At 43.5% G+C, this 141,101-nt stretch overlaps 7 protein-coding genes, 1 long non-coding RNA gene and 3 other non-coding genes across 16 annotated transcripts in view; 3 read left to right on the top strand and 8 right to left on the bottom strand.

Annotated features, from left to right (window-relative positions):
- LOC114590588 (5-hydroxytryptamine receptor 3A-like) overlaps positions 1-3,317 on the bottom strand; it is a 9,659-nt gene extending 6,342 nt beyond the window's left edge. The window contains exons 1-5 of the mRNA XM_077924182.1: positions 2,784-3,317; positions 2,390-2,547; positions 2,014-2,058; positions 1,794-1,903; positions 195-361 (exon numbers count right to left, since the gene is read on the bottom strand). Of these exons, the coding sequence (XP_077780308.1) occupies positions 195-361; positions 1,794-1,903; positions 2,014-2,058; positions 2,390-2,547; positions 2,784-2,829 (526 nt within the window). The 5' untranslated portion in view covers positions 2,830-3,317. The remainder of the gene's footprint in view (positions 1-194; positions 362-1,793; positions 1,904-2,013; positions 2,059-2,389; positions 2,548-2,783) is intronic.
- Positions 3,318-5,720: 2,403 nt separating this feature from the next.
- Positions 5,721-5,793, bottom strand: TRNAR-CCU (transfer RNA arginine (anticodon CCU)). Its single transcript has one exon. It is a non-coding gene; the product is annotated as a tRNA-Arg (tRNA).
- Positions 5,794-6,275: 482 nt separating this feature from the next.
- On the bottom strand, positions 6,276-6,348 carry TRNAR-UCG (transfer RNA arginine (anticodon UCG)). The gene has a single exon. It is a non-coding gene; the product is annotated as a tRNA-Arg (tRNA).
- Positions 6,349-7,092: 744 nt separating this feature from the next.
- Positions 7,093-7,165, top strand: TRNAR-CCU (transfer RNA arginine (anticodon CCU)). Its single transcript has one exon. It is a non-coding gene; the product is annotated as a tRNA-Arg (tRNA).
- A 3,260-nt stretch (positions 7,166-10,425) lies between these two features.
- Positions 10,426-17,612, bottom strand: MRPL58 (mitochondrial ribosomal protein L58). The gene is made up of 6 exons (XM_028716835.2): positions 17,388-17,612; positions 15,483-15,519; positions 14,028-14,087; positions 12,703-12,785; positions 11,270-11,439; positions 10,426-10,600 (listed from the first exon to the last, which is right to left on the bottom strand). Exons 1-6 carry the CDS (start codon positions 17,574-17,576, stop codon positions 10,516-10,518), a joined length of 624 nt encoding a protein of 207 aa, XP_028572668.2. The 5' UTR covers positions 17,577-17,612; the 3' UTR covers positions 10,426-10,515.
- A 3,471-nt stretch (positions 17,613-21,083) lies between these two features.
- Positions 21,084-52,200, bottom strand: CDR2L (cerebellar degeneration related protein 2 like). Of its 4 annotated transcripts, none has more exons than XM_028716832.2 (6): positions 51,921-52,200; positions 51,312-51,462; positions 29,970-30,082; positions 28,698-28,846; positions 27,331-27,495; positions 21,084-24,401 (listed from the first exon to the last, which is right to left on the bottom strand). In XM_028716832.2, the coding sequence occupies exons 2-6, from the start codon at positions 51,388-51,390 to the stop codon at positions 23,516-23,518; spliced, it is 1,392 nt and encodes a 463-aa protein (XP_028572665.1). In that variant the 5' UTR covers positions 51,391-51,462; positions 51,921-52,200; the 3' UTR covers positions 21,084-23,515. The 4 variants fall into 4 exon arrangements, with proteins under 4 accessions (XP_028572665.1, XP_028572666.1, XP_028572664.1 ...); XM_028716833.2 differs by having other exon boundaries at positions 51,312-51,398; XM_028716831.2 differs by having other exon boundaries at positions 51,312-52,200.
- A 2,947-nt stretch (positions 52,201-55,147) lies between these two features.
- On the top strand, positions 55,148-95,454 carry HID1 (HID1 domain containing). Its single transcript, XM_028716828.2, has 19 exons — positions 55,148-55,468; positions 63,234-63,383; positions 66,869-67,039; positions 72,014-72,127; positions 76,322-76,428; positions 77,371-77,484; positions 79,068-79,290; positions 81,258-81,314; positions 81,427-81,567; positions 82,383-82,473; positions 83,916-84,067; positions 84,475-84,553; positions 85,905-86,069; positions 86,676-86,903; positions 87,537-87,670; positions 90,094-90,174; positions 91,270-91,361; positions 93,339-93,497; positions 94,933-95,454. Exons 1-19 carry the CDS (start codon positions 55,403-55,405, stop codon positions 94,994-94,996), a joined length of 2,388 nt encoding a protein of 795 aa, XP_028572661.1. The 5' UTR covers positions 55,148-55,402; the 3' UTR covers positions 94,997-95,454.
- A 543-nt stretch (positions 95,455-95,997) lies between these two features.
- Positions 95,998-98,001, bottom strand: LOC114590586 (uncharacterized). Of its 2 annotated transcripts, none has more exons than XR_003705130.2 (2): positions 97,823-98,001; positions 95,998-97,056 (listed from the first exon to the last, which is right to left on the bottom strand). It is a non-coding gene; the product is annotated as an uncharacterized LOC114590586 (long non-coding RNA). The 2 variants fall into 2 exon arrangements; XR_003705129.2 differs by having other exon boundaries at positions 97,865-98,001.
- Positions 98,002-100,396: 2,395 nt separating this feature from the next.
- OTOP3 (otopetrin 3) lies at positions 100,397-107,747 on the bottom strand. Its single transcript, XM_028716826.2, has 7 exons — positions 107,493-107,747; positions 106,407-106,824; positions 105,575-105,711; positions 104,480-104,538; positions 103,039-103,157; positions 101,154-102,088; positions 100,397-100,620 (listed from the first exon to the last, which is right to left on the bottom strand). The coding sequence occupies exons 2-7, from the start codon at positions 106,801-106,803 to the stop codon at positions 100,450-100,452; spliced, it is 1,818 nt and encodes a 605-aa protein (XP_028572659.2). The 5' UTR covers positions 106,804-106,824; positions 107,493-107,747; the 3' UTR covers positions 100,397-100,449.
- A 4,825-nt stretch (positions 107,748-112,572) lies between these two features.
- OTOP2 (otopetrin 2) lies at positions 112,573-123,341 on the bottom strand. Its single transcript, XM_028716824.2, has 7 exons — positions 122,529-123,341; positions 121,157-121,606; positions 120,014-120,150; positions 119,020-119,078; positions 117,961-118,079; positions 115,769-116,664; positions 112,573-114,438 (listed from the first exon to the last, which is right to left on the bottom strand). The coding sequence occupies exons 2-7, from the start codon at positions 121,569-121,571 to the stop codon at positions 114,268-114,270; spliced, it is 1,797 nt and encodes a 598-aa protein (XP_028572657.2). The 5' UTR covers positions 121,572-121,606; positions 122,529-123,341; the 3' UTR covers positions 112,573-114,267.
- Positions 123,342-123,875: 534 nt separating this feature from the next.
- On the top strand, positions 123,876-140,424 carry USH1G (USH1 protein network component sans). 2 transcript variants are annotated; one of them, XM_028716823.2, is made up of 3 exons: positions 123,878-125,174; positions 136,040-137,272; positions 138,566-140,424. In XM_028716823.2, exons 1-3 carry the CDS (start codon positions 125,011-125,013, stop codon positions 138,567-138,569), a joined length of 1,401 nt encoding a protein of 466 aa, XP_028572656.1. In that variant the 5' UTR covers positions 123,878-125,010; the 3' UTR covers positions 138,570-140,424. The 2 variants fall into 2 exon arrangements, with proteins under 2 accessions (XP_077780307.1, XP_028572656.1); XM_077924181.1 differs by lacking the exon at positions 138,566-140,424 and having other exon boundaries at positions 123,876-125,174; positions 136,040-137,785.
- The last annotated feature ends 677 nt before the right edge of the window (positions 140,425-141,101 follow it).

The raw sequence follows: 141,101 nt of genomic DNA, 5'->3' as shown, positions 1-141,101 counted from the left end.
AAGGTTTAACAAGGGGTCGTAGGTCTGGCAGGCTTGCAAGCAAACATAGGTGGGAAAGGGGTGATTTGTGAAGATTGAAGCGTGAGCATATGGGGTACCAATTGGGAGTGTGCATTCAAAAGTACATGGATGGAGAGATAGAATCAAACGATCATGACAGTTCAAAGAAATACAGCTGTGCTTGGCTGTGTTACCTGAACATATTGTGGTCATGGTTAAGTTGCATTTTTGTTTATCGAAAGGAAATGCATGGACATCCAGACCGCAGGATGAAGTGAGTCGGTAGGTTTGAAGCAAATGAATGTGGCCATCGGATGTGACAAATGCCATAGGGCTGAGTGTGAACTTGTCTTCATCGGCCCTAAAGATACGGTTATCGTAAGGAAAGCTTAGCATTTTGTACATATTAGACAACCTGCATTAATAAAAATGGACTTAAGCAGGGCATGTGGCAAGAGATGATCCAGGCCAATGGGGTATTGGGTGGAGACCCTACCATTTTAAAAGACCAAGGGGAAAGCCACCTATGCAAAGGGTGGATGATCTGAAACTAACAGCAGGGTTTGTATGGATGCAGCGAGCAAACAAAAGAGAATGCTGGGGACAACCTGAAGAGGTGTACTTCAAAGGATGGATGTGAGATGCAGAAGGAAGAGACAATTTATAGGTTTGGCTCCTACATTGAAACCCTCTTTGTCAGTACAACAACCAAACAAACATACAGAGATTGACTGCATGTATTATATAATAATAGAGTATAAAATATAACCAAAGGGTGTTATGAAAACATTTATAATATACAAATAAGACATTAATACGTTTCCCATATAAACAATGTCACCTTATAGGAAAGCCCAGGTGGATTCTGTAATTTTTTAATTTTCCAACAAAAATATTTCCAATATTTTGCAATATTCAGCAGCTGTCACAAAAATGTCTGGGGATCGGAATAGTAATGATAATGTTAGATCACATCACTTCTCTCAGTGGTGAGATGTTCCAGGTGTGTGGCCCCTACCCGTTTTATTTTCCCCCAGAAGGAGGCTTGTGGCATTTTGTAATATCTGTTTATTTACAAATGGCACGGTTGAAACCTTGCAAAGTCCACTGCTCCCACACCAGGTCTCGAGAGAGAGGTGGTCAGCACTTCCAAAATGCTGTTGGCTTGCAGAACCCAAGCTCCACTCACTGTGTCCCCCTTAGCACCCCCCCCACTCAGAAACCATCTATGGTTCTTTTCACAGACACCTAAATTATATCATCCTTAGCTAGAGGTGGGGGAAGAAAGGCAGAACAAAAATAAAAACTTTAAATCCTGATGCTTGGATTCAATTTCAAGCAATTGAGAAAAATGAACTTGCGGTATGTTATTTAATAATCCAAATTAATAATAATAATAATACCTAACCTAAACCATTTAAGACTTTAAGCCAGTAAAACCAAGTATTTCAAGCAAACTACCACAGCATTTGTAGGATGGTGGCTATTTTGCATGATAGATGGGTGGTTGGGGAAGATTATATTTCATTTAGCTCTGTGCCAAGGAAACACAAGGTAACCTAAACACAGCCAAACAATGCAAAATTCACAAGCTCTTGGCTTAGTTCTGGCAATGCTGCCCGCATTTGTGCTCATCCTCTATTCCAGTGCTGCTAAACATCTGGCTATCATGGCAGGCAGCCTTCTCGATGCCTAGGCATGGAAATTATAATGTGGTTTCAGGGCAACCCTGCAAATTTGCCCTCAAAATGCAGTTTGAAAACACATTCCACATTGATTAAAAGCAGCATTACCGTTCATCTATGTAAATGTCTGGGGTCCAAAATAGTTTCACAGGAAGAGGGATCCTTGTAATGTTACAGAAATCCAAGGGATCCCATGAGATGAAATCATTTTTCCAGCTCTAGTGGAAGGAAAAATTATATTAGTTTGTTGTTGTTTTTTAAATCTCCTTTGGGTTCTCATGGGAGGATGAATCTGTTTGTTACTTGCAGAGAAGAAAGAGGACCTTACCACATGAAGCCAGAAATAGAATGTGACCACCTGCAATTTTTCTTGCTGCAAAGAAGCAAAAGGGTAAAGATTAATGTATTCTCTTCTTCCTGCCCTAGAAAATTAAGACAGATAGTAGCACTACCGGAGGGTGGGAGGGAGATGGATGACCCTCTTTTAAAATTCCTGCTCTCCTGCTGGCTGATCTGCTGGTGGCCCTGCCAGTCAACGCACAGCTGGAATTGCAGCTACTAAACTAGCACACGAGTGTTTTGTTATTCTACCCCAACAATTATTCCCCTGCTCCAACTTCCCTGCCCTTTCTTTCCCCCCTCCTCAGTATTTTTGCTTAGTCATATCACTGGAGACCAGACACGTAATGATTATTCTCTCTTACCACTGAAAGGATAGACACCAGGGTGAAGTCTAGTTGAACTTCTAAGGATTCTTCCCAATTTCTCTTGGGTATGGTGTATGAGAAGAGTTCCTTCTTAGAAGAGATGTTCAGGTACTTGGCCACATCATAGTAACCACAAATCTGTTTCTGGGTGGCTTCTGGAATAGGAACAAAATGAGAAGATGAATGTGTCAGTATGGTAAGATTCAAAAGTCTGTGTTCCAGGCAGAGTCCCACAGTATCCTTCCTCTCCTCTTGCTTTGCCATCATTTTGAAAGCCAGTGAACTGGAGAAATTACTGCCCTTCATTCCAACATCCATCCTACCTTCCACCATGTATTTTAGTTGATTTGTCAGCTAGTAGAGCTGGAGGGAAGAGAAGAAATGCTCTTACCTGGCACCCAGGAGAGAAGAAAACTCATCACAACAGCTTTCCACATTCTCTGAGAGTAGGTCCAAATGCTTTTTAACAGTAGAATCAAAAATGTTCTAGGCTGCTAGGTTTACCAAAATGAGGAGCAGCAGCATTTCTTGTATGAAATGGAAACCTCCCATGGCTGTGGGGTAATGTATTTCACATCTCTGGTTTTGAATCTCATTTCCATGCATTTGCTCCTTACTTTATCAGCTCTGCACATCTGCCCATGCCTCCCTGTTGGCCTGAAGTGTACACAAATCCCCTAAAACATTTTCTTTCTCGTCATCTTGATCTCTGTGCTTAATTAAAGATCTGGTTACCCATTAGTGTCCATTACTTCTTCCCCTTTGTGATCCGGATGTTGCTTTCCAGATAATTATGTTATTTTGATGCACTCTTTGCAAACACTGTTATGATGACAAATATTGTAATTAGACATCAGGCACCATGCACCTGCCTCTTTGAAAATGCAAAGCACTTCTCTTGATGAAATGCAGAATAGAACCTGTGGGTATGTCCACCCTGGCCACATATATCCATTTCATCTCAGCATGGCCAAAGCTCTATGACAGATCCTTTGCGTACTTCATAAAACTACAGTTTATAGTGCAAATGGGGAGCCTGTGACCCTCCAAATGTTGCTGGACTGCAACTCCCACTATCCTTAAGCATTGGCCATGCTGCCTGGGGCTAATGGGAATTGAAGTCCAACAATATCTGCAGAGCTACTGGTACTCACGCCACTCTTGGTTTAAGGTCATACGTCTCATCCTTTTTAAACACACGCCCCCTTCTAGATTACTGTTCATAAAAATCCCACACGGCACTTCCATCCAACTCCCCTCATTATTTTCTTTGAATTTTCAAGAGTATTGAAATATCATTACTTTTTATTATAAGTCTGTACTACTACTACTACTACTACTACTACTACTACTACTACTACTAATTTTATTATTTATACCACGCCTGTCTGGCTGGGTTTCCCCAGCCACTCTGGGCGGCTTACAACACATAAAAAATTGTAAAACATTAGACAATAAAAATTTCCCAATACAGGATTGCCTTCAGATGTCTTCTAGAAGTCAGATAGTTGTTTATTTCCTTGACATCTGATAGGAGGGTGTTCCACAGGGAGGGCGCCACTACCAGGGAGGTCCTCTGCCTGGTTCCTTGTAACTTCACTTCTTGCAGTGAGGGAACCAGCAGAAGACCCTCGGAGCTGGACCTCAGTGTCTGGGCTGAACGATGGGGGGTGGAGAGGCTCATTCAGGTACACTGGGTCAAGGCTGTTTAGGGCTTTAAGGGTCAGCACCAACACTTTGAATTGTGCTCGGAAATATACTGGAAGCCAATGTAGGCCTTTCAGGATCGGTGTTATATGGTCTCTTGTAGTGTTAGGTATGTTGTTGTTATGTGGTTTTCCTGACTCAGTACTACACTCCAGCCTTGGAAGATGATCAGAGTCCAAGACCTGAGGTTAGCCTCCATTTTGACGCTTCCTGGAATCTGGGTTTAAATGACCTCATCATTTCTTGTGTCAGGTGACTGGTGAAGACCTCGCCTGCCATATTGGCGATGAGTCAGATTTCTTATACTACCTGAACAAGCCCAAGCATGCTAAGTCATACATGGACCCTGGAGTGGTTTCTTGAGGGGTGGCAATAGTGGATATCAGCAGCTGAGAGATGCTTCAGCAGAACTGTGGTAAGAAGACAAATGATCTTAGCTGGTGAGTATAAGGAAGGAAAAAAGAGGGTTTTTGGCGGGGGAGGACCTTTGGTTTAAAGAGTCAATCCACTGTCACTGCAATGTTTCATTCTGCCAAATGTCTGTCAAGACTTTTCCCCTACTACTGTTTCCTGGTACAGATATTTTTCTGAATTGGAATGCAATATTTAACCATATTCCCCCTTCCTTCGTTTCTTCCACTGTTGGTGGATGGCAGTACATTGACTTGTGTACAATTGTATATTCCAGTCTAGTCAACTGCAAGACACTGGCATGTAATATAAAGTACATCTTTAAAAAGGAAAGGAAAGCAGTTGCTGCCATTCTATGGAAGGTAAACGAAAAGTGAGGGGTGGTTACTGGCCCTGAGGAGGAGCTCGGCATGGTTGCTTTGAAAAGAATTCTCTTCAATAGTTGTACAAGATTATGATTCTAGCTGGAATGGCAGTTACTGCTCTGGGATGGAAAGAAAAGGCCAAATGGAATATGGAAAAATGGAATGAATATGTTTTTGAATATTTGCACAGATAGTGGCAGAGGATAGATGGGAAAATAAATGCCAAAGAATCACATATAAATGGGCATTTTACAGGAACTGGATAGAAAGGGGAGAAGCCAACCCTAACATACAAGCTCGAATGAACAGACTGTGTACATGGATAAAGATATGAAGAAGGAAGGCCTGACCAGGGGGGAGAAGGAAAAAAAAAGGAAACCGGATGGTATTTTGAATTGATTTTGTTATGTAAGCCTTTTTTCAGAAACCATATATATTAATGTTATGTAGTTATGCATTGGAGTATGAATGAATTTTGTTTTGTATTCTTGGTTTTATAGAATATATATAATAATGTTATGTTACTAAGCAAATTTAATAAAACGGGGGGACGGGACGAAAAGAATTCTCTTGGTATAGATATAATAAATATAGATATAATATAAAAGAATGGAACTTATTTATTGGTTGAAAAATAAAACATTTGCAAACACATGGTTTGCTCCTTTTGTATACTGTGACATAATATGATTTAATGTGAAAGCTTTTATATGAAGCTGAGACTTTCAGGTAAAGTGAAGTGCGAGCTTGCCCCACCTCTTTAGAAAGGGGAGATGAGTCCTGAACGATGTCAAGATCTTTACTGCCCCAAGAAAACCTAAAAAGCAAAATTTCTAATTTTTCCCCACCCCAGATGGGACTCGAACCCACAATCCCTGGCTTAGGAGGCCAGTGCCTTATCCATTAGGCCACTGGGGCTGTATGCCACGAGATGCTTCATTATTTCCTTCATCTCGCAGAGCAACTGTCTAATAAATTCTACCTTTGTTTGCTTGTGTGATGAGCAGGATTAGTTTTCAGAGTTGTAGTCCTTCGCAGGCGCTCTGCATTCATTTCAGCCTACGAGAGAGGAAGGCTATTTGCGCAAACAGACCTACGGGAAAAGCGGTTTTAAAAATATGGACTGCTGACAGTCACTGATCCACTGTACCTGAAAGTCTTTTTAATGCTCTGTGATGATGGAACTCGCCCCCTCCGCGACTGTGTATCATTTTCTGTTTTTTTCTGCATAAAACTGATTGGGCGATAGGACTAAGAACACGCGTGAACGGCAGCTTGCTTTCGGGGTGGGACTGGGGAGCACGTCTCGTACATCGAACTAATTAAATTCCAGTTAGATGTTTCGTCTGATATTTATTGGTCCTATATCTCGGGATTATTATTGAACCGCTAAAACGTATCGACCACGAAGGGACTCGAACCCTCAATCTTCTGATCCGAAGTCAGACGCCTTATCCATTAGGCCACGCGGTCACTTGCAGACACAGAGGGGTATTGGTAAACAGAAGGTATAAAGCAGGAGGTAGCAGACGATGGCTTTGTAAAAGAAGTTAAACTTCACATGTTTCTCAGACGGCGACGGGTTGCTTTTAATTTCCGTGCCATCTCCCGCTGTTTATTGCTGCCCTCCATTTTCCCTTCCCCATTGCCTGGCGGTGAAACTCTCCTAGCTTGCGAGAGTTTCTTGCTGCAGCTTTTAATGGTTTAACCAGGAAACCTTTAATTTTTTTAGGTCTTCTCCTTCTTCTGCAGGCAGTTAGCTGCTTAACATCTGAGCCAGGGTATAAAAACGTGAATAAAGAAAGGGAGTACTTCTTGTGTACACCAATGGAAAGTGGCCCCCATCACGTTTAGGCAAAAAAAAAAGAACCCCGGAAGAAGAGAAGGAGAGGAAGATCTGAAAAGTTTCTCATTAGAAATCAACCGCCCCGTTAGTGAAATTATCCATTTATAGGAATTTTCAGTCTGTGAATATGCGTAGGGTCCCCAAGCTGAATGCTGCGGCGTTGATTCTCACCCCCCCCCCTTAACTTAATTTTTAAAGGGAGAGGCGATCGATTATCGGACAGCATTTGTTGTTCCTTTCCTCGTTTATAAGCCGTGCGGGCGAGTGGGAGAAACCTGCGCCCGGGCTCTATGCAGGGGTACACAGGCGCTGTGAAATTAATTCGGCTATTACAGAGTTAAGTAAGAACGTAGACGCTTTTTTTCCAGCGAGCCCCAGTGGCCTAATGGATAAGGCACTGGCCTCCTAAGCCAGGGATTGTGGGTTCGAGTCCCATCTGGGGTGAATTTCTTTTTTCCTCTCCTTTCTCCCCCATTCACTTTGGTGGTTCTAATTAAGCTGTCTTGTTCCTCTCTTACATTTAATTCATCTCATTTTAAAATTATTGTTTTCATCATTACCTGGCTCCGGCCTGGTGGAACGCTCTGTCTCATGAGACCAGGGCCCTGCAGGATCTGATTTCTTTCCGCAGGGCCTGTAAGACAGAGTTGCTCTGCCTGGCCTTTGGCTTGGAGTCAATTTGATCCCCCCCCCTTATTTTTTCCTTTCTCCTCCTGTGATGAGGCTGCATTTTAATGTTTCAATGTTGTATTTTAACCTTGTTTTTAAGTTGTATTCATTCAACTTGTTTTTATTACTGCTTGTTAGCCGCCCTGAGCCCGGCCTTGGCTGGGGAGGGCGGGGTATAAATAATAATAATAATAATAATAATAATAATAATAATAATAATAATAAATGCCCACAGGAATAAACAGGTCAGCCATTACTGTGGTTTAACCAGGGTTGGCCCACCCTGCAAGGCAAGGTGGGGTGACTGGCTCAGGCAGCAGGATCCACTGGGCCAGCAGATCCCAGTGTTGATCTTTCTTCCCCCTTGTTCCTGATTAGATCTTCCCTCACCCCTTCTTCCATGGCGGGGAAAGGGACACCATTTTGGGGTCCGCCTCAGGTGTAAAAATGTCTTGGGCCAGCCCTGGGTTTAACCCTGTTTAGTCTATCACTGCTCCATGTCTGTGTTAGAAACATAACCAAAGACAACCGGAAGAAGGCCTTGGGCCTGCCTAAAATTATATGCAGAGGGCAGATCAGGGAGTGCCTGGAAGCAGCGCCGTTCCCAACATTATGTGGACATCTGAAACAGGTAAAATTCAGTCAGGTGCTTAGATGTTTTGGAAGCTTTGCTCCCATAGATGCTGGCTAATAAGTTCAAGGTGCTGCAAAATTTCTAAAGCTGTTAATCCTTGTGAACCATAATTTCTATGTGAGGCAATATACGTACTACAGAGTAGACCCAAGCAACTCAATGGACTTAGGCTGCTCACAACTAATTTGTTTGATTTCAGTGAGTCTTCTGTGCGACTCAGTTGGATGCCAACCTATAGGTCTCTAACAGAGCAATCCTATGCAGTTTACTCAGAAGTAAATCCTGCTGAATTCAATAGGGATTAGCCCCAGGTAAACTGGGGTCAGGATTACAGATAGGTAGCCGTGTTGGTCTGCCATAGTCAAAACAAAAAAAATTCCTTCCAGTAGCACCTTAAAGACCAACTAAGTTAGTTCTTGGTATGAGCTTTCATGTGCATGCACACTTCTTCAGATACACTGGGGTCAGGATTGTAGCCCTAGGTTACACTATGATGCCACCTTAAACACGCATGGCTTCCCCCAAGGAATCCTGGGAATTGTAGTTTGTTAAAGGTGCTGAGTTGTGAGGACCCCGTTCCCCTCTTGGAACTACAGTTCTCGGAATGCTTTAGCAATCAGTCCTTCTTCCCAGGGGAACTCTGGGAAATGTAGCTGTGTTAAGGGGAACTGGGGTGTCTTTACAACTCTTAGCATCCTTTACAAACTAGTTCCCAGAATTATTGGGGGAAAGGCATGACTGTTTGCTGTGGTATATTGCTCTAAATGTATACTGCTGCTGGAGTCTTAGGTATTATATATAGTACATCTCCCAATTAATATATTGTGTATTCCAGAAGAAGAATTTCTATTATATCAGAATTTTAAAAGCCTATTTTTAACCAGCCAGTGATGTGAACTTTGCCCAGTGTTCAAAATAATGTTCCTCTACCTCTCATGATCTAAATAAGTAGCCTGTTTCTTCCTCCTGAGAACTGTTAATTAAAAAATAGAATTACTGTAAAAATGCTGCATTGTGATTTTATAGCAACAAAGTGACAAGCAACCTTTCCCTTAAATTCAGAGTGCCCTCTTGTGGCAATCAGAGAGAACTCAAAATTGGCTTTAGAGAAGAGGAACACGTGGCCTTTTCAAAGTACAGTACTGTCGAGATTCTTCCAGAAAATGCACGGAGGAACTGTATTCTCTATTATTTATAACAATGGTTTTCAAGAAGTATGGAACAGATGTCTTTCACGGAAATAAATTTTGCCTCAGAAAAAAGCAGTTGCAGAAAGTAATTCAAGAGAAAACATCAAGGAAATGCCTAACTTGATTATAGAATAAACCACCTGTAAAAATGCTATCATTTAAGTTGGCAAGCTGCAGCGTGATGGCTAAGAAACAACTCTGGTCCCCAAGATACCAGATCAGAGGTACGAGCAAGAACAGACAAGGTTCTTTCCACTACTGATTTTATGTCATTCCATGTTTTCTCTACCCTTTATTTCCACTTCTTCCAGAACTCCTATCATCCCTGACTATTGGCACTGTTGGTTGGAACTGATGGGAGTTCAGTAACATCAGGAGGGCTGAAGATTCCCCATCCCTGTTCTAGAAGCGGTAGAAAAGGACTCAGTTGTTGCTCGGTAACTTCCCTGCATTCTCCTCTCTCCCATACGTAGCAGGAAACATACAAAGCTATGGCATGAACAGGGAAACAACAGGGTCTTCAGAGAGGGGCAGCTAGTTCATAACTTGTATGAAGCCCCATTGCTGCCTCAAGTCTTCCAACAACGTACATCCAATTTAACGTCAAAATGGCTGCATTGTAATTCATACAGCTGCCTGGGAAATAAGGTAGCTCCCAATGTTTGGGTTATCTAGCCCCAGCGGTAGCAACATCTAAGGCAAGAGAACTGGATATACTCCATAATCATTGGCCACAAAGGGTTCATAAAAGCACTACTGCCCCCCGCCCCTTTTTAAAGTACCACTAATTTTCAGCTGCTTTGTATGCCTGTTGTCAGGTAGAAAAATGGGATATAAATATTTCAAATATTTATGTGCACATAAATATGAACAGGTTTAGGATGGGTGAGAACAGATTGCATGAGAAAGCAGGGATAGCAAACAAACATGGTACAGTACAGCTGCCCTGTAAATGAGTCTAAAAATGTACAAGACTCATGCTTAGAAGAGATGTTCATTTAAAAGCTAACCGCTACAGCAGAGCTTTCCAAACTTGACATGTTGGTGACACACAACACACAGTTTGGAAAGCTCTGCGCTACAGTCAAGAAGAGTTGGATTAATTACTTTAGTAAATGTATGTTATGGCAGTTGACATAGGACTTCAGCTTCAAGCTCCATTAGTTTTAGCGAAAACGTCCACCCCCATTTCATAAACTGCAAGGAACAGATTTTATGGTGTAAGTTTTTCTTTATTCTTTTCCAAATATTAGAAAGAGTCCGATGGATGTGTTCCAGAATGCTCTTTTTCTCTGGTGCGTTCAGTCAAAGTCCACATGCCGGCTTTGTTTTACAGAAGAGCGAATCTTTTTTTGTCGGAGGCGTTCACGGTTCATTTTCTCCACCCTAAAATCAAATAGAGAGGTTGAGGATGATATACTTAAGTGTGTCTGTGAAATGATTCCGGTTTGTTATCATAATTGATTTGTATCAGGTTCTTGTCACGCAGAATCAACATTTCAAAGAAAAGCAAAATCCTAAGTAGTCAAGGGATATTTCTTCTAAAAAGCCTGAAGTAGTTGATATTTTCCCAGAGAAGAGGTACCCACTATGTTTTATCCAAGTGCAACATTCTGAAAGTGATGCCCTTTCAATATAAGTGAAATACAACAATGCTACCTCGGATGTATATATTACGATTCCAGAGGTCCACTTACACTCTAATACACACAAGAGATGACCCATGGTGCTCTGCCCTAAGTCAAGAAACAAAAACTCTCTCAGCTTGTCCAGCTAGAACTAAGAGAAAATGAAGGCTATCTTCTTTATTATGATGTGTTAAAACTAGGGGTCAGCTGAGGGCCTCCTGGACCCTTGCCTAAGCTACCTAATATGATTTTGTGACACACCCTTGACAGTTGGAAGCAAGTAGCTGCTCTGCTTGGCTAATGGTAGCTACAGATGATTTCACCTTGCTCTAAGTGAGCACTGGAGGGTGCCATTTTTAATGCAACAGCTGTCAGCTACAGATGCATGCTGATTGGATGAAGTGTTATCTAACTAGTGCACTCATACCTGCTTCTGATTATTTCCACCGTCTCTTTCGATTCAGTTCGAGGCATCTCAGTGGCTTCTATAATCATCTCTCTGATTTTTTGCAAGCAAGCTGCCAAATTCCTCATCTGGTAGCGACTTACTTCAGAGGTGACTATCAGTTCTCCAGATTTACTGATCCTATTCTTGTACTGGGAAAGAAAACATTTTTTTTACTATGAAGCATTCCATTTTCATTAGTTTACCAGCCTAAAAATAAGGTTTTGTTTTTTTAAAAAGAGGGAAAGCAGACATGATTGCCACAGAAGGCAACTTCTGACCGTCTCTTCTGAAAGTTACCCTTACAGCCCAATCCTATGCATGTTCACTTTGAAGTTAAATCTCACCGTGTTCACTGGGGCTTATTCCCAGGAATACATGGGTCTGCAGCCTCAATGAAAGTTTTAGATTTACTGTGTAATGGTGCTGGGGAAATATTACCAGATGTAATTATCTTTGTCTCAGTAAACTGCTTATAGGAAGCTGTGGATTAGAATCCTGCTTATTCCCGCCTTGGATTTGGGCTGCCCAGTAAAACGTGGATACCTCATTTACTGGGCAGGGGAACCTGAGAGCAGGCACTCCAGTAGTACTGCAACTGTGGGAGCTTTTGCAGAATATAAACAAGTTTCCAACAGAATATCAAGAACAGCAAACTTTCAAGCACTAGGATCTGGCAGATGCCACTAGGTGAGGTGTTCTGTCCCTGTGGACCTCAATATCTCCACTGCTCCAAGGCTCCTCTATTACATTACCCAGCACCAGAGTGCTGATGAAAAAAAGGATCTGAATTCCATAATAGGGTAACACAACTTCAACAAATAAGAGTTGCGACAATGAACCAAACCCTCCAGGCGCTGTTCTTGGGTACAGAGCAATCACACTGCAGAGTGAAAAACAAGGTAAGGATAATAGAGCACTTTCAGTGTTAAAATGCTTTAGAAAAATAATATTTCAGCCATTAACTTAGCTTATGCTTAGCAATTACTTTCCTCAATGCAGAAGTTAGATTTGCACAGGTCACCAGACACTAGCTAAAGGTGGCAAGCAGTCCTAGACTTGCGTTATGCCTGGACCAGAGATGCTGCAGCTTTGCTGGTGGAACGGCTGCTGTATCCAATGTGTGCTCAGCCCGGGGATGGAAAAGAAGGCCACACAAATAGAATGCACAAATCCAAAAGTCTCTCAGCCAACAAATTTTCAGCATAGCATTGTGCCTTGAATGTGATGCTAACCACAGTTAGCATGGGTTATATGTAATCAATATTGAGTTATATTGCCTAAATGGCTTCTCAGAGCACCCTAATTTCCTTGTGTGCTGCTTCAATAAACTAGTAAACCAAGATCAAACTATCCTGCTGAGCTGAATAGCTTGGGAAGTACCTAGAAAAAGAAAGATAAATGCTAAGAATTACCATCGTGGCCATTTTCTGTCGCACATCTTCCGAGATCCAATCTGCTGTTGCCAAATGGAACCGGACTTCTGCCTTTGTATTTACTGCAAGTGAAACAAAGAAATACATAACTATTCCTAGGGGCACATGGAGAACTACAGAACCTATCCAAAGGCTGCAGGTTCAGATTTCAATTCAATGATGTCACACATACCCCACCAGCTCATCTTGCTGCCATGCAAAATGTCACTCCCCACCATCTAACTTTGAAGTGTCCTGCATTTTCAGAAGAATTATTGGCATTCCAAGAGACACGGCAAAAAAAGGAGACTCAATCTCAAAAAAGGCGAAAAGTAATACTTTTTATTAATGCCCAATGCATTTTGGCCGGCAAAGTCCTCCCTCAGGAGCATTCCCCACCCCACCCCCCGGAAACAATGTTTCCTTGTAAACAACTCAAAAGAACCATTTTAAAGTCACAGGAGTTTTATCTATCAAACACATGTCCCCAAATCTCCTCCAAAGGGTTGGAGGATCCTATGGAGCAGATGGGGGGAACACAGGGACTTGTAGAGGACAGGAGAGGGCATTCCTATTACAGCACTGAATATTAACTCTGATCTTTTAAAAAAAATGAAGAAAAGAGAAACTAGTTAATGTTAATGTCAGGGAGCTGCCATCAGGACAGGGGAGGAGGCATGGGAATACAGGGAGCTGCCCACGCTCCTGAGAAGCAGCTCCGTGTCCAACGAGGGGGAAAGCTACACCTCCAGTGGAGCAGAGGCAGAATGGGAAAGCCGAGCGAGGGGAGGGCTCAAAGATGCTACTGAGAGCCCAAGCGCCTCACCTAGCCCGGCCAGCCAGGAAACAGGCACGCCATTTCCATCGCCCAGTTTACTCAGACGTGTGAAACACAAGGAGGGAAGGCGGAGATTTGGAGTGTCTTAAGTTCTTATGCTGGAGGGGAAACCGGAAGGGGCCACTCCCGAAATCTGCAAGTGATTGAGACGGACATGAACTTTCTGGTCCTGCACTGTAAATAGTTTGCACAAATAAAAACCTGCCAAAGACAGGTCAGAGTCCTGCCTGGTTACTCGTGAGCAACCACCACACCGCCTGACAGTTAAAAAGAAGCACTGATCTTTCAGTACTTGTCAAAGTCATAAGGCTAATGAGTCCTCAGATTTAGATGTACAAATGTTAACTTTACACATCTAATAGCACCACTGGTTAACAGAAAAATCCACAGCTTGATTCTACTCATGTTTCCTCAAAAGGGAGCTCACTCCCAAATATGCATGCCCAGGACAGGTATCTATTTAAATCTGCTCCGATATTTTTCGTACCTTTATTAACATTCTGGCCTCCTGGGCCACTACTTCGGCAATACGATATGGACAAACGATCTGGAAAAGATTGCAAAGAGAAATATTGAAAAGATACAGTCATGGTTTTGTGTATGTATATGGAAGAAGAAAGGGTGAAATGGCATAGGAAAGGATATACTGATCTGGAAGGTCACACTTGGAATAGAGGTGAAGTATGAAGGTAACTCCAATAAACACTCCAATAAACGGGGGTTCGAATCCCCGCGGCGGGGTAAGCTCCCGTCTTTCGGTCCCAGCTCCTGCCCACCTAGCAGTTCGAAAGCACCCCTAAGTGCAAGTAGATAAATAGGTACCGCTTTATAGCGGGAAGGTAAACGGCGTTTCCGTGTGCTGCGCTGGTGCTGGCTCCCAGCCTCTTAAGTGAGATGAGCGCACAACCCTAGAGTCGGACACGACTGGCCCGTACAGGCAGGGGTACCTTTACCTTTATGAAGGTAACTCCAATAAACACTCCTGTAATGCTCCTGTAGGAGCATTCTGATTGTCTTTCAGTAGTTATTCTCCATCTGGTGAAATAAGCAGGTAGTGAATTGCAGGGGCAGCCTCAGCGAAAGCATTTTCCACCAACGGGATTTACTTCCCAATAAGACTACATGGGACTATGGGCATTGTTTTTAGGATATATGTTTCTGAATGTTTTCGATATATAATAAAAACAATGCTTGAAGTATATATTTTTTAAGGTAGCATACAAGCCACATAGAATTAATTACTGCTTTATCCAATGTAAAATTAAGATAGCATCCTGAGTTACGTATGACACTAAGCCGAACTAGAGCTTAGAATGCACAAGCAAGTGTACTGGTGCATGTGAAAATATTGCAGCCGCATTACTCCTGAGGTTTGGCTTAGCATGGGGGTAGAGATCCTCAGCTCCAGGAGCCAAATGTGTCTCTTTATGTGGTCCTTGGGACTCTCCCCAAGCTACATCCCATCTGCAGACAATGTTTCACACACTCCTTGAGTGTCTTTGCCTTGCTATAAATATGTCCTGGAACTCTGATAATGTCTCTTGCCTGCCTGGATGGAAAACAGTGATTTGTGACTGTGTGTAGAAAGAAACTTACTGTACAAAGAAGGCACATGGCTTGCTCTGTTCACTTTTGCCTCTGGCCTCACCCACCACTGGCATGTGGCCTCCACTGGCAACACAAGCACTATAAGGCATTGTTTTGTTAATGATTTGCCCATCTGTTCTTTGCAGACTTGTGCCAGTACCCAATGCTCCACTAAATAAAAGTTTAACTGATTTACAGCACAAGCCTATAGGCCTGTTTAAATCAGAAATATAACCATAGTACTTACTTCCAAGCAAGCCTGCATAGGACCACACTGTTACAGGCAAATAAAATGAATGCCTGGGGAAATCATTTGAGAGAAAGAGACGTCACTTCTCTAATGTTCTGGACTCACCTACAGGTATGTCGGGAACAGTCTGGTTTGCCAAATCCTGTTAACACAGAGATACATATTGTTAAGAAACTGCAACTTAATACTACTGTAAAAATTTCTGTAGTACAATTAGTGTATAAACAGAAAATGGAAAAATATGCAACTACAGCAATAGATATTTTTTTTAAGGCCATGGGCAGGGTCTTATCAATTTTTAGCTTTACTTTGTACAATATAGATTTTTAGGCACTCAAATTATTTTGTTTCCTCAGCTTTAACGTCTTAGACCAGACACTTGTGACCATTTTTCAGTTCAGAAAAGCTCACAATCAGAGGACTTCTTGAACTAAGTGTGGATCATCAGATTCTGAAAACCCTTTATTCAACCAGGAGCAGTAAGTTGTATCCACTATTGTCAAGTCATTCACAATACTAGTTTATCACATCTGAACCTTCAAGAAAACAGGGGAGGGGCAACTCATGAGGACTTCAACATGCAGAATCATTGTACAACTGAGTCTGAAAAAGAAATCACCACCCTTGAATTCAGTCTCAACATCTCATTGCCATTCTCCAGATAAAACATACTGGATAGCCACCTATCGCTGGTTCCCTCACTGCAAGAAGTGAAGCTACAGGGAACGAGGCAGAGGGCCTTCTTGGTAGTGGCACCAGCCCTGTGGAATGCCCTCCCATCAGATGTCAAGGAAATAAACAACTATCTGACTTTTAGAAAACATCTGAAGGCAGCCCTGTTTAGGGAAGTTTTTAATGTTTGATGTTTTATCACTTTATTATGATTATTCTGTTGGGAGCCGCCCAGAGTGGCTGGGGAAACGCAGCCAGATGGGCGGGATATAAATAAATAAATTTTTATTGTTATTATTAGGCAAATGGTAGGAGTGAATTTCCTACATTGGTAGTAAGTTCAATTAGATAACCTTTAAGATTAAGTAAAGGTAGAGTTAGATACAAAAGGGTAGTACAATCTAATAGCTTGCAAAACCACCACCTTACTCAAACTAAGCAGAACTGGGTCTGGTAAGTGGCTGGATAGGAAGCTGCTTGGGAACAGCACATACACTGCTTTGGGTGTCATAAGGGAGGGAAACTGAGATATGGAGAATATATGAATATATAAACAAAAAACAAAAATTGTTTATCTTTGCTGCTCACATTTGTTCACATTGGGAGAGATGTGCTATCCCATCAGAGACATATGCTATTTCATTTATTAAAGGTAAAGGTAAAGGGACCCCTGACCATTAGGTCCAGTCGTGGCCGACTCTGGGGTTGCGGTGCTCATCTCGCTTTATTGGCCGAGGGAGCCGGCGTACAGCTTCCGGGTCATGTGGCCAGCATGACTAAGCTGCTTCTGGCGAACCACAGCAGCGCACGGAAACGCCGTTTACCTTCCCGCTGGAGCGGTACCTATTTATCTACTTGCACTTTGACGTGCTTTCGAACTGCTAGGTTGGCAGGAGCAGGAACCGAGCAACGGGAGCGCACCCTGTTGCGGGGATTCGAACCGCCGACCTTCTGATCGGGAGGTGCTAGGCCCTGTGGTTTAACCATATTTTATTTATTACACCTGTCTATATCATGACCCCCCCCCCCAATAAACAACAGGCAGCTCCATTTTATCCTCCCAACATCTCCGTGAGGTAGGCCAGGGTAAGAGACAACGACCAACCCAAGGCCACCCAGTGAAGTTAATAAGCGCAGTAGGGATTCGAACCTGCGTTTCCCCAGTTCCTATTCTTAGGCCTATCCATTTACATGGGGCAACGCAACTTCCGCCCGCAGACCGGCGGTGAGAGAGAGGCATAGAACTATGCGAACGGAAATCCAAGGAAGGCGCTACTCTACTTTTTATATAGATCTAGGTGCTCCGACCATCAATCGCCTCCAATCCGGATTCCTAACCTTTTTTGCGTCGGCTCCTTTTTGCTGCGAGGGGTAAAGTTTGTCCAAGCTGTATTCGCTCCGGAATTCACAACCGGAGTCTGGGCGAGCGGAGGCGATGGCTCGGCGCGGGAAGTCCCGAGCCGCTTCTGCGGAGAGCAGCTTCAGCGCCGGCCATCGCCAGAGACAGCGCAGCGCGCACGCCGCCATCTTGTGCTGGGCTGAGTGCTGCTCTAAAAAAGTCCGGCTGCAAAAGGCACCCGGTCACTTGCCGTTCCGGAGAAACATGGTTCTCTTCCTCACCTTTCCCCTCCGCCTCTTGCATAAACGTGCATATGCGATTCCGAAATCTGGGGAGGAGATATGCTGGGCCTGCGCTGCTGTTGATATAGGCTGTTCACTTCTAAACACTTTTATCTTCCACTGTCTGAGCTTCTTAGATTTAAATCGCATTTCAGTTTCTAAAATGAATCTGTTTTAGTTTTAATTGTTTTATACAGTGCTTTTTCCCTTTAAAAATGTTTAGAGGTACTCTTATTTTGACTCAAGAAAATCACCATTTTATATTTCAAATCGGGGGAAATAAATACAGTAAATGGACAAAAGTACAAAGATTCACAAAATGTTTAGGGGTATGCAGGGTATCCTTGTATCACCCCTGAAAAAAAGCACTGGTTTTATATGAATGTTACATTTTAATCTATTTTATATTTGCTTTGTGAGCAGCCTGGAGAAACTCCTATTATTAGGTCTAAATGGAGCAAATAGCATTTTTTATTTTAAAAAATAAATAAGTAAATCGCTGGGTTCTGCTCAGAATTGTAGCATTGTCCTCATAATTAAAAGTACTGGGCCAAAATGTGCTTCTGTTTTCGTTTTGAGTGTATCAGCAAGTCCCACTGTGTTCAATGGAGTTTGATCCCAATTAAGAATAGCAGATCTCCCTATTTAGGAGCAAGCTTAATTGAACTCGGAAGGATTGACTTCTGAGTAGACATAAGACTGGGCTGTAAAATACATTAACCGATGGAAACATAGCTGCCAACTTACAGATTTGAAAATAAGGGACCAGCAGCCTCAAAAATAAGGGATCAGCAGTCAAAATAAGGGATTTTCCGGGCACAGGTATGTTCAGCTTCTGAGCCCCTCTGAGCCAAAGGCAGAAAGCCCAGCCAGCAGCCAAACGAAGCCTCATCAATAAGGGACAGCAGCGGGACATGGCGCAGGGATAAGGGACTGTCCCACCAAATAAGGGACGCTTGACAGCTATGGAAGGAAACCACATGCATGGTTTCAGTTGCCTGAGGGGTTAAGTTTTCAGTCTTGGATAACCCAAGGAACAAGTCTCATTATACACCGGAAGTAAAGCTGCTGGTTCATAAACAGAGCAAATGTTCATGTTCAGCTATAGGTCAGAGGAAATGCTTCATCAAAGGAAAATTTGGAGGGGGACAAAATAATCAAATTTGATTTTTTGAAATTTGGTGCTTTTGCCTTGTGGTAAATGGTTAGGCTCCAGGTCAGTGGACAGGATCTCATATAATGGAGCCAAGTTACTAGATGTAAATTCATTAGTTCTCTTCATAGAATCATAGAATTGTAGAGTTGGAAGGGACCACAAGGGTCGTCTAGTCCAACCCCCTGCTCTTATTCACAGTATTTGCCAGAACCAACAGACATAGTGAAATATCTTGTATTTGACAATATTTCATCTCTGTTGCAGTTTGGAGAAAAGACCGCAAGTTTTTCAAAATTCCCTCATGGCTTTGAAATGTTGATCTAGCAAATGAGACAGAGGATAGTGGTGAGTTGCTTAGGTACACAAGACGGAGAGCATGGTAATTGGGGTGGAAGGAGCTTGGCAGCAAAGATGCAAAAATATGGCCCATTGAGGTTTGCTTGTGTTTTTTAGAAGCTAACCATGCCCTATTACTTGCCCCTTTCCCCAATCTGAAGGCCTTTAGGCTGAAAAACTGTGATCATGGCTCTTGATTATCTGCTGAAGGCTGAACCTTTTGCATTCATACTAATGTATGATGGTGCTGGTTTAATCCCACTTAGGGTTCCTGACAATTTCCCCCCAAACAACCTGGAATTTGGTGGCAGTATGGCATTGCCAGATTATGAAACTGAAATTTCAAAATCTCTAAATTGGCTAATATTTTGGGCCTGAAGAGGACTGCATTTCACTCTGGCCACCAGAGCGCTGTGTATTTTATTTTTGCACAACTACTCTCAAAATTAGTTACGGTAAGTCTTTGGGGGACACAGCAGGCCCCTGAACTGGGGGCTAGGCCCCCTGAACTGCTGTAGACCCTAGATATGGTCGGCATGCACCAGGGCCAAAAAAAGGCTTCTAGACTTCTTGTAGCCTGTTTGGCATAGATTTGGGAATCCATACCACTTGGAGGAAGAAAAAAGACAGGAAGGAACTCCTGGTGATTTATTTGAGGCAATATACGTTTTGGAATAATCTTTCTGAGGGCAAGCTTTGAATAGAGCTGTTCACAGCAAGTGCATAAACAAGCTCTGAAGTGCATTTGGCCAGAAATAAACCTTTCCCCATGTACCCAGAGTGCCTCTCTTTTCCTGTTGGTGTTGCTTCCCCAGTTTGGTAGCCATCTCTTCCGCTTGTGCAAGAGCCACATCTGTGGTGCCTGGCAAGGGGGTCTCCAGAGCTTGCAGGTTATATAACTGATGACACATAGCAGAGGCCATCTGGAAGAAACCAAGCTCTTTAATAACAAGCTAAATATGAAACAAACAAGCAGTTTATTAACTCGGCGAGTCCAAATTAAATCTAACCTAGAGCAGGATTGCCCATCACTTTAGTTCAACCGGTGTCAAGTTTTCATCTCATGTTGAGCAGCTGTAAGGGACCTCAGGCCTGGGGGACGAAATGCAGCTATCTAGCTCTCAGACTCTCTTGAATCCACATCCTCTCTCCCAAGCGATGCCTCTCACCTGGTTGCTCCATGCAAGTGCTTCTGGCTGGCTGGAAACTGTCCTGTGATAACACCTCAGCTGCCTAAGTGGTGTGTGTAGAATCCTCCGATTTGTGTGTCTGGAATGTAGCTTATTGTACAAAGTTAAGAGTCCCATCCATTGTGCCTCTGGTCCCGTCTGCTATTTACACCCCAGCCTGTATAAAAGGTTTCCACAACATCGAGGATCCAGCTGATGAACAGCATGCCAGGGAGCTTTATAAGCTATAGAAGTAGGAAGCAAATTCTGTTTTTTAGTGGAAAGACAAATTCACTAGATTTTTTTTGTACACGATACAGCCAGTATTATTTTTGGTCAAAGAAATTATGCTCTCAGCATTTTGCTGAACTGACTGACAATGCGATGCAGCTGTCCCTTTGTTGAGGCAAGTGTTAATATCTCATTGCTTGCATGAGTAATTACTCTGAAGTGTGTTCAAGAAATCAAAGCTGACATTTGCAAGCATGGAAGAAAATGTTTCAAGCTACTGGAGCGTTCAGAATGTTGATGTGTGTAAAGGGGTGCTTTTTAATAACAGAGTGAGTCCTTGTCCCACAAAACCAGGAACTATCTGTTATGTAATGAAGAAAGAGAAGCAGCACATTCATTCTGGTGGTTACCCTCCACTTTTTATCATGCCTAAAGCATTTTCTTGACCTAAATGATGCTGAGAATTCAAAGCAGCAAGCCTATTTCTGGAATGCAAAGAAATAAACACAAGAAATTTCCGTGTTCAGAATACTGGTGTTTCTTTTTTTTATTTAAGAAGAGAATAAAGCATTTTTAAATATATTAATTTTAAGTATACTACACTTAAACTGGGATGCTGGTTTGCACATTAACGGTGTTCAAAACCAAGAATGATTGCAATGGCCCCCTCCCACCCCAAATACTGATGCAACAAACAGATGACTTGAGAACAAACATCCGTTCAAAAGTCCCTTAGTAGAAAGATAGTAAAGGAAAGTTAATCAAAACATCAGCAGCCATGATGGCAGCCACACAGAGCAAGGTAAATGCTCTTGAGAAAACAAACTTCCTTTGTTATTTTACCCCCCAGACAACTTGATTTTTCAACTGTAAGGCATGAAGGTTTGTCATCATGGTTACCAGAGTGGTAGCCACAATCATGTCTATGGCTCCTAATACTTCAAAAGCTGGGCCACATCAAGGGTACAAAAGAAGTTTTGGCATTAAGTAGTAGAGGAAGAATCTTTCCAGAAAGAAGAGCCCCTGGGCAGGCTTGCTCAAAAATACTTTCACACATTACAAAAGTGACTTCAATTGGCTGAACACAAGGACCCCCATGGCAAGAATCTAGCAAACACATAACGAGATGACAGTCTGATGGCAGAGGAGTAGAAATCTCACTCTGTTAACCATTGACTTTCCACACATTTGCCTTCTTACCCTGTATTTACTTAGTTCACAAAATCGGCTTCAGGTCAAAACCAGGTCTACCAACATGAAATGTAAAAGCATGGCAAGAAGCAGAAATGTTGGCAGCCAACTGTAAGGAGCCATGGTCCTCAAGTCACTTGGCTCGGGCCTGTTAATACTGACCACTGCAAAGCGTGCGATTTGAGAATCGCAGTCAAAGAAGAAACAGTGCTGAAAAGTGAGAGGACATGAAGGAATAAGCTGGAAATAATGAAAAGGCAGACTCATTTACACTAGCATGATTTCAAAGAAACATCACAGACTTTGGGTCTTATTCAGGTACAACGAAACAAGAAACTGGTCCAAAATTTCTTCAAGTATAATACTGCTTGGTAAGTTAATAATCATTGCTACTATTGTCCCCTCACAAGTGAGAACTCTGGCATGTGTACCCTAAACTTAGTGAAATATAATACTGCTTATTTTCATATATGCATGTGACCCTAACCATCACTTATTAGCATGTGACTAAAGAATCTGAATTCTGTATTTCTGTGAAATGGATACTGACTATTCCTGAGACTGAAGAGGCCTTTTGTGTGTAAATGTGTGGTATATGTAAGCGAGGTTGAATGTATAAATGGAGTAGAGAGAGCCTTTGGAAAAGGCAGCTTGGCAACGGAAGCGTTAACTAACAAGTGACGGTGTGGAATAGTGTGATAAACAACATTATTAGTGATGACAACTGAACTTGGGTGTTTTGCTGAATTTACTCCTACTTAACATGAGTCATCACTATTCAGTTTTTGCAAGCCCATGCAAATCATGTCTTAGGAGCCAGCCACAAAAGACAATTAGGAAAAAACCACTTGAACGGCAAGGCATGGGAAACGCAACACCCAAATGAAGACCAGGGTGTCTCTCCAAGCCAGTAATAGCACTTCTTGTTTGGCTTCTTGGAAAGCCCAGGTTAAATGAGCGAAGTGATGACAACTAACTTCCTAAAATAAAAATACTGGAGGAAGTGTAAACCTAAGCTCACTCTGTCCTATCTTATATGAGTGGAACAATTAGGTATGCTTGATGAAGACATAACAGCAATCTTTTTTCAAGTTTTTCCAGTTGCAATGAGCTTGCATTGTAAAAATTGAAAAACCTGACCAATAAGAGGATGGCTTAAACAGGAAGAACATGCTCCCTTTCCGGAAAGAGAGAAGTCCAGTAAAAAGTCTTGCCGATACATCTGTGGGTTCTTCATGGGAAGAAGAAGGGGTAAAGGAAACTGAAGAAAAAGAGTGCATGTATGGAAGCTGCCTCTGGAAACTGGTGTTTTAAATTATTACGTTCTGGGTATTCCAGGGCATTGTAAGAAATCCAAGCTTGTTGCTGTGTTGCTTGAAGGAAAGCAAATCCAACTGGTCGCGGGAGAAGGTGAGACTGTGGCTAGTTCGTTTAATTTCCTGTTTGTGGTTTCTGGCTGCTGCAGTGATGCGAAGGGTTTCCTTGGAAAATTTTGGGTACCAACTACAACTATGACATAGAGCTTTTTGCAGCACATCCAGGGACCCAGGCAGCTTGGAGCACTGACTTCGAAGAATGTGAGGTGGGCTCTTCCCACTCCTGAAACACTCCAAGAGGTTCCCTTTTTGTGCAAGAAGACATCAACGTGAGAAGCTCCTAGGACTTGGGAGGCAGGAGGCCGTACAATGCTCCCTGGTGCCGAAGTGAAGAGCTCGATGCTGAATTTGCTTGTGGCAAACGCAGTGACGCCAAAGCAACGGGATTCACTTTGTGGTCTTCTTTTTCACCTTGGTGGCGTTGATGTCTGCTTTTGTCTTCTGGATTCGGGAGAAGATCTCTTTGAACAGGGCTTTGTACTCTGGCTGGCTCTGCTCTAGCCGCTTGTCTACAGCCTCCACGTGTTTGCTAAGGCTCTTCTCCATTGTCTTGAGCTCGTCCAGCTCATAACCCTCTCCCCGGAAGTCTCTAAAGGAGCTGTCGCGAGAGATAGGGCGGGAGGTTTGGACACCGGCATGGCGCACACTGTCTTTGTGCTGCCGGCACTTGCTGAGGAGCTCCTCATACTTTTCCAGCAGGGCATGGTACTGCTCATCCACCTCCCTCAGGATTGACATCCCCCTCTTGCGCACATTATTGGCATGCAGTGTGTAGTTGCCTTCATGGCGGCTCACGGCATCCTTGGTCACAATGGCATTCAGGGCCGTGTCGCTACAGCTTTTCCGTACAGGGTGGTTTGGGGAGGCTGTCATGGACGATTCATGGTTTCTACCTCCATCTTCCTCAGTTAGGTCGATGTAGTCTGCTTCTGGGGCATTGTTCAGTGGCTCCAGAAGTGCTTCTGACAGGTTGTCCTCTCTACTGAGGAGATACTTCTTAACTTGCTTCATCTGCTGGAGTTCCAGTAACTCTCCTTCCAGCTCTTTAATGCGCAGCTTGCAGTTCTCCATCTCACACACCCTCTGCTCAAGATCTGAGTACTCCTGGATGACGGACGTGTACTCTCTCTCCACCCTCTCCTTCCGCTGTTTCTCCTGGTTGACTTGGGACCTGAGGGAATTCACCATTGCTTGCAGCCGCTCATTCTCTCGTTCCAAGGGCATCTGACTGAACTCCATTGAAGAGCTATGAATCTGGAATGCATCTTCATATCTGATATTCAAAAAAAAACAGCCATTAGCAAACTAATCATTATAGATTCCTAGGGTGGGTACCATAAGTCTAGCAAAGGTTAACAGAGAAGTTACCTCAGTGCAACAACAGGATCCTATGTCTCACACCCCAAATGGCAACATATATGTGAACCCTTATTGAGATGTGCTATTTTAATATGTGCCAGGAGTAATTCTTCCGTGGGGGAACGGGCAAACATATGCTTCCCCCACTTGCTGTCTGGACTCTGCTTATCTTTCCTGAGTTTCATACTGAACCCTAGTCACCAACCAAGTACGGTTCTGCTTAACTGACCTAAAGAAAACCTTTGCACTGTTCTTTTCAAAGGACTTCATAAGCATACTATACACTCATGATTGTTCTTATAGTGATATCTCTATGAATGGTGTTCTTAAGAGTAATATAAGCAAAAAAGGGCCCCAGCTGTAGATCTGCAGGCAAGACAATGCAGGGAGGGAGGAAAAGGGAAGAAGGGATGAGTGCGAGGAAATGAAAGCTACTTGTACTTAAGATTAGTTTCCTAAGGAAGAAGACAGACAATCTATAGGCTTCAAGGGAATAATGGATTTTAAGGCGAATTTTGATGATGAATAAAAAACAAACGTGTTGTGCTCTGTGTATTATAAGCACTGCAACGTTTACAGGAAAGGGTTAGCTGATTCCTGCACTGAAGGGGGTTGGATGCGGTGTCTGCCGTCTTATGGTTCTATTCTATGCCAGACACAGTTTTGGGATCCTGTTTTGATTTTCCAGGTTACTGCCCGAAACACTAAACAAACTTATTTGACCAGAGGCTGTAGAAAGAAAGAAAAATATCCATGGGTTACCATGGGTTAAGGCAGCTCATCTCTGAAAGTTTGTCTCCAGGTCTCTAAAGAGCTAGTTCTGAAGCCAGCTGTCCAGAGTGAGAGGGAGGATGGTTATAAATATGATCCCAGTGGGATAACATCTCCCTGAGTCATTTTATAATATGGAAAACAAACACTGGCTTATCTCTGTCAGCATATATAATTGTCTCCCCCCCCATTAAGATGCCTGATTCATTAGCTGAAACAGATGGAAGTGGGGTGGGGTGGGAGGAGCCATACCATCTCCTCCCCCCACCCCATGACCCATTCCATTCTAGGTTGGAACTGGTGGCTGGGAGAGGTACTGAAAATTCTTCTTAGTGGCCCAGAGGGAATGTGACCTACATAAACCCAAATGCAGGTTTTATTAAGGCAACACACAGAGCCCTACAGCACTCTGGGTAAAGTACCACAGGGGTATTGTGGGGAAACATAGGCACTGAACAGATTTTGCCTAGGGTTAGCTTATGGCCTAATAGCATATTCCTTTCATCACAGCAGCAGAAATTCCGCTTGCTGGTTTTCAGCAGATTGTGTTTGCAATGCAGCATGCTGCTGGTTTAGACGGCTCCCGCTGGAACAAGCAAACACACCAAAGCAGGGGTCGGCAAGGTTTACCTTGCCTGGGCCGGTTCACTCCAGCGGAGATCCCTTCATGGGCCGGATCAGGCCTGCCCACAATTTCTGGTGCCATGAAAGCGAGCCCCTGCACCGCACCGGTTTAGCGCAGCGCACGGGGACTTGCCAAGCAGGCAGCTCGGTTTGGGGGCAGCTCAAGGGCCAGTTAAATGACCCCCGTGGGCTGCTTGTAGCCCATGGGCCTTAGGTTGCCGATCCCTGCACCAAAGGAATGTCTTCAGAAGGTCAGGGAAGAATTGCAGTTGGAGTGAGTGATAAATGAGCTCTCTGACTATCAGGCTCCTCTTGGGGAGGAGCATGCATTGGGAACTTTTGTTCTTCTAGTACAGGGGTGGAATTGCAGGTGGAAGAGCTGTCAGGTATGGGAGAAGCTGAGATGGTGCCCCTGCAACCCACATGGAGACTATGCCAATGGACTTGCTGGCAGGCCAAAGGGATGAGTAGACTGCAGAACTGGTTTTCTCTGAGCTTAGCGCTGGCAAGGAACATCTGAATATGAGGTCAGTCTGCTTCTAAAGTGCAGAGCCCCTTGTTTTCAGGCAAATATTTATGAATCTTCATTGACAGGCGTACCATTTAGGGGGGATATGAGTGCACAGTCTCTTGCACACTGTTTTTTAAGTGACATGCGTACCTAGAATGACTTATGTCTCTGGCAAGCTCACAGGTTCTACACAGTGAGGTGTACAATTGGTACACCTACACTATTGGTGTACAATTAAGTTACCTATATACTAGATATGCATAGCAAGGGCACACAGTCCTTCGCTTCAAAAAAGGGGTGGGAAAGAACTGTTTTGTTGTGATAACACTATTAGAGTTATCATTCTGAGCACAAAATAATCACAGAAGATGTTCTGATAATAAGCTGGTTCTTTTTCTTCCTTCCTTCCTTCCTTCCTTATCCAAGAATGGGGATTCTGACATTACTGAATATTCTCCTCTTTTATTAAAACCTGTTCTCTCTCCAATCTGGAATTCATAATGCTATTCTACATATGAATTTGCTCAAACTGTGTACCAGGCAGCAATAGAGGGAGATGGAAATGAGACTGGTATGCGTGCCAAAAACTGATACCTGCATTTTACCCCCCCCCCTTTGGTTTTAGGATATATTTTTTTAGAGGATCTGAAACCGCTTAACTGGCAAAAAAGCAAGTTTTATTATTATTATTTTAATGCACTTTGTAAATGCTTGTTCTCCCTCCACGCACCAGCCCAGTCTATTCTATAAAATTAAACTTTCCTCCATCTGTTTTCTGCCATTAGCAATGCCCATGGGTCCCTGAATGAAAAATATTGCTGCAGCCTTGGTACGTTCCATACTGCCCGAGACAGCTTTCCCCTGCAAAGGAATGGCTGTCCTAACTCTGTTCTCCCTTGTCTGCCCGCAAAACACCTCCCCTCCAGCTGCAGATTACCTGGGACTAGAGCATAGCTCCTTGAGGCAAGGGAATGTATGGATGGTTCGGCGCCTCTCTCTCTTCTCCCGGCGGATGCGCAGCTGATCTAGACTCTGCAGCTCTTCCACCTGCTTTTGTAGGTCATCGACTTGGTTCTGCAGCCCCTCAATGGTTTCTGTTAGGCTGTTACATGAAGCCAGAGTTGATGGGAAAGAAAAAGAGAAGAGAATGCTAGCTTGTTTTTAGACTGAGATACAGACACAGGGCAGTATCCAATTACAGAGTTATACTAGTGCAATGACTTTTAGCTGCGCAGTGTTAACTTCTGTGCCCTCACCACTCCCTACATGTCTCCTAAAGGGAGAGGAGAGGGAAGGAAAGTTAAACTGCACAACTAAAAGCTATTGCACAAGCATAACTGGATAGTCGGATGGCATCCTAACTATAATGGTAGGTAGGCAGGAAATTAGCCAAGCTATGTGCTGACATGCCCCATCATCTCTGGCTGATGATTGGCAGAGCCACACATCTGCAATGAAAGATCATGGAGACACACTTGAAAGCTAGCTCTCTCTGTCCTGCAAATCCTTCCCTGGAAGTCTGTTATAGTGAGACTATAGCCACCATGTTTTCTGAGCTAAGCTATTCTGCATTATTCAAAGTAGGGGTAAAGAACCTCAGATTTCTTGATTTGGCCTTCAGCACCGTCACCAAGCCACCCCTCTTTGCTCTACAAATGGTTTTGCCTGGCTGGGATGTATCTCAAACTCTAATGCCTCTCGCTTTTCTGAATAGAGGATAAAGAGGGGTGTGTCAATACTGTACTAGGCTACTGTGCAAAGGTGAAATTGGCATCTGCTGCTCCATTTACTTTTGCCTATAATAACTCCCACCACCGGCATGTGGTCCTTGGGCTGAAAAAGGGTTCTCTACCTCCACTTGGAAGCATTAAACGAACAGAAAAACCGCAGCATTCTAAGATATGGAGAACTTAGAGGAGCCCAGTGCAAAGGGCAAATTCTCATATTTGCTTACATATAGGGTCAATCAACCTACCTGCTCACTGGCCATCACTGGGTAGCTGACAAACCCAATTCTTATTAAAAACTGTCCTCCCAATGAAGAGGAAGAAGAAAGCTTTCCCTACTTGGGAACAGATCTTGCATTCCATTCATGTCCTAGAGGACATTATGGAAACAGATTCACCATCTCAGTTGTTCCCTGGCATGAACAGGGCCATGAAACTGCAAAATGTCACAATGGCTGGGTTCTTATAATCCTCACTTTTGAATTAACAATGCCACCTCAGTTTTGAATGCCCCCCCCCCAATTACCAGGCAACCTCTACCTTTAGACATGAAAGGACCCACCAGATGAAGCATTACCATTGTATCTTCTGCTGGGACGTCTTACTCTCCAGCACAAGCTTCTGATTGGCCAGTTCCAAGTCACGCGCTGTCACATCCAGCTGCTCGTAAACCTTGGCATGCTGTTCATTCATATGCCGTAACATTTCCAGCTGTTTGGTCAAGTACTGGAAAGAAAAATGGTTTAAAAGCCCATAAAAAAGCATTTGGGACATAATAACCATGAAGAAACAATTCAGTAGATCTAAAGCATTTAGTCAAAAGACTGGATGAATCACTTAAAATGCCTTTTGATTGACTAAAAGGCTGCCCCTAATTGGGCAACATGGGCAGGCCCAAATTTACTATTTAAAAAAAAAACCAAGGTAAGCTACTGCTAAGCATATCTTAATACTTTGAAAAATGAAAACAGAAAAAGTCAATGGAAAACAGATGCATTTTGTCAAAAGGGGGCAAAGCCATTTAGCCTTCAATCCTAACCCCCCTTACCTGGGAGTAAAGGTAAAGGTAAAGGTACCCCTGCCCGTACGGGCCAGTCTTGACAGACTCTAGGGTTGTGCGCCCATCTCACTCAAGAGGCCGGGGGCCAGCGCTGTCCGCAGACACTTCCGGGTCACGTGGCCAGTGTGACATTGCTGAGCCGCACACGGAAACGCCGTTTTACCTTCCCGCTAGTAAGCGGTCCCTATTTATCTACTTGCACCCGGAGGTGCTTTCGAACTGCTAGGTTGGCAGGCGCTGGGACCGAGCAACGGGAGCGCACCCCGCCGCGGGGATTCGAACCGCCGACCTTTCGATCGGCAAGCCCTAGGCGCTGAGGCTTTTACCCACAGCACCACCCGCGTCCCCTCTACCTGGGAGTAAGCCACACTAAATTCAGTTCAATAGGACTTACTTCTGAGCAGGCATGGTTAGGTCTGCACCGTTAACCCCATTTCAGGGACTTTGTTGGAAACTAATCCAGGGACTCAACAAAGCTCAAAGTGACCCTGACTAAAGCTGCTGCCCAGAATGTAAACATATGGGTTAGGGGTGGGAGGGCTTCCCAGGAATGTACAGCAATGTCTTTTTGAGCTGTAGGCCTTAATCCACCTCTGTTCTACCCTCTTCCATATGTGTTTTTCATCCCTCCCCCTAAGAGCACATCTCTGAGGCTGCAGCTCATCTTGGCTTGCGCTGTGGCAGTGAAAATACCAAACAAGCAGCTGTCTACTTTTTCACAGCCATGCTCCGCCTGAAGCAGGAAAACGGGTTATTTGGCTTATGTGTGTGCCTGTGCTTCACCGGTACCTCTATCTCTTGCACTTGCTCCTCATTGGTTGTGTACATCTGTTGCAGAGAATCCTCCAGTTCTTTGTTGCGCTCCAGCAGTGTTTTCCCCAGTTCGGCTGCTAAGTGCAAGTCTGAAAAGGAAAACGAAACAGAACGCGCTGTGAGGGCCTCTCCACCAAGCTCTTTGGAACCAGGCACGTGTGAGCAAGTGATAGGGCTGATTCAATCTCTTAAAAATATTTTTAACCCATCTTCCCAAATCTCAAGGCAGCTAACGGGGAAAAAACATCACAACTACACATAAATCTACAAAAAAGGAGCTTTCAAACACCTCAGATTAATGCATTAATAAAACAACAGAAGCAAGTACAGCAGTTCAGGTGCCATGAATAATGCATTTTAACTGCACAGATTCCTTCTGTAGTTATGGATCATAAGAGCCATGTTTTGCTAATTCCTTATGGAGACAAAGGAGAAAATACGGAGTCAGAGTGTCAGTGTCCAGGAAGTTATAGTCTGACCCCCAAGATGAGTTTCTGACCCTCCTCTGGCAGAGAAGCCCCCAGCCAAATCAGAGGGGGAGGTCACATCAACCCCCAGCACTCAACTGTGCTGGTATCAGAAGGCCCAATCCGAAGCAGCTGGTCAACAGTGGAGTGCATGCCTGAGAACCCAATTTTACTGCATAACTGAAGAGCTCCCTGAGAGTAATGGTCCTTCTCAAGTGAGTGGGCTCTTAGTGCAAACAACTGCATCTTAGGCTGGGTATGGTCTGGGTTGTATCAACCTTCGTTGGAATCTATTGCTTGAATGATATATGTAATTCAGCTGCCTACGTCTGAGCCTGATGTCTTTGCCCTGCTATGTACGAGATTTCCTCAGTTGCTGATTCCCGGTTTTTGGACACCACCCTGGTTTATTTTTGACTTGGGTCCAACCTTGTTATTGTGTATGGCCCTAAGCCTGCAGCAGATGGTATTGAGAAACCTGCCCTGTCTAACTCACAGACCATTATCTAACCTGGTCCAAGCAGGACAGTGTACAAAACTATGTGTGGTGTGAAGTAAATGGTTAGAAAGACGTTTTTCTCCCCCTCTCAATATATAGTGGTACCTCGGGTTACAGGCGCTTCAGGTTACAGACTCCACTAACCCAGAAATAGTACCTCAGGTTAAGAACTTTGCTTCAGGATGAGAACAGAAATCGTGCTCTGGCGGCGTGGAGGCAGCAGGAGGCCCCATTCGCTAAAGTGGTACCTCAGGTTAAGAACAGTTTCAGGTTAAGAACGGACCTCCAGAATAAATTAAGTTCTTAACCCGAGGTGCCACTGTACTAGAAGCCAGGGTGCTCTAATGAAGCTGATCTTTGGGAGATTCAGTACAGACAAAAGCAAGCACTTCTTCATACACTGCATTGTTACAACCATGGAATCTGCTCCCCCAAGTGACAGTGATGGCCACCCAATGGAGCCTTGCTATGTTCTACCTCAGCTGTGCAAGACAGTATGCTTCTGAATCTCAACGGCTGGGGATCACTAGGAGAAGGGTTCTTGTGCTCAGGCTGTGATTTTGGGCTTCCCACAGGCATCTGGTGGGTTGAAATGAGAAGAAGACCCTGATCTAGATGGGCTTTCAATCTGATCCAGCAGGGCTGCTTATAAGTTCCATGAAGGTAGTGCAGATACTGCTGTTTTTCATGCAAAAGTCAAGCTGGAATCTCTCTCTTCCAAGAAGCGGAGTGGCGTCCACTTTTCACTGACCCAGATTAGACATACGGGGGACTCTAACGTTTTTGAGCATCACTGCAGAACTGGATACTGCCCCCCTCCTATGTGGACTCCCCCCCCCCTAAGGAGGAGATACTTTATTGCACTGCTGCTTTTATTTATTTATGATTCTTAATTATCGTTTTCAGCAGCTCAGCTGTTGGGCAAATTGTCCTGATTATCTCACCCTAGTGTGGCACAGGAGGGGGGCCTTGCTGCTGCTGAGGTGCTAATTATCTTTTTACTGTTTTATTTTATGATTTGTTGGTTTCTCCGAGAGCCTCTGCTTGAAGAGCAGCATATAAAACCCCGTAATAATGGTTATATTTATCATTGTTATCATTACCGCCATCATCAATGACAACGGCAGCAGAAGCAGCAGACATATGCTTGCCAAAGTTAGTCTGGTTGCAAAGACTCTACAGAAGGCTAAGAGGCTGATCAACGAGGGCGTTCCAGTGTTTTTGGGCAAGTGAAATATAGCCCCTGCTTCTTGCAGCGGATGCTGTTTCCCCTCTAAAATTAAGGCACTTTGGAGAAGGGCCTGATGCACAGAGCGACACTGCTGCATATGAAGAGGTGGCCTTTGAAGGCATGGCTGCTGAAGAAGAAGAAGAAGAAGAAGAAGAAGAGTTTGGATTTGATATTCCACTTTATCACTACCCGAAGGAGTCTCAAAGCGGCTAACATTCTCCTTTCCCTTCCTCCCCCACAACAAACACTCTGTGAGGTGAGTGGGGCTGAGAGACTTCAGAGAAGTGTGACTAGCCCAAGGTCTCCCAGCAGCTGCATATGGAGGAGCGGAGACGCGAACCCGGTTCACCAGATTACGAGTCTACCACTCTTAACCACTACACCACACTGGCTCTCCTTAGGTGCCATAGGCACCTTTGATTTAGCCTTGAAACACACTAGCAACTAAAGCAATTGCCTTTGTTCTCATCCGGGAGGACTCTTATGTTTCCGCAGACTGATAAGATTCTACTCTCTCAGCTTTACCAAGCCAATGTTGAATATTCAGGTCAACAGTGTCCAGTGTCTTGTAGGGTCAGCCTTGTCGCTTACAATGCACTACCAGCGGAGAATGGGTTTATACTGTAGTCCTTTTCAAGGACTGAGTAACCCTCTACATTTCATCCATCTCCAGCTCCTGACAAGAGTCCTGCTCAGCCTGGAGGCACAAAGCCATCTCTTCCCACCAGACTCTTCACAGCTGCCTCTGCCACTGTCGGTCTGATCTGATCCTCTATTTGTCGGTGAACGTGTGAGAAGACTTGGGAGTGTTGGTGGCTGCTGCCTGGGGGACAAGCTGCCATAGACTCCTTCGTGTGTCAGGAAGAGTCAGCTGCACCTGCCCGTTTAAGGAGAGGCTGTCTCTCTGGGGCAGCGCAGCTGTAGGATAAATTGTCCTAATTATCCCACACTGCTGGGAAGCCAAAGGGGGCAGTGCTGCCACAGAGGTGCTAATTGAATCACTGCCTTTCCTCCTGGTTCCCCTGGACTTTAATGAGTAATGCTTCTGGGGAGCTATTGTTCTGAACTGGTTGCTATAGCAGAAGCAGGAGGCCAGACACCCACCCACACAAACACACACCTTCCTCTGCTGTCCTCCCTATTCCCCACACATGTAGATGTCAGGCTTCAGATAGGAATTAACAGGTCTGGAATCCAAATGCCTTTCTGGTAAATCAGCAGTTTTTGGTATTGCACCCTGCACCTCAGCTCACTTTGGGCAAAGGTTGTACAGAGGGCGGGCCAGTTACACACCGCCAAAAAAAAGAAAGTAGAGGAAATGCATAAGTCTAAGGGAAAGTTGGAAGATGACACTTATTTGCTCAAAAGTTGTAAATGCTGATTAATGACAGAGAGATGCACATTTAGAAAGATGCACTATCATATCATAGTAGGAATAGGTTTGACCTGTATGGTTTCACAGTCTGCTGTGAAAAGAAAGAACAGTGGGAGTCTTGATCTTTCAACCAGTCTTGGACTGGTAAAAGGTAAAGGGACCCCTGACCATTAGGTCCAGTCGTGACTGACTCTGGCGTTGCGGCGCTCATCTCGCTTTATTGGCCGAGGGAGCCAGCGTTGGTCTGCAGACAGCTTCCGGGTCATGTGGCCAGCATGACTAAGCTGCTTCTGGCGAACCAGAGCAGCGCACGGAAACGCCGTTTACCTTCCCGCTGGAGCGGTACCTATTTATCTACTTGCACTTTGTGCTTTCGAACTGCTAGGTTGGCAGGAGCAGGGACCGAGCAACGGGAGCTCACCCTGTCGCAGGGATTCGAACTGCCGACCTTCTGATCGGCAAGTCTTAGGCTCTGTGGTTTAACCCACAGCGCCACCCGCATCCCTTACTGCGTCTTGGACTGGACAGCCCTTCAAATGGAGGGCTACCCTCTGTAAAGGCACACAAGGCCACATATTGTATAATTAAGCCCACTGGGCCTATTGATTGTGGGATTTGAATATGCTAGAATGGAGGGAAATAACTAAATCTGGGTGCATGTGTCCTGTGCTGCATTTGCAACAGTATGCAAATATAGAATTGTTAATTAGTAATCAGATTTGGCTTTTCCTAATTGTCCTTCCCTGCTTAAAACCTGACAAGAAGTACGAGAGAAGCACCAAATTACACCCAGAGGCTGGCCAAGGGCTTTAGATGTATTCCTAAGCTCCTTGTTATATATGTTGATTATTCCTCGGGAACCCGATTTCCGGCTCTGAACACTATACCCCAGGGTGAACTCTGAGAAGTGACAAGCTCTTAATTTTAATAATCATAACGATGCGGAATGACCTGGTCTGGCAGCTGCACTCCCTGAATGGGTCTGATTAAGAGCGGATTGCATTTACGGGTAGAGAGATTTTTATAGGAGCCACCTCCAGGTTTCAAAATGCCCCCAAGAGACTGGAAGCGTGACAAAGAGGGGTTAGTACTGGAAGAGGAAAATAATATGTTCCAGCTTGTGTCAAAAGGGAAATGTCATATTCATTAGCTCCTTGGGCTGTGACTGATGTACTCTTCTTCTTCTACGTCATCTTTTTTTAATTATTATCTAGAAGCTGATAGACCCAGAAACATTTGTGCTGCCTCACTCCAGGTAACAAAGAGCAGAGTTCTCCCTGCCTATCCAAGGATTACGTCAGCCTTGTCCCACCATATGGCTTCCAATTTAATTTGCTGGGGTTGAGTTAAGTGGATTAGGAAAGCCCAGGATCCAGCATCACGGTTTTAAAAACTAGTAATTTTTTTGCAGGAGCTGTAAAAGGTATAAGAGGGAAAAAAGCATAGGAAAATTATTATTCTTTTCTGTGACGGAGGATGTCTTCGTCGGGAGGCAATGAGGTTTTTCAGTTTAAAGAACTGCTGCTTTCAATAATCACATTTGCTTCTACACAACTAGGAACTCTGCACCCACGGACACCAGCAATAGCATGTGAGGAATTAAAAGTGCATGAGCTGTGTCCTGGACAGGGTGGAGACTGAGGGGTAGTGAGGTTATGGCAATGTGGGTACACCAGCAGCAGCTGCCCTGCCCCATTCAGCAGCAATGCCAGTAGTTAGGAGGGTGGCTCCACGCCACTGCCCTATTGTGCCAGGCACTCCTACTTGAAGGTATGAATCCTCTTACTCCCATCAGCCCCAGCCAGCATGGCCAGTGATCAGGGCTGATAGGAGTTGTAGTCCAGTAACATCAGGAGACGCAGGTGGTGCTGTGGTCTAAACCACAGAGCCTAGGGCTTGCCGATTGGAAGGTCAGCAGTTTGAATCCCCACGATGGGGTGAGCTCCCATTGTTCAGTCCCAGCTCCTGCCCACCTAGCAGTTCCAAAGCACGTCAAGTGCAAGTAGATAAATAAGAACCGCTCTGGCAGTTTCCGTGTGCTGCTCTGGTTCGCCAGAAGCGGAAGCTGTCTGCAGACAAACACCGGTTCCCTCGGCCTACAGAGCGAGATGAGCACGCAACCCCAGAGTCATCCGCAACTGGACCTAACGGTCAGGGGTACCTTTTCTTATAAGAATTTTAAGGTCTTTACCTTTTAACATCAGGAGGGAGACATATTCCCCCTCTCTGATTTCTACTTAAAAGGTATGAACACTCCTTCCCTGCACAACTTCCCATAAAAAATGTTTTTTTTTAAAAAAGCCCTCTTTCATTTATCATCCATGGCAAACTTTTGCTTCATTTTTGCCAACTTGCAAAAAGCACAATTACGTTTCATTTCTAACACAAGGTACGGTATACTCGTAATCGTGAATAACAGGAAAGATTTTATATATTTTTAATTCATTTGTACATACTCTAAACAGTGGTGTTTTATGTGTGAACTGCAGCCTAAGTTAAACGTAATGCATTTCTTATTTTTAAGGTGGTAAAAGAGCCAAGGCTTCATAGGTAAGTCAGCAATGCATATATTTCCCTTTCCTCTCAATGTTTTCCTCCCGTGTTTGAAAATGCATGTGCATACAGTTCCATCCCTTCTCAGTGCACTGTGCTGAGCCTTCAATTAAGCATAATTTACTATTCATCCAAGTGGGAAAACTACCAGCTTTGGGAAATGCCATATTCTTAAACCAGCGTCAAACTATGGCTTTAAGTCATGACATAGTAAACAGTTTTCTGGTTCAGATAAAATGGAAAATTATAGTTAACTGAAGACTTCCTGGCTCATCACTGTACACCAAGAAAAACAGAGGGAAGGAAGGGGACAGAGCTTGCAGCCCCAAGACTTATGCTTATTTCTGCTTAAGCCTAGATACAATTGTCCAAACTGGGCCTGTCACACAGCACCATCAGAACTGATATGGCATATTTTGTTTTCAACTATTTTACTTCAAGCATTTATACACAGGTTTAACGCTTTAATCTCTAACCAGTGTACCATAAGGTTAAAATGCTACAATAAAGATTAAACTAACTAAGTACAAAATCAGAAAAGTTACTTAAAAGGCCTGCTGAAACAAAAAAAGTTCAACAAGGAGGAGGGTGGTTTGTCCGATCTGAGCCAGGTTCATAATACTGAATGCATGTGGTAGATACAAACCACACATGCAAGTTATGGGGGACCATTAATTCAGCTACCAAGCAGGTAACATGCTTAATTAATAGTGCAATCCTATTCATATTCACCCAGAAGTATGTCCAACTAAATCCAGTGGGATATAGGAGGCTGCAATCCTAAATCCATCTACGAAGAGGGTCACCTTACTACAGGGTCACCTTGGGAAAATCACTGCAATTTTTCTGTAAAATCAAAAGTATTAGCACTTCTACACAAACATACAGGCAGATTTGGAATAAATATGTTAAATATTATTCAAGATGTCTTGAAGGAGGAGTTCTAGCAGCTGTCTTTTGTCAGAGCAGTTAAGACAAATTATGTCGAGAGCAACAAGAAGGGCAGATAGCCTTGCAGTTAAGAAAACACAAAGCCGGAAGCAAGCCAGAAAGTCACTGTAGAATGAAATAACACCAGCTCAGGAACCATGTTGCCATGGTGACAGAGATTGCTCTGGGTGACCCAACACATTTGTCACAATCAGATCAGCTCTAGGGCAACTTAAAAAATATATATTAATTGTTCCTTCACAAAAAATGCAACACAAGGAAAGAATTAACCAATCCTATCGTTGTCCCTTCTGTTCCTTATCCCACCAAGGAAAGGGCTGACTAGATCCTTGTTTAATTCATCCATTAATCAAACTCTATATTGAATTAAGGTTTAATTCAAATAAATCCTTCTATATCTCTCAGGACTAATCTCAGGAATAGATAGATAGATATAGATAGATGATAGATAGATAGATAGATAGATAGATAGATAGATAGATAGATAGATAGATAGAGATATATGAATATTGGCTCGAGCATTCTCCAATCATAGGCCAAAATTTTGCTATAAAATAATCTATTTTGACCCCAGATTTAGTTTGTCCATCTTTAGAATATCCCCTATAATTTATAAATCTAATCTGTCTCTTTTAATGGTTTAGATGATTTTCATCATTAAACTGTGAGCATCTAGCTTATTTTATACAGCCAGGTAGTTATCTTTTGATTTACATATCCCAACCAGTATAGCTAGTGACTGTAATTCCAACCACTGTACTTTCTGTGAAGGACACATATCCAGAATTATTATTATTTATTAATTTATGAATCACCTTTACATGTGTCACCAGGCGATTTCCATGCTTACCATAAAACAAGCTAAACATCGTTTTAAAAACAGTACAAAAAACAACTGAACAGTGGTTTAAAATCAATTCAAAATGATCGCCTTAGGCAGAGACCTTTTCATCCAGCTGGAAAAGCTCACTGAATTGCTAGCCAAGGCCACCAGAAATTCAAGTGAGTAACCAAGAACACCAGGACATTCCAAGCATCTCCATCTTTATAAAGTGTTTAAGGCTCTCAGGTAATGTACCAAAATGCCACAACTTTGAAACAGTTCTCCTTTGAACTACCACCAAGGATGTAAGCTTGTCCATATCTCTTGTTCCAGAAGAAATTCGGCTTTTCAAACATACCGTGTTATTAGCACTCGAATCTTACTGAGATGTTACAAATGATTCTAATGCCATCTTTCAAAAGTCGTTCCATTTCACTATGTTTTCGAGTAACCTTTTCAAATTCTCATTTTTTCCCCCACCTATAACTGTGGTTTGTTCAAAACACAATTGGTTATATTCAGAGGTTTTCAGTTGCCTTTAGGGATGAGGGAGGAATCCACATAACTTGGATTCAATTTGGTCTCAGCAAATCATGACTCAGATGGGGCTGTGGGTCTGTTTCAGAAAGCAAGCTCCTTTGGATTCCTGTATGATACAGTCTGGGGGCTGCCTCAGTTCTTCTTTTTGTCCTTTAAACTTGTAAAAATGGTTAATCTGGGGCTTATTGCCACCACACACTTCAGAGCTCCACACACTTCAGCAAAACAAAGCAAGTCCCCCTCATTGTTGCAATCCTTCAACTATTAGGACTGTGATGAGTTCATAATTTTGGACTTATGCATCATTTCCACAGAGAGACCTTGAAATACCAAAATACAATACCCTTCATGCTTTCAACTTCATGCTTTAACAGTCGCTGCTCTTTCTTAATAGTTTTCTTGTCGTGAAAATGCAGAAACATAACAATGTCAAAAGAGGCCCGTAGAGACTGCTCTGCTCCCAGTCGCGTGTTCCATTGCTAAAGCTTTTTTAATGCAGGTGGTAAGAAAGAAAATCATTATTTTCAGCTCCTTTTTTGAAGCCTCCAAAGTGAAGACAGTACAAATGTCTGCATCTTCCATGAAAATATTGCTCACCTTATCTACTAATGCTTGTTGCTTTGTTTAGCCTTTTGAGTCTGTCTTCTCTCCTTGATCTGAGACAACTTATGTGATCAGTAGATGTTTCCAAGACTCTTGCTGTTCAGATCTCAATTGCTTTCTTAAGTGTGCTTAAGGAGGCCACGACACATTATCTGATACCATCTCCTATGTCCTGAGAGGGCTTACTTCGGGCATTTTTGATGTCTCAGGTAATACTGGTCTCCAAAGCCACATTTTGTTTGCAGGTCTTTCAAGCCAAAGAAGGCAGATTTAAAGGTTTATCCCTGCCTTTAACTTCTTGTGTTTCAACCTCCAGAGATTTTAAAGCTTTTTAAAATTTATACAGCTTTAGGAAGCTTTTTACGGCATGCTTTTTAGGAACCTCATGACCTTCATTCATCATTCCTCTGCTCCACGGCAACTTGACGAGGACTCTAGGTTAGGCAACTAGCCTTTAAGGTGCCACAAGCCTCTCTGTAGCTTTTGCTGCAAGTTTTAACCTGTCTACCCCTCTGGAAATGTAACAATCATAACTCCAGACTAAGCTAACCACAGTTGAGATTGCTAGCCTTTCTTTACAACTGAACAAATTGTGGAATTCATAACCATCAGTGTAAAATGATGAAGGTCTACACAACACACTTTAATCACCAGCTGTCCATTTAATCCACCTCTGTGTAGCTATTATATTATATTACATATATACATATATACATACACAAACACTAGATATATTATGCATACTAAAATACAATTTTTCAAGCATTTGACAAGAGCTTTCAACAACTCAATGGCAAATAAAGAAACCATGTTAGTATTGTGGGTTTTTTTAATAAAAAAAAAACACAATAAAAAGGCCAGCTTAAGTAGAATTAAGAAGTAGAATTTGTCCTTGTTGGTCATTTCAACTGGCTAAGGAGGGGCTTTGCCAGTCCGAACGATATCCCATGACAAAAGTCTCCACACATTCAAAAAAAGCATTTTGCTTTGCATACCTGAGTCAAGTGTGGGACAACAAGGGAACGTTTTACTGCTTGATTTTGCTGAACATTTAAATTGTCCCTAAGATTCATTTCGGAAAACAGAGCATCAGTTCAGGAATCAAGAACGCAGTGGCAGCCGGTGCCTACCAAAGTGAAGTCATTACAAATACAACCGCTGAGTCTGGCATGTTAAAGATAAGAGCAGAGCTTGGCCAGTTGGCAGCCCACCCCCCACCCCCCATAAAAACACCACACTAATCTAAGATGTATACTACTGCATGTGATTGCAAGGGCAATGCTTATCCACACATGATACCAAGACCCCAGAAATGAAAGGCAATCCAGACGACAACTGTGCTATGAACAGTAAGCAGAAAAGAAGATACACGAAGAGCAGATAGATGCCTCAAGAAAATGAGCTATGCTACTGAGTTGAATAATTCACACCTGGTGATCGAGGAATTAAGGAGGCAGAAGTCTTTCTATAAAAAAAATTACCCATTTTACAGATGTGGAAGCTAAGAAGTTACAATGCACAGGCTATTTCTCTCTCTCTCTCTCTCTCTGAGCTGAAAACACTAAGCAATTCATTGAAGCACCCCATTTGCCTACTGCAACACAATACCCATTTCATAGAAGGCAAACCAATGAGGCAAAGAGACAAGCAATAGCCTGGTCCTCCAAACACCAGGCCACTTGTCTGAGGTCACTTTTTTTTTTTGGCTGCAACAACAATACCTATTTCTCAGAAAGCTAACCAGTTGATTTCTCAGATAATGTATAGATAAACCCTCCCTCAATGTATCTAAGCCCATAACTAGATCCCCCCCCAAATCAGTTTCTCTTTAGTTAAACCACAAAGCACTCCTCTCCTCTCATCAGCCTCCCCATAAAGAAAAGTATCATTTTTAAAATCTCCTCTCGCCAATGCAGCCACTTAAAAGTATGTGGATAGCAAAGTACGTAGTTGCATGAAGGAAAAGAACCTGCTGTTCAATTGGCAGCCACTCATTAGTGTCTGGAGAACCTGCTTGTCTCTATCATGGGCCACACCACCTCTCAGCCCTCTGTAGCAGCAGGTAAGCATAAAGCCTAGGAATCATTTTCACAGACTCTTCCTTTGTTCTTAGTGCAACAATATGTAAATCATGTCAATCTACTCTCAAATAGGTTCCTGACCAACTACATCAGAATCAAAATGGAGAGTGGCTCAGTCTGATTTGTAACTTCTGCTTCCCACAAGTCAACACCATGATACTTTAATCCAGTTTAAATCTCTTTAAGTTTATGGGCCTGTGTTCCCTGGGAAAGAACTCTTCTGCAAGACGTGCAAAGGGCACCATCCAGACCACGCTCCTTGAGCATTTTTACTGCCCCAGGATATTCTAAGATGCCCGGTCTTCTTCGGAGTAGCCTAACATAAAGCATTTACAGTGGTACCTCGGGTTAAGTACTTAATTCATTCCGGAGGTCTGTCCTTAACCTGAAACTGTTCTTAACCTGAAGCACCGCTTTAGCTAATGGGGCCTCCTGCTGCCGCTGCACCGCCGGAGCACAATTTCTGTTCTCTCATCCTGAAGCAAAGTTCTTAACTCGAGGTACTATTTCTGGGTTAGCAGAGTCTGTAACCTGAAGCGTATGTAACCCGAGGTACCACTGTAATCAGTATGAAAACAGTAACCATAAATGCTTACCGACGTTGAGGTGTTACATGGCATTTAAGATGTCTCAGTTGGCATTTCTTCATTACACTGTATTTCCCAGCATTTTGCCAACAATAAATAACCTTTTCCCTGTCCCCATACTTGTCTACAACCTGGGTGATCCTTGCATACTCTTACTAAATCAGGAAGAGTCTGTGCTTGCAGCTACCTTTCAGAGATACACAAAGGTAGAGCAATCAAGAGGCATAAACATCTACTGTGAACACTGTGAATGTGGGTTATTGTTAACACAGAGCCACTTCTTGTGGTTCAGTCTGCTCCTTCCTGCACCATGAAGAGAGCACCCGAAGACTTGGGCACATAAGAGGAGCCCCTGCTGCAGCCTGTTCCTGCGCCAGCTTCTGTCCTAGATTCCAGGAGGAATCCTGCTGGTGTGGGGAGGAGATGCAGCACACCCACCTCCCATGTGGCCTGGAGCTTCTTACATTACCGTAGTCATGTGGGAAGGAGCTGCACTGCAGAAACTCCCAAACTCCTTTCTGCATCCGTGTGTCATACGAAGCTGGGGGTCCTGACCGACCTCATGGTTGCTTTATTCTTCAGCCCTCAACATAACCAGCTCATTATCTGTGTTGTTCAGGTCTTTAGAAACAGGCTACCTAGTCCCCATAATCCTTTGCACTCACTGCTGCACTCTGTGTAGGTGACTGAGCAGAAATAATAATAATTCTCTGGGAAGGAGCCAATGGTGCAGAGCCATTACTATTCATTCACAAGAGCAACGTTCCAAACCGCACCTTCCTTCGGAGCCATGTACCCATTTACTTCAAACGCACATAAGAATCCCCTTCATGCTTCATGTAGTATGATAGTGGCACAGTAAAGACACAAGCATGGTGACCAATAGTAAGGAACAAGTGGGACCTGCAACCAAAATGTTGCAGTATATCTCCTAACAGGAACAGCCAGCTAGCCATCCCTTTCCTCCAACTTCTATACCTCAGTTGCCCTTCCCAGGTTTTCTTTTGCAACTGGACTCTCAGTGTTCTATGGCTACAAAGTCCTTGGACTGTTTTGGGGGAGAGAGAGGCTGCCACTTTAAAAAAAAGGGGGGGAGACTTAGTTTTGCAAATCTTGGGGTGTCCCTGAGGATGCAGATACCTCCCCCATCTTGTTTCCTAATGGCTCCCCTTTGGGCTCCAATTCTGTTGACCCTCAGCACCTGACTTCACTATTAAAGGGAGTAAAACAGAGAAATATTGAAATATTAATAGGTATAGAAGACCAGTCATATGATAAAAGGCTAAAACTATCAGCTATCAAAAAATGATAGCTTAAATGAAAAAGAAGCAACAGCAAAAGGCTCCATTACTGAAAGATGATATTGGCAATTTAGCAGAGGTTGTGATCTGGCAGAATGTAAGACCCTTTGATTTCCAGTCTCATTGATTCCAACAGGAGTACTGGATTGTGCCCATTTAAAAAATAATTTCAGGCAGGTATTCAGGAAGGTTTTTCTAAGTTGCAAAACAAATTGCTTTCCCCCCTCCTCCCAGGCTGCTGACGTGCCACAAATGACTAATACAAGTCTATGTCGCTAGGGTTGGAATGACATTTAGGATTCATGAGGCAAATTTTTCTATTTTTAGATTAGACAGGGAGAAACATCTGCAGCCAGGTGGCCATTCCAAGGTTCAGAGGATCCATTTTACTTCTCCCCTGCCCTCAAATCACCCACTGGCTTGACTTTCTAACTGCAATTTCCTTCTAATTCTACTCTCTCCTGCATCTGGAACCAAGTGCTAAAAAGATCTTCCATAGGAGGTTCTCACGGGAAGTTACAGATCAATCTGTGCATAAATAATTCCCTTTCTCCAGGAGATTTGGCGGGGCGTGTGTGGATTTTTCTTTCCTTTAAGAAAATCAATTTCGGAATCTCCTTGACATGTTCCAGTGACCAGAATCTAGTCCATGGAAGGGGCTGCCTTTCCACATTACATTTTTAATCCATGTGAATACTGCTACAAAATGAAGAGGACACAATGAGTTGTGAGGTGAGAGGTGAAAGCTGGGGCAGTTTGACCAGGTGCCTCGTGGGCAGAGGCCAATGCAGTTTTTTTCAACATCTCGGTACATCGTCAAAAAGCTGATATCGTCCAGCCCTATTTAAGGCTGATTGCATCAGTATTTCCTATAATACAATTTAACTGTGGAAATTATTCATGAAGCACTTCTGTGCCCACAATTTTTTATTTTTTTTTTAATGCTGGAAGAGGCTCTAAAACCAAGCGAGGTCCAAATGTAGCATTTTATGCCTCCATAGATGGCCCTCTGAACTCTCCTCAGGCTACACCCCTCACCAGTCCTCCTCCACATCTTCCTTGAGTGGTTTTTCCTGGCTGCAGTATGCCCTCGAACTCGAGTTGCTTCCTTGGATGAAAGATAGAGAGGGATGTGCGTGTGTGAAGAAAGTAGCCTACCGTACAAAGAAAAAAAAAATCACATTAATTGCTCCACCATCTACTTTGGCCTCTGGCCCTTGGGGTCAAAAGGGTTTCCCTGCTCTAAATTTAAGAACTAAATATAATCTTTGCCTCTGCATCTTACACAGGCGACTGGTTTAGCAGTATGGCAGCTCAGCAGTTAAGAGAAAAAGTTTCCACTAGCTGAACACACCTGCTTGTTTAGACTCATAAATAAATAAGAGCTTCAGATACTGCAGAGATAGCCAGCAGCATCCTTCTGACTGCGCAGATTTTGGGTCAAACAACATCCAGCCAATCACAGCGGTACAGCCCACAGTGCCAGGCAATCTGCATCACGCTTCTTCAGAGCAGCACAACCAGATTTATGAGACAAGTTGGGAAGCTTTCTGCCACTCCATGGAGTGACCTTTTTCATTCCCTTCTTTATCCACGATGTTTCAGTCTGGTGTATCTGATAAGTATTTCTGGCCATGTCAGAAATGAGAGTTATTGTACATTTGTTTACAAAACCTAGCCAATAAAATAACCCATGTATTTCTGAATTCCCAGCAATGTACGGACTTGAATTTCAGAGTGGTTAACTGGGTGCAGAGAGAGACACTGCAGAAAGTTTTAGGCCCCTATCAACTCCACCCCAAAAGCCTCCCCACTAATCAAACAAAACATACACCCCAGCTTTAGCAGTAAGGCTGGCCAAGTTCATTGCCTAACATGCACTATGAAAGAAAGAAAAAAGAAGGGTCTTGTGCAAATTTAATTAAACTACGTATTTCTAACTGACCAATCTGGCTGAGAAATTTCTGGGCAAGCCATGAGGTAGCAATGCTCTTGTGAATTGCCTAAAGTTGTGCAATGCGGGCTAGAATTGACTATCTGTATGTGAAAAGACTTCAGTCTCTCTCGGAGGAGAGATTCCCCGCTATGTCCTACACAGAACGGGAACAGACCAAATGTTGGAAGGGTGGCATCCAACGCTTCTTAACCCAATATCAATTACAAGATCTTCAGGTGATCATGAAGATGGATAAGAGGCACTTAAGAGATTGCCTCTTCAGGTCCGATGCAGAAAGGGATTTAACCACGATTGCCTCTACCAAAAGTTCACCATGGTTCCCGCTTATCAAAATGGAGCACATCTGAGCTAGTTATTTGACAAAGCTCCCACTTGCCATACTAAGAATCGCTTTTACAGAATTACGATTCCAATCGATGCCCTCGGCGGTGGTGGATGGTCAGTACGGCAAAGTACAGTACAAGGAGAGACTTTGTCTGCGTGGGCAACCTTGCGTAGAGCATCTGTAGCACTATTTATTGCAATATAGAACCAAGAGACTGATTTATAAAACCCCTGCTTATGAATGGAACACACTCAAACAGGGTGGAAAGGGTGAAATGGCTGCTGAGTGATACTGATGACTTCGTAACTTATAAAGTAGCACTATATGCATTGGCAGCTAAGAAGATCAGGAGAAAAGAACTAGATAAAATAGCGGTCAATTGCAAAGGTGATTCAGACATTTAAGCTGGCACATTTTACCCGAGAACCCCCTGCTATTCTATCGTATGCAACAAATAATTTTTAGGCGATGTGATCGTGGTTTATTTTATTTGCAGTGCCTGATGTTTTTATGGTTTTTATGCTTATTATTGCTTTTCTTTTTGCTCCCTTTGAGAATGATGCCATGGCCTTTGGCTAGTGCAATAAAGTAATTTTATTATTACCTAAAGTTGTGATTAGGAAGGTTTTACATAATCCAACAATCTTTTCTTGCCAACCTCCTCATCTAGCAATATATATATATATTTTAAATTGTTCAAGTTTTAAAATATATTCACATTTCATATGAGTGGCAAACCTGCTGCTTTACATGTTGAATACATTTGCCCAGAAACTCTATGAAAACGTCCAGATTCTTAAAAAACAACAATTGGAGTATTAGCAATGCTGAAGACACAGGATGTAACTGCGCATTCTTCGTCACTGCAACACACTCCAGGTTAGTTACCGTCAAGTAACATATTACATTGCAATTATCCCTTTGAAGCCCTTTAAATGAATACAGTACTTTGAAAAACTTTTGCAGTTAACAGCTACTCTTCTGTATCAAAAGATTTATAGACACCTAGTGGAAAGTGCAGCAGTTACATCTTGGTACAAGGATGAAGCATAATGAATGCCGGAGCCCACAGTGAAAGACAGTAACATCATTTTGTGTTGTTACATGTGAGCAAAACAAGTGACAAGTTGCCTAAACAGACTACGGATCCTGAGAGAGAAGAATGCTTAGATCTGTGCTCTGGAGTGGGCATTAACATTATATGGCTTAAGTGTACACATATGGTATGTTTGCATTAGCAGTTCATGCCTGGTTTACTGCTGGAGCTACTATTAGGTATTTCCCTACTGTTTATGTTTGGTTAGCAGTAATTTGTTGCTGCTTCTCTTTGCATAGCTGAAAGTCAGTAGTGCTGTACAGGTGGTCAGCAAACACCTTCTGGTCCTTTCCTGGACTTCCATGAACTCATGGGTCCCAAATGAATGGAATCTACGCAAATATACCTGAAAGTGCTTAACCTCCTATATATGCAATCTAGTATCCTGGAAAAATGAAGGTTTCCCAGTCATGCATACAAGAGCCTATCCATGTTCAAACAGGACACACAGGACCCTTAAACAGACGGAAGTTGGGATCATGCCTGCTGGCTCTGCTCCTATCTCCAACCTTTCCCTCCATACGTTGATTTGTCCCCAAATGCAACACATAAAAAGACTTGGGAGAAGCCTGTAACGAGTTCTGTCTTCCCAGGTAGGAGAAATACTTAGGTAGATTTGTTTTGCAATGCAGATTTGTTTTGCAATGCAGCCTCCTTCATCCTAACTTACACATCACATAATGCAAAGAAGAATCCTTTCTTACATGCTCTATGTACCAGCTACTACATGGTTTATTCTCAGCTTAGGAAGGGGGTGAGGACCAGGTGAGAAGAACAGCAGTGCAAGCAGAACGGATGTGAAGTACTTCACTACTGGAGCAAACTATTGTTATTTCTGAAAGTAAGTACAGATGCCCCCCCCCCCCCATTTAATGGCTGTTGACTATATTCCTCCTCCTTGTTTACCACCAAGGGTCACAATGGAAACAAACAATGGCAGATATGTGTGTGTGTGTGTGTGTGTATGCGCATGCCAGTAATTAAAATCCATGTTAAACCATGACTCTCAGTTGATAAGCCTGGGACAATCACCATCTCTTAGCCTAATCCAACTCAGAGTTATTATAAGGGAAAATGGGGGACCGATCACATCACCCTAAGCATCTTAGAGAGAGTAGAAATGTAAAACATCAAGGGGGGAAAATGAAATAATTGTGTATATCACTTGCATGAACATCATGCCTGCTGAGCCATAGCAGCTAGGCAGGCTGTTTGGCCTGTGACTGCAATTCTCTTCTGGTATATTTATTCTGAACTAAATAATAAGCCAAGAAGTAGAAATATTTCCCTGATTCTTTATAGTTTAGGTTTCCTAGTTCACTCCCTTGAGCTCTCATAGCAAACATTCCTTGGGAAGTTACTGCATTATGTCAGTACAGCCACATCATCATGTTCCAGCTGCCAGAAACAAGGCTCATTGTCTCCACTTCTCTCCACAGCTCTACCTTCATTCATGCATTCCAATTGCAGGACTTCCTTAAAGGAACAAGGCCACACAACGCATTTCTTCAGCAAATGGGAAAGGGTTTCTGATTAAACAAAATCCGTGTTTACACTCTTGCTCTGCCAAACCGGTTTTTTCTATAGACTGTTCTTTGCAGCCATTAAAGCAACATAAGCCACAATCTAGTGGCATTGTTTGAAGTGTAGTATTACAGTGTCATCACCAGCTGTTTGTCAACAATAAAAGCATGTCTAAAAATAAAAAAGGTACAAAATCTTACTTCTGGAAACAAAATAAACTCATTTGTCAATATTCTCCAAGTTCAATGGCTGAATTAAATCTGAAACGATATACAGAAGCTGATATTACCTGAAAAAGGCTCAGTCATACTACTAAATCTAAAATCACTTAATATACCTAATAGTTTTTTCTATGAAAAGCATTCTAAAAGCAAAGAGCTGAAATAAACCTGAAAGTCAACTAGTCTAATCCCCCTTTCTTAAGGAACAAGTATTTCTCAGACAATAACATAAACAGTAAACACACCACTTAAATTATTAGAGTCAAGGGTGTAGGCTTCTGTTATATTCAGGAACAGGAACTCTGCAAAGAGTGTGTAGATCTCAAATTTGCACATACTCTCCAAACTGATTCGTTTAGTTTTAAATGAAGCCTTGCATTGGAGAGAAATGTTCTTGACTGGTATATATTTAAGGACAAGAAGAGGAGGAGGAGGATGGTGGTCAGGTGAAGAGCAAGGTCATGTGCAGTGTACTTCAGAATTCAGAAGACATTCTTCATTTAATTTTCAACACCTCAAGGGAAAGAAAGCTGTTTCCCATTACAAACAGAAGCTGATATTACAAATAGAAGCTGCTATTTCATCATTCCACATAGGCTACCAATTGACTTTAGCCATGTAGAATACGAAATACCCTGTATTGCAAGCAGAGAGCAAGAGGGATCAATGTGCATCATTCAAAAATGGCTTTTAGATAAGAGACATAATTAATGAAAAGGGGGGAAACCCTAGAACTTATTATTTGTTAATACAGTGCTTCACAACTGCCTCATGTGAAGTCTCTAGGCAGTGAAAGACATAACTAAACTGATAGTTCATGCAAGCAGACTTACTGAGGCAGAGACGTGAATATCCAGACAGCTGGAAATTCAGAGAAAAGAAAAGAACCTAGTACTGTATGGAGATATTATGCTTAGAATGTGGGTATAATGAACCAGTAGCTAAGTGGTTAGTGATCATAATAACCCTTTGAATTCCTACTTAAAGTACTGACTGCTTGGGAGGCAGTTTTTATTATTCCTACATAAAGAACACCTTTGATAACCAAGCAAAATCACATTACAAACTGGAGTAATCAAGACCGATGTCATTCCCACATTACTTTGCCTTCAGCAGTTTCAGCATTTAACCTGCAGGAAAGGTCACTCACCCTGTCTGAATCTGCTGCCAAATATTACCTTGCCTCCGTGACCCCCAGAAGGCTCACATCCTGATCCTCTTAGCAATGCATAACACACACTGCACCTTTTAAAAGCTTCCGCATTTCCCAACTAAAAAAACGACAAGCCTGCAATAATGTGTTAAACTTAAGAGACAGTAATCAACCAGAGACTGCTATTCCGTCTCAATGCAGTTGCACAGAATACAATACTGTAAGTACTTGTCAGCTTTGTGTATTGTACATATTAACTGTGGTTGTAGTTATTAAGCAATAGCAGACCTCAACATCTTCTCCATGTTCGGATTCCTAGCTGATTTAAGCTTCTTTATTATAACCTCTATTTTCCTGGACCCTGTTCTTCAATAACTGTTGACAGTTTATCAGCATGGAACACCACCTGCAATGCCAGTGGAAAATTATGTTTACTGATGTTATGCTAATGTTACTGTTGGCTTGCTCCCATCCTAGGCACTTAGGTGTTGGCTCAAGTTTTTTAAATGGTATGCAAGGATATGGTAGCTCTCCAAATTGTTTTCATCCTCTGGAAGCATCAGTTCTTTTCATATTATTCAAACTCCCTTCCCATTCACATAAGCAAGCATAAGTTATTGAACACTGTCACACGTTGGGTTCAGTGTCACCAAGCAAGCCCTCATAGTAACCTCACTTTTTTGGGGGTGGAAATATATTTACTTTCTTGATGCTGCCTCAAGAAATTGAGGCCAAGTTGCATGCTGTTCAGGATCAAGTCAATTGTGTTTTAACCTAGATTCCCTACACAGAATCCTCACTTTTGCATTCCATCTTAGCATCCTGCCTTCCTTTTGACGGGATGGAGTAAGCTGAAACACCCCATCCCTCAAGTGTAAGGCCACAACCTGGCCAAAGTACATCTAAGAGTTAAGGACATCCTTAATTAATTGGGATATAAAATGCTTAGCTATGGCTCTCTCTCCACAATACAAGGGTATTGATCTGAACTCCAGTTTCATGAATGTTTTGCACCTCTAATAATCTAGGCTGCGTATTTTTTATTAGTTTAAGTGTGCGGTGTTGTAAATGGAATGTTTAGTCTTTTCTCATTTCCTCCTCCGCAACCGAAGTTATGAAAACTTACGTTCCAGCAAAATCTCCTAAGGCTATGAGCATCCATGTGAAGCTATTAGTTGAAGAGATTATCTCACCAACAGTTATGTCTGCATTTAATTCAGTATTACAGTTGTAGGTTTATCTTCAATTCCTTTATTTTACTGAGCATAGGAAGGTTCATTTTTGGGGCTCTCATATAAGAAAAGGAGAGATTTCCTAGTGGTCAGTAAGAGTTTGACACAAATAACATTTTAATTTTTTTAATGCAGCTCATTGCAGCTTGTACAGCAAATATTGCTTATGTTGAAAGCATACAGCATAAATTTGTGGCTGCTCGTTTAAAAAGAATCGTACAAAACAAATTTCTATCTTTCAAAAAAAATAATATGGTTCACTTACTTTTGGTTGTTTGCAACTGAAAACTTTCTCCATTCTCATACCTCTCTCCCATTTCTGTACAAGTCACTTCTTACTGATTTACAATTGTCTGTAACCAACATGACTTAATCTAATCTAAACTAGCACTAACAGCTAAATAGTTGGACTCAAATCAAGTGCCATGACCATTTTTGCAGAGGTCTAACACCACGAACACTAATGACATGGTGACGTATTTTTCCCATTAGGATAACTTGGGGCAAAATGTATGCATCTTTCCCTGGGTCTACAGAGGCCTTTTAACTTAAAGAGTTCCCCATTGATGTACGGTGAAATATTAAATTTACAATCCGATGGTTTAGCTCCCCTGAGAGATGGTGCAGTCTTTCAGGTATTGAAGGCGGAGAGAGAATGGCGTTTCAGAAGTTGGATTAGGAAGCTTTTCCCAGCCTATTTGCTTCTGTGTCCCTATCCCGTTCTGCTAGGTCATCCCCTGTGTGAAGATCGTCATGGCTTTGGTGCTATAGTGTTTTGTTTTTTTATACGTTTCCTTACCTTGCTCCAAGTCCTGTTGGTCGTACCAGGGTTCCTCTTCCTCGCTTTGAAACTCTTCCATCCTGTCGGCGCTCAGCATTAGCTCTCCTACTCCGGAAACATCCAAAACAGAGCAGTAAAGCGAAGAGAGGCTGAGCTCTCAAAGAGGATACTGCAGAAAGATATATACAATCAAGGGTGAGAAAAGACCGGCGCTGGGGGAGGGGGAGCAGGGAGGATCTTCTCCCAAAGACCCAAGCTGATGAAGGCAGGATCCAGTCGCCAGGCTTTAAGGCTGGGAATCGGCCAGTAGGTCTGATCCTGCGCAGACGTAAGGTTGGGACAATGGCTTTGCAGATGTGCTATTGTGATCAGTGCTGCTGCTGCTGCAGTAGTAGCAGGCATCGAGCTCTCTCTCTCCCCCTCTATCTCTGCATCACCTTCCTTCCTTCTCTCTCCATCAGCCCTTTGGCGAGGGAGCGAGAGCAGAGAAGACGTGGCGTGCGGATTTCCCCGGCCTTTTTCTTGTCCTCCACGCCAAAATCTTGCTTTCAGGCTGGGGGCGGAGGGATTATTAAGTCTTTGTTACGGACGGGAACCAGAACCTGAAGACTGCAAAGGCTCTCTTACTTGCGCCGACTTCGCTGGGTGATGATGCACAAAAGAAAGAGCAACCTTCCGATGCAGCCCGTTCCTATTTGTGCAGCTCGGTGGAGACCTCTAGCATGGAACTGCTGCAAAAAAAATTCCATGCAAAAGACATGGGCGCGGGAGGAGGGGAGGAGGGAGAGGGAGAGCAGACCTCCCTCCTTTCCCCCTTTTTTTTTTACCCGCCCGATCCTTCTCATCAGAGGAATTCCAGATGCATTTTAGCTGCTAGGCGGATTTGAGGCTTGCATTCCTCCAGGATGTAGAGAGCTAGGGGCGGAGCCGTGGAAGCTGCCAGTCAAAAAGCAAAACAAAACCCAAATCTGTGAATCTGCACATAAGTGGGAGGTCCTTTTTACTACGGCAGCCTGCACAGCTTTTACTTTGCGCGCTGGGGATGTGTGTGTTGGGTAAGAGAGCCAGCGATGAATGTTTTCACGACAGCTTATGCTGGCATTATTCCTTGCCATTGTTCCTTTGGAAAATCCTTGCTCTCGCTGCAATAAACGAACAATCCGACTTGGGGGGCGGGGGGGGGGGGCGGGCAGGATCTGATTCCATGTCTCTTATTAATTAAAATAGATGGGAGGCAAGATTGTTCCTTGCAATTGGAGGTGGCAAATAGTCTTCCTGGGGGAGGACAGGGTAGGAAAGCTTGGAACAGGGTTAGGCATCTGTATTTGGCGGAGGGGTGCTGGTGATTCCATATCAACTACTGGCAAAAGACTTAATTTGATGCGCCCCCCTTCCCCAGGGTTTAGTTCAGAATCTAGTTTTCTTTAATGAAAAAATAGTGTCCTTGAGCATGCGCTGAGTGCCTTTTCTCGATCAGCCCTCACACACCTGCGTTAGGAGAAAGCTCACTTGGTTCCTCTATAGAAACCAAGCAATAGCTATAGGCCCAATTCTGCAAATAGCTTTATGAAGATGTTGACCTAATGTGTGGCAACTGTAAAAAAACAAAAAAAACCCCACCTCATGTGAGGGATTATTAGGAAAAGGAATTAAAAATGAAATTGCTAATATGCTGTTATACAAATTCGGCTGCACTTTGAATACTGTAATTGCCACGCCACACTCCAGGAAGGATATTTTTTGATATACTGCAAAAGAAGTTCCAAAAAGGGCAACCAAAAAGATCGAGTGGTTGGAGTAATTCCCCAAAGGGGGGGAATCAATATGTTAAGCTTTTTAGTTACAGATAGGTAGCCGTGTTGGTCTGCCATAGTCAAAACAAAAAAAATTCATTCCAGTAGCACCTTAAAGACCAACTAAGTTAGTTCTTGGTATGAGCTTTCGTGTGCATGCACGATATCTGAAGGATATCTGAAGAAGGTATCTGAAGAAGTGTGCATGCACACGAAAGCTCATACCAAGAACTAACTTAGTTGGTCTTTAAGGTGCTACTGGAAGGAATTTTTTTTGTTTAAGCTTTTTAGTTTAGAAAAAAGGCACATAAGTAGATGAAATGACAGATATTTACAAAATTATCCTTCATGTGTAGAAAGTGGATAAAATTTTCTCCCTTGCTCATAAAACAAGAACCAGGGCCCATCCAATTAACCTGAATTTTGGAAGATTCAGAAAGACAAAATGAAAGGTGCCTGGTTAAACTATGGAATTATCTACAACAAGATGACTTACAAATGATTTTAGACTGATTCATGGGTGACAAGGTTATCAGTGGCTACCAGCCATGATAGCTACATACTGCCTTTAGTATCAGAGGCAGTGTGATTCTGAATAGACGTTGTTGGGCATTACAAGTGGTAAGAGTACTGTTGCACTCATTGGCATCTGGTTGACCACTGTGAGAACGAGATGCTGGGCTAGATGGCCTTCTGGTTTGATTTAGCAGGACTCTTCATTTATGAGCCTACAATATAGATAACATACAAGTGGTGGGTGATACAGAAGGGAGAAGGAAAGATGAATGCTGGCAGCTGAATAAAGTAGAAATTAAGAAGGATGTGTGAGAAAATATATATCTTGTCAATTTTTACTATGGCAAAAGAAGAGTAGCTACCACACTTGGTTTATACACAAAGTCATTAATGAGGACAATTCAAATTCCCTCACCAGCCACATATATACTTTAAGACAGGAAAAGAGCAGAAGGAACTATTTTAAAGGTCTGGCCGTATTCTGAAGCAAACTGTGGCAGTTGACTTGGGTAGCAAATTTGAGACAGTGTGCTAATCATCTCTTAAACCGTTCCTTATATTTGTACAGCTATGTTTAAAAAGTATTCTTATATGTATGACCATACCTTTATGTTCCACAAAATAACCCAAGGCCCTGAAATGTATCTGATGTGTGCAAAGGGTTTGGACAGCTCTCCAGTTTCAGACAAGTGCCTTCTCTAAATTCCCAGCCATATTTGGATATGCCAGAATTTGAACTTCAGACTTTTTGCATGCACAGTATTCTTTGTGTGCACACTGTTAAAAATATGGATGTGTACTTTTTGCCTATGTTGCCAGAACATAGGATGGGTGGGTACAATTTTATGCATACCAAAATCTCTCGGGCTAATCTTGCCATTTAAAGTTTGGAAGGGAGTGGAGGATGGACCAGATAAATTAATAGTGGAACATAAATATGTAGTAGATAAATAGGTTGAACAAGTGGGGAAAGGGTGAATGCATAATATATATAGGACTCTTCTGTATGAGGGACCAAAAAACCAGTTATGAGATACATTGGGATAATAATTTAGAAGAAGATGTACTTTAGGGCTCCAATCTTATACACATTTAAGGGGAGGAAGCCCTCCTCAACACAGTGTGAAAACAAATATAGAACTGAGCCGCAAGGCGGTATAAGGGGGAAAAATAACCCTGGGGTGTGCATGAGGCAGGAGCGCGGGAAATGGTGGAGGCAACAACGAGAAGCAGGCGGGGCGAGGGAGCGGTCTGCGCTTCAGGCAGAATTGGAGGAAAACCGAGAGGCTATGTTTTTAGTGTGGAGCCGTGCGAAGGCGGCGTCACCACAACTGAGCAGAAAGGCCTTTTTGCCCATGGAGAAGATGGAGGGATGCATGATGCGTGCGTGCCTAAGGACCAGAGAGGCGATGCTGATGGAAGAGAGGGAGGCGGGCTTAGCGTGGCTTTCCCCGATCAGGGAAAGGGGGCGGCTGCTGCCGGGGACGGAGGGAGGCGCGAGGAGGAGCCGCCTCTCTCTGACGAGGGGAGGCGGGATCAGGACCAGCAACAGCATCAGCTGCTGCGCGGCTCCCTTTGACAGGGAGGGAGGGAGGGAGTAGCAGCCTCCGCCGCCGCCAGGGAAGCAGGTGAGCGAAGCCGCCGGGATGGAGCCCGCAGCGCCGAGGAGAGGAAGAGGTGGAGAAGGAGAGGAGGGCTGTTAGCGGTGACGAGCGACGAGGGAGGAGGAGGCGGCGGCTCGCTCTGGCCCGCCGCAGGGAGTGAGCAGGTAGCGGACCCGGATCCGGGCGCGGGAGGAGGATGGGCAACGCCGACTCCAAGCTCAACTTCAGGAAGGCGGTGATCCAGCTCACCACTAAGACGCAGGTGAGGCGGGGGGGGGGGAGCGCACCTGAGCAGGGCCGGCCTGCGAGGGAGAAGCACCCCTTAAATCAAAGGCATCGGCGGCGAGGCTGGCTCACTCCTCAGGCAGGCGAGGAGGAGAGGCGTGCAGGGGGCTTGAAGGAAAGGCCTTTCGAGGTGGTTGGTTGGGGGGGGGCATGGGGTTTTGATGGGCAAAGGGTCTTCTTCCTGGGCAGAGACATTGATCCAAGGAGAAGCCGTGGGGCTGGGGTTTGACAGGATCCAGCAGGGAAGCTTCTGACGCTGGAAGATCCACCCCCCTTTTCTCCCTCTGGGGGGTGTTGACATGGGGTAAGCCCACCATCCTGGGGATCTAGGTGGAAATGGACCTTGTGAGATGCATACAGGCACCTGAAAAGTGCTGGGTTTCCGAGCCCTCTGCAAAGTGGTTCTTAAGTCAATTTATCTTCACAGACATTGCTGTGCTGCAAACCATTTGCTTGCTGCCATGCCTTTATTTGTACTGCCCCCCTTTCTTATCCGTGTGTTATCTCCACAACCCACAGGATTAAACTTGGCCTCTCACATACGCAAGGCAGCCAAGTAAAACCTGCGGTGCCCACAGCTCCATATGTTTGTGAATAGAGGCTGACAGAGGTGGGCTGCCTCAAGGATTTGGGCCTAACAGTCGGAGAAGGCCTCACTGGAGCAGAAGGCCTGAGGAGAAGAGTAGGGTGAATAGGAGAAAGTTGGAAGGGTGCAGTCTAGTAATATGATGTGGTCAGGCCAGATGGTAGACGCTCTTCCCCAATCACAGAATGTGGTAATCACAATTGGAGTAAAAAATGAGCACGATTAGGACCAAGGCTCAAGGCTGTGCCTGTTTGCAAAATGCTGAATTGTTTTGTTGACCTATATGCATCTATTTCATAGCATCGGGTAACTGAATCAAATCATTTGGATACATACATCATTGATGCGTAACTTTCTTTTACCCTTTCAGGGAAGCCTGGGGAATTAGTGGTTACATAGCATATGGTGTTCGGCTAATCGGGTTATGCCTTTTGTTTGCTTGCCCTTAAATTTTAAGTCAGGTGCATGGGTACAAAAAATGTTGTTACAGAGAGAAGAGGTAATGAACTGGTAGCCTGCAGGCAAATAGTTGAGTGAGTACTGGAAAGTGCAGCAGCTGTCGCAACTTTAGAAACATCAGACAGGTTGGGCTACGTGAGGTGGTGCTTATTGACAAGAGACAGGAAGGGCCTTGAGACCTTTTATTTGTACTTGAAGGGTGAAAGTTACAGCTAGAGGAAGATTCTCAACAAATATATTCAGCAAAATTCTTCTCTTTACCCTGCTTGTTGCGTGGTGGCCAAAATGCAACAGCTGGTGAATTTTTGCCATCTCCAGCAAAAAAAGCATAGGACTAGTAACCATGGTTAGAGACAGGTACAGTGTGAGAATGCAGGGAGGCTGTGAAAAAACCCACCTCCCTTAGTTGGCATATAACAATGCTGCTTAGGATTGTCAGTGTAAGTATCCTAGTACAGTGTTCCCCAACCTTGGGCCTCCAGCTGTTTTTGGACTACAACTCCCATCATCCCTCGCTAGCAAGACCAGTGGTCAAGGATGATGGGAATTGTAGTCCAAAAACAGCTGGAGGCCCAAGGTTGGGGAACACTGTCCTAGTACTTGGACCTGCAGGTATGTAAAAGTAAGAGATATTTTGAAGCTCTAGTGACATGGATTTTCCAGACTTATTTTGATTTGCTGCAGTGTGGCAGTGGAAGGCCTGCTTGCAGCAGAGTCATGGTGACATTTTAGCTGTGTGGAGTTTATGATGAAAGGAAGGACGAATAGACCTTCAGAGTCAGGCATTATATGTTCAGATCTCATGATATGAGGAAAAAGTTAACTTTCTTTTCTGTTGGTTCCTTTTCTACAGGTTCCAACAAAGGAGAAAAGAATGCTAATAAGGGCACCCGTTAGGGATCCTGAGAGTCCCACATTCCTTGTCCCATCACCAAATAATTTGATTTGTACCTGCAGGTACAGTATGCATGACTAGGCTTTCTTGTGCCTAGTCCCACATTCCTTGTCCCATCACTAAATAATAATTACATTTGTAAAATCTGTAAGTCAGCTTGAGGTTGAGACAAATATATTGAAAGAAAGATAATGGGAAAATATAAATCAATACTTTAGGTTTAATATAATATTATGTAATTTTTTTTCTTTTAGTGCTAATGTGGTGACCTTCAATTGAGTAAAGGAAAAATTAAAAACTGCTGTGTGTGTATAAAGAGACTATAACCTTTGCAATTTTTGACATCTACGCTTAAAGCTCGGTTAAATTCAGTGAGTCTTACTCCTATAAGTATAATGTCTCCTTGGGTTTCACAGTCTGAGCATAGTGCTAGTACACAGCAAGCAAATAGGAGTTGTTATTTTTTTTGTTTGCTGACTTTACAAGTTCATTCCTTTTATAAAAGTGAACGTTTGGTGTCCCTAGCTTGGTTTGTTAAAAGCCTCCATAGCAGTACTGGGGAGACTGTGCCACGAGGAAAGGTGGGTGGAGGAGATGGAACGCCCATATTTACATACTTGAGAAGGGCACTACAGTACCTGCAGGTGCAGTATGTATGACTAGGCCTTCTTGTGGCTAGTCACCAAAATATCTGTGTAAGATATAGCACTGCCTTAGCTGCCGCATTCTGTATGTAACATTTTGGTGGTGCTGTTTATGACACCATTATAATAAAAACATAGATCCTTCATATCAGTCAGGGATAGGTGAATTGAAGTTTGATGCTGTTGCTTTTGACTGTTGTCATACTGTTGTACAGACTGACAAAAAAATGATCATAAAGACTATATATACACACAACACATCCTTGTGCAACCTAATAAATCCTACTATTTCAAATTTCTTTTTATGAATGTCAGGCTGCAGATCTGAACCAACTGGACTTGGTGCACATGGATAGTTTCTGTAGTCTGTGTTTTCTAATGAGATAATTTTCAAAAAGCCTGAAAAGTGACCAGTATGAAAGGCTATGTGAGTCTGTAACTTGGGGACTGGTGTCTTTACTATGTTAATGTAATTTGTACAAATTGCAAATAAGCAGTGCTATCTTTTCCATAGTCTCTTTGGTGAAAATATGCTGCCTGCCATTGCATTCTGTCAGTGTTGATGGATTGCTTTTTATATTGCAACTGGAATACTTTCTCCAGAGAAAATGATAGTTGTTGTTTTTTTATCGCATGCCTTCCTTCTTCCTATCGTCTCCTTTACTGATGGGTAGGATTAGCAAATAGAGAGGCATTAATTTTAGGCATTTGAACTCAGCAAGGCAACTGGCCTTAGACACGAGAAGCAAAATTATTTGGGCAGCTACGGTCAAACTAGGCTTTCTTGCTTGACAACATTAAGTACAATTCAGCGGGCTAATTTGTATACCTGTCTTACCTTGCAGGTGTATGCATAGGATCTCCTTTCATTTTTATACAGCTCTAGGTTGTTTCCCCTCATAAAGGGCTCTGAGCAGTTACAAAGCATCTTATTATTGCACCAAACTTATAAGTAGGCTAGGAGACGGTGATTTTATCAAGACCACCAACTTCAGCAAGGATTTGAACCCAGATTTCCCATATAAGTCCAAAATTCTGCATTGCACTATCTTTATGAAGTTACCATTATTTGAAAATCTAGCTAATGCTGATTTGGAAGAGTGTGTTGTTGCCTTTTCCTGTTTCAAAGGGTAGCACTATTCTCTTGTTTCTGCAGATGTATCCTGTTTCCTCAGGAATCTTGTGCAGAGCTCTTGATTCTCTGGAAATTATCAGGTCCACTGGAATTTAAGTAGCTCCTTTCATTTCTCTCAAGTTAAAGCAAAGCTGTTAAGACAGAACTAAAATGCACAACACACCACTTGATACACACATTCACTTTCTCTAGGTCTGGGGTGGATTATGCCTGGAGTGGCTGGATTAAATCTCTTGCTTTATTTTATAGCAATTACTTTAAACCTCAGCTATGTTTCCTGGCTCTAACCCCTTTCCTCAAATACTCAACTAAGGCAGCAATCATGTACTTGTTTACTTGGAAGTAAGTTCCCTTGAACTCATTGGGCCTGCCTTACTCAGTGGGTCTTACAATACTTACAAATAGATATTAAAGCATTACACTGTAATAAGATAATTGTGTTTCCTATATCTCCTATTAGAATTTCATTTATGGAGATTTGAGATCAAACGGTTGTAGCTGTTGATTTTCTGGTGCATGATAAGAGCTGTGCTCCTTGGCTACATTTGTAGTGGGGGTGATCGTGGTAGGTTTCACACCCACCCCCTTGCCATAAATGCATCACTGGTAATAGTTACTTTTGATCATTAGCTCACTTATAATACCCTTGGTCCTCTTAGGTTTGCAGACATATCACAGCATGTCTGTAGCAAGTGGTTATGTTATGTTCAGATATCTTCGTCTGCAATGCCTTTTTATTTCAATATACATTTTAATTCTAATGGAAGTGGTAGAAACTTTTTGGCATATCAAGGATGGCACAGCTGAACATCAGTCTGGTAGCAGCTTAAGGTAGTTTTGTTGGGCTCTGCTTACTTTGGAGGTGACCTAAAAGCATAGTTCTCAAGTATGTTCTCCCCTGCCCCCAACTTGTCCCATGCTTTGTACAAAGAGTATTGGATCAAATATACTCATGATATTTGAAGAAGTATCATTGAAACAGTTTACTATAATAAATAGTCCAAATATTTATGCCTGGGGAAGGATTCTGTAATGCAAAATCTTGCTGTTTTTTCAGCCAGGAAACTGTTCAGTGTAAGGTAGAACACCTGCCTCTTCTGCTGAAGTGGCCCCTTCCCTTGGCAGTCATCTGACCAGGACATTCTGCCTAATTCCCTGAACGATATCCAGTATTTCCGGAAACACTGCATTCCAGTGAAACAGAGGGTAGACCTGGAATCAAACTGGTTTTTTAAATTTTATGTTCCATACTTTTGTTTTACATTATTTACAAATGTAACATTCAATATGGTTTTTTAATACAGGGATCCTTACATTTTCGTGGTTCTTAGTGGGGGAGGGGGAAATAAAAGGAAATTAATATTATGTGGTGGGATAAATGGGTGCACAGCGCTGAATTCTCCCCACCCTCCTCATGTAAATAAACACTCTTCCAGCGCACAACCTTCTCAGCAGAGTCCCTGGTGAATCATTGCCTTGAGAGCATATAGCACTGTACTTCCTTCTCTGGCTTCCTCATGACCATCTGGCTAGATAGGCTTGCAGAGCAATTTTTTTTTGAGGGGTGGGGGTTCATCTTAACACAGTTCAATGGCTGGAAAGTATATCAGCTAATAGCATGGGGCCAGTGCTCATATACCCACACCCATCCAACATGGATAGATCACAACCTACCTTGAAAATACTGCTTGGAGTGCATACACAAAATGGCCACCCTTTCACATAAAGTGGCTGTTCTGGGAATTGGGAAGGGGATTTTGTAGGGTGTGGGACGGACATCATCCTAAGGGTGTGGGAGAGGATACTATGAGGGGGTGGAGCTTAGGAAAGATGCAAGGCTGACACTTCTTTGATGAGTGCTGTGTCTACTATTCTAATACACTATATTTGATATTCCTTCCAGTTAGTTTTGCATTCTTCTTGCCTTTTCATATCCAGCATAATGCACATTTTAATATCACATTTTTAAATGTCACATTTTTAATCCATCTGCATTGTGGGTGATTTGCTCATTAGTTTGTCCCAGGACCATGTTGAAAAGAGTGTGGTAACTTGAATATTTTTCAAGGTTATGGATGTGTTTGAGTTGCATAATACACTGCACCCCAGTTATACCAATCCTGTTTATTCTGGGTAGTTGTTACTCTGATCAAGTCAGGGGCCACTTCTTTACCTAAATACTCGGTTATATCATTATGAATGTCAGTGTAAATGCATTTTACACCTGTGCACACAATCCACTAAAATTCCTGATTCTCAGTAGTTCAGTGCCGTGAATATGCTTTCCTGCCGAATTTATTTCTGATTGTTCGCTCTCTTTTCCTCTTTCCTCACTGAGAAGGAGCTGACTGCAGACTTGCTGTGTTGCCCATTGGTTAACATGCAAATACTTTCTGCATTAAGGCAATCACCTGTGATTAAGTGCCTACTTTTAGAGAATGCAAAGGGGCTCATTTTATGGATGTTAAGGATGGTGACAGGGAGGTAGTTGACATTAGTATCTCATGGGAATATATAACCACTACAGAACAAACCTGCTCTACAAGTTTATGCTTTGCTTACCTGCTTCAGCTTTCTGGTCTTTATGTTTTAGTGACACATTACCTATCAATAGCTCAGGTGGTGCTCCTTCATCACAGCCAGTTATTAATCAAGTATGACAAAGTTTCTCACTCTCACTTGCTTTTTAAACTGTTCTTTAACAATGTAGGCATTGGATTCCTTTATCTGCTGTAAAGCCAGGAAATTGGAAGCCAGGAAATTGTCTTTGTTTAAACAAGCAGTCATCTTTCCTCTCCTCACCCTTTCCAAACACAATTTGAAATTGCCAAATGCCCTGAATAACGTGCTATTAGGCAAGAACTGCTGTTTGCTTTTGGAGCTTTTACTATGTCAGTCACACAAGATCACGATAGAATATTCATTCTACCTGATGTCTTGACTTGTCCTGCTGAGTAGTATTCAGTGAGTCTGTAATGACTGAAATTTATTTCCTTTATTAAGGGAGAGAACCTTCTTCACTTGGTACACTTAAGTATTCTTAGAGTGACTGTTTGTGTTGGCACAAAATAATCAAGTCTGCTTAGTATGACTTTTGTGGTTGCCTGTATCATAAACTATATGCATGTAGATGTGCACCCATGTCCAGTGTGCTGTGTGTTACTCTGCCTGTGTATATAGCGCTGTTCCCATACATGCATTGGTTTCTATTAAAGTAAGTGTCTGTCAAAACGTCTTTCTTGAAAGCTGCAACGAACGAACAAGAGATGTTGGTGTAGCTTCATAGGGACCTGCCGAATCTCACCACAGCTTCTTGCCCCTTCCTATTGGCCCTAAGTCCTTGCCTTCTTGGTCCCAGCTTCTCTACATCATTTCCCTTCAGTTTTTCCACCCTACTTGTGTCTCTCCAAGATCCTCTATTATTTTATTAATAATGCATTTACATTTGTCCAACTGGTCAGTAGTATTGGGTTGATTTGGTTGGATGGCTTTGGATGTTCCTTGGTCATGGACTTCATTCAAATGTCTGCTTGATAAACAAAGTGATCACATCAAGTATTCAACCAGTAAATCAAAAACCAATATAGGTTATAATTGTGTGGTTGTGCTTTTAACCCACTCCCTGCATTCCGATCAGCCTTCTGTGGCTCTTAGCTTTCCCAAAAGTCATTCCCATTTCCAGGTTTTGTATGTTTTCATTAAAGACCACCTGACTACTCCCACCTGCCTTCTCAGGTTGTGCTGCTGCATTGGGTGAGAAAACCCCTTTCTATAGGAGTTATGTCAACTGGCACTGGGCTAGTGCTTAGCAGTCATTTCTGATAAATTATTTTTGAATAATCATGGGTTTGTATTGAATGTCTTTTATTGTTCCTCTCTTGCTTACTGATGTGCTATGATTATTCTGATGGAAGCGTTCTTATCTTTATTGTTGTGGACTGCTTTGACCTCAACTTTGCTGTTGGAAGAAGCAACATAAAAATACTGAATCAATTTAATCCTTTGATATTTGTGTCTCTTCAGCCTGTAGAAGCAACAGATGATGCGTTCTGGGACCAGTTCTGGGCAGATACAGCTACTTCAGTCCAAGATGTTTTTGCTCTTGTTCCTGCTGCAGAAATCAGAGCTGTGAGGGAAGAATCTCCCTCAAATTTGGCTACTTTGTGTTATAAGGTAAAAGGCATTTTTCTTCCCATATTGCCCCCACTGTGAAATTCAGTTAGACAATCATTAGCTCATTCAAAGGGGACAATTGGCTGAAGGTAAACCAATCCAGAATGAGATGTCCGACACTCTTAAGTAGAGACCCCTGATCACATGGAATGTACAGTTTTTGAAACGACTCCATAATTCCAAAGAATCCTAAATTAGCACCAAGGCATAGAAAGATACTTGAGTAGATTCATTGTTAGTTGAGGCTTATGGTAATCTGGAAGAGGAAATAGTATCAAACCACCAATACCCTGCAGGGTAGGCAAACATGAAAGCTGTAGTTAGACTTCAACAGGATTAACTATGGCAATCAGTCTTGGACAGCAATAGCCTGCAAGGCAAGAATAAGAGTGCAATAATCTGAATTCCAGCTATAAAGCTCACATGTATTTCAACTGTAGATACTTGGTACATATGATCAAAGAATCAGACAGACCTTTGCTAGTTTAAGTGTGCTCAGGAGTTACATTTACCAGGTGAATTTTAGAATACCATCTTTCTTTTCTTTTTTAAAAAAAGCCAGACAGTGCCCGCGGGGTATCGAACTGCCATTAAGCAATTGGTGAATCTACAAAGATTGCTCCGAAGTAACCGCTAGGCTAAGCTGGCCCAGAATACCATCTTTCTAACACTCCCCAGGAAAGCAGACCTAAGGGTCAAACTAGATGTGACCTCAGTTATGCCTCTGAATCCCATTATAGGGACTCTCCTGTTCTTTTAAGCCTGGAGTCCCCCATGTGGTGTCTGCAGGCAGTATAGTGTTCTTGGACCGAGACCCCCTGCCCCTCCCAATTTTTATTTTATTTTTAAATTAGGTTTAAGAACTATTTTTAAACATTTGGGCATTCAGCCACCTAGCCGCCTTCCCTCACTTTCCTTAGAATGCCTTTGGATGGTCCCAGAGGTTTTCTCCAGAGAAAAAGGAAAGGCCGACTGAAGACCAGTGGCTGCGCTTCCAGCCTCTCCCTAAAATGTTTTGGAAAAGAAAAGGTCATCATTACCATGAATGAAAAACTCCTTGTACCTGATCGCTCAGAGGCTAAAAAAAATGCTGCTGGAAATGCTTTTCTAGTTCTGAACATGATGTAGTGATGAGGGAATGATATTGGTGAAAAGGAAAACAAGTTAGAAACTGGTGAAAAGAAAAACAAGCGAGAACTTGCTTTTCTAGTAAATTGCTTGTGTCTCCTGAAGGAGGACCATCTTGCAGGTTAAAGCAGTTTTATTTCAGGAGGCCCAGGCACTATGAATGTTGCTGTAATATTTCCATTTTCTGATGTGGTTATCTATCTATCTATATCTATCATCTATCTATCTATCTATCATCTATCTATCTATCTATCTATCTATCTATCTATCTATCTATCTATCATCTATCTATGTATCATCTATCTATCTATCATCTATCTATATCTATCTATCTATCTATCTATCTATCTATCTATCTATCTATCTATCTATCTATCATCATCCTACAAGCCACACCGAGACATATATTGCAAAGCAGGGAATGCATTCCTTAAATAAACAAACATCACTTCCTACCTCAGAAAATTGTGCCCCAGAGCAAGTTCAGTATTTATAAAAATGCCCTTTGTATTATTCCATCTTGTATACCAGGTTTAAACCCTTGCATTATAAGTTGAAGTGGTTGTTAAAGACTTTGGTTTTATCTCTTCTTGTTTAGGTTTTCTTATTCATTATAGCAGAATATTTGTAATTCTCTGTCTAACAGAGAAGACTTTAACAGCACAAGGGTGTCTTGGACAGGGGATATGCATCAAATTTGTAGTTTCTTGCTTTCAGGTGTAGAAAATAAGCAAGCGGGTCTGTCTTTTTTCTGTACATGTATGTGGCACAGTAGAATATTATGATAATTGCATACCACTAAGATGTATCCTAGGAGAGTCCTCCCATATTCAGCAATAGGAACTTCAACCGCTCTAGTCTGGAATGTCGTTCAGACATTGAAAATACTTTTAATGTATGAGGTTTCCCCTCTTCTTTTACTCTTTGGTAAACGGAGGAAAGAGGAACCTATTTGTATCTACTGTACCACCAATACTTGTAGATTGGACTATTGCTAGTCCGCTATGCAGTATTTACCTGCAGAGCACTCTATTTAATATGACTTTAAGGTAAAGTAAAGGGACCCCTGACCATTAGGTCCAGTCGTGACCGACTCTGGGGTTGTGGCGCTCATCTCGCTTTATTGGCCGAGGGAGCCGGCGTACAGCTTCCGGGTCTTGTGGCCAGCATGACTAAGCCACTTCTGGTGAACCAGAGCAGCACATGGAAACACAGTTTACCTTCCCGCCGGAGCGGTACCTATTTATCTACTTGCACTTTGACGTGCTTTCGAACTGCTAGGTTGGCAGGAGCAGGGACTGAACAACGGGAGCTCACCCCGTCACGGGAATTCGAACCGCCAACCTTCTGATCGGCAAGTCCTAGGCTCTGTGGTTTAACCCACAGCGCCACTCGCGTCCCTTTAATATGACTTTACATACCTTGCAAATCACTGGGCTGGATGCATGCTATTCAAACTATGTGAGCAGCCATGTTAAACAATTTCTGATAGTTCTCCAAGAGCTGGAAGTGGCATATTGATCCTCAAAATGTACTTTGCATTTCCAATTCAAATATGAGTTCATTTTCAAGAGTAATGCATACCATACTGCAGACCAAAGCTTTTCTCCCTCCACTAAAAATGTATCTGGGAATATCAGATAATAACTGCAAAAATAGAAGCTGGCACGGACTGCTGCTGGTAGGGTTATACTGGAGTCAGTGACCTTGTTCCTGAAAAACAGTGATATTAACTTGATCTCAGGTATTTATCTTGGAAGTCTGGCATGCTCTCTCCCCACACTTTACAAATCAGTTGGATCCATATTTCCCACTTCTTCCATTATGCTTGGCACTTGTTAAGAGCACTTCTCATAGAGCAGCATATTCATCTGTGGAACCTTCAGTCATTTTTCAAGATCAAGGAAGAAAGTAAGATTTTGATTACACACTTCTAAGTCTCTCCCCCGCCCTTTACTAAATTATCACATTCTCAGAAAAACGTCTTTTTCAGATGGATTTCAGTATTGGGTAACATACAGCATTGCATGATCAGATTTAAATGCTCACAAAAGTATTTCCCTTTCCTCTGCTCCCCCCTCCTCAAACTGTGTTCCAAAAGCAAATTTGGGTGGGGGAAGGGGCTAGAAGGGCAAGTTCTGTAAAACGAATGGAAATCTGTTGTGCTAATGGGATGGAAACATTGGATGTTACCTATTACGTTCAAACAGAGGCCAGCACTAATAATAAATAATTATGCATTTATTAAATGCTGCTGCTGCTGCAGTAAGCCATTTGAAAACTTGAATTATCTGTGGCAATAATTGGTGTCTGCATGGCAGCAGTTCCTGTCATTTGCTTTACCTTATTTGTTCCAGGCAGTGGAAAAGCTGGTGCAGGGAGCTGAGAGTGGCTGTCACTCTGATAAGGAAAAGCAGATTGTTCTGAACTGTAGCCGCCTGTTGACCCGCATCCTACCCTATATCTTTGAGGATCCCGACTGGAGAGGCTTTTTCTGGTCAACCGTTCCCGGAGCAGGTCGAGGAGGGGTATGTATCTATTGAATTGTACTACTGCTTTCAAACAGATGAAGGAGGAAGGACTTCTTCTTAATCAAAGTGTAATGATTAATTTATTTTAACTACTAAATTCTGTTTATCTAGAGGTAGGAAAACTTCACCCAGGCCTAGGCATGCCTGGACTGTGTTGCTTGGTTTGCTCTGATCCTGGCAGCATTTCTACCTTCTTAAATGAAGCACTGAAACATATTTAATGGAGGACTGGAGGCTCAAAATGGAAAGACTGGTAAAGCAGGCACCTTGTTTTGTCCATGCCTGTATCTTTTAAACTATCTTTCATCCATAGGCATCTCAGGGGAAAGCTGGTCATTCTCAAAACGATACCTGGTGTTGAAGAATTGTCTTGAAATTCATTCTATCTATAAATGGGATGGGAGGGAAGAAAATTAAATGAACCTAGACTGGTGATGTCCTCGGAAGGACAACGTAAGGTGCCTTTCGTTGCTGAATTTTGCATCTTACTCAGCATCTGCAATAGCCTGCTAAGGAGTAATTTTGGTCTGCAGTGCCAGTGAAAAATGGCAAGGACTGACTGTACTATTGATCTCTTGTTCCAAGTCATGCTTATTCAGAGCCAACGACCACAATCACAATAGTTTTCAGGGTTCAGACATACTCTCAGTAGTTTCAGGTGTTGTTGTTATTTACAATAACAACACATATGATCATATATACATATATGATCAGCTGGGATGTAGAAACTTCAAGTTATCCTGGTCCCAAGCTGTATATGGCTGTGTATACCAATGCCAAAACCTTGCTTTGAACCTTCAAAAAAAATAATATTAAAATCCCACAAATCAGTTGTTTGGCTTGGGTGGGGAGGTGAAAGGACTGAATCCAAACCCATTTCCTTCTCCTGAAGAGATGGCTGGTGGCATTCTTAATTTACTTTCCTCAAAGACTATGTGTGCAGACCAAGTGTTTGTGGGAATAGGGTTGTGGTGGTGGGTGTCAATTGTGTTGAACACTTGAAATGTGTTCTCTGCATTGGCCTTAGAAAATGGGACTTGGAAAATGTGCAGGAAGTACTGAAGAGGGCTAACCCCAGTGCAACACTAAGTGGGGCGGACTTCTTCATATTGTCTGGAAGCAATCAGTTTGTGAGTTGTTTATGCCCACTTTCCCCGAATGCGTAATAAAAATTCTTTGCTTTTGACTTCTATAATGCCATTCTAGTCTCTAAACCTCCCACTTCTGTCAAGGAATTTAAATCTGACAAAGCACAGAAATTTCTGCAACCAAATATTGAGCATTCAGCCACTTTGCATGCTTTATTGATTTGGTTTCTCATTTGGGCTTTGCTCGTAGAATTTGGAACATTTTCGTTTTGTTTTACAAACTGCAGCTTTGTAGCCATAAGCAACACAGGATGAAACCATTTTATGTGTGTTTTTGAGTTGTTGGTGGGATTTTTGTTTTTGCAAATTGTTAAACTGAGAATGCCATGGAAATCTGTTTCCACACCATATCTGCAGAAGGACTTGCTTAAAAATAGTCCCCACTGCCAATTACAGCCTGTGTACAGCATGGTGGTGCTTTCTTGCCTCATTTTGCTTTACTATAGTTCATCCTCCTACAGACTGCCAACCTGTTTAAATGTGTTGACTTTCCAATAACATTTTAAATTATTAAATTGGTCAAATGCAATACAGTGGATGCTTGGGTTGCGAATGTGATCCGTGCAGGAGGCACGTTCGCAACCCGCAGCCTTCGCAACCCGCAGTGTCGCGTCTGTGCACGCTCGGTTTACGATTCGGTGCTTATGTGCATGCGCAAAGCACGATTGCCGAAACCCAGAAGTAACCTGTTCCAGTACTTCTGGGTTCGGCGCGGTGCACAACTCGAAAACACATAACCCGAAGCGTCTGTAACCTGAGGTTTGACTGTAGTTGAAATATTGGGAACATGTATGAAAATGTTTTTGTTGACTAAATAACATCAAATAATTTATGGGGGTCGATTTATGGGCTCTGTTCTTTTTCAGGAGTTTTTTCTAGGCTAGACCCGTTAAAAGGAGCAGGAGTTATAAGAGCACAACTGTGATAGTATAATTCTGCCTATTCATTTCAGTGGAGCTTAAGCTGGAGATTGTAATTGGTGCTTACCTCAAGAGCTGTGCATTGTATGTTCCACTGAAGGCCACGGCTCTGTGTTAAATCCATCCCATGTTAACAATAACAGATGTCTGTGATTAATCGATTTGATGCTTTTGCCCTTAAGATTCTTAGAGACTATTTTTCCTTCTCTGATTTCAAAGCTGAATGGAAGGGCAGCCAGCCGGTTTCCATCTCTTTTGTTTTCCATTTCTGCACTTGGTATGCTTTTATTGGTTGCCCCGTTATGGTACTAGACAACGTCGGATCAATGCAGGTCATTATTGTAGTCTAGCCTGCTTGCCATGAGTGAAGGGCTCTGTGTCATGCACAGGCTGATACAGGCCTGGCTGTCACAGATAAGCCCCTGTCCCTCCCCCTCTGCTGGAAGAGAGTCTGAGATCCAGGATGAGCTTTGAGTGGCAGTGCTACAGGCCTGCAGAGGGGATGTATGGTTCCCTTGGAAACAGCTGCAGACTTGTGACTGAAGCACCAGCGCTGAGATAGAAGAATAGGGCTTGATTTGGATGCCTGGAAGCACTTGGGCTGCGGAAGGAAGAGACTTGCTTTGCCCCAGCAAAACTAAGAGCATCTCCTTGCTGAATAACTCCCTGCCTCTATAACACATTTCTCACAGATCATTCAGCAACATAAGAACTATATGCTTCTGTTTAAGGTCTGATCATGCAATGACTAGATTCTAGAATACAGTAATGTATTTGAAGCCAAAGTGGCTCTGATGTTAAATTATTTGACCAAGGACATTTGGGCTCATTTGCAGTCATTTTTTTGGCAATGCATAGTCTACATTAACTTTGTACTTTTGTGTGATACTTTGGGATATATTGTGTTCCACTGAGCGAATGCCCTATATTTTCTATGTGGGGAAGATATTTATAATAATTATAGATAATGCATCGGTAGGTTTTGCAATTATGATGTAGATCATGGGCTGCATGAATGCTACTTTTTCTTCATATGCATAAAGGTAAAGGTAAAGGTACCCCTGCCCGTACGGGCCAGTCTTGACAGACTCTAGGGTTGTGCGCCCATCTCACTCAAGAGGCCGGGGGCCAGCGCTGTCCGCAGACACTTCCGGGTCACGTGGCCAGCGTGACAAAGCTGCATCTGGCAAGCCAGCGCAGCACACGGAAACGCCATTTACCTTCCCGCCAGTAAGCGGTCCCTATTTATCTACTTGCACCCGGGGGTGCTTTCGAACTGCTAGGTTGGCAGGCGCTGGGACCAAGCAACGGGAGCGCACCCCGCCGCAGGGATTCGAACCGCCGACCTTTCGATCGGCAAGCCCTAGGCGCTGAGGCTTTTACCCACAGCGCCACCCGCGTCCCCGCGCCACCCGCGTCCCCATAGCTTGTGCTAAAACATAAGCATTGACTTGTTAGGATGCTAAAGGTACCTGTAGCTCAGGATTTTGTTTCCAAAAGTGGCTAGCCGGATGTCCCTGGGAAGCTTACAAGTGCAGCATGATGAAAATAGCCATCCCCCTCATTGGGGTGACTTGCTTCTAAACATGGAGTCGCCATTTTCAGCTATTATGGGTGGGAGCCACAACCATATTCTACCATTTGCTCTTAACCACACCTGACCATTGTGTGGTTTTAATAACAATAATTCTTGTTAAAAATTGAATTTGCATCCCCCCCCTTCAGACTTTTATTTCCAGTTAAATAACTCAATCATTTGTTTACCTATCCAGGAGTATTTGGCTGTGCTTGTGTAATCCCATCATTTTAAAAAAACAAACTGATAAGGTGCACTTTCCAGTTCTACTCCTCTAAGACAGCTTTATATTTCATCCTGAGTTTTAGTTACATGGAAACTTGTACATGTGAATTTATTTAGAAAACTAAAAACACAAGGGGTAGTGCAGCAGCACAAAGCTATTCACTTGCCAAAGAAAACTTTTGGACACAGTAACATGCTTCATGTGGTCTGCAGAGCAAAGGTGCTCAAAAACTGCAGATAGGTAAAATGTAATTTGAGAGAAAGCTGTGGACGATATATAAATAAACCCTTTGTTTCAATTCCTACCTTGGTCAGGCTGCCATTGGGTGGTCCCAAGAAAAAACGTTAGTGCTTAGACTTGCTTCCTCAGCTAGAACGTGGAAAAAGCTGTGTCCTACTCCTTATATTTATCCTATAAATAGACTGTGTTCACAGCCCTTACCCATAGAAATAGGCCTGGTTCTAAATAAAAATAAACATGTTTCTTCACATGGCTCAGTAAAGGTAGGTAAAGGTAAAGGACCCCTGAACGGATAAGTCCAGTCAAAGGTGGCTATGGGGTGCAGCACTTTATCTTGCTTTCCAGTTGAGGGAGCTGGTGTTTGTCTACAGACAGCTTTCTAGGTCATGTGGCCAGTATGATTAAACCGCTTCTGGCACAACGGAACACCGTGACGGAAGCCAGAGTGCACGGAAACGCCGTTTACCTTTCCGCCGCAGCGGTACCTATTTATTTACTTGCACAGGTGTGCTTTCAAGCTGCTAGGTTGGCAGAAACTGGAACAGAGCAACAGGAGCTCACCCCGTCTCGGGAAATCGAACCACCGATCTTCTAATCGGCAAGCCCAAGAGGCTCTGTGGCTTAGACCACATTGGCACCCTCTCCCTCAGTAGCACTGCCTCTTTTAGAGTTTGTTGCATTTTTTCCTCCTCCATAGTTTTGGCTTTTTCTGAATCCTGCACCAGTGCCTCTTGGTAGAACCTATTCCAACACACATGTTTTGTGTGCTTCCAAAGGAAGCTAAGTGAACTAAGTAATGTTGCTTTGCAGTCAGTGTCAAGATCAGATTGCGTATGCTGTGACTTATCCTTTGATTGGCAGGGAGACGAAGATGATGAAAATGCTAGGCCTCTCGCTGAGTCACTGCTTCTGGCCATTGCGGATTTGCTCTTTTGTCCAGAATTCACTGTCCAGAGCCACCGAAAAAACAATGTGGTGAGTTCAATATTTTATTTTGTTCTATCCTGACAGGTTACGGTTGCAGCTCAATAATACTTAGTAGTCATGATTAGGATTGCACTGTGAGTTTTGAATAAAGCCCTGCTTAGAATGTTAACAGAAAATATCCACACCTGTAGGTCCCAATTCAGCACACCTAGGCATGCTTACGCAACAGGTTTGCCTAACTCTGTGTTGGGTGTAGGGCATAGTATGCTTCTCCATGAGTTTGTATTCCATTTGCAAGTAGCATGGTAAACATAGTGCATTTAACATTAGACCGATGACCCAAAATTTGATGAACCCATAAAAATCATAATTGTGAATCTTTCAGATATCTGTTTCTTTTAAATTACCTTTTGGTTTCTGATCCTTTGGCACACTGCAATAATCTCCAAAAGCTTGTTTTTACATTTCTTTCCTTTTCCTTTGTCATATTTTAGCATGTTTAAGTAGTAATTCATCTTGAGGCTATTTGGTAACAGGCATGCATAATACGCAATAATTAAATACTATTAGCAAGGACTTTTTAAAAATGAAAATGGACGGGTGCCTTTAGACTCTGTGGAAGAGCCTTGGTACAATATGTGTAGCCTGTGGGTTTTTTTGATGGCAAGGGTTCTTGCACAGACCTCTGCGTGTTGGGTAGAAATCACTCTTGTCATAGTGCGTCATTCTAAGGGCCTCCAGCAATATTGAAGAGCTGTTGACTGCAGAATAGTGACTCATGTATGGGAAAATTAGTGTGACTAATGCTGAATCTACCCCCTGTGCCTTCCTATTTGGTGGGGTGTGCTTGAAAATAGTTTTCTACATGGCTGGCCTCTGAACACCTGCTGTAACTAGATATGGGTGAATCAGTTTAACATGTCAGTCTCGCATACATTCATAAATCCATTATATTTACTCATTAATCTGTGAATTATTTATTTTTTAAAATAGACTACCAAAATACAACAAGTGCATTTCTAAATGGTTTTTTTTTTACCCCAAAATATGCTTTTTACACATTTCATATACTTTTCAGTCCAAGAAGTAGATAATGAAATTCATAGAAGTGCAAATTTAAATATACAATTATTTTCTTTTCTTTTTAATATAATATTTATTAAAGATTTTAAGCATTTATAATCATCAAGTACACATAAAACCATCACCAAAATACCATAAACAAAGAAAGACACAAGAAAATAGAAAAATTATAACACCATCTAGAAAAAAAAGAAAAGAAAATAGAACAACAAAATCAATTAGTTAATAACCATACTTTCATCGAATTTTGGACTTCCTCGCGTCTCTCGTTCCTGCGTTCCCAATTATGAAGTTTTAAACAGCAAATTATCACCTTATTTCAAATCTTATTTTGTACTATCCCGATATTATGTCTCTAACTTTAAATATTTTTATCAACAACATAGGTTCTTAAATTAGACACAATATTAATCCAAAGTTTTTCTTTTTTCTCACATTTCACATATTCTCAAAATCCTTCAAACAGCTTGCTGGTGCCAAGTTATTTTCAGTCTAAATATACAATTATTTTCTTACCAGCACACATTTGTGCCATTTGCTCAAAATGCATACGGGATGAAATTGCCCTCCATCCTCAGCTATAGCAACGCACCACCCTGCAAAGGCTAGCACCAGTTATTGTGTTAAGGAATCTACACTGGATTCAAAACCAAGTTGGTTGTAGGGGTTCAGGAGCACCACATGATCTTTCTGCCTCTCTTCCTGACTACCACTGCATGATGCTTTCAAGCTGCTGAGGAGTAAATGATGTAAACAGAGTTGGACTATTTGGCCTGTTCTGTCAAATTAGGAAGCTTTTCTCTTCCATGAGTTTTGTGCTGTTCTTGGAAAAACTAAATTGGAGTTGCCTGGTACAGACTGTCCAAGGAGTGTTGCTGGCAGAGTGTTGTGGTATTGTTGAGTGAACCTTTAACTGGGTTGCTGACACTGTCCCCATTACTGCGTCTCAGCCATTGTGATCATTGCACCATCTTGCTTCTTTCATTGGCGTTCTAATTGAGACAAGGTTAGCTCAGCAGAAGTATCCTTTAGCTTGCTGGACACATTTTATGCCATGCTCCTTTTTTTAATTCTGCGGATTGAACTTACGCCTGAGAGATTTTTAAAAGCCCTGAGTGACTTACAACCCCCCCCAAACTTATTTGATTGTTTGCCTTCAGTGAAATGTTGGCTCCGTGGGGAGATTGCAGCTGTTGGATTGAGCTTTAAAGTTGTACTCCTCTACAGAAGGTGATGCTCTGCACGATTGTGCCTTAGCAGGCAGGCAGAGTTGGTTGCCGCTCCAGCCATTCAAACTGTTGTCCTGTCTCTGTGTTGGGATGTGTGAGGTTGACCATTATATAATGGAAATTCTGAGGCATTGGGCAAGAGTTGTAAATGCCACTCCGTGTGTGCCAGGGAAAGGATAACACAGAACTTTCTTAATTAAAGCACCAGAATGATTTGTTTTAATGATGCCAGATGCCCTTAATTTGAGCACGTTAATCTGAGGTCCCTTTTGCCTCAGCTGCTCCTGAAAAGTAAATAAAATGCCACTGTATTCAATGGCTGCTTGTTTCCATAAAAGTGGTCCCAGTGATTTGTTTGTGGCACAGAATAGAGCGTGTTGCTGCCAAAAAAACAATACTGGGAAAATAAGAGAAGGGCAAAGTGGTCAACCTTAATAAAGCTGGATACAAAGGAAAAGCTTCTTAAATTCATAACTGTTTTCAGTGTGTGCTGGTGGGAAGGGGGTCTTCATGTGAGTAATGATTTATTGGCCTTAAAAAGCGGCAGCAAGAATATGGATGAACTAGTATTGGAATGTGCCCTTTTCTGTATAGAAGAAGAGCTATTCGTAGCTAATTACACTATTGTGGGATCTGTTTGCTACTAAACATGTCTGAGACTACCTGATTTGTCCTGGATGATAGTCCAGAATGCAAGACTAGAAATAACAGGGTCTTGTGGCATGATTTCTTGTACCATAAGCTTTTTTTGGACCAGATGCCACCTTCCCAGATGCATGACTTGCTCATCTAAACAGAAGATTGAAAATAGCCACACATTTTCAGTTATATTCAGCGGAGTCATTCCATTAGCACAAGGACTTCCACCTGCACAATAGGGCTTCCTCTTTTCTCACCACACACCCCTGTGCCCCCCTCATCTCCTTTGCGGGTGTGATTGTGGGTGCCAGGGGCACATGGGGAAAGGAAGCCCTGTGGCACTAATGGAACAACCTTGTCATAACTCTGCATCTCTAAATTGTAAACTAATATAAATGCATACACCATCGGTACCTATAAACAACAAAACATAACATGGCTGTGTGTTGCGATGTGTGGCGTTTAAGGCCGGAAGTGAATTTTGTTTGTTCTGAATTTTTAAGCGGCTTCACTTACGTCTTGCTGGGCTAATATGCAGATTGGAACATGACTATGTTTTGGATTTCGTGCTTCTCCAAGCTTTGCAATACGGTTCTTGGCTCAAAAACATACCAAAATTTGTTAACATGTGTTTTAGGATAAAAGACGATTAGAAATTCACTCACTGGCATAAACTGTGGGAGGAATTCAACCTTGGGCTATTACAATTGTTCTGTCGATGCAAACATTTCAGCTTGCCAGATAGAACGACACCCCACTCTCCTTCCATGTGTTGTTTTTGGGGTTCTCCCAACTCCCACCTCCCTGAGCCAATTTTGAAGGGCATGGGAGGGAAGAAAGAGGCGAAGCCCTATTGCACAAGTGGAAGTCCTTGTGCAGGCGTCTCCTGATGGGACTCATTAGTTGAATCCTGCTCTGTGTATTTAAACACCTATTTTGTGATAAATATGTATTTAATTATGTATCTGAATTCATAATGTTTTGTATGGGTTTTTAAAACTTTGGAAAAGGGCAGACAACAGACTTCTGAACAAACACACAGTAAATCAGCACCGACTGGAAATAGACTGATTGGTCTATATCGCTTCTCTGCTGCTTGAAACTCTCAGATCCTCTTAATCTATATACAAGAGATCCTTGGCATAAGGAGGTATTTACCCAGATCTTGGTTATCCTGGCCATTCATTCAGCTGGAAGATTCAGCAGGAGGCTCTGCTAGTAAAAAGACAAAGTAAATCCCACTTCCGGTTTGCATGAGTATTTATCGTTCATCTCCTGACTTCTTTTCCAGGACACAGCTGAGGATATCCATGCAATTGACAGCTGTGAATACATCTGGGAGGCTGGTGTTGGGTTTGCTCACTCCCCACAGCCCAGCTACAACCACGACTTGAACAGGTAAGAACGTCAAAAAATACTCCAGAAGAGACAAAAGGAGAGCTGGCAGGATGATTGGCACTATACAGAAATGTGAGCATCGCAATAGACCTTTCTTTGTATGGGCGAAAGCTAGGTGCTAATAATCTTATGGTATTGAAGACTAGGACTAAAGGTATTTTAAGAATCTTAATTTCATATATGGGGAGGTGTTTTTTCTTCTATTCAAGTCTGCATTCTAGATGGTCTCCGATAGAATATGAAAACCAAGGCATCATCGATATATGAAGTTGCACAAGCTAACAGTCCTAATTCAAAGGCTACATCGGGCATTGCATTGCATTTTATTTCCCGCTATCACTCTTTTGCTTAGATGGGCTCCATGGAATATAGCCAAACAAAAGACACAATGCTTGTTGTTGTTTAGTCGACTCTTCGTGACCCCATGGACCAGAGCACGCCAGGCACTCCTATTTTCCACTGCCTCCCACAGTTTGGTCAGACTCATGCTGGTAGCTTCGAGACACTGTCCAATCATCGTGTCCTCTGTCGCCCCCTTCTCCTTGTGCCCTCCATCTTTCCCAACATCAGGGTCTTTTCCAGGAAGTCTTCTCTTCTCATGAGGTGGCCAAAGTATTGGAGCCTCAGCTTCACGATCTGTCTGCTAATAGCTACTTACTGTGAATGGGAGAGTGCATAAGTGGCCTGTGGCTCCTGATGGCTAAAGGAATAGCGCTCCTAGAAAAAGCATGTCTTTGATAAGAGAAGAAAACTACTCTTCTTACAAACCACTTACAAATGCCAACCCGAAGAAAAATGCATTTAGTAATGTATATTAAGCTGGCGGTTGATGAAAGGTTGCTCAGTTTACATTGTAACAGAGAATCCGAAACTACCCCTCCATTAGCTCTCCATTCCTTACAGCCTCATGCAACTGGGATTTCTTGCTGTTGTGTTTTTCAGAACAGAGCTCCTGAAGCTCCTGCTGACTTGTTTCTCCGAGGTCATGTACCTGCCCCCCTCCTCAGATAGCAACTCAAATCCCTGGGTCCAGTTTTTCTGCTCCACGGAGAATAGGTGAGAGGTAGCTGACTGTATGTGGTGGATACTTTGGAGCAATATAGTTTAATCCAAATCTGTTAGCTTAAGAAGTTCTATAGCAGGCATCCCCAAACTCAGCCCTCCAGATGTTTTGGGACTACAATTCCCATCATCCTTGACCACTGGTCCTGTTAGCTAGGGATGCTGGGAACTGTAGTCCCAAAAAACATGGAGGGTCGAGTTTGGGGATGCCTGTTCTATAGACAAGGTATCTCTCTTCTGCATGTCACCCCTCTTTTTTGTGGGTGTTTCACTATATCTTCCTTACGGATGCACACACTTGCCTAGCTTTATTTACAACTCACATGCGTTGCCCAAATAGGTGATATATTCTATGCCTCATAGTGGAAGTTGAAGTTCACTGTACTCCAATTTCTGAAGTACAAGCAAGTAGACCAGGTGGACTTTCTATATTGGGTTTCCAATTGTGGCTTCAAATATTCTGACCACTGTACGTTGTTGGTTATACCTGGATTGCAATCCTTGGTTCCTGGTAAATGCCTGCCCTCTGGTGTTCATCTCTTGCAGTCTTCTGCCTTTCAAATGCGCCTTCATTGGTCTAGAATATGACTGGATTTATCCAACCAGCACTCCTGAGCTGAGTGGTATCGCTTTCCTTTTGCTACATCAGTTGATGTGATAAAATCAGTTGCTGGCAGCTTTTTTCATGCCTGCCTTTGCAGATGATTCAAAATGGTTTCTTATTCTTAGCCCTGTGGTGGAGCAAGCTCCAGTGACAGTGCTATTTCTGTCCCCATGTAATGGGAGGGAGCAAGTGCCAAGTGTGTAAGTAAGCCTTGTGCCACTTAAAAAAAGACTTAATCATGCACACAAAGCAGTGTTGGAGAGGAAGAGTGCTTAGCCGCAGAGAATTAAAACAAAACAAAAGGCAGCCCTTCGTTGTCTATGAAAGAGGTAGTTTTCTTGATGTCCACTTCTTTCCCCACTGCCCTTAAAAAAAGAGAGAGCAATAAGAGCATTTCACTGCCTCTTACCATGGCAGGAGGAACGTCTCTGTAAAGCAGGAAAACAAATAAACTCCTTTATGCTCATAAAATTGCATGGTATATGAGTGGGTGCTTTTTATATTGTCTGTTGTAAATTGCTTTGGGAAAATGTTTTGTTAAAGGGATAGGGTATGTTTTAATTGCATATTGCTAGTGATGCCACAAGCACTTTGCCCAACTATTGTATACAGTAGAAGATTTGTATGATAGCAGCACTTAAGTAGTGATGAAATTATTATTTTTTATTACAGTATGGGTTATAATGGTTCAATTCAAGTTTATGTTGACACACTTATGGAATAATGATTCATTTATCTAGATGGCTAAGAAGAATAATCTAAAAATATCAGATGATGCCTCAGAATAAGTGTCCCCCCCCCTTTTCACTAATCCATGCTGTCCCTGAGGCATACAGGTTTCTATCCTTTCACATAGTAGTGAATCAGTGCTAACAGAATGCACACCTTGTAGAAAGTACAGCTGACTTTGGAAAGCTTTGAAGAGTTTTTCATCCCCAGTGCAACTTCTTGAGCATGTTGGATCCTCTTTTAGGCATGCGCTTCCACTGTTCACTTCCCTCTTGAATATCGTCTGTGCTTATGATCCAGTGGGCTATGGGATCCCATATAACCACTTGCTCTTCTCGGACTATCGCGAACCCCTGGTGGAGCAGGCTGCCCAAGTCTTGATAGTCACCCTGGACTATGACACTTCCACCAGCTCCAGCCCCACAGTAGATGGAACTACCACTGGAACAGCCATGGATGATGCTGATGTGAGTTGCTCCCAAGTTCAGCTGTGTTTCTTGTACTGAGGGGAGGATGGCTTCCCTTTCTAGAGAAGTTTGTGGGTACACAGTCATTTATTTTATTTATAAAAAAGAGTAACTCTCCAGCTGGAATTTTTGTGTTCCTTTGTTCTGTATTTTCTGTATGTGTCTGTCATGAGACCAGTCTCAAATATTGCCCAGACTCACACAAGAGTCTTTTTGGTCAGGCTGAAGGTCCTGAAGCTGCCAGATGTTGCATACACACACCCCTTCAGGAGCTTCTGTGAAGGAAAAGTCGTTTTTTTGGGGCGGGGGAGACAGTTTTGCTGCAGATAAGGAACATGGGAAGAGAGTATGTATGCAACATGTAGTTTGGGTTTTGGGAGAAGATCAGATGGTGTCTTTGACCAAACAGGTAAATGGATTTGTCCCTATAAAAAGCCCAATAAATTGAAAAAGGAAAGATCAAAAACTAATATGTATGTATCATAAATTCACCACTATGTGAAATGTAGTGGGATGACTGACTTCTACTGAAGTTTGAGTACTCTGCCCTCTCTCAATAGTGCATACTTCAGTATAGTGCTGTTTTCTAGAGTCCAGCTGGTTTTTGAAAACCTCTTTTCAAGCTGTCTTTTGCTAAGAGACAATTGTAGTAATCACGGTAAATCTGAGACATGAACTCCCCATCATCCTAAGAGCTTAGTGGTGCGTTTGCTTCCCCTTAATACTGAAATAACTTCTTCTGAATCCCTGACCTGTATTAATGTGCATACTAACTAGCTCATTTCAGGGCATTCCACACACTGCGGTTGTAGCACACGTGATTGTTTTGGTTTCACTCTGCTTTTCTTCCTGTCCGCATGCTGGGAAGGTATCCCATGCTCACTCTCAAAATGAGCAGAGATGAAAGGAGCACTCTAGCCCTTCCTTTTCTTGCTCAGGTGAAGAAGCTAACTGGTCTTTATTGGAGGGGAAGGTCATCTGTGTACTGAAACACTCCTGATGCTCAGTCTTCAAATCTTAGAATGCTTTCAGCTGTCTGTCCCTACATACTTTGTACTAAGAGGCAAACTGTGAGGCAAAATGCATGTTACACAGAGATGTAAATACTGAAGCCCCAGTGTCGTTAGTGTTGAAAGAAAAACAGCTTTGGAGGTGGGGAGCGGGCTTATGCCTTTCCCTTTTCCCCTTTACAGCCATTTTTTTCAAACCAAACCACACATCCTCCATTGTTCCTCCCCTGTGTGGCCCTGGTTGATGTCAGGGTGGGAATTGCTTCTAGCTCCCTTCAGGAGTGTGATTTGGAATGGGGGGGGGGGGAATGGCTCGTGGAAAAAGGGGTAAAAACAAAAACAACCCAATTGAGAAGCTGCTCTTCTTAAATAGTATTGGGGTTTGCATGTGCATGTAACATGTAGCTTGCCCCTGAATTATAAGAGTCAGAATTTGAAATTTTTGGGTGCTAGCAGAGGTACCATAATTCATTTTATAGGAAAATTACCGCAAGTCTTCTAACTTTGCAGAGCTTTCTACTCCAAGCAGAAATCTTTGTGTGACAATTAAAACCTTGCATGCTATCGATAGTAGTATTAGGAACCACTTCCTATTTTTGTGTGCAAGTCAATTTTTAGAATTAATAGCATTCCCTATATAATAAGTAAAGTAAGTAGCCTAGTCTATAGATGCTAAGTATTGACTTTGGTCAGCAGCACTGCTGTACGTTGCATCCTCAAAATGGAAGGTGTATCATTTGGCTTGCTGCTAAATTCTGTGAATGGAAGCACTTTTATACCAAATCCTGTTCTGTGTATCACTGATCCCTAACTGAGTGAATTTGTCAAATAAATATTAGAATTTTCTGACAATTTGGTGAAAATGTCAGTTGCCAGAGAATGCAAATAACTTTTTATATGCCCTTAATTACTAATGCAAATGCTGAGAAGTGCTATCTCAACTTCATTTTAATGCAGCCTCCGGGACCAGACAACCTGTTTGTCAATTACCTGTCCAGGATACACAGAGAAGAGGTATTGTGCCATATTCTTCTTTTGACTACTTACTGGGCTGGCCTTGAGCCCATTTACATTATCTTTGTTGACAGGGCTTGTTTATTCCATTTACATTATCTTTTTTTGGCAGGATTTTCAATTCATTCTGAAAGGAGTGGCCCGTCTACTCTCCAACCCACTGCTCCAAACCTACCTGCCAAACTCTACCAAGAAGATTCAGTTCCACCAGGAGCTCCTGGTTCTCTTCTGGAAACTCTGTGATTTCAACAAGGTGCACATCTGTTGGGTCTGCCAAAGAATCAAGAGGGGGAGAGATCTGTGTCTGCTGAAAACAAGCAAGGGAATAAGGGAATCTTAGTGATAGCGACTAGGGATGTGTGTTACCTAGTTGGCAGTTCTCCTCTTTCCCCTGACCTCCTTACCCCTTGGCTGGTTTAGCACTGAAAGATGCAGGAATGGAGAATCACTGAAGGGAAAATATACTGATTAGTATCGTTCTTTCATTAACTGGTGACTGTGTGGGACATTATAACCCTTGCTGATACTGCTAGTCTGCTTGCATGTGGTTGGACTTGCAGAGATCAGCACAGGCGTCAACCCAATCCTTATGTGAGCTTCAGGTTCCAGGCATGCTGAATCAGCACACCTTTCCAACAGAAAGAGCCTATAAGGGGGAAAATAGGAAATTATAGTGCCAGCTGTTTGCTGATTTCCTCACATAATAAACTATTGGCAGAGCATGCTTTTCATTATTCAATCAAGACATTTAACATGAAAATAAATGTGGGATTATCAGTGCAAATCCTGCCATGTCTATTTAGAAGAGAGACTCATTGAGTTAGTAGGACTCTCTCCTTAACCTTTTTGTGCTGCAATGCAGTCAGCAAAAAGCAGAGTTCTAGAACACAAAACCATTGAAAAACTAGCCGGCACTTCTCAACTTGTTGGTTTGTATGCTATTCCTCCTCTCTGACACATCTTCATATAAAGCATCAGTTTCTTTCTGTTGGGCCACTGGGCCGTGGCTGGACCTGTAGAGTAGATAAACTGTGTGAAGGAGTTCGAGTCTTTATCTTTCCCTTTCAGAAATTTCTCTTCTTTGTGCTGAAGAGTAGCGATGTCCTAGATATCCTGGTGCCAATTCTCTTCTTCCTGAATGATGCCAGAGCAGATCAGTGTAAGTTTGGTCTTGTCTTTTTCTCAAAACTCAGGCTGATAAGGCTTGCTTCTGCATTCATTGTGATTGCTTGTGCAGTCACAGATACTGGAAATAACTTCATGGGTGTAGCTGTAGTTGGGTCCAATTCAACTGAAGAGGTTGTGCCTAGAGAGTATGTGAGGCTGAAAAATGCTGTATTTCAAGACAGCCCCCGCCCCTTGTCAGCTTTGACCCAATTTGAAAATATAAGCTACCGGAAGACATCCATACCCACTGTCTGCCCACTAGTGTGTACACAGCATGAGAAACCAGAATTATCAGTTTACAGTCATATAGCCATAGGGGCCATCATGAGCAGCCTTCCCCACTAATCTTAGTGTTCCTGTACTGCTCAGCTGGTGGCTCTGATTTGGAAGATTCAAAAGAATGGCTGGAAAAACACAGGTCAGTGTGTTACCATTAGAATATGTGAGAAGTGGGTTTGGTGTCTCCTGTTCACAGCACCCAGAAGCCAAACATAATTTAATCAAATGATACCCACGTTAATTTTCCTTGGCTCTTAGGTCATCAGCCATAAAGATTCTAGATGCAGAGGCAAGAGAGCTGTGTTAGGGCCACGCCAGATTAGACATGGGCAGACATGTCTGTTATTTTCATGTGTAAAGCATGGGGGAGGGGGAGGGTTCAGGGCTTTGTTTTGTTTTCCTTAACATGACAAGGCATTCATAGATGAATGGAGCTTAGCCGTCTCTCATCCAACCTCACTGCAGTGGTACCTCTGGTTAAGAACTTAATTCGTTCCGGAGGTCCGTTCTTAACCTGAAACTGTTCTTAACCTGAAGCACCACTCTAGCTAATGGGGCCTCCTGCTGCCCCCGTGCCGCCGGAGCACGATTTCTGTTCTCATCCTGAAGCAAAGTTCTTAACCTGAGGTACTACAGTATTTCTGGGTTAGCGGAGTCTGTAACCGGAAGCGTCTGTAACCCGAGGTACCACTGTACATTGTTTTCAAGTATGTTTCTCTTCAGCTCTGCTCAGTGCCATTATTGGAGCTGGGCTGAGAAAGAACTACTGCAGGCAGTGGAGCACTGTGAGCTAAGGCAGGATAGGGTTTAGCTCTTCACAGGCATTTGGTTCTTTTTGTTCAAACAGGGTGTCCACACACTCCCTGCTTTAAACGTGTAAATATGTGTGGCTTCCCTGTCATATCTGGTTTGGGCCTCCCTCTCCTTTTTTCAGTACCCTTCTTGGAGTACATTCACAGGTCAATGTACATTGGAGTACATTCACAAAATCAGCAGTCACACATTGCAGTGAAATGGGTCTGTTTTGATCATGAGTTTCTATAGGACCATCGCGCTGAACAGTAGTGGAGCTGCTGTGCAGAAGATTCTTCTACAAAATTATTTGCGTTATCTCTGTTAGCTGATTGAACGTCAACACTGTTCTTCTTTTTACAGCACGTGTTGGGCTTATGCATATCGGTGTCTTCATCCTACTGCTGCTGAGTGGAGAGAGAAATTTTGGAGTTCGGCTGAACAAGCCGTACTCCGTTCGAGTACCAATGGATATCCCTGTATTTACAGGGACACACGCGGATTTCCTGATCATTGTGAGTGTCGCAGTTACCAGCCGTGCCCATTGCCCATCCACACTTCCGTTTTCCAAAGAAAAACCCACAGTTTAATGCTGAATTAGAACAAACGGCAATTGGGTTTTCCATGGACTGTCGTCTATTCCAATTTAGCACTAAAGAGTCTGGTTTTCTGGGGGAAAGTGGCAGGGAAAACAGACCACCACTCAGAATCATGCCTAGAAAACACAGGACGAGTGGAAGTGTATATGAGCCCCGTGTCTTGCTAATCAGAGTTTAGGAGAAATGGGCAGGAATTTTGTGAACTGCTTCATGGTCGACTTATAGAATTTCATATGCTACATTTGCTCTTCAGTGGTGGCAACAGCCAGCACAGGATAATTCTGTCTGCACCTGTTCATTTCCACTTTCATTCTGTGTTCCAGGTCTTTCATAAGATCATCACCAGTGGGCACCAGAGGCTGCAGCCCCTCTTTGACTGCCTCCTTACTATCATTGTGAATGGTAAGGTGCCAGAGTGAACTGTATTGAAACGCTTACTTAGTTATGGAGATTTATGTTTAAATCAACAACCTCCCCACAAAAGAAACCTTTGGTAGTATAATAATCCAGCAGTGTTTCTCTTGACATCTGAAGGAACAGACAGTTGCTGGTATCCTGCAAAACAGATCGTTGGGTTTTGGCATGTGGTGGAGCTAACCTTCCCTTCCCTCTTCTGTGTCCCCTTAAATCAGCTTCATGGCGAGAGAAGAGGGAGGGGAAGTTATGTTGTGCAGCTGAAAGAGTTTGCGCTAGTGGAACTGTTTAGTTGGATACCACCCAATATATGCAGATGTTATTTCTAGAAATCTTCATTCTAGTTCGTTAAACTCGGTCGGAGAAGACCATTGTGAGTGCAACGGTTGGGAAATGTTCACTGAGTTATTTTGTGCATTTCCTTACTCTCGTTCGAGACACATCCTAGTTTGTGTCAATCTGTACAATAAGCATTGAAGTAATTTTATGAGGAGCTGAGGAAATGGTGCAATACCATCTCCACTGCAGTAGATGGCATTGGCCTCCTTCGCTAACAATACGCAGTCACTTAGAATCAAGATTTGTTTCATATGAAGGGAAACCTGTAGCATTTTTTGGAACTGCCTTTTCATAATTGACTTAGTTTTTCTTTACTAGCTCTTGTATCCTGTTACAGGGTTTTGTTCCAAATATATTAACCATTTAAACAAATTTTAAAAACACAAGAAGAGTGTCATAAAGGCTAAAGTGGTGTCTGATCAGGTTTCCTTTATTTTACAAGGCCCCATATGGTGCACGTATCTCCTAATTCTGAAGGTAACAGCTATGGAACCCTGAGTAACGAGACACTACAGTCTGCCTTTCCCTTTATGGAACACACATGAAACCCCTAAACTAGTTTTCAAGATATGAGGCAAACTTCAACAAAGTTTCCTGCTTCACCTTTTCCTAGAATTAGATGTAAACTTCTTTATTTTTATCTAAGGTTTTACATTACTAGTTCACAAAAGACTGAGTGAACTAGTAAATACGTTCCTTCCCAAAATTCACCCCTACTATGAAGCCTTTGGTTTAATCCTCCTCCCCTGCAGTAATTTAGGATGTATAATAACATTTGTTCACATCCATCCTTTGCTGTCTTTAACTGCCCCATGTACCTTCCCCACTGTTAAAATTTAGATTCCTTCCTTCCTTCCTTCCTTCCTTCTCTCTCTCTCTCTCTCTCTCTCTCTCTGTGTGTGTGTGTGTGTGTGTGTGTGTTAAAGTGCCATGTATGCTGAAGATAAGCAATCATAAAGGGAATTACTGTCACCCTAATTTTCTTTTCCCCTTCTTCCAGTATCTCCATACTTGAAGTCTCTTTCCATGGTAGCTGCTAACAAACTGCTGCACTTGTTGGAAGCATTTTCAACCACCTGGTTCCTCTTCTCCGCTGTCCAGAACCACCACCTTGTCTTCTTTTTGCTGGAAGTTTTCAATAATATCATTCAATATCAGTTTGATGGTGAGTAGCTGCTACCCCTTTCTGATGACATGCCAAGAATGAAGAAAATGTATTACTCTAAATAATAATAATAGTAATAGTAATAATAAAAAGTGTTGTCGCCCCCCCCCCCCATAACAACTAGACATTCTGTTTTGGCACCCACAAGCCAAGTCCCAGAAGTCATTTGGCTTCCAGCTTTTCTATCCCAGTTTCTAACACTGCTTTTGATCCATGTCACTACAGCTTCCATTTTATGCACTGGGCACTAAGGCTGAGAACAGTCACTAGGCCAAAGTTTCAGTAAGCTGGTAGCCAAGCAAGAAAGCAAATTCAAGTCCAGATCCTGCATGCTGCTCACTAGGCTCCCACTTCCTTCTGCTTTGTTATTGACCTTAAGTTTAGCATTACCAACTGGGTACCCTGTAAACAACTCAAGCACTGTGCTTTTGCTTTGTGGACTAAATTTTTCCCCTAGCGGTAATATAGGAGAAGGTAAGGAAAGATGTTCTTGATACAGGACTATAAGTAGCATACAGCCTCCCAGGCTTATTTGTAGGTCTTTTACCCTGCAAATAAAATTACTTAATCATGTTTTTTCTCCCTTCTGCTGCTGTGATTTCCTAGGCAATTCCAACTTGGTCTATGCCATTATCCGCAAGCGAAATGTGTTCCATCAGTTGGCCAATCTGCCTACTGACTTGCAGTCCATCCAGAGAGCTTTGCAGCGCAAAAAGAAAGCTCCCGAACCTATATCTCGCACCAACTCTCAGGACGGAGTGTCCATGGAAGGATCTCGACCAGCTGCACCTGCTGAGCCCGGGACGCTAAAGGCCAGCTTGGTAGCAACTCCAGGTCAGTCTAACCTTTATTGTTGTATAGTTGCTTAAATAAAGTCCAAGTTCAATTCAAGGTAATGAATTGGATCAATCTTTGACATCTTTCCTGATGATGAAGATTATTTAGGGAAAGAACTTAAGCTCCATGTTATGAAATGGCTTTGTCAGCCAGGATATTGTCATAGAACCCTCATTTGAACCGGGCTGTTTTGTAGCTACCCACAAATGATCAGATGTTCACTTCTTGGTTTCCTAGTCCCTAAGCTTAATTCAATTGTCGGGGAACTTGCCTACCCCCCTCCCCATCGTAGTTCTTTTTCTAGAAAGAGGTGCTTTCTGCTCTGGAAAGAGTGGTGGGAAATCATCTAACAAGATTTATATAACATTAAAATTACCGATAAAATCAGATGTTAGCCTTAAAATTTTCAAAACAAAACCGACAGTTAAAAAAATATACATTTTAAATTTGATTGCGTGTTAAAACAAATGTCAAATTTACATGTCCTGATATGTCGGTTTAAACGTAAGCAAGAAGAATGTACTTAACAGAAAGGCAAGTACTGGGAGTTGCATCATTTGGTCTAAGTTAGATTGTTGACCTCCTCTGAGCCTTGCTTGGTTTCCTCTTAATGCTGTCTTCCAAATTCAGGTATTGACAAGCTCACTGAGAAAGCCCAGGTATCTGAAGATGGGACGATGCGCTCCCTAGAGCCAGAGTCTGCGCAGTCTGCAGCACAAGGCAGCCCTCCTGGCGTTATCAGTGATACAGAATCTTGGAGTGGGGTATGGCTACATGTTGCTCTTGTGCTTGGACACATTCTGATTATTATTGTCTAAACTTGCATAGCTAGTAGTTGTAATACAGGTACTGAATAACATTATCTCTAGGGTAGGAGTTCTCAAACTACACTGGTACCTCTGGCTAAGAACTTAATTCGTTCTGGAGGTCCATTCTTAACCTGAAACTGCTCTTAACCTGAAGCACCACTTTAGCTAATGGGGCCTCCTGCTGCTGCTGCGCCGCCAGAGCATTATTTCTGTTCTCATACTGAAGCAAAGTTCTTAACCCGAGGTACTATTTCTGGGTTAGGGGAGTCTGTAACCTGAAGCGTCTGTAAACTGAGGTACCACTGTATGGTCCTACAACCATGTGCTTCATTCAGAAGGTGTGTCTATGGATTTGTGGTTGAAACAGAGAGACCACACATCCATCTTCTTAAACATACTTAATGGTATTTAATGGTATTGTTGTTGCACCTATTATTTCTTATATTGTATTTTATTGTACAAGAAAAAGCAGTGGACTCTCCTTTGTGGAGTTTTTAAAGCAGAGGTTGGATGGCCATTGGACATGGATGATCTAGTTGAGATGCCTGCATTGCAGAGGATTTTAATAGATGACCCTTGGGGGTAGCTTCCAACTCTACCATTCTATGATTGCATTATAATTTGAATTCCATAGAATTAAAATTTTAATACGGCTTATAAGAAATAAAAGAAACAATGAAAACACCATTAAGGAAACCATACAGCATCTAGCATAGCACATTACAATTTCTACAGCAAGAAAAATCATTAAGTGGTCCATTAAGTCTCTCAGCCATTTTCAAGTGGTCTGGGGGGTGGGGGGAGTTTGGGATCCACTGATCTAGTGCTATCCTTGATGCAGTTCAAGGACACTGTTGCCCTTGGCATTAAATCCACTAAAGCACATTTGGTAAAGTGCTTGTGTGTGTGTAGAAAATGAGGTGATCCAAAATGGGTTTCTTACATATTGCAGTTCGGAGTCTGCCTTTTTCTCATCTACAGAGAAGTTGGTGGCGTTTCAGATCCATACTTTAAACCTGGGTAATTCTTTTATCAGCAGGACAAATCTAGCAAGTATCTCCGTTTGACACATTGCTGTGTAGATCAAATAGAATTATGCTGCTCTTAAAATGTCAGTTTTGTGGACATTTGCTGATGACAGGGTTAAGGTTCTCATGCTCTGGGGATGGGGGAGGGCATGAACAGGGGCCCCAAACAGGTATTTTCATGGATTGATTTGTGGAAACTTTATTGGGGGTGTCAGTGAGTCTACATACCATAAAGTTAATGTGCCTGTAAATAATGCTGGATTGTGTTATCACTTTATGGCGACAATAAATAAATCCTGGAGGCAAAAAAGATAGAGACCCAGATCATCTTGTACCTTGTTTGCTTCCAGATAAGCAGCATTACACTTCTGTTGGTTTAGAGCTCAGTATAGTGTTTCCAGAGATGAATGGTATCAGTGAGGAGTTTTTGTAACTGCCCACTTAGACGTACCTGGAAGTGGATGCTACACTGCAGCTTTGTCCTGCAGAGGTGCTTTTATTGGGGCTTAAGTGTAGAGTGGCCTTATGTCCAGCACAAAGGCCCTATGACCACACAGGAAATGATATGAGCTGAAGGTCTCCCAGTAACAAATTTGGTTCAGTATAGTCAGTGAATATCCATGATGCATGTTAAGACACAGCTGCTAGATTTCTTGACCTTAGAGGTGAAGAATACAAGCCCCTGGTCAAGAGAGGTAGGGGCTGAATGCATCCACAGTCCCACTGCCCACACCATCTAAGGCAGAAAGTGGGGATGCTACGCCAGCTCACAGATTGGCACTGAATTGGGCCTGGATTGGGCCCTTTTCTATAACAGTAGCAGGGCTGGCTGAGGATCTGCTGGATCCTGTGCCAGCTCAGCTCTCTCCCCCTCCCTACCCACCCCATGCCCTGTTTCTAGAATTTCTGCTGGCTTCCGCTTGTAGCAATACCACCAGCAATAGATTCTGCACTCAGTTTGGGGGAGTAAACTGGGGCACGTCTTGCTGGTTGAGCTCCTCCTGGCAGAGTCCAGCAGATTTTTGCAGGCCTGGGTGGAGGGGCCCTGTCTACCTCTTCCAAACCCTCTTCAGCACAGCAAAGCAGGGGCATAGATTGCTATGCCCATCTGGAATGGTTAACCTCCAAATGTGAAAAACTGCAGTGAAAAACCCCCAGAATTAATGAAAAGGAATATGTTGGGGAAATTTGCATTTGCTTCCCTCCCACCCAGTCCTTTTCATGTACTGCACTTACTTTTCATGCTTTATCCTCCCACTTGACCGGCATGTAAGTAGTATTTGCATTAGTCAGGCAGCAGTGTGGTGCAGATAAGTTGGTAAGCGATATGGTTGTGTCCCTTTTTCTCAGGAATCATTGCAGCCCCGGCGAGATCGACGGCGTCAGTCCAGTGCATCCTCAGTTGGGCAGTGGAATCCAACTCCTGAATGGGTGAGAGGAGCCTGTGCTCCATGATTCCTTTTCCTTCTCACTCCCTATTGATTCAGCAGGAGCTGAACTGGGGCTGCTCCTAGTCAGTTAAAGTAAACAGGCGGTGATTAAGTAATATGCTATGTGCATTAGAGCAGGTGCCCACCCTGAGCCCTTTTTACAGCAAGCGTGATGCAATCGGGGGAGGGTGTGTGTGCTTGTTCCAAAGTGATGAAGCAGCATTCTCCTGCCACCTGGACCTGAGCAGAGAGGGGCCTGCAAAGAACAGCAAGCAGGTGCTACACACTTCATCCCTCATTAGGGATCACTATAGCTTTTGGTCCTGCTCCATTGCTCCCTTCATTGCTTAATGAAGCAGGAATTATAATGAACTTTGCGCACTACATGCAATAAAAAGCTTTTAATATCAAAATTATTAATAGTTAAGCAGTCTTTCTTAGCTTTTAAGTCTACGTGATTCTTTCTGTCTGTGGAAGGGTGGGTTACTGTGTGTTCATTCTAAATGAGAAGAGGATTTATCTCTGGGTTGGCCTGCGGCTTTCTCTGTCTCTGTAGGGACAGAGTACAATGGTACCTTGGTTCTTGAACTCAATCCGTTCTGGAAGTCCATTCGACTTCCAAAACATTTGAAAACCAAGGCATGGCTTCTGATTGGCCCCAGAAACAATGCCGACAGCAGAAACTGACTTTCAGCTTCCAAAAAACGTTCACAAACCAGTACACTTACTTCTGGGTTTGTGGCATTCAGGAGCCAATTTGTTTGTCAACTAAGCTGTTCGGGAACCAAGGTACCACTGTACTCTTCTTTCAGAAACCTACAGTGTTCAGAGCTTGTGTGGTTATGTTTGAAGGCTTAATTCTCTTATAGAAAAAACTTAATATAAGCATTCACAGAACCCCTGCCTATGTTTTTGTGGCGGGGGGGACGGGACTTGGAAGTTCCTTTTATAGGTACATACTCTAATGTTCCTACTGTCCCTGTTAAGGGCAACCTAGTTTGATATACTTGACATGTTCTACATCAATATGTTCATCTGTATGCTTTCTGAGTTGTTCAAAATCACTGATTTTATCTTCTACTCCTTTTCTTTGTAGGTAGTCTCTTGGAAGTCAAAGCTGCCCCTACAGACAATCATGCGGCTTTTACAGGTCTTGGTCCCCCAGGTAGAGAAGATTTGCATTGACAAGTAAGTGTCTATGGTCCTTTGAATATTTGAGGGCGGGGCCAGAGGGGAGTTGTAAAGTGATATGAATTATAAAGAAGTCATTACTGTGATGATCAGGACATGCCCTCTGCTCACTTTTCTATAGGAGTTTGGGTAATATCAAATTTGGCAATAATTACCCAAAGTACATGCTGTCCCAAACATCAGAAAGAGGTCTATCTATATTGATTCAATGTATGGGGCTCTGCACCTGTGCAAAGCCCAGCTTTGAGGCTATCCAAGAGATCTGTTACGAGCTTGCACATGCCAACCTTCCCCTCATGAGTTTTTTGTTGTTGTTTACCTAATGCATGGCGGGAACATCTTCTTGCTAATTTCTTTTAACTGTGGTAATACAATAAATTCCATTTGTTCATCAGCTTATGCAGGTCTTAACGCAAATTGCAGTGAGAGATACAGTTCTAATACAAACTTTCCATTAAAAAAATACTCACACAACAACAAACTCTAAAAGTAATCATACACTATTGTTTAGATGATAATAAGAAATCCTATACCCACAATAACATAAGCATGGTCACCATTAAAATTAGCCAGCAGCAACTCGAGGACGTTCTCTGAAGATCTCTGAAACTGATCTTCTCCTTGAATAGATAGCGTGATTTCCCCACCTTTGTATATCTTCTTTAGTGCAAAGTTTGAGAAGGAGTACGGACCCCACATTTGCATTTTCTTAGGGCCTTTTGATTCTATACCCCAATGAATTGCTTGAGGGGGTGGTTTAAGAAGTGCAGAGCATTATGGGGCTGGCTCCCTACAGCTGCACGACCTGATGGTTAACTGGTTTCCCTAAGAAAGGCAATAAATTGCAGCACGATAACGATTCCAGATAACACTTTACACAGAAGCAATTTTGAACTCTTATTATTGCACTGATAGCATATAGTACATTGCTGAAACTATGGACTCAGCTAGATTGGTAAAGAAAAAGTGACTTATATGTGTTGTATATGCAATATAACATTGTGCCACCAGGTGGCAACATGGCAGTCCCGTTTTTCTCTACCTGTTTTCCCTGTTTAAATTTATAACGCTTTAAACTGAAACGCTTCTTTGATGTGTCTAGATCCAGCCTGAATCTGGCTGATATCTCATGCAGAATCTGTAATGTTACTGTGCAATTTTCCTTATTCAAAGAGATAATATCCTATCAACATATGTTGAGTAAACATAAGCATTATGGTCCTAATCAATTTTTGTAATAGGCAAGTCTCCGTCACCTCATTAACAATCAGAAAAAAGATACCTGTAAATGTGTGGGTAAAACTCTTTGGTGTTCTTTGTCCTGACTGAAGATATTTATTAGCAAAGTTGACATTCTTCACTGGACCAAAACTGCATGTCACATTGGAGCTCTTTGCTTTGCAGCTCCCAATTTGTAAAATGAGCCATGGGGTCCAGTTTTAGACTAGAACTGCAATGGGTGTGGGTGGAGTGGGCCCCTATTGAGATCACCCTCATTCCTTAATGGCTGTTAGTTGTGGAGGGGGGAACTTGTTCACTTAATTTTTTTTTTAGCCCACATGTAGAACTTCCTGTTGGCAACAGCTGTTCCAGAGGAGCAGTCTAGATCACAGCTGTAGGAAGGATTGTACCTTCACCCCCTGTGCCTGACCTCAGCTAGAAATGTGTGGCTGCTTTTACAAAAAAGTACATTGCCTTGGACCTCCAGACGCAGAGCTCCAGAGTTGTATGTAATTTAGCCCCTTAGTGTATTGTAAAAGCAAGCTTGGACCAATACACTAGTGTCATTTTGAAGGAAATAACTGGACACTTCAATATGTTCTGCAGGGAATTCCTGGCAGTTTTAGAGAATTTCTAATGCTCTTTCATCTTGCCCTTGTCCGTGGAACTTGAGTGCACACCAATCAAAGGAAACTCTGTGTGTCATGTTTATTCTTCTGCAGCATCCATTTAAGTGTTCTCTCTTTTTTCCAGGGGCCTCACAGATGAGTCTGAGATTCTGAAGTTCTTGCAGCATGGCACATTGGTGGGGCTGCTTCCTGTTCCTCATCCCATCCTGATCCGCAAATACCAGGCTAACTGTGGCACTGCTATGTGGTTCCGCACTTACATGTGGGGAGTTATTTATTTGAGGTAAGTCGGCCCAAAACAACCCAAATTCATTTTTCTTCACTGATAGCATGTTGCTGACGAGTGGCCTGCCTTGTTTTCAGTTAAGTGGTTGGTACTAAAGGCTGCCTTCATAACCATGAGGTGGAGTTATGCTGTGAATTTTAAATTTTGCACAAAGTAATGGATGCCAAGCCTGTCATGAGCCATGTTGTTAGGTTCTGTACAGAGAATGACATTTCATTTTCAGTAAGATCACTTTGAAGTGTAATCAGGGTTTTATCGGCATCTGAGAATAACATACATTTAGTATTGAACTGGGCTTAGAATTTGAAAACAAAACGGCAATTCAAAATAATGTTTAGATATTGGAAATAAAAAGGGAGAACAATTATTCCTCAGGTGCCCTTAATATAGTATGGAGAGCATGGGGTTAAGATACAGGAAAGTAAATTTAAGAGAAAATCCATAATGGGTCATGTTACCTTGGGGAAATGGGAAAAAATCCTCTTCACAATAAGCGTCTATTCAGCCCTAGGCATCTATTCAATGTTCGGTTCTGAACCTTTAAGAAATGCTGCCATTTCATTTTTTGGATCTTTTACCCTCAGGCATGGGTGCTGGACCTGCGTGTATATTTCCCCTTCTCAGCTAAAGACGGATAATTTCAGGATTTAAACAGTATATTAAAACACAGGTTGCCCATCCTGGTGGTATGGAATAGTTTGATAATACTGCCATGAAGGAACTTGCAGTTGCTATAACAATATCAGTAAGGAAATGGTAGACAGTTTATTATAATGTAGAATTATTATCTCCATGGGTGGAGATAATTGCCTGGGTGGAGATAATTGTTCCAGTGTAACTTTCTGCAGGCATGGAGATGGTGACAAGTAAATCTTTTCACAGTTTCTTGTACTTGCGATCTCTGTTATATGGATTACAAGTGGATCTCAGAGGTTGAAGCAGCATAGGAAGGATATACTTTTAGCCAGCTGCAGCAGTGAGTTTACACTGTATACACAAGTTGTATATGTTTGGATGATCTGCATCACTTTGATTTGTTAATCTTTTTTTTTGAGTGTGGAATTTTTTTAAGGTGGGGGGCCTTGGAGGAGAAAGAGTTGCGAAGCCTCACCACTACTGATCTTCCACAGTTCTGTTTTGTAAAAGAAAATCTTTGGCATCTTCATTTTAGAAGGATCAGAAAACAGGTAGATGTAGAATACTTTTATATGTCTGAGACTCTGGAGAGCTGCTTCCAGTCTGAGAAGAGCAGAAAAATAATGAAGAAATAGTTGACTGAACATCACAAACAGTGTGGCCCTTCGCAACTTGTCTCTGTTGACCTCATGCGTTTGCAAATCTGTTCAAGTTTTGTGAACGTTGTAACTATCCTAGATGGGAAAACGCCGGGATTTGTGTTTGCCTAATAAAACAAACTTCTGTTTCTCTTCAGGAATGTGGATCCCCCTATCTGGTATGACACGGATGTAAAGCTGTTTGAAATTCAGCGAGTCTAAGGAATGGGGAAGAGAGGGAGGAACTTGCCCCTGTTGAGAGGGGAACACTGGAAACAAGGATCTTGCTGTGCGCTTCTTCATCACAGCTCTTCCTTCATTTCACTGCCTGCTGAGTGATCCAAAGGACAATCACCTCCATTTACTGACCTGCCACTTTCAAGCTGAGGACCCCCCCCCCTCTAAAAATCTTCCCTCACCCCCAGCTCCCCGGGAACTTTGATGGAAGAATGTGCAAGGAAAGCTTTGGGTGGTTGCACTGAAAACCAACCCGTATATCACCATGCTGTTCTTCTGCTTCTGGGTGGGGTTCTGAACCTGACTAGCTAGAGAAGCGATCTTTTCATTCCCTGGTCAGATTCAGCCTTTCCATTTAAAATATGCTGAATGTAAAGAGTGATATAAAAGTGGACCAATGAAGGAAGTGCTACCGCAGAAGGTAGCTCTGTGGTTTCCCCCCCCCCCAAAGAATGTATCCTACCACCACTTTTATGTTGCCCACCTTGCTGGTGTTTTGCTTTATTGTAACTTCCCAGGGTGGAGTAGTAGCTTTTACTAGGTGGCTGTGGGGTTCTATTTATTTAAGTCACTTCAGGTTAATCTTCTGGGTCTGGTCGTTTCTTTCCTGTCACTGAAAATGTGCTTAACTACTTTGTACTGGTGCTGTAATGTAGCATCCACATTCCTCTTCCCTCGTCCTTCCTCCCTTTTAATGGTGGATGTGTCTCTAAGATGCATCACACTGTGTTTGTTGCAGGAATTGTTTCTGGGGAAGCTGTTCTGACGTGGGACATGTGGCGAGAGGGTGGGAGGGGTGGACCCATGCTCTTTTTCAGGGATTTAGAAAATCGTTTTGTTGTGTTTAATGATAACTGTAGGCAGTAAGACTGCTAGAATGAAGTTTAATTATTTAAGAAGCTGCACCGTGTGGCTTCTGTTCTGGGTTGCTTAAGCTAGATTTATAGATTCAAGGTTAGCGGGGGGGAATGGGAATTTCTCCCTAGCAGAATTCATGAGGGACTGGCAAAGGCTGGTTGATAGACCACATGCCTTTGGAATGTGTCTCTGAGGAATCAACATGAATTTGAAAAGTGTTCTTACAGAGGAATGTGAGTTTTCTATTTTCGGAATTGGAGATTTATGCTTAGACCTGGGTTAGCTAACATGAGTTTAATTAGTTCTGTATCTTACGATGCAAGCCAACATCCCCTTGCAAATATGGTCATGGAATGACAGGTCCATTTCTGACTGATCACCACTTGAGTCTAAGATTCTTCAGACTCCCCAGAAGGCTCTCAAAGGGTTCAGAGGCCACCACCAGTTTGGAATCACAGTTTTTGTTCACTATGGGTAGTTCTTGCTCACTTACAGGAAATGAGAGATGTGTCATATATTTTAGGTTATCCTAAACAGGATAGGGTAGGCTATCTTGGACAGAATTGGCAAATTCTAGGTTTTATCTGGAGCTTATTCTAAATATTTAAAAGATGAAAATGGATGAAGAATTTAAAGGACAAATATCCTTTATCTCACTCCTTTCTCATTGGCAAAACTAATCTATTCATCTCACCATCCACCTCCACTGGCAGACTGAAGTTCATACTTTCCCTGGAATGTCTTTGATTTCTCAAATGTGATTTGGTAGTGCTCTGGCAAGGGTCTGGCTGAGTGTATCACACTGTACCAGACACTGATCTGTCCCATTCCCTTTCACACAGAGACGCTTTTGTGAGCACCCCATCTTTTTATTTTGTGTCAATGTGGGTTGTTCCTTGTGAATTTATCTTGACTTTTGCATTCGTTGGTGTTGCAGGTCTGCTCTTTGTTCCATGAAAAATCAGAGTTGCACTGTAAACTATTTGCTTTACATATAGAGATAAAATTATCTTAAAACACCGCAATGGGCTTTCCTCTGTGTCTGTATCTCCAGAAGGTTTATGAGTTTGTTTGGTACTGTTTGATTTATGATGATCTGGCGTCCTTTGCAACATGTAACTTTCCATTAAAGGCATGGCTGCACAGGAGTTCCCGATTCAACACGACTGCTAAACTGGAAGCAGCACCTGGAGAGAGATGTCACAGATAAGTTCAGAGCATTTGCACAGTCCCTTGCACCGATTAACAGAAAGCCGTAGGGTGAATGTAGGCTCCAACTGGGTGCCATATTTATTCAAGGGTTTTTAAACTGCTTCCCAACAAATGTTTCTGAAGCAGCGCTCAACAGAAATATATTTTAAAAATTCATAAGCAACGGAATATACACAACTGTTTTTTAAAGCATATCTGTAAAATTCTGTGTACTGTAATCCAGTATGAAATGGCTGGGTCATTTTGACTTTCTTAAAAAGATAAGAAACGTCTTAAAAAGATAAGTGTTCAGTAGCTGCTAAAAGTAAAGATGCTAAGCACACGTCTGTTCAGTGGGAGGCTGATTACTTAGAGCTACAGCCACAACACTAAAGCCCTCTTCCCGAGTTGAGATCAGATGTACTTCTGGGATATTCAGAACTCTTAACAACGCCCCATCAGAGGAATGCAATTGCTGAGCAAGGATATACGTGGCAAGATGTCCTTCAGGTAACCTGGCCCCAGGTTGCATAGGGCTTTAAACACGGAAAGCAAACTCTTGAACTGAGCCCTATAGCATTTTGGCAGTCAGTGCAGTTCTCTTAGCAGAGGTGCTATATGCTATTGGGAAGATGTTGCAGTTAACAGCCTGGTTGCTGCATTCTGCACTAGCTGCAGCTTTCTGGGAATCCCCCCCCCCTGCAGTGCATTGCAGGCATCCAATCTTGAGGTCCCTAACTCCAGCGGCCACTATGGTCTTACCAGATGAAGCTGGTAAAAGGCACTCCTAGCAACCGAGGCTACCTGTGGCTCCAGTGACAAAGAGGGATCCAGGAGCATGGCAGGACTCCAATCTTGTTCATTGAGAAGGGAGTGAAGCTCCATCCAGAGCAGGTAACTCTCCTGTTTCTTGGATGCAGGAGCCACTCGCCCACAAGGCCTCCGTCTCGACAGGGTTTAAATGTAGCTTAGGGGTCCTCACCCATCCATTCCTCCATGCCTGCAACGATCTTAGGGATTTGTCAAATTAGGGTGTGCAGAAGAAGTCCATCTGCAGAGCAATATGAGAAACCAAAAGCATTGAACATGAACATGTTCTGATAGGAATGTGGAAATTTGAATGGGATGTTTAAAATCCTGACCAGCTTATGCAATGGATCTGTTTGAACTTAACTGTCGTAGGACAGGCCCAGCTCCCCGCGTGTATACTCCAGTCCAGGCAGCCTCCCTTGCACATACAGAGTTCTTTGTTGCAAGATCTATAACCCTTTCCCTAATTCTTCATTTAAAAAGAGGACTAACCTTCAGTAAGCTCCTTTGATGGGATCCTGTGCTTTTGCCCATGAGGATTGTGGTAATAATTAACTTTTAAGAGTGCTAATTTATCCAGCTTTTATTTCTTCTGACAGTTCCTGTTGACATAAGGCTGGGTAAAATTAACAGAGATGCAAAGTCCAAAAGCATAAGACCTTTTGCCCTATAAGTCCAAGTGAAATAGTCTCCACACTGTTTGACAGGCATGGGAACCTAAGACCTGTGCATACTGTTTTTGCCTCTCATAACTCTTTATTATTATTATTTTTAAAAAGGACATCAAGCCCATACCTTGACCAAGAAATTGCTTGAGAGTGGTTTAATTTGCAAGAGAGTAATAAAACGAGATGTTTACAGTTCCATCTATTAGCCTTCGGCAACAAGAAGGATTTAGATAGTGCTAAAAGATGAATTGATTGCAACGCCAGGAGCAGCTTTTAATCCTTTATATAATGGATCACTAGGTTGAGCCAAGACCTATTATAATTTAGAGGCAGCTTTTCATTGTGTTCTACTGGCTTCGCTGTGTCCTGAACACGGGTGAAATGCAGATTGCACATGCAATAAACTTTGAACATTTAGCCAGCCATATTACTGCTTAATGATGTGGCTTTTCAAGGTTCGCCACAGTGCCATCACTATTGCTACAGATCGAATGCAATGTCTTCAAAACTATACATCACATCTCTTAAAATCTATCTGTTCCCAGTTCAGTATTACTAAATAAATCATGGAAACAGAATTAGACTATTGGCTCATGCTAACTTAAAAAATGTGTGATTACATTCTGAACACTTTATACTCCTTGTCTTATTCCATCATGTCCTGGGGGCGTCCTCTAAACAAGGCTTTCCAGTGGGAATGGGACAACTATTGAGGCAATGTGAGTATCCTGAGGGTACTTTGTCCCTTTCCACACCCCCTAAAGTCCTATTAATTGTTGTAAACCCCTGACAATAAAAGGATAATAGCCCAGTGTCAGCAGAGATCAGAACTCAAATCATCTTTCCCTCAAATACAGTAGTTACTTTGAAGACAATATTGGAAAACTGGTGTTACAGATTTTCTTGCTCCTTTTCTGCTTGATACCTGGTTATGTTTCAGTCTTCCTGAGCATTACTACTTGCGTTATATGCCTATTGAGGCAACATGAAGGACAAAACACCAGAAGCATCTCTGGACCTGCCAGACATACATCAAATTCAGACATTGTGGTTTGTTAACTCTTTAGATGTGGATGGGTGTTAACATGAGTATTCGCTTACCATGTCCTTTTCAAAATGCCTCTGGCGACCCGCTTCTCAGTCTCTGAAGGCTGGTTCTTGCACCCTAAAGGACTGACATATTCATGGAAGGTGACAGTTTTGCCGAAGGGATTGTTGGGCCCAGCTCAGTTCCCACATCTTCCAAGTCTTGTGTTTCTCATTAATGGTTGTTTAGCATAATTGCAGGGACGCGGGTGGCACTGTGGGTTAAACTACAGAGCCTAGGACTTGCCGATCAGAAGTTTGGTGGTTCGAATCCCCGCGACGCGGTGAGCTCCCGTTGCTCGGTCCCTGCTCCTGCCAACCTAGCAGTTCGAAAGCACGTAAAAGTGCAAGTAGATACATAGGTACCGCTCCGGCGGGAAGGTAAATGGCGTTTCCGTGCGCTGCTCTGGTTTGCCAGAAGTGGCTTAGTCATGCTGGCCACATGACCCGGAAGCTGTACGCCAGCTCCCTCGGCCAATAAAGCGAGATGAGCACCGCAACCCCAGAGTCAGCCACGACTGGACCTAATGGTCAGGGGTCCCTTTACCTTACTAGCATAATTGTAATTAGAGGTTATAATGTACACAGAATGTGTCAGTTCTATAATAATCTGTTATGGGATGTGCATTCTCCCATGACATAGTAGGCTATGTACCAAGAAGGTTAAATTTACTTTGATTCCCCCACCCCAGTGTCGTAAACTGTTCAAACCGTAGCCACAATTTCCACTTTTTAATGTCATATTCTCATAACAGTTACTGGTTTCCATAAATATTTCAGTGAAGTTTTCACTCTGCTGTCCATGTATGAAGGCTTGAGTTGAGTTCAAGCAGATCGGTACACCTCCAGAAGATCGCCAACGGAATGCATCCTGTAGAACACACCCAAGGGAAGCCCGAAATTGACAATAACAAACCAGGTAGAGTAGCCATAAAATGATTTCTCTATTCCATTCTCAAACACCGGATGCGCTCCAAATGATGGCATGATCCACAACTGAAAAGGGGTGTGAAAAGAGCAAAAATCAGAGAATGTTTGTCGATCGAAGCTCAGGGAAGGGGGACAGTTAATATGGAGATACCTCAAGGTATTTTTTTGCCTTTGATTTAGGCACCCACTTCCTGTTCCTCCTTTTACAGTGACCTGAAAATCATAACAACCTTGGTTCCCTGTGCCAGGGTTGTCTCCTGCTGCTAGTGTGATTCCATATACAAAGGTCTATCAATCCTCTTGTTTTCTTACCCTTCCCCCCGGATTTTAGAAGACATATTTCATGGGTGCCCTAGGAGTTACTAACAAGCACAGTGGTGCCCACAGATGGTGTGTTGGCAAACTCTGCCCTAACTAATATTAACTGCTTGTAGCTTTGAGAGTTGTCTTTGTCTCAAAGTAAGAGGGAAAAGTGAGGGCTGGTGGCAGCATACCTCAAGTTTAGAGATGGGAGCCACTCGTGTTCCTGGGCAGGCTTTGGGGGTCTTCACTACAATCCGCACCTGAGTTTTCTATATGCACTGAAGTCAAGCACTTACTATGATGTTGCACATGATCAAGAAGCTAGAGATCTCTTTCAGAGCTTTCCTCTTCCAGTTGAAATGGCTGTAGGTCTGGATGTAGGTCTGTGAAGCTTTCCGGATGTCCTGCCTTCTCTCTGGGTTGCAAACTTTTGGGACGCTAGCATGTTCGCATTTCTCCCCTTCATTTGGATCTGCCTCCTTGTTGGCTGCGGATGAGACAGGTTCTCGACAGCCAGGGGATGCAATCATGTCTTCACTGGGTGGGCTCTGGGTTGAGGCAGAGCCATTCCTGGAATGTTCAGCCTGGCTGCGACCTTCATTTGCCGGCAGTGGCTGTCTATGGAGCCCCTCAATAATGAAGATGTTCTGGGTGATGTGCTGAATGATGAGGCTCACCGAATAGGCTAGGATGATGCTGTTCAACAAATCCGTTGGGTCTGTGGCCACAATGGCTACAATGGAAAAGTAAGAGATGCCTATCTGGCCTAAGGCTGCTCCCATGAGCAATATCACATCAAGGCTTCGTGTTGGGTTTTTTAGCGTGTCCAGCTCCCTCTCTTCTAAGCCATGGGTGATGGTTCCAATTAAGGCTCCTAGTGTCATCACAGGCAACAAAACAATGTAGTAGGAATAATAGAGAATGAATGCTTGATGGCTCGGGGAGGAGCTGGTGGCTTGGACCTGATACACCATGAAAATGCAGATGCCAGCGATCACTGCGAAGATGCCCAGCAATGGCCCGAAAATGACCCCATGGGGTTTGAATCTGGGCTTGGCACAAGTACTATGGTGCTGAGCTATGCGCCGGCCCACGTTCTTCCACATGACATAAAGCATGGAGCAGCAGATCAGGCAGTATTCTGTGTTGAAGGGGTACAGCAAAATATAGCCATTCTGGAAGACCTTGCAGCCTGTTTTGTTGGAGCACCTGCAGGAGCTGGTCCCATTGCCTGGAATAAGATGAGGAGAATGGCAGGATCTTATTAGAAGATTTCTATGAAGTTTGCACATGAAAAGGTGCTGGAATCAAATGCTGATACTCAACCTGCATGGGGCGATTCTGTCTTAACCCATCAGTATTGGCACACATTTCTTTTTGAAAGGCACGTGACTCTATTTCTGTTCTTTGATCCTTGTGAATTACGCCTGATTGCAGCTCTGTGTGTTTTTTGCTCTTGTCTGTTTAATACTGGCATTTTAAGTTATCAGGACAGGCACAGACCAAGTAATCCAGTGATTAGACTACAGTTTGTCACATTACAAGGAAACTGGACATATCTGGAGCCCCCAATCACGATACTACTGTTGGACCATTCTCCCCTCTCTCCTACTCATCGAGGTACAGGACTGGAACTCTAAATTCTGCAATACAGTTGGGAAAGGAGGCATCAGATTGACTGGGTTTCTATTGAAGTGATGGACATGAGGCAGGAGTTGATAATGCAGGTGAGCTGCGCACAGGTGAGCTGCATGCAAGCTGCCTACCAGCCCTGTGGAGCCTCCTTTTATTGAGACAAATATGCAAACCAAGCAGATACATTTTGGGCTGTGACCTTTACACATCTTCCGGTCCTGAGATCGTGGGGCTATGTTGAAAACAGGATGCTGGACTATAAATGATCCATCAGGGCTCACTTAATTTCAGTGAGCAAATAACCCACCCTCCTTTTCGATCACCTAAGCTATCAATAGGGTTCATAACCTAGGTTAGCATCTTATTGCATGTGATGTCTTCACAATCACAGTTTGTCTATGTGGAAATGTGCAAAGCTTTCTGCTCACCTGGCATGTTCCCCATTCTACTTCTCTACCCTTTTTAAGAAGATGAAGAATGTATCTTGTTTTTGGCTCTCTTGCCCACTTTAAAATAAAATAAAATAAAATAGGGACTGAACCTTGCCTTCATATCTCTGTATGGTGGTATTTTGTTCTGATTCAATTTCCTTGTGAACTGAGTCATCGGTCACTGCTAAGAGCCACAGCAAGAGGTTAATGGCTAAGGTCAGCATTAGCCCACATCTGTCAAAAAAGAAACACATATTTATAGTCTTTTGACATCGGTCTTTTATTAATGAAGCTGTATTCTACCTGTTCTCACAGTATTGGTATTTAGTTCTCTTGTTGGTAACTGAATAGGGAACTTGGCTGACCTTTCAGTGTATGAGTTAACATAGCAAAGTTAAGGGCTCATCCACACTCCCGCTTGTCCCATGCCCAGATAGCACAGGTCCAATGGATTTTGGCTTTTCCCAGGAAAACCCGCTCTCTATGGCTGAATCGGAGCAAACTTCAATCTGTGGAAAGACCAATTGATGTTTTCTCTGATTCAGTGGTAAAGAGCAGAGTTTACCTGGGGAAAATTGGCAGGACAAGTGGATGTGTGAAAGTCCTTAGTTGTGTGGCTAATGCAATCCAGCTCCACGATCCCGTTCCAGTTGTGGAGTTTGGCATCGGGAGCAGAGATCAACACCCGGAGGGCTTCCTCTTTCATTAATGAAAAGATTCCTACCTAGCCTGCAAAGCTGCAGAATAAACGTTGAATGTAAAAGGTGTTTGTGAGTGAGAGAATGAGTAGGCAAGGGAGAGGAGGGCTAGCCCAAGAGAAACAACCTAAACACCTTAATGCCGTTTCCTTGAATCAACCTCTGATCATAAAACTTCAGTAAATACAGTTTGGGCTGCAGACAACTAGGTTCTACTCAACGTAGACCCATTGAAATGACCAACCCTTAGTTATGCCTGTTAACTGCTGTGGGTCTACCCTTAGTAGAGCAACAACTGGATGCAATCCTATATAACTAGTGCTAGATTCTGCATAGCAAAAACCTGCTGGATCAGGCCAGTGACCTATTTGGTCCAGCACTCTATTCTCACAAGGGCCAGCCAGAAGCTTATTGAAAACCAGTTGCCCCAAAGCAGGGCTTGAGTGCCAGTCTCCCCACTTGCGATTCCTGGCAACTGGTATTCAGAGGCCTACTCTGATGGTAGAGGTAGAATACAGCCATTGCGGCTAGTGGCCACTTATTGTCCACGAATTGGTCTAATCCTCTTTTGAAACCATCTGAGTTGGTGGCCATTGCTACCAGTGGGAGCAAATTCCATAGTTTAGCTATGTGTTGTGTGACAAAGTACTTAATTTTGTTAGGGGTGGGGAATTGGTGGCCCTATGAAATGCTGTTCTCTCAACTCTCATCATCCCTTGTTGGCTGTTGGTGCTGATGAGAGTTGGGGCCATAACACCTGATAGGCCACAGGTTCTTTGCCTCTGTTATGAAGTGAGCCCCCACTGCTCCCGTTTCACCATTATGATTTGTAAAGGCTTCATGCTTCTGTTTTCCTACCTGGTGAAGTTGTGGTGAACCTGGGTGCAGTCCTTTGCATGGCACCATATAAAGTAGGTCTGAAATCAATGCAGAGAGGAAAATGAGTGTGGCGGCAAGAATGAAAACAGTTTTGTACAGATGGCCAACATGTAAAAACCACTTAAAGGCTTTCTTACAATCAAGCAGTATATACTGTATTTTTCTGTCTATAAGACGCCCCCATGTATAAGATACCCCCTATTTTGGGGGACTCCAAATTAAGAAAACACCCCTCAGCACTACCCATGTATAAGATGAGCCCCAATTTTTAACCTAATTTTTGGTTAAAAAAACCTAGTCATAAACAGAAAAAATACAGTAAATCTTGTTAGATAAATTAAGCATGTTGCTTGTAATTTTGTACAGGTAATTGGGGCACAATACTTTCCTTGCCCTGGGCACTGGCAATTCAAGCTACGCCACTGGGAGGGAGTGGGCCATTTGTTCTGTGTTCGGCTACAGATACTTGAATGTAACCTTGTTAGCATTTGAACATCTCCTGAGATGTAACCAAATTCTACACTATGAGTCCTGAGATCTAGGAGCACGTTTTTGTCTATGTGTGGATAATTTCCGAACTGCTCCAGTTTTTGTCTGTTTCTTAGAATTACCAAGCAATGCCAGGTACAAGGCTGCTAGTACTTAATATAAAACTGCAGTTTTGAAGGGCACCTTTGTGGTTTTCCCCTCCCTCCCTGTGTGTTGTAACTTTGCAACTTTGTGTTTTGCCTGTCTGCCCTTTTCCCACTTTGGGAGTCTCCTGTTTGCTGCAGCGGATAAAATGTGAAAGGACCAGATTGGAAATGGGAGAAATGGCAGCTGGTCCCGTGTCCCCCACCCTGCTCCTGCAAATCTGAAGGTCTGGGGAAAAACTCAGGAGTTGAAGGCAAGCAACCCTCTGTGTGTTTGTGTGTGCGTGCGCACACGTGTGCACACACACAACTCTTAGAATGGCAGCATGTAATATCATTGTGTTTATACAATAATGTGTATATATACTTTTGATACCAATGATAAAAGTGAGCTCTTTTGTTAGCAAAGAGGCTGGGCTGTAGCAAAAGCAGGAGATAATACCTGAATGCAGATGAAGAGGATTCCTATGGATGGGAACAAAAGGGCCACCTGGGATTTACACTGAATATGGATAATGTTGTACCCAATCCGGAACATGTGCAGGAGGACACTGCAAGCGCCAAACAGGATTAGAGAACCTGTATGAACACAAACCAACCATGTTTTGTTAAGAGCAAGCTAATAAGAGCAGTCAACCTGCGAGGTGGGGGTCCTGTTTCAGCCTGAGCACCGCATTCCCAGTGGTGGGTGGGGGGACCAAGGCAAAAGTGGGTGGAGCATTGAATGCCGATTTTACCTTTGTACAGGTAGCTGCTTTCTACACACACATTCCTCTCCCTTGCTTGTCTAGTTAGGAGGTAGACATGATCAGAGTTAAAAGGATGCAATGCAGCCAGGAAAAAAACACTTGCAGTGTGTGACCTGGGGAGAGTTCCAAGGGCCAGACTGAAGGACAGGGAGGGCCACATTTAGCTTTGAACCTGAGATCTCCCACCCCTGGTATTAAATAAAAGCACCTTTAAAAAAACCAAGCACAGTGCAAAAGGGAATGCACCAACAAGGTGTGCGAATGTCCCCAGAGTTTGTAGTATGTGTCTTTTTTTTTAATCTGTACTTCTTAGGCTGCCTAAAAACAATTAGTGAACCATCTCTTCTAGAGATTTCATAGCCCACCATTAAGGTTTCCCCCAAGATGTGACACCGCCCACCTGAGAAAACAGGTACTTGGGCCTATTAACCAGGTAGGTGCCCTAGGGGCTATGCTTGGATCCTGGTATGTGAAGTACTCTAGACACATTGTCAGGACGTTGTAGATGGTGGCAGCACTGCTTACCTTTAACCCACATGGGCCCTGCATGGGCATCCCGGTACAAGATAGCATGTGGCTTCCTCCTGGTGAACAATAAATAGCTTGCCATCCAGCCTAAGGCCAGGACCTTGAGGATGGAGAGGAAGATCCAGACGTCTTCCAGCGTAATGACCACCTTGTTGAAAATCATGCTGCAGATGAAGGCGCTGCCCAGGAACACCACATTCATGGCCATCAGTCCTGAGAAAAGCCGCCCGGCCTTCTGGGCCTGCTTGTCGCGGAGGAGCAAGGAAGAGCAATGGCGGTGTAGCCACGACTTCTCGTAGTTGATCTTCCAGCCCTCTGGGTTGGGGGAAGCAGTCTCATCTTCTCCAGCTTCCTGGGGATGGTGTCTCTGACGCGCTGTTGCTTTGATATCCATGGCTGGATGATGCTGTGGCTGCTGGGGAGGAAGGAGAGTTTGCTTTTAATCCCTCTAGACATTTAACAAAGGTTGGGTCATTGACACCATAAGTGCAGGACCAAGAGGTGGTTGTTGGGTAGAGTTGACCAAGTCTTTACTCCAAAGGAAGCTGCAGATGCTAGTGGGATAGGTTCAGGGTGCTACGTATGAAGCTGTCTAACACTAAGATCAGCTGTCTACCTCCCTTGGCATTGTCTATACCAGATGTGAGAAACCTCTTTGATCCTGAGAACTATTTCCTCAGGGGCAACCTTCTAGATTATGATTTGCAGGCACAGCTTTTCTTATTCTTTGTGACTATTAAAGGTAAATGAATTCTATCCTCTGTGAAATCTCTCTCCCCCTGGTTTCCTGTTTCTCTTAAACCCCAAATCCTTAAAAACAAATCAGAATTGGTCATTTAACATGCTGCCATTATTTTCCGACTTAAACACACCATGACGGGTTTTATCGGTTTAATGTGTCCTCATTGGAAACCGTCCAATTACATTTCAAAAGGAATGTTTAAAATGCATCCATCTTCTTGTCACCAAGCCCCCAGAGCCACAATGTTTCTGGGATCTCTGATCAACCCTAAATCAAATCCCCAGCAAAGAAGGGAAGATCCAGAAAATGCAGTTTAAGGAATGTGACTTCACACTTCTTACCTCGCGCTTGATCACTGGCAGCTTCAGCAGGAAAACTGGAATAGTGGGAAACTGTCTTATCCTACATCTTCCAGGGAAACATAACTAGAAACAGGTAGTAGTAGTAGCAGTAAAAGGCATTCCTTCTCCGGGGCTGCGAAGCCCTTTCCTCTCAGAAGGACTGAGAAATAGTCACAGGCAAGCCTAGCTGCCAATAAAAAGTGTGGTTTGCATTGATTTTTTCCCCTTGTTTACTTTGGGGATAGTCGTGTCATTATATTAATTACCAGGCTGAGAGGTTCATTAGAGCTGGAGAGTCCAACCAATGGGATCCAACCACCCTCATGTACACCTGCCTGGTCAGCTCACGTCAACAGTTTAAGTCTGCAGCACAGGATGTGCCGAGTGCAAAACCACAGAGCTCCATGACTAATGCCACCGAGGCTGCAATTTGAGAGGAATCCAGGGTGCGAGAAATGGGCCTGTTCTAGGCTAACTAGATCGCCTGAAGTTTAATCGCTGGGGACTGCTACATGATCTGAATCTCTGGCCCATGTTCTTCAGAGGTTCAGAAGCTCTCCCTTTGTCATCTTGGACTCTTGTTTATTTTCTGTACAGTGGTACCTCGGGTTACATACGCTTCAGGTTACATACGCTTCAGGTTACAGACTCCGCTAACCCAGAAATAGTACCTCGGGTTAAGAACTTTGATTCAGGATGAGAACAGAAATTGTCCTCTGGTGGCATGGCAGCAGCGGGAGGCCCCATTAGCTAAAGTGGTGCTTCAGGTTAAGAACAGTTTCAGGTTAAGAACGGACCTCTGGAACAAATTAAGTACTTAAGCCGAGGTACCACTGTAATGTCTTTGAGGAAAGGTTGCTTGACCAGAACAATGGAAGATTTGCAATTAGATTAAGGAAGGTAGATTAAGGAAGGAGCTGAGGCTCCAATACTTTGGCCACCTCATGAGAAGAGAAGACTCCCTGGAAAAGACCCTGATGTTGGGAAAGATGGAGGGCACAAGGAGAAGGGGACGACGGAGGACGAGATGGTTGGATAGTGTTCGCGAAGCTACCAGCATGAGTTTGGCCAAACTGCGGGAGGCAGTGGATGACAGAAGTGCCTGGCGTGCTCTGGTCCATGGGGTCATGAAGAGTTGGACACGACTAAACGACTAAACAACAATCACCATAAGACATGGCTATTGGTAAAGATGGAACAAGGATCAAACAGGGTTTGATTTCTTGACAGGCATTGGGACAGGATGGGAAGGAGGCAGTGGCAGGTGTTCTCCCCATGTCCTAGCAGAGCATCCCTTGTTATGAAGGCTGAAGCCCCATCTGCAGTATGCATTTTAAGCAGTATTGTAGGCCAGGGAATGGCTGGGCACCGCAGAGGGGTGGCTGGATACTGATACGTGGGCGTCGGGAGCAGGGAGTTGGAGGCTGGCTTGGAAGAAGGGATCCTTGACCTGGGGGAATCTGTAACAGCCAGGAGATGGGAGTCAGGGGCAGGAGAAGTGGCAGGATAGGGGAGTAAAGATCAGGTGCAGGAAGTGGGAGAGGGAGGTCAGGCTGCTGTAGAGTCAAGGCCTTCCACACCTCCTGCCCCCAATGTCTGCTGCTCCACTGTCTCCCAGGACCAGAGGAGGATTGAAAAGGGAGAAGTTGAAGGTTACATGCGGGTGGAGTCTTTGCCTGCTTGCACACAGCAATGTGTCAATAAAAAAATCAGGTCATAGGAAGTTTATGTAAAGCATCAAGATTTGTTCAAGCGGGTTGCATTGATGCTATCATATTACAGAATATACGGTAATACGCATAGGACACTCCAGTATGCATCACTTCAAACTGCTCTCACCCACAGATAAATGCCCCAATGATGTTTTGTCAATGAAATCACCTTTTCGGCGGTGGGTTTTTGTCTGTTTGCAGAAAACTTTCCATCCAGTTCTTAGAATCAATAGTCTCCAGCTTTGGAGGTGATTTGGGTGGTGACCAGGGGCAGAGCTTTGTCAGTATGGTTATCCAGTTAGGTCCCAAAATACATTTATGTTTGTGTCTATTCTCTTTAAGCACCAAGTGAAAGTCGTTTTGTTTAACCAAGTTTTAGCATGAGCGGGGGAAGCTACAGAGAAGCAGGCAGAAGGCCTTCTGGGTAGTGGCACCCTCCCTGTGGAATGTCCTTCCATCAGATGACAAGGAGATTAGTAACTATATAACCTTTAGAAGACATCTGGAGGCAGCCCCGTATAGGGAAACTTTTTAAGATTTAATGTTTTATTTTGTTTTTATATGTGTTGGAAGCCTCCAAGAGTGACTGGGGCAACCTGGTGAGATGGGCGGGATACAAATGTTGTTGTTGTTGTTGTATTTGAGGAGGACACAGGACAGCACCAAAGAGGGTGACTTGGAAATGGGAGGGTTTGAGGGCTACGTATGGTCCTTGAGCCTGAGATTCCTCACCTATGTTTTAGCACTTTTAGTTTGACTGGATTTTGCTATATTATGACACCACTGCTTGTGCTCTCCTTTGTAATTCTGTTAACATTGCCTTTGTTTGACAGCAACATTGTTTTAAACAATGGTTTCAAAAGCCATGTTGGGGACCAAAGAGACTCTAGCCCAGGAGCTGCCTGGTTCAAGCCTCGTTCCCAGGTAAGTCCTGGCAGACACTGTCAGGTAGCAGAAATTGGCAACATCTTTGAGACTCTCCCCCCAACATGGTCATATTGCTAAGGGTGGCACACAGCACAGTGATGTGCATTTGCCTCTCATTTTCCCAAGCATGCTGGCCTTCTTGCACCTGTTTGCTGGGCAATTGTAACTGCAAGACCCCTGAGGCCACTGCATTTTCTTCTGAGACTGAACCGTAAAGCAAACGCACACATGCTGCACCCTCTCAGAGTGAAGAAATTGGGGAAGACAGCTTGTGCAGTTCTTGTGTTTTCTAACAACGCTGACACATCATGAGCAGCTAAAGTATGAGAGCTTTCTTATCATTGCCCATTAGCAAGATTAGAGCCATTGTTAAGTAATTAGACAGTGAAAAGTCTTGGCTTTTGTGTTGGCCTTGGTTCAGTCACCAACGACTAATGAGGCCGCTTAACACACCTGCCTCATTTACAACATGGCAACGTTTTTGCAGGGCTGGCCTGAAGCAGAACAACAAATGTCACTCCCCACACCGACCCCAAAAGTTAGGTACCCAAGACTGGCTAAGTTATTTTGGCATCTGAGGCAAAAAAAAGTTCAAACGTACCTCTCTCTGGCAGTATACATATAACAATGCAGTTAAACTTCTTACAATTTGTTGGCCTTTTGTGGCAATCCAAAATTAGGGGCCTGAGAGCCACCTCATGTTACCTAATGGTAGAGCTGGTCGTGTGGGGCCTTTCTGTAAGCATAAATGTACAGTGTTACCTTGGGTTAAGAACTTAATTCGTTCCGGAGGTCCGTTCTTAACCTGAAACTGTTCTTAACCTGAGGTACCACTTTAGCTAATGGGGCCTCCTGCTGCCGCCACGCGATTTCTGTTCTCATCCTGAGGTAAAGTTCTTAACCCAAGGTACTATTTCTGGGTTAGCGGAGTCTGTAACCTGAAGCGTCTGTAACATGATGCGTATGTAACCCGAGGTACCACTGTATTTGTGTTTGTGTAGACATGAGCTGCTCCCCTGCCAGCTCCTAGGCCCCACTCATTTGCCCATAAACTGAGGCAGGAATGAATACACCTTGGTTGCAGCTTCATACCAACGGGTGGGCATTAAATTAACTGCCTCTGGCACCACTAAATATCTTACAACTTGCAAAGCCTAAATGTGACATGTTAGCCCAAATGAAAAGGTGTTGTGAGTGCTTCTGAAATAATACCACCCAAGTGTGCCTGTGGATAGCAGCGTGCCACAAGGGCACTATGCTCTTCTGAGGTAAAATTAATGGCAGGACAGAGGGAAATGGCCTGTCTGTTAATCATGTTGGATCTTGAAAACTTTATAGGCCGAGAGCAGCCCTGAAATGTACACAGAACACTACCAGCGGCTACACACTAGGGCAGCCTCTGCAAACCTGATGCCCCTCTCCGGAGGTTTTGGACTAGAATTGACTGCGCTCGCTGGTGCTAGTGGGTTTTTTTTGTCAAAAACATCTGGAAGGCACCAGGTTGGCAAACATTGCGCTAGCGCCTCCTGCAAACAAAATGGCATGTAAGGACCATCAGCAAACAGTGTGTTTAACTGTGTCCTTTAAAAACCACCTGCTTAGTTCTTTTTCTAAAATCTTACTCTCCATCTTTCTGTTGAAACTCTCACTATGAGGTAAACAATAGATATTTGTAAAAATGCATGATTTAAAAAAAGACTTCAGAGATCAAAAGAAGACAGCCAATAAAAATTAAACAGTAACTGGGCAGGTAGAATTCAGGAGGTGAAAGAGACCAATCTTTGCAAGCTGAGAGAGGGCCGCTGGGGATGAAGGCTAAGCAGGCCTCCCTCAGAAGGAAATTCCAAAATCTAGGTGGAACTCTACAGAATGCTCTCTCCTGCATGCCAGCCAAACGCAACTCGGTTGTCTCTTTACAAATGCTTGAGGGAAGCAGGGCTTAACTTCGGAAAACAAAATCGGGTTTCATTGTATATTTGACAATATAACCAGGATTTAGATAATGAACTATGGTACGCACTGCCCATGGCTATGTCTGTCTGCAGGGGCCAGGGGCGTAGCATGGGACAGGGCAAAGGGACCATGGCCCTGGACATGGATTTTTGAGGGGCCGCGAAGCTGTTTTGGTGATTTCTGTTCAGCAGCCTCAATGCCCTATCCTAGGGTGTGTTCACATTAGCACCTTAAAGTGCAGTGAAGGGGGAACAGTGGGAACCTTCCTTCCATTAACTTATGCTGACTCTTAGGATTCCAGCTAAAATATTTTTACTACTGCACAAAAATGTTTCTTTCCCCCAACTGTATCCATGGAAATGTAGACTCCAAACTTTTAAATGACTTTTGGTATCTGACGCAGTAAATCAGCTCAAACCCCAACCCAACCTTACCCCTCTGCATTGATCCTTAAGGCATTTCAAAAGAAGAGAATAAGCTCACCCAAATCAAACATGATTTTCATTTATTTGTTCATTTTAGATTTTCCAACACCCGCCCTCCATGTTTTAAGCAGCAAAAGACATTTCTTTCCATTGTGAATACAGTTTCATGGTTTTTTTAAAATCCTGGCAGTGCATGTAGGTGTGTACCTAGTAAATCTGGATCTACAAACATTTGGGGGGAATGGAATCAGCTGACGGAACCATCACCTCTACTCTCCATCTTAATGTTGCAGCTGTGGCTTCCAGTGGAAGAACGTAACTAAACCAAGGCATAGATTTAGATGTGCTAAATTTTAACCACAAGTGTATGAGTGTCTATCTGGGCTGCTTACATGTTGACAGTCATTCAAAATTCATGGGGGCGGGGATGCTTGAATAACAACTGAAAAAGAGCAGGGATATTCTAACTGAATGAGCCTCAAGACTTTCCATTGAGAGAATATTCCCTGTATATTGTCTATGAAGGATTTGTAACATATATGATGGCCCTAACCAATATGGAAGAGCATCTTGAGCAGGTTAGGCTTTCCAAAGCTTTGCATTGACTTTAAACAGCCTTCCAAAACCCTGATGCACTCCAGATGCCTTGGACTACAATTCCCACCAGCCCCATCCAGACTAGACAATGGCAAGGGGTGATGGGAATTGTAGTAAAAAATAAAATAAATCCAGAGGCCTCTAGGTTTGGAAGGCTGGACTAAAAGCTGGTGATGGTGGAGACTTTGAAAAGAAAAGCCATCAAATCCCACTGTATGTAGGACACATTTGCAGACACCTCACCCAATAATTTTCAGTCGACTTTGAAGGCCAAGCAAGGGTAACAATGAACACCCTGCTTCCTACAACATCTGAGCTGAGGAAGAGGCTCTGACCTCTTTAAGCATGCCTGGCCTGCACTTTAGGCGCTGCCATTGTATTGAGTTCAATGGTGATTGCCTCAATGCCCCTATTCAATCATATGTGTGTGTGTGTGTGCTGTCAGAATGAAAATCAATAAATATTTTTTCATATAAAAATAGACTCGTTAAAAAAACTATTAAGCTACCTTTAAAAACTAACATATCTCAATACCCTTTTGAAAGCACAACCCTACACTCTTGCACGCTGCAGGCCCTGATTCAGGACAGCAAGTAAGTTTCACTGAAACCTCTGGGACTTCAGCCTTATACTTATCGTGTGAGTTCCAACAGGGTCATACTCCCCAAGGCCGTTAATAACCGCTGCATTTAGTCTCCGTGGAGGGGGGACAACAGGAACCTACAAAGTCATCCAAACGACTGCGGAGTGTTTAACTGGCTTCAACATTCACTTGATTCTTCTTTCAAACTGACCTTCCCTAGACTGGTTGACTGAACAGGCCTTAAAGTGACCAGGAATTAGCCTCAGGCTACAAACAGTCCATGTCAGCGTTTTGTGGTGGTAGGGGGAGGGGGGGAGAAAAGTAATCAAAGATGAACAACCCTTAGTAGGATGAAGAAAAGGAGGCACTTAAATAGAACGACAAAACACACATGGGAAAACAAAGAAAGAAAAACAAAATCACTAGGGTACATGTGGGCTATTGCTAGCCCACTAATCACCAGGGTCTGACATCAAAGTGAAACTCAACCTCCCCCCCCCCCCCAATTAAGTGCATCATCCAGTCCTGGGAGGGGCATGATAGTGTAGGTCCTTATAAGAAACTCTTCATTGTTCCGATTAAGACATGATGTAGACTTCCAGTAGGCTAGCCACTGCATGCATTCTGTAGAAGATGCCAAATGGCAGGCAGATGTCCACAATGGCAGCCCACATGGGGTAACCGTAGAACGCAAGCTCCGTTTTGTTGTCAAACTGTGGCCGGGCTCCAAATGCTGGCATGACCCAGAGCTGTTTGGGGAAAGAAAGAAAAAAAACCACACAAGAACATTAGGAATCTGTAAGCACCCTCTGTATTAAAGGTAAAGGGACCCCTGACCATTAGGTTCAGTCGTTGCCGACTCTGGGGTTGCGGTACTCATCTCGCTTTATTGGCTGAGGGAGCCGGCGTACAGCTTCTAGGTCATGTGGCCAGCATGACTAAGCCGCTTCTGGCGAACCAGAGCAGCGCACGGAAACGCCGTTTACCTTCCCGCCGGAGCAGTACCTATTTATCTAATTGCACTTTGCCGTCCTTTCGAACTGCTAGGTTGGCAGGAGCAGGGACCAAGCAACGGGATCTCACCCCGTTGCGGGGATTCAAACCGCCGACCTTCTGATCGTCAAGTCCTAGGCTCTGTGGTTTAACCCACAGCACCACCCGCATCCCACCCTCTGTATTACATAGTTTTATATCAGCAAGCTATAAAGGGCGAAAACTAGGCTTTACAAGAGACCTGGAGCTCACTTCTCAATAGCATTTGAAAATAACAGCACAGATGATGCCGTCATGCCATGCGTTTCTCCCACTCTGTGGGCTCATCCACACTTCCTTTTGTGCTGTGTTTTCTATATAGGCACAGAATTTCCAGGCCCACATCTGAGCACTTGTTTTGGTCCCACTGTTTTCCCTGGGAGACCTGGGTTTTACCACTGAATCGGAACAAAGGTTTGCTCGGATGCAGCAGAAAAATGCTGGTTTTCCAGGGGAAAGCAGTGGAAGGAGGTAAAACAGCTTGGAAATTCTGGATCTGGAAAGCCTAGAAAGCATGGCACAGAAGGAAGTGTGGGTGAGCCCTGTATAGAAAAAAATATACAGTGTAATATACTGTATTTTTCCTTCTATAAGATGCCCCCATGTATAAGACACCCCTATTTGGGGGGGGGGGCCTCAGATTTAAGAAAATGGGGGAGATGGCCCCATATAGAAGACGCCCCCTAATTTTTGACATTATTTTTTAGGGAAAAACCCTAGTCTTATACACGGAAAAATATGGTAAGTTTTGTTAGTAGAGAGAGAGAGAGAGAGCACACTGTTACTAGAGTTCCATGTCTCTTGTTAACACCTAGTTCTATCAGAGACTCCACTACACACCCTACAGCTACATCTTTTGTCACACGTGAAAATGTGTTGGTGTAATTAACATGACCATAACTGGTTATAAAAGGAAATACTCAAGATGTACATCTACATCCCCCCCCCCCCGCCTCAGAGCAGGAGTTCCTTGCATGCTTTGCTGCTATGTATTTTCCCCCCCTAAGGAATAAGAAATTTTCCAAATTAATTAGCTGATTTACTTACAATGGCATTCCCCAAGAGCAGGAACACTGAGATCTCCTTTAGGAATCTTCTTCTCCAGTTCATTTTCTTGGAGGCTTTAAGGGACCGCCTCGCTTCAGAAGTCTGAATGGCTAACCCTGGCAGTGCGCTGGGCGGCAGAGCACTCAAACTCTCAGGGACACGGAGCGATACTGCATTCATATTGACAAAAGTGAGCCCATAGATATCCTTCTGCTGAGGGTCAACTTTGTCTTCCTCTTCTGGGGGTTGCCGGTGCAGGCCTTCAATGATGAAAATGTTTTGGAAAGTGGGTTGAGCAAGCATCAGCAGGGAATAGCTCAAGTTGAGGGCATTTATAGTGTCCCTTGGTGAACTGGCCACTGTGGCCACAATAGAGTAATAGGAAATGGCATATTGCCCCAAGGCTGCACCCATCAGTAACGCTACATCCAAAGTTCTGGTTGGGTTCTTGTGATGGTCCATGTCCCTCTTGTCAAATCTATAAACGATGGAGCCTGCGATGCAGATGGCAGACATCAGGCTCAGGCAAACGATGTTGAAGCCGTAATACATAGTGAGCACCTGGTCGGTCCTCTTAGAGTCTTCCTTTGAATTTACCTGAATCTCATACACAATCAGGACCGCTATGCCCGTCACAAGGACCAAGAACCCCACGATGGTGCCCAAAAAATAAGTCCTTCTGAAAAGCTTGAACTTCAGTTGGTGGATATGGTTGTCATGGGAGTCAATGAGGCGGCCAACGTTCTTCCACATGACGTAGACCATGGCGGAAGCGAAGAGGCTGTACTCGATATTGAAGGGGTACAGCCAGTAATAGCCATTCTGGAAGATCTTGCAGAGTTGGCTTTTGCAGGCACAGTTTTCTGTCGGCGAGGCCGCCCTCATCATTAACAGAGCTGCAACAAAGAGAAAACAAGCTTGTTAGGGGCTGCTTACTGCTCTGTGAAAGGTTTTTGTTCTTTAAACAAAATAGGACTCTGAGAAGAAACGAGCCAAAGATTGCAATATATATGAATTTTGTTGGAATGGGATTGAAATGATAGCTGCCACTTCAGAGCCATCTCCATGATTCTTCAAGCCCTCTCAAAACTCTACAGGTGCTTTGTGCATTGCATTTATATCTTGCTTTTCCTCTGTGGTGGTCAAAATGATACACACAGATGTCCCCTCTCCCAACAACTCTGAAACTAGTTAGGCTAAGAGGTAGGGGAAGGGGCAGGAGTGTGTGTGTGTGTGTGTGTGTGTGTGTGTGTGTGAGAGAGAGAGAGAGAGAGAGAGAGAGAGAGAGAGAGAGAGAGATTATTTTGGCTTTCTTTGGATGTTATCATCCTCAGAGAGGGAGACTAAGAGGGGCCCTTAGGTTCACTCACACAAGCCCATGCTCTCCCTCCCAACCCCTTCTTACAGGAGCTAAATGAGAGACTGAATGGCCGACTACCCTTTTAGAAACAGTTTATTTTCTTGGTGGCTGGGGAGATTTCTTGTTCAAATAACAGCAGGCCTCCTTTGTTGGTGATTCACTTCTCATACTTTCCAGAACGGAGTAGGAAGACCAGGGAAGGGATGGGAGCATGTGAGGCCGAGGCCTGTTCCTGATGTCTTCCCAGGAAGAGTCTTTTAGTTTGTGAGTTGTGGTGCAGAAGGAGGACAATAATCTATGTAGCACCTCACAAAACAAAGAAACACCACCGCTACCCAACTAATTTTTCCTGGCCTTGGAATGTTCAGGAGATAGGGCAGAAATGGGCTGGTTAAGAAGTGGGGACCCTAATTTCAACCTTACTCCATGGAAATTTCCACTGAAGTCTGCTTTTGGGTAAACTGCTCTTTAATATAAGCAAAAGTAAAGAAAATTGTAAAACGATCCACTATGAAACTGCTCTCTGTAAGACTGTTCACTGCACTGTAGGCATGTCCATACATTAACATTTGACAAGTGTATAATCTGTGTACATAAGGAGCTGAGCTGTACACCAGTAGAATTATTCACATATTAACATTCAACCAGGTGTGCAGTCCATGTACTCAGTAATCGAGTTGTGCAAATCTACAAGTATACATTGCTTCATGCAACCACTTGTAGATGCGCAGAGACAGCTTGTACCTGAGTTCAGTGTAATGTGTGAGTGAGCAAGCCTTGTGAGTTTTAATCTAAGTTATTCTAAACGGATTGCCTTGCTTGAGCCGCTTACCCATTCTGTGTGTAACATTTGCAATTGGGTTCTTCGATTCAGCCTTATGCACTGACTCATCTGTTACAGCTGCCATCCACACTGCTAGGTTGGTGGTCAACGTGAGCATCAAGCCACATCTGTAGGAAGAGAAAGAGTGGAACCATGGAGTTAAACTCTGTTCATTACAGGATTATGCACCACTTTCTGGAATAGCAAAACAATAGGACCGGCCAAGCTTATAGAGGTATTGTAAATATTGCCATGACAATAAATGCAAGAGGTGGGTTTTCGGAGCACTGAAAAAAAGCTCAATATAAAAATTCTAAGCTGCTGTTGTTGCTGTTAGCTATTTCCATCAGGAGGGCTAAGACCAACAACAGCAACAGGCAGAGAGAAGAGATCTTCCATCATGTAGTTATCCTCTGGAACAAAATAAAAAAATTCATTCCAGTAGAACCTTAGAGACCAACTGAGTTTGTTATTGGCATGAGCTTTCGTGTGCATGCACACTTCTTAGTTGGTCTCTAAGATGCTACTGGAAGGAATTTTTAAACTTTATTTTATTTTGTTTCGACTACGGCAGACCAACATGGCTACCTACTTGTAACTTATCCTCTGGAGTCATTAAAGAGCAGGAACTTGCAGAGGACACCCACCATTAGGTAGAGCAAGACAGCCTCTTCAGGCAACCAATTCTGGGATTCATGAGAAGGCAGCAAGTTGTTATTTACTTATTATGATTGTATATTTACTGCCAGGGAGGGGGAGAGATACTTGTGGGGTTTTCTGACTCAGTTCCCAGAATAACGTGGCTGGTCTTGAGAGGATGATATCATTTGCTGTTCTACCTCAAGCAGCAACATGTCTTTGGCTGGCCTTTTCAAAGAGCCCTTTAAGACGGAACAGGATCCTGCATTTTTTTGCAGATCCCCTTCTTGTCTTTCATGACTGATGATGATGTCATGGCTAGCATGTTAGGATTCGGCCCTCGTCTCTCTGTTCAGCCAGCCTAGGCTGAGGCTTAACAAAATGACAAAGCAGCATGGACAGACTCGGTTAGGTGGCCTGGATATTTACCTGGTAAGATTCAGATGCTTGTGGATGCAGTCTTGGGCAGACATCCAGAGGAAGACAGTCTAGAACAGGGAAGAAGTATATATATTTAAAATGACATTCCAAAGTAGGCAGGGAATGAATGGAAGAGGCAAAAAAAGAGAGCAAAGAAATTTGATGTCACATTTACTCTTCTTATCCTATTTAGTAACTTCTGTCCCTTCACCCAGCTTATAGAGGAAATATTCCTTCCACTTCTAAGCTATGCAAACTCGCAAACTCCCAAGGATCACTTTGGGGCCTTAAAGGCATGGCTAGTCTTACTAATATCCTTGCCCTTCCAATATAAAATGGCTGTAGGATTCATTTCCCACCCAGCTGTTTCTATACATCATTCCTGTAGAAGAGTGTTAAACTAATGAAGCAGGATGCTGCGTGGACAGCCAAGTATAAATCCACCACTAATGCACAATTACAGCATCAGTGACATGTTGCAGAATACACTCAGAACCCCCCCCCCAAAAAAAAACCCCATAATTGGAAGTGTCCTGGATCTAATTAGTGACAGATTCTCCTGCGCCCATTAGAATGTTTTCTACAGGAATGTTAACCTTTCCAGGTCTAAAAGTAATACAAAAGACAGACAAGAGGCTCTCCAAGTATATTAACCAGGCAGCTGTGAGGCCACACAAAAAGGAAACAGTGGCATAATTTTATCCAGTGTCCTCCTAGCAGACAATGTCCTAACTAAGAACAGTTTCCAGTAAAGCACAGCTAATGAGGCTAAAGAACTTGCCACCACCCATTCCTTTTGCTTCCTCGTCTCAGCTAAGGTTGCTGCATGTGCTGGGTTCAGTGAACCAGTCACAGCAAGATCTGAACTCCCATCTTCCCTAAGCCTTAGCCATGCTGGCTGGAGCTGATGGGATTTGGGGTCCAACAACATCTGGAGAGTCCCAGGCTGGCTTCCCCCACCATAGACCATCTCCTATGTACCCAAAAGAAGAGTCCAACTTACCTGAGTGATCACAAACACACCCTGTACCACTGGAAACATTATTCTGATGGGTGACAGGCATTTATAGTAGCTGGAATAATATCCGGTTTTAAAAGCATCCATTACCAGCGAGAGGACTGCAAACAAGACCAAGCCTCCTGTTTTGGAAAGAAAATGCAATCACATTCCATGCACATCAGATTCCTAGACTCCTATAGTTCCTCTATTTTGTATTTTTACCCACAGCCATGGATCCTTTATGCCAGCAGCCCACATAAAGTAACAATAATGGAATTTCATGCACAATGTACCAGTCTGCTGAAACAGGAGTCTTATTGGGTTATTTTTGCTTTTATAAAATGGAATACCTGTGTGTGTGTGTGTGTGTGTGTGTGTGTGTGTGTGTGTGTGTTGCCTCAAGCAAATCAAGTCCAAACTCAATGTCAGGGTGCAGAATCCGTCTCAGTAAATGGAGCTCCAACTCTTCCAAGTCCTTGATTATACACGGGTACTCAGAGCTGGCTCCAGATTTCTGCTGGGCCCCTTTGGCAAAAGATCTGCACTGCGCCATTTTCTATTTAACAGGCAGACAAGACATCTGAGCCTCCCCAGCAGTAGTATGTCACTTGCTTGCTTCTGTAATTCTTAAATCCACCCTCCTTAATGCTCTCCAAAGCATTGGAGGATAAGTGGTTGTGTGTGTGTGTGTGTGTGTGTGTGTGTGTGTGTGTGTGTGTGTTAGGGATTGAACTGGATCAACGGCTTTGCTTTGAAAACTCATGAACCTGGGTTAGATGCTCCAGATCCTGGCATCACCTCTGGCTGCCACACCAAATGTGACATAACTTTTTACCTAGCTTTCTTCTTGGACACTGAAGGTATTGCCTGCTTACGGCTCTCAACAGAATAGTAAGTCTCACAGAACTTAGAGAACAGTTGAGATTTTTGATTAAATATAGGCAGGACTGTGCTTGGCCACTGTGAGAATAGGTTGATGTACTACAGTGGGCCACTGGCCTGATCCAGCTGTCTCTTATTATGTTCTTATGAATGCAGCAGCACCCCTTTCATGGATTTGCCCCATTCCCATGGGAATAAGACCCACTTGCTCATCATGTTTACGCCTTGTCCTTCCCACCCAGCATCATATCGCTTCCTGCTCACCTCTCAGCCAGATGGGCCCTGCATGGTTGTCCTTGCAAGGAATGGCACCCTGCAGCCGGGAGGTTCTGAAGATGTAGAAGAGCATCCAGGCGATGTTGATCAGCATCACAATGATGAGCATGAAAAAGACATCATAGTCATGCAGCTTTACTTCTTGGAAAGCCCCACCGCTGACCAGTGTGCAGGACAGAAGCACCAAATTGATGGCTAGTAGAATGGAGAAGACACGCCCTCCTTTCTTCCAGACTTCTTTGGAGCTGTGTGGCGAGGGAGATGGGCACTTGTGGGAGCCAATGGGAGAGGTGGGAGATAGCGGGTCAGGTCCAAAGCTGCCCTTATCGTCCTTGTGGCCGGAGCCCATAATGGAATCCTCACGTTTGATCTCACAGTCTTGCCACATTGATACTTCGGTCATGATTTAATGGGCACCGAGGAGATGCTGCTGCTGTCCTGGAGGTGGGGGCAGGAAGAGAGAAAATGTACACACCTATGTTAGTGGGTCCAGGTGCCGTCGAAAATTATGGTATTGTTAGAAAAAGGGGGAAGATGCACATAAAAAGAGAACAGTAAGACCTGCAAAGGTGGGCTTCAAGGTGCAATCTTTCACCTGCTCTTTCCATAGCAAGCTCCCATGTTGTGAAGGCCTATTCTGTTACTAAGGCCTTTATTTTGAGGGATTTGCAAGCAGCAAGAACTATCTTGTTGTACTACTGCATTGTGAAGAAACAGATCAGCTGGGGAGTACATCTGGGGTGCCAATTTGAATAAAACATCAATCACAAGACATAGTGCATACACACCATTTGAATGGCAATGCCCATCAACTTTTTGACGGGGAGGCTGACCCCTTCAAATATTATATTGGGGGACGGGGGCGAAGGGACCTCAGCCATTGGCGTTGGCTCCTACAAACTCCATTGAAAATACACTCCATCAGCAGTATTCCTCTACATAATCTGCTTCTTCACAATGCAGCAGTACAGTTGGAGAACTTTGATTTCTGTGTATCAATGAATGAGGACCTTAAAAAGGCATCCGATCAGTAATAGCCTCCAAAGGATTCTTAACGACTTCGCTTCCTCCTGCAAGCATCTTACAGTGCAAGTCTATGTGCATATCTGCTCAGAAGTATGTCCCACTAAATTCAGTGAGAGTGCATTCCCAGGTGTGTTTTGCAACCTACAGCCCTAGGTCGCAATCGTATGAGCATTAGCCTGGGAACAAGTCCCGTTGAAAACAAACTGAACTTACTTTAGATGCATAGGATTGCGTGCGGTGCTGGAGTTAAGATTTGTTACTAATATCGCTAAGTTGGTATATTATAACTAGGCACAAAAAGGCAAGAACTGTAATCACAACAAAGAACACCTACCTGTTTTCCACCCGTAAGTCGACTCTCTTTCCTCACCGCTGCTTTCACACAAGCTTCCTTTTCCCCCAGCTCAGAGATGCCCTGGAATTTATATCTGTCCGGACGCCTCTGTGATTTACACCACCAGTGATCTTCATAAACTTATCAGTAAGGCTCACATGATCCATTTTGTGCAGTAGCTAGTTTTAAGGAAGAAAGGATGAGGAAGAGAGGGTCAAGGTCACTTGACAGTAAAAATGGGAAGGTGGGATCTTATCGCAAACCATACCACACAGGTCACATTTCATTTCATTATTATTATTTTTAAAAAGCATAACAGCAACAATTGGCCTTGGCTTAGAATCAACCTGCCAGTCTTGAGCTGGAAGTAAAACCTCCTTAGGCTGAAATCCTATACACACTCCACTGATCCTATATGAGCTCCATTGAACTTACTGGGTCTTCGGAGTAGATGTGATATATAAGGACTGCATTGTCGGTGTCTTATTTCCTGCATATTTTTAGAGTTGGGGGCCAGATGAAAAAGAGTACAGAGCTCTTATGCAGGGGAGGGGGGATTTCAGTATAAATGGCAGCAGAACAAAATCACAACCAAACCCTTTTCTACACAACTATTAAAGACAAAGGAGCCCCGCTGTGGGTTAAACCACAGAGGCTAGGACTTGCCGATCAGAAGGTCGGCGGTTCGAATCCCCACGACGGGGTGAGCTCCCGTTGCTCGGTCCCTGCTCCTGCCAACCTAGCAGTTCAAAAGCACATCAAAGTGCAAGTAGATAAATAGGTACCGCTCTGGCGGGAAGGTAAACGGCATTTCCGTGTGCTGCTCTGGTTCGCCAGAAGCAGCTTAGTCATGCTGGCCACATGACCCGGAAGCTGTACGCCAGCTCCCTCGGCCAATAAAGCAAGATGAGCGCTGCAACCCCAGAGTCGGTCATGACTGGACCCTAATGGTCAGGGATCCCTTTACCTTTAGCCCTTTTTCACCTGACTATCCTAGGCATGAAATGCCAGTGTTGTTTCCTGTGGGTCTGTGTTTTTGTTTGTGCTTAAATATCAGTGTCCTTTAGCCAACAGTGCACAATTCAGATTAGTTAGAAGATTGCTGTTATTGCACTGTGGGGAAGGAACCATGGCAATGAGTTGTTCACTGACTTAACCAGATTTATACACCACTTCACCATCAAAACCTCCAAGCAGTTTACATTAAAAAATATTAATCCATTATATCCACTTAAGCTATTGCAATAGAATGCCATTTGCAGCCATTTATCCTAAGAAAACTGCAGGAGTGAATCATGCAGTTCCATGCTCAATAAGGCTGGAAGGAAAGAAACATTTCTGGACACTAGTCCATGACAGCTTATGCCATTTAAGTGCCACTCATTTCTGGTAGAGCTTCTAAGTGAATTTCATTCTCTGAGCAACAGATGGCGCCAGAAGACCAGGTATTCCCAAAGAGAGCCAGGAAGAGGGAACTAGTGGTCACTCACAGCCCTTTGAAATTCAGGTCACGCATACTAAGATGGTTGATGCAACAAACAGGTGTCTGGAAGCACATGCATCGTACAGGCACCACATGCGCACCCTGCACTAGATGTGGGCATACACTGCGTAGTAAACAGGCACAAAGCAATTCTGAAGAACATTCCTGGAAGACGACTACTGCTGTTCTGAAATTGAGCCTTCTCACTTGGGTAAACACTGGAGGAAGTGCCAGAGCACAGTGGGTGGTGTTTTTCATGCAGAAGGTCCCAGGGCTATTGCCCACCCCTCCCAGGTAGGACTGATAGAGACCCCCTGCCTGAAGGCCTGGAGAGCTGCCAGTCAGTGCCCACAATACTGAGATGGATGGTGCAAGGGGCTAACTGGTTAAAAGTCAGCTGCTTCGCTGCTTCGCACAGTTGTAGAGTTCTCTGTTGAGTGGAAATTGTGGAGGGAAGCCTTTTCAAAAGTGGATTTTTGTATGCGGCAACTATCCCTCCCAGAAACTTCCTTTCAAAACAACAACAACGCTGTTATCTCAGATTTGAAAAGAGGGGAGGGAGAAAATATCTCAGAATAGCAGGTAGCAGCCAGAAAGTTTTAAGTCCCTTGAAAGCGAGAACTTCAGCTATTGAGGCAACAGCTGGGCAGAGAATTCCACAGTGTTACCAGCCCATTTTGCTGCTAGGAAGAGGACAGAACGAGTGTCTTCTGCAAGGGGTTTGCTAAGGTGAAGTGCACACCAGAGACAGGCAAAGAATCCTTAGGACCCAGGGGAATCCACAGAAACTAATCTCATGCATTCAATATGAGGAGTTCCTCCCCTCACTGGTCAGGGATTCTCAGGTGTCCAAGTAACAAAGCTCCCTCCTCCTCCTCCTCCTCCTCTCTTTTCTCAGCCAGCTGCTTTCCTGGAACTCTCTCCTCAGACTCCATGCCCGTCCTCTTACTATCCCCTCTCGCCCTTCCCAATGAAGCGGCCAGGGAGTAAAGCTGCACCATGAACGACCACTACCACAGGGCAGCCAGGGATGGCTACCTCGACCTGCTGAAGGAAGCCACCAAGAAGGACCTCAACTCGCTGGATGAGGATGGCATGACCCCAACCCTATGGGCCGCCTACCATGGCAACTTGGATGCGTTAAGGCTGATAGTTAGCAGAGGGTAAGTCCTGCCTTTTGCCCTGTTTTGACTTTTGCTGTGATGCAGGGAAAAGTCCACGGCTCTTTCCCTTGACAGGCCACACAGCCTCGCAGGGAATGAAAGTGAGGCAGGTGGATCGAGCCTGCTTGTTTTTCCACCTTTGGGGGGGGGGAATGTGTAAATCTGTGCTAGCCTAAATTTCCCATATGGACATGTTGGGAAAGCAGAGAAGCTTTTGACTCGGTGCAGCTGCTGTGTTGGGTCAGTGGGCAAGAAAACCTCCTCCCCCATCACCTTATCCCATCTTTTAACCGTTGTATATTTCACTGCCCGTGAATGTCTTGGATTGGTCTCCCTCGCTTGCAGATTTCACCCTTAAAACTATCATGAATGGACAGACCGCAGCACTGTGTTCTCTCAGTGTTGATTAAGATGTTTGGTGCTTGGCTGGCAACTCTAGCCCCGTTCTCTTGTTTTATCTGGTGAAGGCAGGGGTTGGTAACTCTCTCCTGCTATGTGTGTCAATAGTTTTAAAGAGACATGAAAGTGGTTTTTTAGCATTGCTTCCTCCATGCACTCACATTTCTATTACCTCTAGGTTTTGCGTGCATTTTGAAGCACTACAAAAACCTACCAAACCTGTTACATGTGGGAGCTGGATGGAGGAGATCTCTCGACACCCCTCTCTCCCCAAAGCGATTTGTTTTTCAAGCCAACTCTGGCTCTTGAGGCATTGATGGGGATGTATCGGCTCTTTTGTTATAGTTTGAAGAGGGTATTAATTATCTATGCACCCCCTCCAAAATCCATTGAAGACAGTGTGCTGAGAAGGATGGAGGAGGCCTGCAAAATAAGTGTGCTAAAACACAGATCAGACCCTTGCTCTTATCTTCTCCATCACAATCACTGATGGTGTTAATCATAGAAGCTGCAAGAGGAAGAATCTGAGAGGCAGAGAGGTGTCAGGATAACTGGATCCTCTTCCTAGATTATGCTGTCCTAAAAAAGCTGAACTTTTACAAGATGAAAATATGTGTTTTGATTATCTGTTGAAGATTGGCACTGTGCAAAGGCAGCTCTATCTATTGGACGAAGGCTATGAGTTCTGTGGTGAACAAATAATCTAAGGTGTCCTCATTTCAGCCACTGCTGTTCACAAATCTGCAAGATTGGAGTGCTGTTGTTCCCATTCCCCAAATGAACTGAGGCACAGGAATGGAAGTTCACCTGAGGCCAGTCAGTACAGAGCTCCAGCATAGATCAGTTGACCAGGGACCATAGCTAGTACTGTATGAGGTTTGCCGAAATTGCTTGGGCAGGTGCTGCTGGACTATTAGAAATTCAAAGTATTTGTTTATTGAAGGTATTCATATGCTGCTTAATTGCTGAAGTGTCCAAGCAGCTCTCAGATAGCTCCAGTGTGCAGGAGAAGCACAGGGGCCTATAACCTTTTGGGCCAAAGCAGGTCCCTTTCAAAAGGTCTTTTTGAAATCTCAGCTTTTGCACAGAAAGCAAAGAACAAGTCATTACACTGACTTCCCTTACATTGAGGCTTTTTGATTTCCATGATTGCTAATGCACACATTTTTATATGTTTCTCCTCTGAGCACTAAATATGAGTGCTCTCATTATTATCTGATGGGTAAGCGGCATTCCCCTAATTTTTCAGTGTTGGCTGCAGTTCCATACAATTCTGCCACCCCTCAAAGGGGCTTAAATGTGGATTTCTGCAGAAAGGTACTTGATGATACATTTGGACTGGAATAGATGGTCCTGGATGAGCGTCTTCCTTGCAGCTCAGCTAGTGTTTAATGAACTGAAAATACTATGTGCTTGCTGTCAGTGGGGAGGATATAGTAGAGAGGAATGCTCATGCCCTTTTGGTGATGGATGTTATTAGGAAAAGACAGATGAGGCTGGCTCTTTAAAAGGTGCTTTCATCATTGGCCACAGTTTGTCAGAGATGGAAGAAATATACCCTGGCGCTTAATTAAAACAGCACGGAATTTGCAAGAGGGAGGGAGGAGGCCTTGCTGTGCTTAGAGAAGCAAAATTATTGATGCTCGGTATTGACTGGGAAAGTTTACCTGCATCTGCAATGTCGCTATTCTCCCCCCGTCCCCCAATTAACGACAGTAACATATCCTGTATTGGCACAGCTGCCTAGCTGCCGCAAGCAGAAATCGGCAGGGAACTTAACTCTGTTTTAGAAGATTATGAGCTCCAGTTGTTTAGGTCTTCTGTTGGACAAATACTTTTGCACAATTGCAACTAATTCCTGCAGACATTTATGCACCAGTAATCAGTGGCTGAATGTGCTTTGGTGTGCTAGACTGGAGGAGAAATTGCTGTCTGGACTGCTTCCCTAAGCTTTTCCAAAACGGATATCTGGTGAATATGGAGGCTATGATCATAGGCCTCACTCCCAAATCTTATATCAACTGTGTGCACCACTTTATCCTCTCAATGCACAACGTAGGGAACAATGAGGCAATACTACTGTTGCACACGAAGGATTTGTCTGGGTGCGCAGCTCTGAAGAAACACCATGTTTGTATTTTGTGCAGCACATGATGAAGGCAGGGTTGTGGGGAAGACAGGAGGATTTGGTGGTAGATCTGCCCTGTTCATTAGTCAGACAAAAGGCCTCTTTCATCCTCCCGGCTGTGCGCTAATGAGGGAAAGGAACACAATTAATGTGATGGCTGGGAAAAGGGAAGCAAGCTGGCATTTGGTGCCACAGCCTCCGAGAGAAACAATTGCTCTTTAGTGTGAGTTTTTGACAAGCTCATCAGCAGCAGTGCCCAAGATGGGAGATGGGCCAGCTTATGATTAGCTGGGCTTCACAATGAAGGGTTTCAGGAGATGAGGTGGCAATGAAGTTGCCTTCTGTCCAAGTGGCAGTGTGCTATTTTGGCAACAACACACTCATTAAATAATGTGTTGTTCCCCCCAGTTTGTTTTATTCCTGGGTGAATGCCAGAGATGCTCTCTTTTCATAATTCAGTTGTATATCAAATGCAGTGTGCAGTTCAGATTGCAGGATGCGGAGACCCTGATCTTAGCTATACTTCCTGCTCTGGATTTGAATTCGTGGCTTCAGCTTGATCCCACACTTCCTCACAGGAAGCAAACACCATGAGGCAGGCTCTGGAGTGCAGATGCATTGAACTCCACCTGATCTAGGTAGAGCTTAAGCTTCAGCTGCTGCAAATCCAAAGTAAGAGGGGAGGGAAAAAGCAAAAGGCTTTCAAACAGTTCTGGGAGTTTTGACGATCTGGTACTCCAAAGCGCAGCATCGCCTGTTGCCATAGTGACACCAGTTGAGTGACAGGTGGGCGGCCTGCCAGCCTTGTACAAAGGTTCCCCATCCCTGATGTAGGATGTTTTCACATTAGTGGCTTAACACACAGCAAGGTTGTTTTGCAATCTGCTGTCTTCCTTCTATTGTACCCTTCCTCCACCCCAAATTTTGCACACTGTCATAGCTTCTCTCCCCTGCCTCTTCATATTTATCCTGCATGCTTGCCATGCATGCATGCTACCCTCTCCCATCCTTCCATTCTCCAGCTAGGCACACCTGTTGGTGCCTCTTCCTGCCTTAGGCTGCAGGGAAAATAATATAAGCCGCCTTGAGCCTCTACACCAATTATAAATTTAATTTGACATTTTTATGTAGCCCTCTAGGGCAAAAGAGGTAGAAGTCTTTTAAAAATTTAGACAGACGCCACTGCCAAGATCATTTCCTTGTCTGGTTACTCATGGCAATAATTGATCCTTGCCCAGAATCTGAGTTAATTCTATTTGAAGTCAGGACATCAGTAATTTGCAAGGCAATATTTTTAATTACTGAGTAGTGATCGTGAGGATTGTAGACTTACAGAAAGGAGTGAGATTTAGTTTACCAAATGTTGTAAAGACACTTGAGCCTCTATACTCAGTCTCGCTAACTTCTGCCCACTGAAAAAAAAATCCCTGCAGTGGAAGATACAGATGGACACTTACTCCCCACTTAAAGATTACATGTTTCCAAATGCAGTGGTACCTTAGTTTAAGAACAGCCCTGTTTACGAACTATTCGGTATATGAACTCCGCAAAACCGGAATTAGTGTTCCAGTTAGTGAACTTTACCTCTGTCTACGAACGAAGGCCGAACGGTGGAAGGGCACCGGTGGCGGGAGATTTCATGAGGGAAAGCGCACCTCAGTTTAAGAACAGCTTTGGTTTAAGAATGGACTTTCGGAATGGATTAAGTTCGTAAACTGAGGTACCACTGTACTAGCCTGTTATGTTCCCTTTCCTCTCAGATTTCTGCCTGTTCCGGGAAGGCAGTTCATGAGAAGGCTGACATGCAAGGAGATAGATGAGCACAGAATATTAGAGATTTGTTTTTTTGTTTATAAAGTTCCAAAAATGTGTTGGACGCGAGTGACGCTAGAGCAATTAAAAATAAAATCCACAGTGGCCCAGTGATCTGTACATCTTGCAGACACTTCAAGAGAACTCAGTGGTTCCCTTTAATGTAGTTGTAGCATCCTTTTCTGTATTTATTTTACATTTAGATGCTGTGATCCTGTACATTTACAAGTGTCAGGAAGGAGCAGAAATTCAACAAAGGCCATTTTACCCTGTCATGACAGCATCACAAGGCTGGGGAAAGCTACAACCTTAGCATTTCTGCCTATCCTGTGTCTGTTTAAGGCATGGAAGCCATGGCGACAAAAAATGGCAATCCTAAATATTTGTGATTACTCATGAATATTATGTATGCAAATAGTGAGGGCCTGATTTATAGCTCTTGCATCACTAAATGTGGCAACAAACGGATTGGGCTGAGGTTTACAGAAGATAAAAAGAGGCTGCTCAATGTAGGCCACTTGTTGGGTTAACAAAGGGAGGCATTCTCAAACTATCTGCTCCCTAGGACCCATTTGGAACAGGCTAAAATTACTGAAGCACACCCATCACAAAATGGTGGCAGATGGATGCAGACTTCGGCATAAGCAGCTAGCATAAGCAGCTACCTTCTAGTTACACCTAATCCATCTTTTGAAATGGCCTACTTCTTTGCCACTGCAATTTCCTTGCGTCAAGGAGTTCCATAGCTCTACTTACTACAAACATTTGCTCTGGAGGTATGGTGTACCTAGGCCTTCCCATTTTAGGCGGAATTTGCTAATCCAGAGGCTTCTAACTAGAGAACGTATTTTTTTTCTTTTATATTTTTATCGTCCCAACTCCGCATGCCTCTCAAAGTATTTTTGCCCATCTCCTGTGATTTATTTTCCCTTTCTTTCACACTAAACTTGGACCCAACTGCCATTTCACTTGGTCCTTTAATGTAAAACAGCTTTCTTCATTTCTATTCATAAATACATACAATGCTTTTTTCTGGGCACCTCCTTTCCCTCAAAATGTTAAAAGTGTGGCACTTGCTGTAACAACTTCATGGTCAGTACCGACAACTTTTTCTATTTTTTAAAAAAGCCGTGCATACATACATACATAATTTGATTTGTATGCTGCCATTCCACAATTCAAACTATGCTCAAGGCAGCTTAAAACAGAAAAGAATACATACCTACAACATATCAAAAGTAGTTATAAACAATAAATACAACATTAAAAAATACAAAACCAAAACCAAACAATTCCCACATGAATCACAAAAAATCGTAAATAAAGATGCAAAAGACCAACAACAACAACCCCCCCTTAACAAAACACCCCAGTCCAAGTCCCCTCCAGATGTACTAGTCCCAGTTTGTTAATTACAATGGTACCTCGGGTTACATACGCTTCAGGTTACATACGCTTCAGGTTACAGACTCTGCTAACCCAGAAATAGTGCTTCAGGTTAAGAACTTTGCTTCAGGATGAGAACAGAAATTGTGCAGCAGTGGCATGGCGGCAGCGGGAGGCCCCATTAGCTAAAGTGGTGCTTCAGGTTAAGAACAGTTTCAGGTTAAGAACGGACCTCTGGAATGAATTAAGTACTTAACCTGAGGTACCACTGTACTGTACTGCTAACAGCAGCAGCAGCAGCATCAGCAACCACCACCTTTTGTCTGACTTTCTAATTTCCTCCATTACCTTCCCTGGTCCTTTCTCCTCAGAGGGAACATTTCTTTCCTTCTTTCCTCCCCGCCCCCCATCTCCAGCCATGTTTTCTCACCATGTAAGCAGTTGGCTGGTGCTGCCATTGGTCCAACCAAAAGGGTATGGCGTGGCCAAGAAGCAGGGAAGGCAAGTGAGGAGTGAGCAGTGGGCAGACTGTGGCATTGAGGCCCATCTGAAAGCGTCCCAAGGCCCACTGGTGGGTCCCGGCCCACTCTTTGAGAAACAGTTATCTATAGGGTATTTTGGTGGCATTTTTTTTTTTTAAGGGAAGCGCTGTAAGTGCTTGGAAGCGGCAATATGTCACAATTAAGCAAACATCACAGCCAATTAGATTATTATTAGCTGTGATTAAGCTTGGGCTCACATTAATTGGAGCTTGATGCAACCTTACCCCTTCCCATGCACTTCCCCTAACGCCAGACGGGAAATGTTCCACCTAGCAAAGGGACTTCCCCCTGGTTACTGGTTCTTGCTGATTCCTGCTTCTGGTGGTTTTGTAACTGCCACCAGTCATTGCACTTAATTATGTTTTTCCTGCCTGGATGTTGTTAGCAGGGATTACTGAATTTCCCATAAAGGATGATCTGGTATCAGTCAAGTGGGAAGGAGGTTTTTGGACAGGCCTCTTCCTCTCCCTGCATCCCATGCCTACTTGGTCTCTCGTGTTCCTTGTAGCCCCGCTCATGCACCCTGTCCCACGTGACGATGGTGTCCAACTGTGTTGCGGAAGCACTTCACATCATACCAGACAAAGGAGGCGGCCGTGCAGTGAGGTTACAGAAATCCTATGCTGGAGCAGAATGGAAAGCACACCAATCTGGCACTTGGCACTGAAACTTGACCTAGTCGTGGAGTCTGTTTGCAGTATGAGAGCCCTTCCAGTGTGGGAATCAAGCAGTCCCGGAGCCAGGGCTGACCCAAGTGTGGTGTGGTGGTGAAGAGCGGTAGATTTGTAATCTGGTGAACCGGGTTCGCTTCCTCGCTCCTCCACATGCAGCTGCTGGGTGACCTTGGGCCAGTCACACTTCTTTGAAGTCTCTCAGCCCCACTCACCTCACAGAGTGTTTGTTGTTGGGGAGGAAGGGAAAGGAGAATGTTAGCTGCTTTGAGATTCCTTCGGGTAGTGATAAAGCGGGATATCAAATCCAAACTCTTCTTCTTCAAGTCGTCTTGCTGACTGAGGCAGACAAGATGGCGTCCCTCCACATTCCAAGCACAGAAACCAATTGGAATGGCAGTGGAATCTGATATCAACACTGGGGGTGCAACAGCTTTCTCCACTGTATCTGAGGCACCAGGCCACAGTAGCGTGAAGGACAAGCAGTGTGACAGCAGAGAGGAATGGAAGAAGGGATGTGTGCTCAAGAGGAACACTCAAGGACTGCTCCCTCAGGTGGTCGCCCCACTCTGCCTAATGCCCTGCCTGGAGCTGCCAGCATCCCCCATCTGCCTTGAGTACTAATCCACACCTCACCATTTTAATGTAAAGACCCTTCTCAAACGTTGGCTCTCCAAGAAGTCATTTTCATTGAAACAAATTTCCAGAGTGAGTCTGTTGCAACCGAAAAAGGAGAGTATTGTGGCAAATTAAAGACTAAACATCCTATTTAGTATTAGTAGTAGTAGTAGTTTTAAGCTTATGCTATAAAAATATGGTTAATCTTTCAAGGTTCCACAAGACTCTTCACTGATTTTCCTTGAAGAGGCCCAAACCAACCAACCCCTTACAACCTGCCTCAAGAAATCATCCAGCAGCAGCAGAAGCTGCTATCCAAACTGAGGCCTACCTTTTAGCAGGTGGCGGCAGGTCACATTGGGCACTAGATTTCAAAGTACCATTTAAAGAGCAACAAGCTGTCAGTTGTGTCATGAGACTAGCCACTATTTGGGAGGTAGGTTCCACTGGGATTTTTCCTGCTTCAGGCACTAACATGTCTTGGGCAAGTGGGTGAATGTAAGAGAGGACAATATGAGGCATGCTGCTTCTTTCCAGCCCTGATACTCTATGGTTTAGCGGCTAAATTTGTATTGCAATTTTCAATAATGAGGGGCTGCAGTACAATGCGGTGCAAGGAACGGTTGTATTGTACTTCGCAGCTCCCATCTTGAAAGGACTGGACAAATTTATGGAAGGTAAAGCTATTAATGTCTACTAGCCATGATGGCTATGCTCTGCCTCCATGGTCACAGGAAGCAATGGGAGGACAGAGTACCCTCATGGCCGGATCATGTTTGCTTGTTTCCCATAGGTGTCTGGTTGGCCACTGTGGGGACAGAATGCCATTGGCAGCTGGGTGGCCCATTGGCTTACTCTAGCAGGATTCTTATGTCAAGTTCCAGCTCAGGGCAGTGAAAAAATGCTCATTGTGAAGTGGATCTAAATGGTTTTGCTTAACGTTTCAGTCGCTAAGCTTTGGTGAATTCACATTCCAACCAAAGGTTACGTGGGAAGCAGCCGTCACCCAGCTTTCCTTCAGCCCCGCCAAGCTGGGACATTCCGAAGAGACATCATGAAATTGTCTACATTGGCAACAAGAATCTTTGATATAGCTGCATTTTCCTGCCCTGGACCTGCACCCGATACTGCTTTGTATCAGTGTGAAATAGATTGCTTTATTGGGAAACAAGCAGCATTTCTCGCTTGCAGGGAGAAAACAATAGGGTCTGATTCCGCTTTTCCGGCTGCTTGCAAGCCTCCACGCCCAATTCCAATGCACATGTGTTCATTCAGAACAAACATAAACAATGCCACACACGCCCTGAGCTCCCAGCCGGCTCCAGCATTTACAGTTTCTGTGTCTCTTTAAGCAATCTCCATCAATAATTCACCCCTCTTGCAATTCATCAAATATTCATCTTTTCCCTGAGTTCCCCACTACCGATAGGCCAGTATCAAGGTGAAGGGATGAGGGCAGGCTAGCGAAGGAGTCGCAGCGAACTGGATGGTACTCACTTACCCAGGGCTACAAAGCAAAAGGAAACCTGTTCCAGCGTTCTGCTGCCAGACAACTTCATCCTCCCACCTCCTGTTGCTGCTTGCTGGGCCTGGCTAGTTAGATAGGTTTCGCTCTATGTGGGAAACGCAACAGAGAGCTTATCTGGAGTTGGGTGGCTTAGAAATCTTGTATCGGTCACTCCAGCATCTCATTAAAATAGGGAGAAGGCCTGCCACTAAGCAACACTGCTCTTTTAAAAACGTGTCTTCTGCTTTTGCCTATGGAGTTAACAAGCACTACTCAAAACAACAACAACAACAACAACAACAACAACAACAACAACAACAACAACACCCAGCTTTATGTATTATATTTGTAAGCTGCCTTTCCTCCAAAGAGAGCGAGGCAGCATACATGTTTTGTAAGTGGACTAGAAAACTGTACTGATGGGCAGCCATAAAAATGTAAAGAAATATTAATGGGGAAAGGCAGTGTGCAGGGTACTCCCTTCCCCTCCATTTTAAGCGTCACAACAACCTTATGCATGCGTACGTAATTTAATTTGTATGCCACCTCACAGTTCAAGCCATGCTCAAGGCAGCTTACAACACAAAAGAAACTTAACTGCAATGTAACAAAAATAGTCATAAACAATAAATAAAACATCATAACTGATAACAATATAATTTTATTTTTTTAAACCCAACATAACCAAGGCTTATCCATTAAAGCTCTGTATCCAAGCATTGTTTTCTTTGCCCCAGAGTATTCCATATTAAAACCCAGTATTGACAGTTGTGCTGACTGAGCACTAAAGAGCAGGTTTTTTGCAGGAAAAGCTCTGGGGCAAAAACACCACACAGAGATTTCAAGCGCTGACCTGTGCCTGGAAAGAGTGGGGCAAATGTGTGCATAAGCCCTAAGAGGTAGTATGACTGGCTCAAAGTCACCTAGATGAGTGGGAATTTGAACCTAGGTCTCCTTGGTCTTACTGACGATAAAGTTGGCGGTGCAGGGGACATGCATGATAGCTGGATTTCCTTGAGGGAAAGGGCGGGACATAAAATAAAATAACAAAATGTTGTTTGCAGGACAGTCTTGGTTTGCATACTGGGGAAGCTTTTAGCATGCCTGGTTATACTAGCCTCCCATTGTGCCGACTTTGCTGGGGAAAGGTGTGACCAGATTATAAGCTCGGTGCTAGTGAAGACTGTGGTTCTGGAGGCGGACTCACCTTTGCTCCCTCTTGAAATGTGCTCCTGGCTAACTTGTCCTGGATTTCTGGAGAAGATAACCAAGGGCATTTGAGCAGGCGTGAGTGGGTAGGGAGGAGCTGCTCTAATTTGTGCAATACCTCTAGTGCAGTTGAAAAGCAGGGATTCGTTTCACCTCATGCCCACACAAGAAAGGTCGAGAGAGTGCACAATGTCTTACTTCAGTGTCAGTGCTGCTTGCCACCTTTGCCATCCCCAAACTTCAAATATACCCTCTCTCACTCTGAGGAAAAGAAGAAGACTGAACAAGCACAGCAGGTCTGAAGCTAAGCTTTAAAAAAGGTCAATAATGCATTGTGGAGAAGGGTGGAAAGAGATCTGTTGACAGGAGATGAAGGGAAGTTTATTGGGTATAATTCTGCTTGTGTGGATTTCCTCCTCCAGAAAATGCTCCAGAATTACTGTGATTGATTAAGACAAGGGCCACAGGTAAGGTAAACGCCAGAATAAGAATGTGTAAACTGATTTGATACAATTCACAAGTCCTAAGCAACATCTACTCATTAGGTATACAGGCTTCCTTGATCACTAACTAATTTGTTTCCTGCATTTTAGGGGTGACCCAGACAAATGTGATATCTGGGGGAACACGCCTCTTCATCTGTCAGCAGCCAATGGTCATCTCAATTGCCTCTCCTTCCTGGTGTCTTTTGGGGCCAACATCTGGTGTTTGGACAATGACTACCACACTCCGCTGGACATGGCAGCCATGAAGGGTCACATGGAGTGTGTGCGTTATTTGGACTCCATTGCTGCCAAGCAGAGTGGCCTCAACCCCAAGCTGGTGAGCAAGCTGAAGGACAAGGCCTTCAAGGACGCAGAGAAGCGGATTAAGGACTGTGTAAAGATGCAGAAGAAGCACCATGAGAGGATGGAGAAGCGGTACAAGAAGGAAATGTCTGACCACTCAGACACTATGAGTTTTTCCAGCTACTCCAGCAGCACTCTGAGCAGGAGGTTCCAGCACATGTCTATGATGACTTCCTTGCCATATTCTCAGGCCACCATACACGGCACAGCCAAGGGCAAGACCAAAATCCAGAAGAAGCTGGAGAAAAAGAAGCAAGTGGATGGCACCTTCAAAATCTACGAGGATGGGAGGAAAAGTGTGAGGTCCTTGTCTGGCTTGCAGCTGGGCAACGACGTCATGTTTGTGAAACAAGGCACCTACGTTAGCCCAAAGGACTGGACCCGGCGCAACGTTAGGGACATGTTTATGACGGATGAAGATACTGTCTCCCGTGCCATAAGTGACCCAGGTTTGCACATGGACTCGGCCCATTCTGAGGTCAGCACTGATTCTGGTCACGACTCTTTATTCAATCGACCTGGACTTGGCACGATGGTTTTCCGGAGGAACTATGTCAGTAGCGGACTGTTTGGAATTGGCCAGGATGACCCCAGCATGCTGGGAGAGGACAGGATGGGTGTTAAACTTCACAACCGCCTGCAGCGCTCGCCAAGTCTCAATGACAGCATCGGCAGTGCCAACAGCCTGCAGGAGAGGAATGTGGAGGAGCTGCCGTGGGATGAGGTGGAGCTGGGCCTGGATGATGATATCGAACCCGAGACGAGCCCCCTGGAGACCTTTCTGGCTTCCTTGCATATGTCGGAGTTCATTTCAATCCTCAAGAAGGAGAAGATTGACCTGGAAGCTCTTATGCTGTGTTCGGACAATGATCTGAAAAGCATCAACATTCCACTGGGGCCCCGGAAAAAGATGCTGGATGCTTGCAAGAGGAGGAGACAGACTATGGAGAACCCTGAAGTCATAGAAGACACTGAGCTGTAAGCAATTGAGCCCCCTCCTTTCACACTCATGGAATGCACACAGGTCTTCAGCATGCGATGCGCATAGCATAGAATGGTACTTCTTACGTACATTCATATTATGTATTTGAATAACAGGAATTCTCCGATAGATCAGGGTGGTAGGAGAATGTCTGCGTAGCACACGGCAGAAAATTGCCAGCAGAAAGACTGACAAAAATGAATTTATACAAATGTTTCAATATTTGCAAGCTGGGTACACAAGTTGCCTTGAGGTAATGTCTTAAATCAGATTCTTTTTGCTACCTAGATTAAGGTAGTGTTGGTATCAATATAATTTTTACCCAATGAAATCAACACTAATGTGCTGCCATTAAAGCCACTGGAAGCCATTCTTAAGCAGTCTTGGCCAAAAAACCAGACAAAAGCTGAGCTTCTAGGGACAGACCTTGGGCTACTCCATACCCTTACAGGACAGGTCTAATTATGGACTTTTGGGCTCACACCATCTGATCCGCAAACTCACAAGCACAGTACTGGCAGAGCCACCTCCTGCTGCTCCAGATGTTGCATTGCATCACCCTCTGCTAAAGGAGCGACTTGTGTGGTGGTGGGGAGACTTCCCTTTGGCTGTTACTTACTGGCCCATAGCCCCATACTATTTGTACCTGTCCAACAGCTAGTTCAGGCCTGTTGGTAGCTTTAAAGCAGGCATGAGAAACTCATAGCCCTTCATATGCTAGACTACATATGCTAGACCATAATTCTTGTACATTGGATTGTGCTGGTTGAGGCTCATGGAAGGCCAGAGTTTCCCCACCATCCCTTAAAAGGCAAAAATAGTATTCAGGTGGTTGGTCTGAAGAAAAGATAGATCTGGCTTTGTAAACAGATTCTCATCTACTTAATCAATGGCTGCCGTAGGATAATATATTTCTTATGTGACAGCATGGGAGCCTTCAATTAATTATAGTGTTGGCATTAAAATCCTGTGCCACTTCTTGGTAAACCGCAAGCATGTTATCCCATTCTTATTCCTAGCCTCAAGTGGTTATTTGTAAAGTAGGTCTGAAGATTTAAGTACGCATCTTTACTTGTTGCAAAGAATGGAGGACAGGAACTGCAATCTCCTAGGCAGCTTTGAGAAACGTTTTGTGGAATGCTGGATTTACAATGGGCTTCTCACAGATACCAGTAATATTTTTGTTGCTTCATGCTTTTGTATCAGTGATGACTCTGTAGCCCTGAAAAGTTCAGTAATTGTACTTTAATGTCCTTTTACGTTAACAAAATTTCTTCTCTCCGTTGCAGATAGCTGTTTTTAAGGAACAAGAAATGAACAGAAAAACAAAACCCCAGTTCTAAGTTGCCAGAAAACATCTCCCAGTGATTCTAACAGTGGGAAATAATGAACGCCATAATAAAAGGCCCAATTCTAACCACCTCTCAGCTTCCTTTCTCTGCTTTCCTGCCTGCAGACATTTGCCAGAGAACAGCCTCTTGCTTAAGAGCATTTTGGGGACATGAGTTGCACTACACTAATCTAACCATGCAGTCTTATACATGTCTACTCAGAAGTAAGCCCCATCAAGTCCAACAGGACTTACAAGGCCTGTGGCGCTCTAGCTGTTGTTGAACACTTTCCCCCACCACAGGATTTCCAGGCCTATCCTATATGAACAGCGACGGATGAAGGAGCTTCATTTGAACCAAACCTTCATGACTCTGTGATTACCACCACCAAGATTTGCAATGTCAGTGGAATCCCACCAGTATTGTAACTTTGGCTAGCACATTGTGAAGCCACCATGCTTAGGGCCAAGTTGAGCAGGAGCTCACCTGCATTTCCTGCTCTGAGAACTCTAGGGAAATTGCTCTTATTCCAAGTAACTTTGCACAGTTCAGGCTGCGTGACTTGGAGTGGGAGGCAAATGTATGGTGGAATTAGTTTATTTTTTATGCCTGCCTTGTCTTTATGCCTGCTGCTTTCACTTACTGTGACTGGAACGAACACACACACACACACACACACACACACACACACACACACACAGACACACTGTCTTAAGCCTCTTTTCCCCACAAGGTTCATATTTTTGCTAATGGATGGGCTGGTCTATGTTACAGAACTTCTCCTGGTGATGTATCTTCATCAGTTTTGCAAAGGCTTTGTTGCAACGTTTTAAATAAAGGTAAAACAAGCTAAGCCATACCAATGGGATTGGTGAAGAAAACCCCACTGACAAAATATAGGGGCAGACCTTTCAGCACTGGACAGCTTATTGCCATGTGTAAACATAGGTCCCTCCACTCACAGAATTGTAGAGGGTCATCTAGTCTAACCCCCTAGGAATGAAGGAATCCTGCCCACAGCCGCCGCCCCTGTGCCACTGTCATTTGACAGCAGTTAAGAGCATCTGATCACATATGCATGTGGTTTGAATCCAAAGGACCAATACTGGGCAAATTTAAACTGTGGTAAACTGAATTTTAGCCAAGCTCTTTGTTTATATTAGCCATTAAACGAACAACCTAAACTTGGTTGCAATTCTCAAGCCTACTTTTATTCAGTAGGATTTCTCTGGAGCAAGTGTTGTGTGGTTTGAGATCATGGAGAGAAACTGTTTCCCTTTCTCCACTTTACATGACTCTCTTGTGCCTGACCATATCTACAGTGTATATCTTTCAGGCTGCAATCTTATGTGTACTTGGCAGTAAGCCTGACTGAACATCAGTGGGCGGAATCCAATGTTGTGCAAACCTTCTCTTGCACAGTGGGCCTTCACTGCTTCCTTCTCTCTCTCTCCTGTGCACACCCAAATTTTGCTCTGGATGGGGAGTCCCCACCATCCAGAACACATATTCTGAGGTGTGAAGAGGGCTGGGAGAGGGAGAAGGTGAAGTCCTATTGCATGAGCAGAAGTCAATTTTACAATCCAACAGGGACTCATTTCTGAGTAAATATGCATAGAATTAGGCTGCAGTTTGGTAAATGTTTGTGCATTTACAGTACACCTCCTATCTTCTGTGGATGTTTGGTATGTTTTGTATTCCTTGTATGTATGTATATCCAACCCGTAAAAGGACCCTGTTGTTTACTGCTTATTTATTATACCATGTGCATACTATTCCCTGCCACTGCCTGATTACAATATTTTTAATAAAAAGAACCTGGCGTAGTTTGTCTTTCATGATTGTAATTTAGAAGAGGAGGTTGCTTCCAGGTACGTTTCCTGCAGGTTTATTTTAAATGCAAATTGCATCATTTGGGACTAGAACAAGGGCAGTATTTTAGTATAGCCAGATCCCAGTAATTCCAGTTTTTGGCCAAAATGAAGCCCACTGACTCCATTCCTGCTCTGTTTCCAAGCCAGAGAGACCATTGCATCACTCATTCCAGGCACTTTGAGCCTGGCATGAAGCCCCATTTCTCATAGGTAGTAGCTCTACTGAGATGGAGCAATAGGTGCATTCACAGATTGAGCATAACACTGCTGAAGAAAGCAAGAGATTCCAGCAGCTGCAGCTTTCTGAAATGCTGATTCTCACAAACACTTTTAAGGTGCACCTAGATAGTGGATTTGATTTGTTGCAGACAGCAAAAATGTAGTGATCACCAGAACTTGCATAGGGTTGTGCAGGTCCCAGTGTTCAGCTGATATTGAGTTTCATTGCTATGCAATGAAGGTGAGGAAGTTGAACCCTTGTTCACCTATATAATCTCACTGTGGGTCATTTCACAGACGTTAAGGTGCGTTTTCCAGAAGTGTATGCTCAATACTGGGGGCCCAGCAAACAGCCTTGTGGCAGCTTTGACATTGGCCCATTCACAGCTAATGCTAAACCA

Source organism: Podarcis muralis, chromosome 2 (genome assembly GCF_964188315.1).
Source record: "Podarcis muralis chromosome 2, rPodMur119.hap1.1, whole genome shotgun sequence".
Lineage (NCBI taxonomy): Eukaryota > Metazoa > Chordata > Lepidosauria > Squamata > Lacertidae > Podarcis > Podarcis muralis.
Note: the sequence above shows the minus strand (reverse complement) of the source record. Positions and strands in the feature narration are given on the sequence as shown.

Bases quoted from the DNA above. Each gene is read 5' to 3' on its own strand.
- MRPL58 (XM_028716835.2), bottom strand. From the start codon at position 17,576: ATGGCGGCGTGCGCGCTGCGCTGTCTCTGGCGATGGCCGGCGCTGAAG. The intron at 11,440-12,702 runs GTAATTCTTAGC...TTTCTTTCCCAG, and splicing joins GACAGAAAATGGCCACGATG to TACAAGAATAGGATCAGTAA. The intron at 10,601-11,269 runs GTATGAGTGCAC...ATTTGATTTTAG, and splicing joins GTGGAAATAATCAGAAGCAG to GGTGGAGAAAATGAACCGTG.
- CDR2L (XM_028716831.2), bottom strand. From the start codon at position 51,390: ATGCTGAGCGCCGACAGGATGGAAGAGTTTCAAAGCGAGGAAGAGGAA. The intron at 27,496-28,697 runs GTAATGCTTCAT...TTCATGTAACAG, and splicing joins TCCCAGCAGAAGATACAATG to CCTAACAGAAACCATTGAGG. The intron at 24,402-27,330 runs GTAATCTGCAGC...TTTGAATATCAG, and splicing joins GAGCTATGCTCTAGTCCCAG to ATATGAAGATGCATTCCAGA.
- HID1 (XM_028716828.2), top strand. From the start codon at position 55,403: ATGGGCAACGCCGACTCCAAGCTCAACTTCAGGAAGGCGGTGATCCAG. The intron at 63,384-66,868 runs GTAAAAGGCATT...TATTTGTTCCAG, and splicing joins TGGCTACTTTGTGTTATAAG to GCAGTGGAAAAGCTGGTGCA. The intron at 81,568-82,382 runs GTGCACATCTGT...TTTCCCTTTCAG, and splicing joins AACTCTGTGATTTCAACAAG to AAATTTCTCTTCTTTGTGCT.
- OTOP3 (XM_028716826.2), bottom strand. From the start codon at position 106,803: ATGGATATCAAAGCAACAGCGCGTCAGAGACACCATCCCCAGGAAGCT. The intron at 103,158-104,479 runs GTAGGAAAACAG...CTTTTTTGACAG, and splicing joins GTTCACCACAACTTCACCAG to ATGTGGGCTAATGCTGACCT. The intron at 100,621-101,153 runs GTAAGTGCTTGA...ACCCCTTTTCAG, and splicing joins TGATCATGTGCAACATCATA to TTGTGGATCATGCCATCATT.
- OTOP2 (XM_028716824.2), bottom strand. From the start codon at position 121,571: ATGACCGAAGTATCAATGTGGCAAGACTGTGAGATCAAACGTGAGGAT. The intron at 120,151-121,156 runs GTGAGCAGGAAG...TTTCCAAAACAG, and splicing joins AGGGCCCATCTGGCTGAGAG to GAGGCTTGGTCTTGTTTGCA. The intron at 119,079-120,013 runs GTAAGTTGGACT...TCCCTGTTCTAG, and splicing joins GTGTGTTTGTGATCACTCAG to ACTGTCTTCCTCTGGATGTC.
- USH1G (XM_028716823.2), top strand. From the start codon at position 125,011: ATGAACGACCACTACCACAGGGCAGCCAGGGATGGCTACCTCGACCTG. The intron at 125,175-136,039 runs GTAAGTCCTGCC...CCTGCATTTTAG, and splicing joins AGGCTGATAGTTAGCAGAGG to GGGTGACCCAGACAAATGTG.